The 144,179-nt window shown below is 41.3% G+C and overlaps 1 protein-coding gene and 2 pseudogenes across 2 annotated transcripts; 1 reads left to right on the forward strand and 2 right to left on the reverse strand.

The window, feature by feature from the left end:
- Nucleotides 1-1,846: 1,846 nt before the first annotated feature.
- LOC129639933 (A-kinase anchor protein 17B-like) lies at nt 1,847-61,042 on the reverse strand. Of its 2 annotated transcripts, none has more exons than XM_055565228.1 (5): nt 60,660-61,042; nt 9,265-10,036; nt 7,530-7,660; nt 5,209-5,440; nt 1,847-3,322 (listed from the first exon to the last, which is right to left on the reverse strand). In XM_055565228.1, the coding sequence occupies exons 2-5, from the start codon at nt 10,018-10,020 to the stop codon at nt 1,988-1,990; spliced, it is 2,454 nt and encodes an 817-aa protein (XP_055421203.1). In that variant the 5' UTR covers nt 10,021-10,036; nt 60,660-61,042; the 3' UTR covers nt 1,847-1,987. The 2 variants fall into 2 exon arrangements, with proteins under 2 accessions (XP_055421203.1, XP_055421204.1); XM_055565229.1 differs by lacking the exon at nt 1,847-3,322 and adding an exon at nt 3,348-3,699 and having other exon boundaries at nt 60,660-61,022.
- LOC129639499 (RCC1-like G exchanging factor-like protein) lies at nt 45,413-49,322 on the reverse strand (annotated as a pseudogene).
- A 25,734-nt stretch (nt 61,043-86,776) lies between the features above and the next one.
- LOC129639937 (40S ribosomal protein S26-like) lies at nt 86,777-87,118 on the forward strand (annotated as a pseudogene).
- Nucleotides 87,119-144,179: the final 57,061 nt, after the last annotated feature.

Genomic DNA, 144,179 nt, shown 5'->3' on the forward strand with positions numbered 1-144,179 from the left:
TAGTTGATGGCTTGTGTGACTCTGATGGCAGAGTCACTAGCTTGCAAGTAGAATTGAATACAAGAGAGCTAACAAATAAATGAATGATGTGAAGATTTTCTAGGCATCTCAGATATCAGGTTGTTCAAGAGTCTGGTTACAAGCACACATCATGCCTTATCATTCTGGGCAGCCACACTGACTGGTGTCCTACTTTGGCTTGACCAGCTGGTCCTTTTCTATGGACTATCAAGTTAGGACTGTTTGAAATGAATCATGTAATATGAAAATGTTGCCTTCCACTACTTTGTGGATTAAAATACCTTTGCCCGCTGCAGGCAGTCAAATCTCTTTGAGGTCTTCCATTGCCATGTCAGCTATAGTTTTGTTGGAAGAAAAAAGTCATCTACTGCCCCCCCTGAGTTCCTAAATCCAATATAAGGCAGAATGAGTCAGCCGAGCTTTCAGTAGAACATGCACTGCATTAAGATGTATGTCTTTACGAATCTATAAAATATCTCAATTTAAAAACATATTCAAGGAGTCCAAAACCAGTAGGTAAAAAGATAAATTGCTTATGTTAAGAGTTTACAAATTCTGCACACATACAATTTTCCCCCCACTAGAAAAGTATGGGCTTTACCCTTGACTCTTCCTAACTCCATGGCATTATTGAGGGTTGAGGAGGCACTTGTTACTGTTTTATAAAAGTCAGTTTGGGGATATTCAGTGGCTTTTTACAAACTGATGTCACCCAACCCTGAGTGAAAGGATTACATAACCTGAAATGGAATACTGTCATGTCCTCTCTTCCCAAGTGCCATTTTTGGTGCCCCAGGATTGTTCAATATTTCCTTTGACAAATCCCAAGTTGTATCACTTCAATCCTGTTGCTTTTCTACGATGGAATGACATGGGGTTCTTCCAAAAAAAACAACTCTGCTAATGGTCCACTGTCTGTGTCAGCCTCAAAAGACAATCTGAGCCCCTTTTAGATTCTTCTTCCAAGGCTTTGTTTCTAAAAGGACAACTCTTTGAGTCCCATGAACATATTAATAAGGTTAATTTCCTTCTGGTAGATGCTCAGGGAACCCTCTAATGTCATGAAGAAGTCCAGTGTATGTTCTAGGTGTCATCTCTTTTCTTTTATCTATAGGTATTTCTAGATAAAAGTCAGGAAAGTTTGTTGCTTCACATGGTGTTCGAACCAAATCAAAGAACAAGTAGAAAGATCCTTATGCATTCACCGCCATCCCTTTGAAGATAAATGATGTTAAATGATAATGTTATGACAGCTGAAGAGCCGTAGAGGGCTATCTTAACTCCTCTCAATGTGAATTTGCTCCTTTGATGGCACCAAATTAAAGCTGCAATCGAACTGTAGAAATGTCTGTCCTTGGATAAGAAAGTTTTGCAAGCACATTGTTTTACCAAGTTTTTGAATCAGGATGTTTGGTGTTTCCAGTTTGCCAACACATCTGCCACACACACACACACACACACACACACACACTCACACACACTTTGATCTATACTTTATACTTTGGCAAGAGAAGCAAGGTTTTGCATTTGACCTTGCTCAAGCTCCTAAGTGTTTGCTCTCTTGCTCTGTAGTTGCTAACTACATAGCTACATTTGGTTTTAAATTTTCTTCTTTCAGATTTTTACTGTGAATAAGGGTTTCCTGATCTAAGAAACCTTCAAAACATTTGAAAATAAAAAGAACTAGTGAAGTTGTCTCTCAAATGGCTTCTATAGTCAATGCGCTCCCGACTGTTATGTCTAATGTAGTAACTATCAGAATTCAGCATGAAATCTCCAGAATACTCACGTCTTTTCATCTTTCCTGCATCCCAGTTATATTCTGACCTCCATGGTATCTCTCTTCTTTTGGGAAAATCCCACAAATAGGAAGCATTAGCAGTTTTTGGTGATGTTACTGGCACTTGAAAGAGCCTATAGTTGACTCTGTGGTCAAATGCACTATCACTAAACTGCCTCCTCTTTCCTATGAGGGTCTGGCACTGGATTTCCTATGAGTATCACTGGCACTGGATTTGCGGTGGTGGCTTTCATCAAATAAGTATTGGGGAGCCAGTATTTCCCTCTCTTTGCTGTTGCTGTCCTCATTTCTAACGGAATTGTTTTTACCCTCAAGCCACGAACATCCCAGTTCATAAGTAGACCTCCTGCCTGGTTTCCTCAGCTTGTATTCAGAGTATTTTTCCTCCCCATCATGTTTCCACTCTGCATACAAGGCCTGCTGACTTGACATAATTTCTGGATCACAAGTGATGATTTCATCAGCATCAAGACATCCCTTTTCTGGGCAGCTATCATACGTGGCCACAGACTTCTTTTTCTTCTCTCTGTTTACACTAAGATTATCACTGAGACATTCAGAATCACTGCTAATTTCCTCTAAGAAATCTCTCAACTTCAAATCAAAGTCTTCTGACCTCTTAGATGAGGAAACTTGGCTTTGACTTGTGGATATGGGATCCTGGACTTGGTAAGCATGAGTCTTTTCCAACAGATGGCTCTTGTCATCAGTTGGGGACAGGCAATCACCAGCTTCACTGGCTGTGTCCTTAAAATGATGTTGAAACTTCTTCGTGCATTCTTCAGCATAATCCACTTTTCTTTTCTTTTGTGATATATGCTCAGGATTCCAAGAAAGATTTGTCCAGAGATCATCTTCCTGCACCTGTTCTCTCCTATCTAGATGTTGCATTTGGCTCAAACTGGTTGAGTGATGCTTATGTTTTCTCAAATTGATTTGAAAGCTATTTCCTTTCACAAGGACAGTTCTCTTCCACTGACATGTGCTTGTTATGTGACTTGGTTCTAGGCAGATGCGGGCATATTTTGGAGTTTGATAATGGTTTAAAAGATAGCCAATAAATTCATCTGTTTCATAGATCTTCTGTTTCCTGCTATGGTCTCTCTCAACAAATTTGGAAGAATAGGAGGTATTAGAACCATGCTGGTCTTCTTTCTCAAGAGATTGACCTTGAGTCATAATTTGCAAGGAATTCTGTTCACAGCTCAAACTTTTATTGTATTCATCAGTTAATGATTTTCCAGCTTTCTCTTTTCTTGCTGATTTTTTCCTCCCAAGGTGATGGGAAGATTTACATAAGTGAGCTCTAGCTCTTTTCTTCATTTTTCGTTTACGTTTATAATCTGACTTGGAAACATGGCATTTTAGCTTTTCCTCCTGATTTTGAAGATCCTGAGTGTTTGGTTCTTCTTTCTTCAGAGTTCCTGACATGGTCCCCAGAGCATGATGAGCTTTGAAGCCTGCAATATTCGCCTTCCGTGGGTAAAATTCTTCAGACTGCTTCAAAGAAAAAGGTTAAAAATCTCACATGAAAAGCTCAACAGGTTAAAAATCTCAAAGAAAACTGGGCTATATAGCACTGTTCTGAAGAGGTCTCTAATTACACCTAGGGTAGATCCAAATTAGGAATAATAGCACACTGAAGAAACAGGAGGTACAAAATTAAATGTCCCCATCTAATAGGGGCTGCTTTGACTAGGTCTGTGCCTGTCCTTATGTTAGAAAGCACCCCGGTTACATACCTTCAAAAGCACATAATCCTTTTTTCCTTTGTTCACAAATTGATGGGTCTACTTACTGTTCCAGGTATTGTGCTCAAGGGTGGGAAGCTGAAGAGGAATAAGAAATGCTCTACAGTGCTCCCTGGGGCTACAGTCCTAGAACAAGAAAAGACTGGTGGGTGAAATATGTGTCTTAAAGGGTCAGTTGGCTTTGTAAAAGCCAAACTGCCTTTGGGGGTTTTATTCCGGCCTCTTCCTATGGATTACAAGTGAGCATGTCTTTGACCTGACCACCTCGGTTGGAAACAAGATAGCAAGTAGAAAATATGGCTGTGACAATGGTGCTCTCTGCTGTCCATGACTGCAGGGCAGGTGAAAGGTGTGGACTACGGCCCCTACCCTGCTGGGAGAGCTTGTACTGAGCTCCCACTGACACTCGGCACAAATCAGGGCTCAGAGCTTACCCAGGAATTGGGATTCAAATTTGGTACCACACACATTGAAAGAGAGGAATTCTTCAAAAGAAGTCACTTTTGGCAGTCATTAAGGCAAACTAACGGAGAAGGCAATGGCACCCCACTCCAGTACTCTTGCCTGGAGAATCCCATGGACGGAGGAGCCTGGTAGGCTACAGTCCATGGGGTCGCTAAGAGTCGGATACGACTGAGCAACTTGACTTCACTTTCACTTTTCACTTTCATGCACTGGAGAAGGAAATGGCAACCCACTCCAGTGTTCCTGCCTAGAGAATCCCAGGGATGGCAGAGCCTGGTGTGCTGCCGTCTATGTGGTTGCACAGAGTTGGACACGACTGAAGCGACTTAGCAGCAGCAGTTGAAGCAAGGTAAACTAAAAAAGATCCAGCTCGCCTTATTGTCAAGATAAATGTGAGGTTTTTCTGATCCTGATTTCATGCAGTTTGATGGGCCATACCAATGAGAAAAAAACAAAACAAAAACAGGTGAGATGGCAAATATACCTAAAATCAACTCTACTGAAAATGAATGCCATTCACTCTCGGTGTTTAAGAACGCTGAATGTGGCTTTTCAAATGAATGCTTCGGTCTTTACTCTGGGGCATCTGCTGAATCTGGTTATCTTTAGGAGGTCAGTAAATGGGAGAACAAAAACTTCCCCAACTGAAACTCTCCAAACAAAACAACTGGCCTATGATGTGAGGTATTCCTTAGCAAACAGTTGAAGACTAGACTAACATGTCTGTTCAAGGCCCTCCTTTCCCATCCAATCCTGTCACTGATGAATGGCCAGCGAAAGGTAATGTAGGACTATAAACTCCACATCCCTCCTCCTGGCATTTTCTGTTACCTCCATTAGGAGCTTAGAAGAGTAGGTGCACAAGCTACACTGCTCTGAGTGACATCGTCCCAAAGTTGAGAAACACAAAGTGTGTGTGTGTGTGTGTGTGTGTGCACGCCAGATGGTGGAGGTGAGACCCAACCCCTTCAGAGAACCTGAATATCCCTTGGGTCAATGCAAAATTGTGGTTATTAGAGACCAGCCTATTGAAAACAAACCTCAACGAATACAGTAAGTCTTCCACAGCCACTGGTTAAACAATAGGCTGCTATTTCAAAGTAAAGGCCATAATGACTCAGAGAGGTCACTAGCTACCCAAACCAAAGAACAATGGGGCAAGAGCCTTACTGCAATTTTCCTCAGGAGTGCCCGCATCAGGTAGAGGGCCTCCAGCTGCGTCTGGGTCAGTGGGATCTTCCTCTTCTCCAGGTCTTCAGAAGAGTTGGACCCTGGTTGGGCCTCCACTTTGGCGCTGTTCTTCTGTCTCCTTTGCCGGTGCCTGTCCCTTTCCTTCTGGGTGCGTCTCTTGACTCTGGCCTTTCTCCTCTTTTCCTGGACCTTCCTCTCCTCTTTTCTTTTTCTGGATAATGATTAAGAGAGTGAACCCTTTAGAAGGTGTTTATTGGGCAAAAGGGTTACTCTCTTCCCCACTACCTCCTCCCTGGCAGGAGTTCCCCAAAATCTCCAGCTACAACACCCCAGGGCTCGACATTAGACCACTGAGGACAAAAGACACTGTGACACATCAGCCAAGGGGTGAGATGCGTAACGAAGTTGGTCAGTTAGAAACACGTACAGGAGACCTCATGCAGAGAGAGTGTATTTAAAAAATAAACGAAGAAGACTACTGAATTCAAAGGAAGGGCCTCAACCTCCCCCCACCCCCCGCACTTTCTCAAACCAGAAGCAGGGACTATGGGATCTAGCATTCGCAGTGATGATTCCATTTCTCTTGAGATCAAAACCTGTCCTGAGCTGGTCACACAGACAGACGCAAATGAAAGTAAGCCAAGGCACTCAGAAAATCTTAAAGGTGAGAACTGGTCTTTAGTGCACACTCCTTAACACAGTGAAGTGTCAGTCACTCAGTCATGTCTGACACTCTGTGACCCCATGGGCTGTAGTCTGCTAGGCTCCTCTATCCATGGAATTCTCCAGGCAAGAATACTGGAGCAGGTAATTCCTTTCTCCAGGGTATCTTCCCAACCCAGGGATTGCACCCAGATCTCCCACATTGCAGGCAGATTCTTAACCATCTGAGCCACTCAGTACATTATCATAAAAACAGGCTGATTTAGAAGAATATGGGCTTATTTTTCTGTTTTCTGAATATTTAAGATGTTTTGGTTAGGCTCTCATAGAGGCATGGAAAACCTGGGGGGTGGGGGAAGGGCAGGGGAGGACAACTGCCTGAGGGAGGACCAAGCCCCAAACTGGAGGATGAGCTCAACTGCATAATCGATCTGGAAATTTGGGGGGACTCATTACCTTTACTGGGATCAGCTTCTGGCCAAGTTTCACAGCCAAGACCTTAGGTAACTCTTAGCACTCCGCCAGCCAAAAAAACGTGAGAGGCACATGGAAGACTACTCTTAAACTCCTATAATTTGGATAAAAGGCTGGAAGAATAAACCTGCAAGGGGAGGAGCCAGGAAGGAGGTAAAACTGGTTTTGGGAGCCCTGTAGTTCTGGTCCAGTTGTCCCTTCTTGGCAAACCCTTGACAATCCAATGGTCCTTTCTAGTCTCAAGCTCCTAAACTGGGAAACAATGATAAGCTCAAAGTAGTAAATACATAGGCTCCTTAAATTCACAGAAAGAACTTGAACCAACAGGAAAAACGGTCTCAACAGATCCTTCTGGGTTAGTTTGATTATTGATCATCTTATGAAAAAAAATCTTTTCCAAAACAGAAAAGAATTTTCCCCCAAAATTTCAATGGATAGGCAAGGTAAACTTTGGTAAATTTAGGTAAACTGGTGAAACTTGTAAGTTGGCAGGCTAGAATTTTCATGCTAAAAGCACCTGGCCTTTTTTTTTTTTTTAATGATTATTAACTCCTAGACAACCTAATCTGGTTGGTCCTACTATTCCTCATTACTTGCTCCTCCTGACAAGCATACTTTTAAAGCATCTTGTTTTTCACTGCTTTCTTCTTTTGGTTTTGTAACAATGTAATGGAAAGACAGCAATTTTCTAATGGGCACCAATTCCTGCTCCCCCCATCATGCTATCTATTAAGTGAACCCATTCACCTGAAGAGATAAATCCGTAAATCGAAAGTTTTAAGAGACACTGATGTATAGAACAGTCTTATGGACTCTGTGGGAGAGGGAGAGGGTGGGAAGATTTGGGAGAATGGCATTGAAACATGTAAATATCATGTATGAAATGAGTTGCCAGTCCAGGTTCGATGCACGATACTGGATGCTTGGGGCTGGTGCACTGGGACGACCCAGAGGGATGGAATGGGGAGGGAGGAGGGAGGAGGGTTCAGGATGGGGAACACATGTATACCTGTGGCGGATTCATTTTGATATTTGGCAAATCTAATACAGTTATGTAAAGTTTAAAATAAAATAAAATTAAAAAAAAAAAATAAAAATAAAAACAGACAAAAAACAACAAAAACAACAACAACAATGCTCTTCATTGAACTAGGTCTCCTCACCTTTCAGCCTTTTCCTCTTCTCTTTTCTTTGCTTTTTTCCTCTCTTCCTCCAACTCTTGTAATTTCAGCCTTTCTTGATTTCTCTTCTTTATAGCTCCTTCACTGAAGTGTTTGGTTGTATCAAACATAACCTGCTCTCAAACAATTCAAAGTATCATTAGAAAAGTTTGCCCGCTGGCTGGGTATGTCCCAGACCAGAGAGCTAAAACTAATTTGTACCTGTCAATGCCAAACCAAATGAATTAAAAATGCCTTCTCTGCGTCCCAGTACCCATACAGTTACACTGCCTCTCAGTCATCTCTCAAACTGTCCTTGTGGGATTTCTAGAACTTTCTTTGGCAGAACCTTTGAGGAACTCACCTGACAGCCATATGCGGCATCATAGTGCCCGTATGGACACGAGTTCTAGGGGATGTGAGTATATTGCTTCTGGTTTGTTATACTGATTAACTGAGTTATTAATAATGTTTTTTTAAATCAGCAGAGACAAAAACAGTCCAGAAATGGGGTGGGGGGAGCAAAGATGTAGGAAAATTGACCAAAAGAGAACAAGATCTGACTATAGTGACTTTAAACAAATTTGCAAATCTGAAAATAAAGTAAAAGTCAGATTGATGCACTACAAATAAATTCGCCTAAAAAATATAAGGATGCAGCTGCTGCTGCTGCTAAGTCGCTTCAGTCATGTCCGACTCTGTACGACCCCATAGACGGCAGCCCACCAGGCCCTGCCGTCCCTGGGATTCTCCAGGAAAGAACACTGGAGTGGGGTGCCATTGCATTGCCTTCTCCCAAGGATGCAGAAGTAGCTATTTAAATATGCATGAGTGACAAACACCAAATTCACCATCACAGTTACCTTTGAAGGGAGTGAGCAGCCTTGACTGAGGATGGTACACAAAGGGGAAGATGTTTTCATTCCACTGGTAATGCTTTATTTTTTAAGCTGCTGTAGTGTGTGGGTGGTCTTTATAGCGATTGCTAGATCTTTTGTCAGACTGAATAGCTCATAAGCTTCAAACATATATTTTAACCCAAGAAGCCTCACACATAACACACACACACACACACACACACACACACACACACACACACACCTGAAGCTACTGAAGCTGAAAGGTCAAATTCACACTAAAGACTGATTTAGAGAAAAAGGGTTTAGCTGCATGAAGGTTTCAAGAACAAGATGACCAGGCATTCAGACAGTCATGAAGCTGTCTTCATGCTGGATAGACAGGCTGACTTTTAGAGGAAAGGAACCAGGTTTGTTGGGATTCTGTTTTAGAATTTACCTGACAGTCGTCATTAATGTATAGTTAACTGTGACTCCCATAGCAAAGAGGGAATAAACTGCCTTTCTTGTTTCAAGCTGCATGTTGCCCTTTCCCAGCAATTTGTCAAACAGAAGAAGCATATGAGATACTTCCATAAGGACCATGAAGAATCCTTTAATGTCCCCAAGGAGCTGGGCAGAGCCCCAGACTATAACAACCATCACTTCAAACCACAGCTGGCAGCGTGGCTGACAGTAGGAGAATGCCCTAATCATGACGATATTTTGCCCCCAAAAAACACCCATTTATTAATGACAACATAAATCTTTACATTAGCTCTTGATCAGAGCCTCCAGGGTGGTCTAAGGAAATCTGTTCTAAAGGCTTCTTTCTAGCTTTTACTCAAGACCACCTGAACCATGGGAAAAAAAGTTTTTATAAAACCCTGGCTGCTCCTTACCTTGATGTTACATGCCAGAGCTTTCCCATCATTTCCTTTAAGCATCAGCTTCATCCCGTGGAGGGACTTCATGGCCTTTAAGAAGTCAGTTGACTCTTGGTACTGTATAAATGCCTCGAACGTCTGCAAGCCGAAGTTGAACCCCCCAAAGCTCCCACTGGTTATAACCTCTCGGTAGGGGTCGAGCATTGGGATATCTACATTCTTGATCTTTCCAAAGCTTTCAAAGACCACCCGAAGGATCTCTTCACACGGCTTCTCCCCACTGGAACCTTTGGGAGCAAACCACTTGCAGGGCAGCCCTTCGAAGTATATGGAATTTGGACTCTTATCATGGTCCTGCTCTTCAGACCCATCACCCATCGGGGTGGCCCCATTTTCCTTGGGGAAGCACTCCCACTCTCCCTGGGCGTCTGTCACCGTGACTTTTAAGTCTGTTTCCAAGCCATTTAGCTTGATGATCTTCCCATGCAACTTGGCCTTCAGGATTTGAACCAAGCTTCGGGTTTCCGCCTCCCCCTCAAACCGGATGAAGTCCCTGGTGCTCTTGGCAAGCCGCACAGTGGTAAACTGGTCAGGACAAATCAGGCTCTTCAGCTGGTCCAGAACTTCCCAGTTAGAGATGGGTCTCGAGGGTTCCGGGCTCTCAGGGAGCAACACATTGATCATCAGCTTTGCTATGGGCTTGAGGTAGAGGTGCTGAGCTGCGCACAGTTCTGTGGCCTCTGAGTTATCATACACCACCGTGACCGTCATGGTATCCACAGGAAACCTGAGAGGGTGAAAAGGAACTATTAGGATACCACAGGAGGGAAACACAGATTCAGCTTTTGAATGGTGCTAGCATTTGTTGGCGGAGAAGGCAATGGCACCCCACTCCAGTACTCTTGCCTGGAGAATCTTATGGATGGAGGAGCCTGGTGGGCTGCAGTCCATGGGGTCGCTAAGAGTCAGCCACGACTGAGCAACTTCACTTTCACTTGTCACTTTCATGCATTGGAGAAGGAAATGGCAACCCACTCGTGTTCTTGCCTGGAGAATCCCAGGGACGGGGGAGCCTGGTGGGCTGCCGTCTCTGGGGTTGCATAGAGTCGGACACGACTGAAGCGACTTAGCAGCAGCAGCAGCATTTGTTGGATTTAGGTCAAACTGATAAGGAAATATACACTACCAGGAGAATTAAGGTTAGAGCTAACATTTGTTTAATGTGTTTTAGAGGTTTCAGAGAGTTTCTATAGACTGTGTCTCAGTTTCCTTAATTGTAAAATAGAAACAATAGGATTTTAGGAAGGAGTAAATGGGCATAGTCCTTAGAAGAGTGCCCCGCACACAGCAAGTTCTCAATCACTATAAGCTGTGACTATTATTTATGCTACTTTATCTCATTTGGTTCCTGAAGCAACCTGTGAATAGGTATTTTCGTGCCTGTTTTGTAGATGGAGACGTTCAATGGATTCAGGAAAATTAAATGGCTTGCCTATACAGGAGGTCTTACAAATAGCTGACAAAAGAAGAGAAGGAAAAGGCAAAGGAGAATGGGAAAGATATGCAGAGTTCCAACTAAATCCAGAGTTCCAGAAAATAGTAAGCAGAGATAAGAAAGGCTTCTTGCTGCTGCTGCTGCTAAGATGCCTCAGTCGTGTCCGACTCTGTGCGACCCCAGAGACGGCAGCCCACCAGGCTCCCCCGTCCCTGGGATTCTCCAGGCAAGAACACTGGAGTGGGTTGACATTTCTTTCTCCAATGCATGAAAGTGAAAAGTGAAATTGAAGTCGCTCAGTCGTGTCTGACTGTTCGCGACCCCATGGACTGCAGCCTACCGGGCTCTCCCGTCCATAGGATTTTCCAGGCAAGAGTACTGGAGTGGGGTACCATTGCCTTCTCCCAGAAAGACTTCTTAAATGAATGTAAAAAATATAGGAAAACAATAGAATGGGAAAGACTAGAGATCTCTTCAAGAAAATTAGAGATACCAAGGGAACATTTCATACAAGAGGGGCAAGATAAAGGACAGAAAGAGCAAGGATGTAATAGAAGCAGAAGAGATTAAGAAGAGGTGGCAAGAATACACAGAAGAACTATACAAAAAAGTTCCTAATGACCCAATTAACCACAACGGTGTGGTCACTCACCTAGAGCCAGACACCCTGGAGTGTGAAGTCAAGAAGGTCTTAGGAAGCATTACTATGAACAAAGCTAGGGGAGGTGATGGAATTCCAACTGAGCTATTTAATATCTTAAAAGACAATACTATTAAAGTGCTGCACTCAATATGCCATCAAATTTGGAAAACTCAGCAGTGACCACAGGACTGGAAAAGGTCAGTTTTCATTCCAATCACAAAGAAAGGCAATGCCAAAGAATGTTCAAACTACTTTACAATTGTGCTCATTTCACATGCTAGCAAGATTATGCTCAAAATCCTTCAAGCTAGGCTTTAACAGTATGTGAACCAAGAACTTCCAGATATACAAGCTGGATTTAGAAAAGAAAGAGGAACCAGAGATCAAATTGCCAACATCTGTTGGATCACAGAAAAAGCAAGGTAATTCCAAAAAAAAAAAAAAAATCTACTCCTGCTTCATTGACTACACTAAAGCCTTTAAAGAGATGGGAATACCAGACCACCATACCTGTCTCCTGAGAAAACTGTATGCAGGACAGAAGCAACATTTACAACTGGACATAGATCAACGGAGTGGTTAAAAATTGGAAAAGGAGTGCATCAAGGCTATATATTGTCACCCTGTTTATTTAACTTACATGCAGAGTACATCATGGGAAATGCCATGCTGGATGACTCACAAGCTGGAATCAAGATTGCTAGGAGAAATATCAACAATCTCAGATATGCAAATGATAACATTCTAATGGCAGAAAGCAAAGAATAACTAAAAAGCCTCTTGATGAGGGTGAAAGAGGAGAGTGAAAAAGTGGCTTAAAACTCAGCATTCAAAAAACTAAGATCATGGCATCTGGTTCCATCACTTCATGGCAAATAGATGGGGAAAAAGTAGAAACAGTGGCAGATTTCATTTTCTTGGGCTCCAAAATCACTGTGGTCAGTTATTGAAACCTTGAAATTAAAAGACGCTTGCTCCTTGGAAGAAAAGCTATGACCAACCTAGACAGAATATTAAAAAGCAGAGACACCACTTTAAACCAGCAAAGGTCCATCTCGTCAAAGCTATGATTTTTCCAGTAGTCACATATGGATGTGAGAGTTTGACCATAAAGAAGGCTGAGCACCAAAGAATTGATGCTTTCGAACTGTGGTGCTGGAGAAAACTCTTTGAGAGTCCCTCGGATTGCAAGGAGATCAAACCAGTCAATCCTACTGAAATCCTAGGAAATCAACCCTGAATATTCATTGGAAGGACTGATGTTGAAGCTCCAATACTTTGGCCACCTGATGCAAAGAGCCAACTCACTGGAAAAGACCCTGATGCTGGGAAAGATCGAGGGCAGGAGGAGAAGGAGGCAACAGAGGATGAGATGGTTGGGTGGCATCACTGACTCAATGGAAATGAGTTTGAACAAATTCTGGGAGATAGGGAAGGACAGGAAAGCCTGGCGTGCTGCAGTTCATGGGGTCACAGAGAGTTGGATGTGACTTAGCGACTGAACAACAATACAGTAACACTCCAAGATTTCAAATCTCTAGTCTGTTGTATAATTGAGCTGAAATATAAAGTCGCAGAAAAACCTGCTGGGGATGGCACAGAAACAGGGCCAGGAGAAAATACATGTAGCACATTTATGGACATGCACCCAGCTGACAGTTCTAACCCAGGCAACTGATCTAACATCTTTCCTCCAGGTTGGTTTCCAAGTCTTACACAGACATAATCTATTCTCATTTCTCCAGGCTGTTGACTTTCACTAAATTGAACTTTTAGATCAAGGGAAGAGAAAACAGCCTCTTCTAGTGAATGACAAAGAGAATCTGCCCTCTACTTTGGGAATGGAAAAATGTCCAAACATGAGTGCTTGCTGGCATTTCATGTGAACAAGCTCTCTTAAGCTGTCCTAACATAAGATCACTGATACTGGCAATTAGGGATTTCTGTTCCTCTTTGCTGACTCCAAATAGCACTTCTCAATAAAGGAGTTTTCTTTTCTAAAAGTAGATGTATTCAGAATCTGTATCACCTGAGTTTCTCATTAATGTTAACTTCAAGGAGATTTAAACACAAACATGTATGGCCAGATGATGGAAACTCTCAGGCAAGATTTACTGCTAAATCATGGTTAACTTTATAGGTACAGAATTCTTTTATCACTGTTCTTGAAAGACCACTCATCAACTCCCTTTAGGGGACAAAGTTTGTATACACTGGTTTTTTTAAAAGCCACTAAATGCAGTGTTTGAACTTCACAGGTGGCACTAATGGTAAAGAACCCACCTGCCAATGCAGGAGACATAAGAGACACAGGTTCGATCCTTGAGTCAGGAAGATCCCCTGAAGGAGGGCATGGCAACCCACTCCAGTATTCTTGCCTGGAGAATCCCATGGACAGAGGAGCCTGGCAGGCTACAGTCCATGGGGTCGCAAAGAGTCGGACACAACTGAGCGACTAACACTTTACACTTTACTAAAAGCAATATCTAAAACATTAGGTTCTACAAATCCTTATGACAGCAATACTGAACTGGGATGATATGAGAATAAACATGCACTACTTCTCCAAAAACATTATCTAAAGAGCAAAATGAAGACAAAATCCAGTCAGTTTGCTGCAATTTGCAACCCAAATAAGTCAACACTAAACTCCTTTAGGAGAAAAAGTAATTTGATATTCAATTGCTGCTGCTGCTGCTAAGTCGCTTCAGTCGTGTCCGACTCTGTGCAACCCCATAGACAGCAGCCCACCAGGCCCAGCCGTCCCTGGGATTCTCCAGGCAAGAGCACTGGAGTGGGTTGCCATTTCCTTCTCCAATGCATGAAAGTGAAAAGTGAAAGGGAAGCTGCTCAGTCGTGTCCGACTCTTTGCGACCCCGTGGACTGCAGCCTACCAGGCTCCTCCACCCATGGGATTTTCCAGGCAAGAGTACTGGAGTGGGTTGCCATTGCCTTCTCTGTGATATTCAATTAAGATACACTAAACCCCCAAATTTATCTGTAGTCAATAGGTATTTATTTAAAGCAAGGCTTTAACAAATGTTCCAGAAAAAAATATACACAAAATAGTTAATCACTTCAAGGTAACCAGTTTGTCAGGCTCTCCAGTATTCCAAGGATACTGCCATTTTAAACATTTTAGAATGCTTTGCTTGGATTGATTTAAAAGTCTGGGCTACATTCTTTTAAATAGTCTTGATGGAGGTCAATTTTGAAATTGTTTTATTGTGGATTTGATATTTCAAAATCATCAAAAATTAACTCAAGAATGCGGTACAGAATGGATGGCTAGAAAGAACAAAGTGATTTTCTTAATTGGCTTATATTCTGAAAAAGGCTCTATATATTTTTTTAATTACTGGGTATATTGCTGGAACAGGTATAGAGCTTTGAAAGATGGGAGCTTTGAAGGACAATATTGACCACTGCAGTCTAACAGCTGCAAAAATGATGCTGATTTTTCACCCTTCCCTGTATCCACACACTTTATAACATGACATAGACATGGAGGTTCATGACATTGTACAGGAGGCAATGATCAAGACCATCTCCAAGAAAAAGAATGCAAAAAGGAAAAATGGTTGTCTGAGGAGGCCTTATAAACAGCTATGAAAAGAAGAGAAGTGAAAGGCAAAGGATAAAAGGAAAGATATACCCATTTGAATGCAGAGTTCCAAAGAATAGCAAGGAGAGATAAGAAAGTCTTACTCAGTGATCAGTGCAAAGAAATAGAGGAAAACAATAGAATGGGGAAAACTAGAGATCTCTTCAAGAAAATGAGAGATACCAAGGGAACTTAATATGCAAAGATGGGCACAATAAAGAACAGAAATGGTATGGACCTAAGAGAAGCAGAAGATATTAAGAAGAGGTGGCTACAATACACAGAAGAACTATACAAAAAAGTTCTTCATGACCCAGATAATCATAGTGGTGTGATCACTCACCTAGAGCCAGACATCCTGGAATGTGAAGTCAAGTGAGCCTTAGGAAGCATCACTACAAACAAAGCTAGTGAAGGTGATGGAATTCCAGTTGAACTATTTCAAATCCTAAAAGATGATGCTCAGCAAATTTGGAAGATTCAGCAGTGGCCACAGGACTGGAAAAGGTCAGTTTTCATTCCAATCCCAAAGAAAGGCAATGCCAAAGAATGCTCAAACTACCGCACAATTGCACTCATCTCACACACTAGCAAAGTAATGCTCAGAATTTTCCAAGCCAGGCTTCAACAGTACATGAACTTCCAGATGTTCAAGCTGGATTTAGAAAAGGCAGAGGAACCAGATATCAAATTGCCAACATCCGTTAGATCATAGAAAAATAAGAGTTCCAGAAAAACATCTACTTCTGCTTTCTTGACTATGCCAAAGCGTTTGACTGTGTGGATCACAATAAACTGTGGAAAATTCTTAAACAGATGGGAATACCAGACCACCTGACCTGCCTCCTGAGAAATCTGTATGCAGGTAAAGAAGCAACAGTTAAAACTGTACATGGAACAACAGACTGGTTCCAAAATGGGAAAGGAGTAAGTCAAGGCTGTATATTATCACCCTGCTTATTTAACTTATATGCAGAGGACTGGATGAAGCACAAGATGGAATCAAGATTGCTGGAAGAAATATCAATAACCTCAGATATGCAGATGACACCACCCTTATGGCAGAAAGTAAAGAAGAACTAAAGAGCCTCTTGATGAAAGTGAAAGAGGAGAGTGAAAAAGTTGGCTTAAAACTCAACATTCACAAAACTAACGTCATGGCATCTGGTCCCATCACTTGGCAAATAGATGGAGAAAGAATGGTAACAGTGAGAAACTTTACTTTTTTGGGCTCCAAAATCACTGCAGATGGTGACTGCAGCCATGAAATTAAAAGATGCTTGTTCCTTGGAAGAAAAGTTATGATCAACCTAGACAGTATATTAAAAAGCAGAGACATTACTTTGCCAACAAAGGTCTGTCTAGTCAAAGCTATGGTTTTTCCAGTAGTCATGTATGGATGTGAGATTGGGACTATAAAGAAAGCTGAGTGCCAAAGAATTGATGCTTTTGTACTGTGGTGTTGGAGAAGACTCTTGAGAGTCCCTTGGACAGCAAGGAGATCCAACCAGTCCATCCTAAAGGAGATCAGTCCTGAGTGTTCATTGGCAGGACTGATGCTGAAGCTGAAGCTCCAATACTTTGGCCACCTGGTGTGAAGAACTGACTTATTTGAAAAGACCCTGATGCTGGGAAAGACTGAAGGTGGGAGGAGAAGGGGACAACAGAGGATGAGATGGTTGGATGGCATGACTGACTCGATGGACATGAGTTTGAGTGAACTCCAGGAGCTGGTGATGGACAGGGAGGCCTGGTGTACTACAGTCCATGGGGTCTCAAAGAGTCGGACACGACTGAGCGACTGAGCTGAACTGAGAGTCGTTGCTATCAAGAGATAGAATTTATTTTCCCCAGCTCTTGAACATGAGTTTGCCTTTTTTCCCCCTAATAGAATGTGGCAGAAGTGTTCTAGTGCCAGCTCTCAGATGAGGCATCAAGTGGCCCTCACTCTCCTGGAACCCTTCCATAGCATGTGGAGAATCCTGGGCTAGCCTGCTTGAAAAAGGCCACATGGGGAAGAGCCCACTTGTGATGGCTCATCAGCCATCCTAGTCCAGCCAGCTCCCAGCCAACCCACCAACTGACGGCTCACATAAGAGCAATCCCCATCAAGATCAACTGCAGCCATCACAGATGAGCAGAACAGTCCTGAGAAACTACAGACTCATGAGAAATAAGAAATGGTTTTTGTTTAAACCACTAAGTTTTCAGATGGCTTATTATACAAAAATAGCTAATGATACAAACATCTAAATTTTAATTTCAAGATACACAATCACACTGAGTACTTTTTACGCAAATAACTAAAAAATTACAAAAGCCCACTCATGGGAGAGTTTGGGGAAGAAGGAAAAACTAGGTACCTTCATATCTTGCTACCGTGCTGTGCTCATTTAGTCGTGTCCAACTCTCTGAGACCCCATGGACTGTAGCCCGCCAGGCTCCTGTGTCCATGGGGATTCTCCAGGCAAGAATACTGGAGTGGGTTGCCATACCCTCCTCCAGGGGATCTTCCTGACCCAGGGATCAAACCAAGTCTTCCACATTGCAGGCTGATTCTTTACCATCTGAGTCACCAGGGAAGCCCAAGAATACTGGAATGGGTAGCCTATTACTTTTCCAGGGGATCTTCTGGACCCAGGAATCAAACCGGGGTCTCCTGCATTGAAGGCAGATTCTTAATCAGCTGAGCTACCAGAATGAAAAATTAATTACATCTTTTTTTTAGAATAACTTGGCAAAACAAACCAAGAACCATAAAAATGCTCATCCCCTTTGAACCAGGAAGCTGCTCTAGGAACTCAACCTAAGGAAAGAATTAAAAATAAGAAGAGAAGATGTTCAAAGATGCTTATTGCGGTGTCATTTTAGATACAATTTTGTCAAAACTATGTATACACAGGAATGAAGTTCAGAAACTGAGTGATGAGTTTTTTGCAAAGTGGTTTTAATAAAATGTTTTGGTGATTTACTCTGTTAACAGAGGCATTTTTTAGTCACTCATTTAAAATCATGATTGATATAAATGGATTGTATGTAAATTTTCTATTTTTCCTTCTACTTAAGATTAAACTCACAAAAATTACTAAAAATCAACTTCTTGACATTAAACGTATGCCTCATATCCTTCACAAGGGCAATTTCCACTCAGTTTCTATATTTTAGCCAGATCTTTCTGCTTTCCTGAAGTATAGCAAATGTTCTCCTAAAATTTGAAGGGAAATGGATCAGATGGTATTTTATAGTGCTTGATACTGGTATTTTTTGACATTAAAAAAAAAACTGGCTATTGCTTCATTCTCACACCGACTCTAAAATAAGCAGTAAATTCTACAGCAGAGGTCACAAGTCAGATGACCACAGTGGAGAGCAAGATGGCCTCAGCAAGTAAAGAATGCCGAGCAGAGACCGAGGCTGGTGCCCCATCTGAAGGCCGCAGTGAGGAAAGGAGGGCCTGGGGTGGCCGCATCTTCTTAGTCATCCAGAGAGGCCAGAAACTTCTAAACAGGACACTTTCTCAACTCTAAGCTTAAACATGCCAATCCTTGAATCTAGTTAAAACTGTACAAGGCCCTACCTTGTGCCTGAAAATAGGTTTTAAAAGGTTTGTGCCCTTTTTCCCCATACAATCCCTGTTTTAATATGTTCAAAAGTAATCTGCCACTGAGTCCATGTATATCTATGGCCGATTTATGTTGATACGTGGCCAAAACTATCATAATAATGTAAAGCAACTGTCCTCCAATTAAAATAAACTAATTTTTAAAAATAATAAAGCAATCTGCTGCTCAACATCGCTAATTATTAGAGAAATGCAAATCAAAACTACAATGAGGTATCATCTCACACCAGTCAGAATGGCCATCATCAAAAAGTCTACAAATAAATGCTGGAGAGGGTGTGGAGAAAAGGGAACCCTCCTACACTGTACATGGGAATGTAAACTGCTGCAGCCACTATGGAAAGCAGCATTGAGGTTTCTTAAAAAACTAAAAATAGAGTTACTATATGATCCTGCAATCCCACTCGTGGGCATATTTCTTGAAAAAACAAAAACTTTAATTCAAAAAGATACATGCACCCCAATGTTCATAGCAGAATTATTTACAATAGCAAAGACATGGAAGCAACCAAAGTGTCCTCTGACAGCTGAATAGATAAAGAAGATTACATACACACACACACACACACACACACATATATAAATGATAATCTCTAGTTCCATCCATGTTGCTGCAAATGGCATTATTTCATATATGTTTTTTATGGCTTAGGAACACATACATATGAAATAATGCCTTTTGCAGCAACATGGGTGGAACTAGAGTTTATCATACAAAGTGAAGTAAATCAAAGACAAATATCATATGATATCATTTATATGTGGAATCTAAAAAAGATGATACAAGTGAACTGATTTACAAAACAGAAACAGACTCAGACATAAAAAACAAACTTATGGTTACCAAAGGGGAAGGGTGGGGGATGGATAAATTAGGATATGGGGACTGCAGATACATAGCGCTCTACATAAAAGAGATAAACCACTAGGACCTACTGTACAGTACGGGGAATTATATTCAATATCTTATAACAACCTATAATGGAGAAGAATCAGTTATATACATATATAACTGAATCACTTTGCTGCATATCTGAAACTAACACAATATTGTAAATCAAACATCCTTCAATTTAAAAAGGAAAACTACTTTAAATTACATATATTATTTAGTAGATATAGTTACACATTTTATGCATATTTATATTTATTAATAAAAATGCATGCGTGCTTAGTTGCTCAGTTGTGTCTGACTTTTTTGTGACCCCATGGACTATAGCCCACCAGGCTCCTCTGTCCATGGGATTTTCCAGGTAAGAATACTAGCATGTGTTGCCATTTCCTCCTCCAGGGGATCTTTCTGACTCAGAGATTGAACCTGTGTCTCTTGCACTGGCAGGTGGATTCTTTACCACTGAGCCACCTGGGAAGTCCATTAATAAAAATGTATCTACTCAAATAGGCAAAATCACTAAGATCAAGTTACCAGGATATGATTTAAAATTGATTCTTTAGAACAACCTAATTTGCCCTCCAAAATCACTGCAGATGGTGACTGCAGCCATGAAATTAAAAGACGCTTACTCCTTGGAAGGAAAGTTATGACCCACCTAGACAGCATATTAAAAAGCAGAGACATTATTTTGCAAACAAAGGTCTGTCTAGTCAAAGCTATGGTTTTTCCAGTAGTCACATATGGATGTGAGAGTTGGACTATAAAGAAAGCTGAGTGCCGAGGAACTGATGCTTTTGAACTGTGGTGTTGGAGAAGACTCTTGAGAGTCCCTTGGACAGCAAGGAGATCCAACCAGTCCATCCTGAAGGAGATCAGTCCTGAGTGTTCATTGGAAGGACTGATGTTAAAGCTGAAACTCCAGTACTTTGGCCACCTAATACGAAGAGCTGACTCATTGGAAAAGACCCTGATGCTGGGAGGGATTGGGGGCAGAAGGAGAAGGGGACAACAGAGGATGAGATGGTTGGACGGCATCACCAACTCAATGGACATGAATCTGGGTAAACTCCAGGAGTTGGTGATGGACAGGGAGGCCTGGTGTGCTGCAGTCCATAGGCTCGCAAAGAGTCAGACACGACTGAGTGACTGAACTGAACTGAACTGAATATACCCTCTAAATACTTAAAAAAAATTGAGGTAAAGGGATTTATAACATTATATAAACTGTATGCATATAAATTATATGTCCACTACTGAGTACTCTACAGTGTGCTTACCACCAGAAATTTAGTTTCCATTCAACACCATACAGTTGACCCCTTTATAATTTCACCCTCTCCCCTGCACCTTTCCCTCTGGTAACCACTACTCTGTTCTCTGTATCTATGTGTTTGCTTTGCTTGGTCTGCTAATTAATTTTAGGTGTTTGTTTGCTTGTGTTTTATATTCCACATGTGAGTGAGATCTTTTGGTATCTGTCTGACTTATTTTACATAGCATAATACTCTACACAAGAGATGAAATCTTGTCATCTGTGACAGCATGGAAAGACCTTGAGAGTATTATGCTAAATTCCCTTTTAATATGTCTGTGCTTCAACTGATAGTAATGGTAGAATTCATTAACAATTTCCCCATCATTTTTACTAATCCCTGTCATATGCCTAATATAAGCTGAGCCCTGATGGCAAAGAATGTCATAAGTATGGCCTTCATCAAAGATTCAAAAATTGAATTTTAATCAAGATTTTTAACTATTCCCATGCTCTAGTATGTTCTACCATGGCCTCCTAGCCCCCTCACACATACACATATCTCTCTTCTAGCCTTGTTATGAAAAGCAACACCACTGAGATCACTCATTCTTCAACGCCTTTGCAGAGGCAAATGAGAACTCCTCTAACCTTCAAAAATTAGAGTTATTCAATAATGTTTACACAGTGCACATTCCAGCAGTATCTTGTGTACACAGCTCTACCAAAGCATTTCACTCAACCAGTTCTCAACGCCAGAACATTTCTAGCAGCTTCTCAGAGAACCGTGGCTGCTTTCTCTAGTCATGGGTCCACCCCATCTTCCTGCCTCTGTAGCTAGTAGCAAAGCTGACTAAATAGCAGCAGAATAAGAGACTAGAGAAAAGTAATCAGTTTCAAGATATTCCCTAAAACAGTTGTTTGAACCTGCAGTGAAAAATCAATATATTGTATGGGGTCTGCAAGCAAAGTTCCTCCAATACCTTCTCTCATTTCAGAAGATACCAGAGGGAGGCCTCTGCTACACCTCAGGTGTTTTAGATCAGAACCATGACATTAAAAGAACCTGAGTCATGAGCAAAGTATGCTTCATTCATTTTCTCTCCCTTTTTCTCACTCTCATAAATACTTGCTGTCAGGGTGCTAGGAATGCTATTTGAATGAGGCACTTTTTTTTTAAAACAGTGAAATAAAATAAGGCCATCTGCACAACTCAATATCCTCTTTCAAAGTGGTCCTTTGCTGCCTTTTTTCTTTAGGCTTCTGAAACTTAAAGTTAAGTCATTTCGAAAGCATTTAAGATGTATAAAGTTATATTGACATATTCTTTGTCAACAAGGCAGCCAAAATGTATTGGGGTCAAATCAACCTAGTACATTTCCAATTTCTCAACTAGTACAGAATTCCAGTAAGTCTTGACCAAATAGAGAAGTTCCCTGGTTTTTCAGTCAAGAGGTCATGGATGAACGTTCAGGTGTTTTGATACATCATTAACCCGAACTATAATTTTTTAAATATTTGTCTATTCAGCTGTGCCAGGTCTTAGCTGAAACATGCAACCTCCCTTGTGGCAGGTGGGATCTAGTTCCCTGACCAGGGATCAAGCCCAGGCCCCCTACATTCGGAATGCAGTCTGTCACTGGACCACCAGGGAAGTCCCCTGAACAACAATTTAAAAACTGAGGCTGACCATATGCTCTGATCTTAAAAGTCTTTAAATCACGTCATTAAAATGAGCAGCACACAGTGTTGCAATAAGAGGAAGACAACCAATCTAGGATCCACCAAATGACTAAATTCTCAAATTAAGATGGTCCTAAAGGGCTTATTGTGGCTCTGGGGGCTTTCAGGGCATAAAAGAAGTGACTTTTTGGAGATCCACAGCAATGACCAATTTGTGACCATGATATACTGCAGTCTTACTGAGAGAGAATCTCTTCTACCAGCACAAAGAAAATCTGCTCTAAAGTACGGTTTAGTACAGGAAATTTTGATCTTGAAATGAAGAAAACTGGATTCATGTTAACTCACCTCTTTGGGCAACTTAATTTCCTGTTTTTGTTTCCCTCTTTTAAAAGATCATATGAATGTTCCCTTTATGTGATAATGTTGGGGAAAGCAAAGTGTTTCTGAGAGTAATAAAAATAAATTAACCCAATTACTCAGCCATAAAAAGAATGAAATATTGACATTTGCAGCAATGTAGACAGACCTAGAGAATACTACGTTTAGTGAAAGAAGTCAGACAAATACTAATACTGTATAATATCACTTATATGTGGAATCTAAAAAAGAATACAAATAAATATATATACAAAACAGAAACAGACTCAGACATAGAAAATAAATTTATGGTTACCAAAGTGGGGAGGGAGGTGGGGAGGGACAAATTTGAGGCATGGGATCAACAACTACATAAAATAGATATGCAACAAGGATTTACTGTATAGCACAGGGAATTATACCTGATATGTTGGAATAACCTATAATGGAAGAGAATCTGCAAAAATACTGAATCACTATGTTATACACCTGAAACTAACACAATATAGTAAATCAACAATACTTCCATTAAAAAAATGTGTGTGTGCTCAGTCACTAAATTAACCTAAAGAAAGGTTTGTGTTAGGCCTTTCAGTGCAAATACATTTATGCAAGTCTGTTAGTATGAGAGTCAGTCTATGGTTGCAAGGGAGGGAGCTGTTATTTAAAATATGCACATGGCAGTTGGAACACCTGTCTGACCAATCTTTTGGTCTTTGACCCCCCTTTTCCAACACCAAGAACATTTTTGTTACAAAATATCTCTCTCTAGACACTTCCACCTAGGAATACCGCCTTGCTGCTGCTGCTGCCACTAAGTTGCTTCAGTCGTGTCTGACCCTGTGCGACCCCATAGACTGCAGCCCATCAGGCTCCCCCGTCCCTGGGATTCTCCAGGCAAGAACACTGGAGTGGGTTGCCATTTCCTTCTCCAATGCATGAAAGTGAAAAGTGAAAGTGAAGTTGCTCAGTCCTGTCCGACTCTTGGCGACCCCATGGACTGCAGCCTACCAGGCTCCTCCGTCCATGGATTTTCCAGGCAAGAGTACTGGAGTGGGGTGCCATTGCCTTCTCCAAATACCACCTTAAACCTTGTATTAATTTACTATGACGCTACTGAAGTAGACACATTGCTTTCTCTTCTTCATATTAGGGGGAAAAAAAGCTATCAGGGATTTAATGGAATGTGGTTGGAGTATCTTCTGTACTTCTGCCTCACTCATTGAAGAGTCAGAGTATTATTTGTGAGAAATACTATTTGCATATCGTCAAGTCACCAGTGTTTTGCTTCTCAGGTTTCATCTTCACAACCTGAAAATTACGGCAAGATTCCTGCCCACGAGTCGCCACCTACAGGGAAAAAGTGACCTTTACATGGGACCATGCTTGGCACTCCTAAGCAGTCTGTGAGAGCCACAGTATTTCACAACCTTTTTAAAATCCCAAGGGAAACTTATTTGAATACACATCCTGCAGGAGAACATACTTTCCAATACCTTCTGGCAAAAGTTTGATAAAGGGAGGAAAGACTGGAAAAGTCACAATTCATGTGAATTCTTCATGGTGGACCTCTGTGTCATAGCACCCTGATCACCAAACACTGCCAAGAAGAAAGGGGGACAAAGTCAAAAGCAGATGCAGTGGTTTGAAAAAACAGGACAACTGTATATTTATGATTTTCAGCATGAATAGCATGCGAGGTTTACACAGTTGTACTTATGGGCCTTCACAATCTGGGTTTGCACCTGTTGAATCACAATTCCAGAATTGACATAGTCAACACATTTCTCACTTTTTGTGCCTATAGCAAATTCTATATAGAGAGAAATTCTATATAAAGAGAAAGTCTATAGAAACCCTTTAGAGTTGCTATATATTTGGTTAGATAGTCCCCCTCCCTTGGAATCTGTGCTTTCTTTTTTCTTTTCCAGAAGAGCGCCACTACCGCTCTGTACTACTAGTACGAGAACAAGCACCACTAATGAAAATCTTTGTACAAATCTTTTAAAAAACTGTTTCCTCGAAATATGTTCCCACGTCAAAGGCCAGGAAAACATTTGCATGGCTCATTACATATTGTCAAGTTGTTCTCCTGAAAGATAAAGTCAATTTATCGTGCCAACGGCAGTGTTAACACGCCTGATCTTCTTGCAGCCCTGCTCACACTGGATCCTTATTGGGTTTCTTTTTCACTTTTTATTTTATATTGGAGTTTAGTTGATTAACAATGTTGTGCTGCCTTCAGGAGCACAGCAAAGGGACCCAATCACAAATATACATGTATTGGGTTGGCCAAAAAGTTTGTTCAGGTTTTAGAAAAATCCAAATACACTTTTTTGGCCAACCCAATATTTATTCTTTCTCAAATTCTTTTCCCACTTAGACTGTTATGTAACATTGAGTAGACTTCCCCATGCCATACAGTAGGTCCTTGTTGGTTACCCACTCTAAATAACAGCACTATGTACATGTCAATCTCAAACTCCCCAACTATTCATTAGCAGCAACATGGATGGACTAGAGATTGTCATACTGAGTGAAGTAAGTCAGACAGAGAAATATCATATAATATCACTTATATGTTGAAGCTAGGAGGGATGGTACAAATGAACTTATTTACAAAGCGGAAACAGACTCACATACTGAGAATAAACTTGAGGTTGCCAGGAGCGAAAGGTGGAGGGGAGGGATGGTTGAATCCTCACAGTCCTGATTTCCACTACCTTTGTTAGTTGCCACTATGTAATAGCAACTTACAGTGGCTCTAACTTGCATTTAATTTTTCTATAGGCTGGAGCTCCAGCTAACCCTAACACTGATATTCAACCACCCATTCAATGTCTTCAAGCTAAATGTCCCATTTGCATCTCAACCTTCATTTTCCTCCCCCCAAACCTGTTCCCCTCAGACTACCCCCCACCCCCACAACCCAGTAACTCTTATCTCCCTAAATAGAACCGCCCTTCACTCAGGCGCTCAGGCTACCAGGCATTCTTCCTCCTCTCCTTTCAGATTCAATACTGCAGCAAGATCGTTTCCACTCCATTCCTTGATCAAACATTCCAAATCCATCTCCATCTTCACAGCTACTCCCCAGGTTCACGCCACCATCGTCTCTAACCTGGATGACTGCAACAGCCCCCTGCTGGTCTCTCTCCTTCTATCCTTGCCCCCATAGAGTTCAAGCTACACAACAGTCAAGATGATTTTTAAAAAAAATCCTAACTCATATGGTGTTGCTCCTCTGTTCAAAACCCTCCAGTGGCTCCCCAACATGCTTTGTACCAAATCTAAACTGCTTCCCTTTAAATCCAACCCCCACCCACCACTTTCATCCCATTACCCTTCTCCCCTACTTCCCTGTCTTCTCTGTTTCAGCCACACTGGCCTTGCTGACTGTTCCTTAAACAGGTCGGGTTCACCCCTCACAGAGCCTTTGCCCCCATGCTGGGTTCTGCCTGCAGCACTCTCCTCCAAGCTCTTCTCATGGCTTGCTTCTTCCCATTTTTCAGATTCAACTCAGAGAACACTGTCTTAAACAGGGCTGCCCCCACCCCCATCAGGTTGTAGTGTAGCAACCCATCTTATTTTCACTGTAATACTGAAGTGATCACGTGGACTAGTTAATCTGCTTTTTATCTGCCCCACCCCACCCCCACCCCCAGTTTGGAAGTTCTGTGAGAGTAGGGAGGGACTGCATGTGTCTTGTTCATCATTTTCTCTTCAGAGCCTAGAACAGGGCCTGGCACGTGGTAGGGATTTAACAATTCTAAGTCTTTCCTGAAGCAAAGAATTTGCTCATCAACTACATTCAAAACAGACTCACAGATGTTGTAAACAAACTTACGGTTAATGAAGGGGAAAGCCAGGGGGAGGGACAAATTAGGAGCTTGGGATTAACAGATACACACCACTATCTAAATAAACAACAAAGACTTACTGTACAACACAGGGAACTACATTCAACACCTTCTAATGACCTATAATGGAAAAGAATCTGAAAAATATTACAATGCACATATATATTTGTATAACTAAATCAATTTGCTCTATACCAGAAACTAACACAACATTATAAACCAACTATACTTCAATTTTTTAAAGAAAAAGTGTTACTCCCATATTGAAAATACAAATAATAGCACCTGGAGATGAATAGTGAAATGCTAAAACAGACTTGCTTGTTCTTTCAGGGCCCCCAGAGCTACTAATATTAATCAGTGAATGCGGAGATCAGTTAAGTGCACCTATAAGCAGCAACTCCATTAAAGTGTTTAAGACACTTTGGAAGCTACAGTGATGAAGTGAAGTGAAGTGAAGTCGCTCAGTCGTGTCCAACTCTTTGCGACCCCATGGACTATAGCCCACCAGGCTCCTCCATCCATGGAATTTTCCAGGCAAGAGTACTGGAGTGGGTTGCCATTTCCTTCTCCAGGGGATCTTCCCCACCCAGGGATTGAACCCGGGTCTCCCACATTACAGGCAAACACTTTACCGTCTGAGCCACCAGGGAAGTACCACAGTGATGCCGCTACTGCTGCTGCTAAGTCACTTCAGTCGTGTCCGACTCTGTGGGACCCCATAGACTGCAGCCCACCAGGCTCCCCCGTCCCTGGGACTCTCCAGGCAAGAACACTGGAGTGGGTTGCCACTGCCTTCTCCAATGCGTGAAAGTGAAAAGTGAACGTGAAGTCGCTCAGTCGTGTCCGACTCTTAGCGACCCCATGGACTGCAGCCTTCCAGGCTCCTCCGTCCATGGGATTTTCCAGGCAAGAGTACTGGAGTGGGGTGCCATGGCCTTCTTCGACCACAGTGATGAGTTACCCTCAAAGAACTGTGTTTAGAAAGAGAAAGAAATTAGGACCACTGCAATCTAAAGAAGCAAATGGTGAGCACTGTGGGAAGCACAGGATATAGTCTGGGCCATAGAGAAGTGATAATGGCTTTAACACTCTTAACACTCTTCCTCGTGAAATGGATGTTAGAATTCCTGGGAATAGACCTCAGTGGTTTTCAAATGTGTTAGCACGGTGCCCTTCCAAAGTGGTGGGACAGGCATAGTTACCGTTGATTGTAGTTGTCACAACAACTAGCACAGGGACAGGTACTGCTGTCACTGCGTGAGCAGAGGGCCAGAACTGCTAAGTGTCTTGCAGGGCCTGTAGACACCTGCACCAAGAAGACCTCTCACCCCAAACACCAGCACAGAAATGGCTCGTACCTGTCCCCCTAGAACATACATAGTGTCTTCAGTGACTTCCAGATTCACCTTTTCAACACAATGCTTTTTAGGTCACCATCTCCGAGTTGGTTCTTCTTCCCTCTGAACTCTTTTCATCATTTTGACCCAGATTCTCAGGAACAAAACCTGAGTCCAAGCAAGGCCTGCCAGACTGTCTCTTTGGGACCCCATCAGAGCAGGCTTTGAAATCCCAGCCCAAAGGAAAGGTGCCACGTCAGGATGCTGCTCAGTTCCTGGTCAGTAACCCTTCCCCAGACAGGGCCACAGCACTCCTGCATGTTAAGAATATTCACATTTCAGAGTCGGGCCTTCTGCAGGTCTGACAATTCCCTAATTACACAGTAAGACAAGAAGCTAATCCTAAATTAGCACCTTCCTGCATGAGGGATTGCTGTCCTCGAGTAGGGGTCTGGGGCCCTCCAGGTCAGGTGTGTTCCAGGACGTGGGAGATGTGACCCCAGCCAATCAGCACTGCACGGTTCTGTCTTCTGTGGGCAAAGCCCCGGCCAAGTCTCTGGCATTTCAAGAGAAGCTCTCTGTTCACCTGAAACTATTGAAGGCAACGGCACCCTACTCCAGTACCCTTGCCTGGAAAATCCCATGGACGGAGGAGCATGGAAGGCTACAGTCCATGGGGTCGCTGAGGGTCGGATACGACTGAGCGACTTCACTTTCACTTTTCACTTTCATGCATTGGAGAAGGAAATGGCAACCCATGCCAGTGTTCTTGCCTGGAGAATCCCAGGGACAGCGGAGCCTGGTGGGCTGCCATCTCTGGGGTCTCACAGAGTCGGACACGACTGAAGTGACTTAGCATAGTATAGCATAGCAATACAAAATGTTTTGGTGTTAAAAAAAATTTTTTTTAATTTTTAAATTTTAAAAGAAGAGAGAAGCTGGAAATCCTGATTTTTATTGGGCTCTTTGGTTTTTCAACATTGGCCCCTAACTCAATTGCTTTAAAAAAAAATATTGTACAGGCTGAAGCACATCCATCTAGGGCTGAACTTGACCCCAGACTCCCAGCTTGCTCCTTCTGCTTGGTTGCATGTACCTGGTGCTCTCCAAAGTTTCAGGAAGTTTTAAAACAAGAGTTAAATATACTGACAGCTGGGCAACGTTCTCAAAAAAGAGTGAGGCAAGGACAGGCCCGGGGACGCAGGTAGGGCACACCAAGGAATGAGGACTGGCTTTGACCTGCTTGTCTTTGCTCAAAAATTCTCAACCTGGCCCTCATTCTTACTGCACCAAGTCCCAAGTTCCTTTCAAGACTCTTCAGAGCACAACCCCACCCCCACCAGCTCCATATTTAATCATGCCCTGTGTCCATCCCACATTCTAGCCAGGCCAGTCTCCCTCGAGTTTCTTCAAACCCCTCTCACTAAATGTCCTCTCTCCCTACATAAACCCTACCCTTCAAAGCCTTGCTCACATCCCACCTGGTTTCTGAAACCTCCTGTGTGACATGAAATGGTAAAATGTTTTCAAGCTCAAGGGCTAGTGTCAACCAGACCCGGGTTCAAACCCCACCTCTGCCACTGACCAGCTGGATGATTTACCTAACCTCTCTGAGCTTCAGAAGATAATAATGCCTACCTTACAGAATTGTCAAGTTTACAAAAAATGATGCAAGTATTTAATGCTCATAAACGCTCAATTAAGGTGAATGCATATTATTATTATGGTTGGCCTTTCTGCTGTTAAGTGGTCCAGCCTTATGGTGTCTCTTCTAAGCAAAGCCCCACTGGATTCCATGCGGTCCACATCTGCTCAGACTGTGCCTCAGGCATTGGTCTACCTCAACCTCTGGCTTGCTATTAATACATAGCATCTTACAGCTTCAGGAGCATGCTGGCTATAACATAGAACTGATACAGGCCCAACATGGCCACTAAGAGAATTATACAAGTAACACTACCCTGGCTCTGAAACACCTCAGCCAAAACCCCTCTCTCTAGCAAAAGTAGGAATGCAGGCTGGGAAGACAAACCCATAGCCAGGCTTGGTGGCAGAGAGCTGCTTTAGCATTTGAAACAAGTTTCTCTCCCTCACACAGGCGCGCACACACAGACACACACCACCACCACCACCACAACTGCCACCACTACGAGCTAGCTTCACATTCCCAAATCTCTGCACCTCACTTTTCCTTCTGATGCTGAAGATGACACATGAAGCCAGTCAAAGGCCACGCTCTTCGCATGAGTGTATGGCAGGGAACCCAGACAAAAGGGCCACACTGCAGGTACGCTCTTTGGCTAGGCCTACACGGAAAGCCCTGAAGGAGGGCATGGCAATGCAATCCAGTATTCTTGCCTGGAGAATCCCATGGACAGAGGAACCTGGCAGGCTACAGTCCATGGGGTCACAAAGAGTCGAACCCGACTGAAGCAACTTAGCGTGGGCTCCCACACATGGAAAGCCCAGGTGCCCTCACAGGAGCCAAGATGGTCTTCACTGGTTCTGCACCTCAGCTCTGTTATTCCACCTGCAGTTGTGCTCTGATCTACACCATAGCTGGGATCCCCTGACACCCATGCCAGCAGGCCTATTCCACTTGCTACTTTTCTCTGTGCTTAGCAAAAGTCAAGGTAAAAATAACTTCACGCACGTTATTCCACACTTCAAGCTACTCAATGCTTTGAGTGACTCCTCCCACCCAAACACAGAAACGGGGCATAGAAAAATGTGACTACTGGAATGTCACATTCTTTAAAAAGCAAGCAAACAAACAAAAAACAGAACTGGAGAGACCCCAACTATACTATCCCAAAGAGTAGTTTTCTCAGCATGAAGACTGAGCCCTGTCCGTGAGTAAGTTTGCTCTCTCAACAGAATGACGTTCCAAAGTTAGATCGAGGCAGGCAGGAGAGAACACAGCAAAATGGGCCTGATCTTTGAGACCTTAGACAAGACGCAGAGAAAATGGAAACGTCAAAAGAGTGACCAGTCCTCATGCTGGAATCCAGTGTTCCAATAAAACTCACTCCTCGGAGTTAGCAACATTCAAAAGTTCTCCAGTAACGGTTGGCTTTAAATAAAATCGCCAAGTGCAGGAGACCACGTGTAAAGAAGAGGTGAGTCCCACGCACCAAGACTACCTGACTTCGCGTTCGGGGACAGCGGTTTCTCCTACCGCCTGGGCCTCTCCAAACTGCTCTTCCCTGGCCCCGCTCCCCGCAACCCAAATTCAGAACCCCGTGCCATGGGTGGGCCCTGTCGTACCAGTCAGGTTGGGGACAGTTTTATTCCACCCGCGCTGGAAACCTCAAGCGAGACTCTTGACAAATCCCTGAAGCCCAGGACCGGGTCACAGAGGGGCGGGGGCGGCGGCGCCCGGCTGCTGGTTAATTGGAGGAGTGCACCGGAGCCGGGGGTGAAGCTGAGCATCCGGCCTTTGGCCTGTGGATGGTACCGGAGAGGGCACCTTTAGTTCCCACTAGCGAGACGCCACTGTCAGCGTACCCCAGGGGAATGCCTCGAGTGACCTCGGCGGCTGAAGCGAGCTCTGGCGTGGGTGCCACAGCCGACCCTAGTGCGGCGCCAGGGCCGGGGGAGGTGCGGCAAGGTCTAGGGTGAAAGGAGAGGACCAGGGGAAGAGCCCCGGCGCATCTCTGGGAACCCTGACTCTGCAGGGGCAGGCGGAGCGACCCAGGCCTCCTGAGCATCCCCTCCCCAATCCTCGCCGTGGGTCCCGCGTGGCCCTGTCTACAGGCACCCAGCTCCCGTAGGCCAGGCCGGCCGGCCCGCCGATACGCAGCGGGACGTGGCTGCCGCTCTGCAAGCAGAGCGGAGGGCATTTACCGGGATCCCGGGGTGCTGCTGCGTCTCCACCCGGGTCTCTGCTGGCGTACCCCGGTTGCCGCTACTGCCACCGCGTCTTTCCAATCGCCGCAGTCTCGACCGGCAAAGCTCCCAGTCGCTTCCTACGATTGTAGCCCGCGAGGCCAGCTGTTGAGTGGCTCGCGTCGAGCGCACGGGGAGCAGAACCGTCCCCGCTGCATCCAAGTCGGCGACGCAACCGCGCGTCCCGGTGCCAACGCCCCGTGCGCCCCTCGCCCCGCCGAAGCCCCAGCGAGCTCGTGCAGCCGCCTCCCGGCTACTGGCTGCGGACTCCCGGCTTCAGGCTTGCCCGCGTGCCGGCCAGCTACCCTTGGTGGGCTTTACCCTAGCCAATTGCCTTCCCTCGTGGACTCCGCCCCCCTCGCTGCCATCCCTCAACTTGCCCTCAGGACCAATGGCAACAATAGACTAGTCCCGCCCCTTGGATTCCCCGGGGGCCAATCGCCTTCTCCTGAGAATCAATTCAAGTAACCCCGCCCCTCTCGTGCGGCAGAGCCCGAGCCAAAGTTTATCCCACGGTGCGGTTGCTCCTGAGGATTGCAAGGCTTTGCCGGGCTCCCCCAACCCCCCACCCCTGAACGAAGTTACAGCGATTTAGAGCCTGCAACTCACCTGGTCTGCAGACCGCGACGCGAGCCAGTTGCTTTGAATAAAGTAGTATAAGAAAGCGATCGGGAGAGGTACCATGCACCTCATTCATCCCTGAGGCAAGACTGCTGAGAAATGTGCACCCGCTTGGCCAGAACTTACACATCACAGGGTCAGCAGGAACCTCGAAGGTCGTCGACTGACTCTACCCTCGCACTGGTTGGTTTCGCTTTGGGTTTATGGTTTTCTTTTCCCACATACAGGGTCCCTGCCCTCTAGTCTGAACAACTTTCAGTGACAAGAACGCACTAGCCCCACAGACCGCTGCTTGTCTCTCTGCCTCATAGCTTGAGGCCAAGTGAAACCAGCCCCCTGGTTGCTGCTGCTAAGTCACTTCAGTCATGTCCGACTGTGTGTGACCCTGTAGACGGCAGCCCACCAGGGTCCCCCGTCCCTGGGATTCTCCAGGCAAGAACACTGGAGTGGGTTGCCATTTCCTTCTCCAACGCATGAAAGTGAAAAGTGAAAGGGAAGTCTCTCAGTCGTGTCCGACTCTTCGCGACCCCATGACTGCAGCCCACCAGGCTCCTCCGTCCATGCGATTTTCCAGGCAAGAGTACTGGAGTGGGGTGCCATCGCCTTCTCAGAGCCCCCTGGTAACTTCACACAAAACTAAATTTGCCCCTCTTCCCAATGGTGGTCCAACAATTTGAAGACAAATCTGGTCCCACAATTCTACCAGACTAGAGTCTACTCCAGAGACCCACGTTCAAGGCTCTGCTTTCAGTTTAAGCCAATTCCTTTATATCTTTCAAAAGTAGAAGGCTGGAACTGGGTCTAACCTCCCTCCCACCCCCCCACAACCCCAGGGGCACAGACCCTTCTGCACCACCTTGTCCCTTGTCCAGACACTAGATTCTTCTCCTCTAGCTTCTTAAGGATGGCGTTTGCTTTCTTGGCTGCCATATCACATGGCCAGTGCGTATTACATTTGTTGTCAACTCACCCCCGGGGGGCTATATCTCACTTCTGCTGCTATCACAAGACTGTTTTCTACTTCATTAGCTGGTAAATGTCATTGAGTTTTGATTCAGGAGGGGGGTGCTAATTTCACTCTCTTCTATGGAGACCTCTTTGCCTCCTAATTCTGTCCTAAATATTTCTACATTCCTGCTTGCTACCTAACTGCCTTGCTCTGGTTCCCATGCTGTTTTCACAACTGCCAAAGAGCTTCCTAACCTGGCCCCTTGCCTCTAGCCTTGCGCCCTCCTAGCTGGCCCCTCAAAGCTCCTCTCCTCATCCATTTTACACCAGAAGTCAGAGTTGTCCTTAAACACAAATATAATCACACCACCACACTTGAACTTCAAAGCCCATCCCAGCTTCAAATCCTTTTTTACTTCCTTTCTGCTCTCCTTTGCTTTCAGGATAAGATCCAAAACCCATGGCAAAGCATATATAAAATCCTTGGGGATCTGGCCTCAGCCTCATTTCCAGTGGTTCCACCTCCACCACAGAGCACTGTACACTTCAGGTCAAAAACTCCCTGTTGTTTTTCAAATGATCCATGGTCTCCAACACTTCTTTGCCTTTGGTACAAAGTCTAGAATAACCTGCTTCCCACCCTCCTAATCCTGACCTGCAACACTCTGATGTCTTTTTTTTAATTGAAGTTGACTTACAATATTGTGTTACTTTCTTTTCCATTATACGTTATTACAATATATTGAATATAGTTCCCTGTGTTATACAGTCAGTCCTTGTTTATTTTATATATAGGAGTATATATCTATTCATCTCGAACTCCTAATTCATCCCTCCCTCCTTTACCCTTTGGTAACCATAAGTTTGTTTTCTATGTCTATCTTTTTCTGTCTTATAAATAATTTCATTTTTATTATTTCTTTAGATTTCACATATAAGTTATATCATATAATATTTGTCTGACTTACTTCATGTAATATAATAATCTCTAGGTCCATCCATGTTATTGCAATTGGCATTATTTCATTCTTTTTTATGGCCAAGTAATAATATTCCATTATGTGTGTGTGTGTATGTGTATATATGTGTGTATATGTGTGTATATATATACACCACATCTTTTTAATCCATTCATCTGTTGATGGACATTTAGGTTGCTTTCATGTTTTGGCTATTGTAAACAGCACTGCAATGAACATTGGGATTCATGTTATTTTTTTAAATTATGGTGTCTGAAGAAAAGCTATATGTTATAAAAATGAATCAGTTGGAATCACACAATTATAGAACTTCAGTATTAAAGGGGCCTTTTAAGCTAATGGAATCAAACCCCACCCTAGATGCTAGAATGACTGTGTGAGCAGTTTTTCAGGTTCTTTACAAAGTTCTTAGCTCCCTGGCCTCTGAAAACAGGTTTTGTTCTTACTCCTAAAATATATGGCTTTGCCTGGCTAAGTGCTTTGAGGGGCACCCAGAATGCTTCTCTGTCCATTTTTTCCCTCTAGGCTTAGATGTGTCCTTGGGATCCTCTCTTTCAAAATGCAGATCCCTTTTGGAAGATCCAAATGCTAACATTTATTAGTTATTAACCCTTAGCATAAGGTAAAGCAGCATAGCTTAATTTAAAAAATTAAGCAAACTCCAGGAGATAGTGAAGGACAGGGAGCCTGGCATGCTGCAGTCCATGGGGTCACAAAGAGTCAGACAGGACTTAGCGACTGAACAAGAACAACCAAAATGAACAGGAGTTTTCAAAGCATTTTCATTTAGTCATATTTGATCCTCATAGTAACCTCAGTAAATATCCTGATTTCCATTTCACAGGGGAGGAAGCTAAGATTCATTTTGGTTAAATCACTCCTCAATGTATTTGAACTCCAGCTCCACTATGAACTTTCAGCAAGTAACCATGCCACTCTAGCCTCAGTTTCCCAATCAATAAATTCAAATAATTTGCTTTTCAAGGTTTCTTTCAGCTCTGTCTCTAATCCCTCATCTCCTGCTGGCTGAGATCAAGGAACTGGGGGCCTGGGCATTTTCACAGTGGCAGGAAATAATTTTGGCACTTGAGGTACGTTTTGGAAAGGACAAGCTCTGGTGGAATGCCAAAGCAGGCAGCATGAGAGCAGTGAATACTAGAAGCAAGACAATCTGAGAAAGGAAAGACAAGGGGCCCTGAACTCCAAACTCACCTACTTGCTAAGCTATAATACAATCACTGGGATTCCAATTGTGAACTCAACATTCCAACTTGTTTCCTTTCATGATTAAAGAATCTTCTCTGCAAACTTTAATTAAAGTCGGCTTTGGCAAACAATTTTATCATATTCAGACAATAATTACTGCAATAAATTACATAAAGAAATCTATTGTGTCCACTGCTTATTCCACACAGCAAAAGGGCCGATAAGAAATTGCAGCGGAAGGAAGTCATTTGGAAGGAAAACCAACAGGCAAATAGATGCATTCTAATAATTTATGCAAGTCCACTGGTGACACCCACCCCCTCCCCCACTCCATCATTCACTGAGGACTAGAGGGGCACCGAGAAGCAGCCAATCTAAGGGCTATGCATTTGCTTAATCTTACCACCAAAATACAGGCTTTACGCCTAATATAAAAGGAATTTAAGATACCAGGTGAAAGTGGTGATCTTTAAACTGGTTGTGCAAGAAACTGAAAGCTAATTCTTAAGATGATACGCCTACTTAATAGTTTGTTCTTTTTGGAGTAATTAAAAACCTGTTAATTACAGTAGAATTAGTTTGGGCTTCCAGACACCTAATCACTTTTCCAGTAAATAGCTCTAAAGTCAGAATAAATAACACTAACCTACTTCCCTGAGTTCTTACAAGGATTAATTAATTGATTTTAAAGGGTTTCGGAAGTTTCATAAAACAGTGGCCTAGGAATTAGGAGACCTAAATTTAGTGCAGGCTCTGCCCTTAATAGCTGTGTGGCCTAGGTGGTTGACTTTACTTCTCTGGGGCTTAGCTTCTCCACCTGTAAAATAAAGGGGAATTGGGCTAGACAGTCTCTGTACTTTGGGTCTAAATTGTAATAATACTCTAGGACTCACCATCATTATAGCCTTTTCTCTTAGTAGCTTAAGACCACAACAATCTACTTTTGGTTTTCCAGTTTTCCTAAAATTGGATTCCTGGAAAAATTTCCAAAATGTCTGCCTGTTTCCCAGACACAGTCACTTAGGCATACTGACCCCAACCAAACTTTCCAAGTATGAATAGAGAAAAATATAATAAAGATCCAGAAAGAAGAAAAAAATAGAATCTAGACTTTCACACTCATGAACAAGTAAATGGAAGCCATTTCTTAGTAACTGCAGACCCACACTTTTTTCTTCCCAACTATTTTCCATGCTTTTCTTTTCCACAGATTTTATTACTCTTTCTTTTCCCTAATGTAAATCTGGGGCCCTCATTACCAGCTTTAAAAACACTCACTATGACTATTTATAAGAGGACTTGAGATGTTTAAAGGGAAAATAACATTATATGGAGCGGAAGAAAAGCAGAATACAAAATTTTATGTACAATATAATCTCAACTGGGCTAGAAAATGGTCCATATGCTGAAGACTGGATGGCCATACACCAAAAGGTTAATAGGCTGGTCTTTAGCTGGCATAATCCAGGGTTAGATTTTCCCCTTCACATTTGCTTTTTTTTTTTTTTACCCTCAATTAGCGTGTATTGTGTTTGTTAAAGATAATATATATGTATGTGTATATATAGCATGTCTTTAACAAAAGGAGGAAGAGTGACTCCTTTTTATACACAGCATAGAGGCATAGAGTAGTGGTTAAAATGGTGGGATTCAACCTCTCTGAGACTCCATTTCCCCCTCTATAAAATGGCAATAATTCTAATAAAGGACCTACTTCATAGAGTTATTTTCCAGATTAAATAAGCTACTCCATGTAAGTGCTTAGAGCAATGCCTGGCACCATTATTTGCCATTATTTAAAATGTTAAACCTGGAGAAGGAAATGGCAACCCACTCCAGTACTATTGCCTGGAAAATCCCATGGACAGAGGAGCCTGGTAGGCTACAGTCTATGGGGTCACAGAGTCGGACACGACTGAGTGACTTCACTTTCACTTTCAAAATGTTAAATGTGACTATGCTCCAGTAAAAAATGCTAAACATTTACTGTAAATATAATGTGTGCAAGTGGTGGGAAAAAAAAAAACGTACAGAAGACTTTAAAATGTAAAGTGAAAAAGTAGAAATAGTTTTCCCTCTTTAACCCTCAGCCTCACTCACTGTCAACAGCTTCTTATGTAGACTTCCAGAATTTTTAAGGGCAAATGCAAACATATATCCTCTTTTTCAGTCACACACACACACATATGGGCAGGCACACACAGAATCATAGCATTCATGTTATTTTCACCTTGTTTTTTAACTTAATGATCTTTTTTGGAGATCTTTCCATAGCAGAACATCTAGATTTACTCCTTTTTTATTGTGGTTAAAAGACACATAGGGCTTCCCCAGTGGCTCAGAGGTAAAGAATCTACCTGCAATGCAGAGATGCAGAAGATCCAGGTTCGATCCCTGGGTCAGCAATATCCCCTGAAGGAGGGTATTGCAACCCACTCCAGTATTCTTGCCTGAAAAATCCCAATGGACAGGGCAGCCTGGTGGGCTACAATCCATAGGGTTATAAAGAGTCAGACACGACTGAAGCAACTGAGCACACAGCACACACAAAAGACACAACATAAAATGTATCATCTCAACCATTTTTAAGTGTATAGTTCAACAGTGTTAAGTAGGTCAACACTGTTTGTGAAACAGATCTCAAGAGCTTTTTCATCTTGCAAATCTGAACTTTTATATCCATTCAACAACTCTTCTTTCTTCTTCCTCCAGCCCCTGGTAACAGCCATTCTACTTTCTGTTTGTATGAATTTAGATAGCTCATAGACGTGGGATCATACAGTACTTTTTGTGACTGGCTAATTTCCCTTAGCAAAATGCCCTCAAGCTGCATCCATTGTGTAGTATGTGACAAGATTTCCTTCTTTTTTAAGGCTGAATAATATTCCACTGTATGTATATGCCACATTTTGCTTATCCATTTATGTGTCAGTGGGCATTTGGGTTGCTTCCACCTCCTGGTTATTGTGAATAGTGCTGTTATTAACGTGGATGTACAAACATCTCTTTGAGAACTCGCTTTCACTTCTTTTGGATACATATCTGGCAGTGGGGTTACTGGATCACATGATAATTCTATTTTTAATTTTCTTGAGGAACCTCTATCTTATTTTCCCCAGCAGCTGAGCCACTGTACATTCTCAACAACACTGTACAAGGGTTCCAGTTTCTCTACATGTTCACCAATAGTTGTTATTTCCTGTTTTTTTTAAAATAATAGTTCTTCTAATGTACGTAAGGTGATTTCCTCCTTATTTCTAACAGTTACATAGTGCTTTGTAATGTGGAAAAACCTCTATCAATGGACAGTTTGACCCTGGTCTTCAGGTATTTCAAATAATGCTGCAGTGAACACCCATATATCTTTATATACATGTGGAGTACTTTTAGCAAAGGAATTGCCAGGATAAAGTGTATGTGCTATTTTTTTGGGGGGAGGTGCTGCAGATTTCAGAAGTTTCAACTGGTATCTTTCAGTGAATATATTAATGCTTTTGATTTAAAATAGTAAAAAAAAATGTATGTGCTTTTTGGGTAACTTTTTATTATAAAATAATTTCAGACTTACCAAAAAAGTTGCAGGAACATCCATGTTCCTTTCATCCAGCTTCCTCTATTGTTAATAGTCAATTAATTTATCATTTCCTTTCAATATATATGCATAGTTCTCTTTTTTCTAAACCACTTAGGAGTAAATTTTAGCCATGATGTTCCTTTAACCCTAAATATTTGAGCATGTATCTCTCAGAACAAAACAAATATTTCTCTTACATAAGTACAGTGCAACTATTAAAATCAGAAATTTAATATTGATAAAATAGTATTATCTAGCCTACAGAAAATATTCATAGTTCTTCTATTGTACAAATAGTATTTCTGTATCAAAAAGAACTGGCAAGAGTGGGGCAGTTCCGGGATATAATTCAGGATCAGACATTGCATTTGTCATTTCCACCTGGCCTCCAAAAGTTCCTAAGACTGTTTTTGCCTTTCATGACCATGACATTCTTTTCATTATTTATTATTATTATTTGGAGGCAATCACAAACTTACAGAAAAGTTGGAAATACAATATAGAATGTCCTGGATTTTTCCTCCTGAGTACTCTCACCAGCCTATGCCCGATCATCCCTGAATAATATCATGTATATTTTTTTAACCAACAAAGATATTTTCCTATCTAGCTATGATACCACCACCATCATCAGGAAATTCACATTAATAGATTACTAACATCGAATCCTCAGGTCCCATTCAAGTTTCATCAGTTGTCCCCAATGGGTCTATTATGGCAAAAGGATCCAGTTCAGACCTGTATGGTGCTTTTAGTTGTCATGTCTCCTCCATTTCCTTCATTGTGGAAGAGTTCCTTGGTCTTTCATTGACTTTTAAGATCTCGGCACTTCTTAAAATTTTATTTTTAATTGGAGGATAACTGCTTTACAATATTGTGTTGGTTTCTGCCATACAACAACATCAATTAGCCATAAGTATACATATACTCCCTCCCTCTTGAACCTCGCTTCCACTCCCCTGATCCCACCCTTCTAGGTCGTCACAGAGCACCAGGTTGAGCTGTGTTATACAGCAACTTCCCACTAGCTATCTGTTTTACATATAAGACTTAGGAATTTTTTAAAACTCTGAGCTGGTTGTTTTGAAGAATGTCCCCCAATTTGGGTTTGCCTGATGTTTGCTCATGATTAGATTCAGGTTACACATCTTTGTGAGGCCTATGACAGAAGTGACACTGTACACTTCATTCTGTCAGGTGGAGCGTGATTTCAGTGCATCCTGTTACTGGTGATGTTCGTTCTGATCGCTTGACTAAAGTGATATGTGCCAGGCTTCTTCACTGTGAAATTATTCTTTGTAATTAATTTTTTGTGGAGAAGTCCTTTGAGACTGTGCAAATCTTCCATTTCTCATCAAACTTTCAATTTATTCATCTGTTTATTTATATCAGTGTAGACTTATGTCTTCCTATTTTATTCAGTGGGTTATAATCTATTACGATCATTGCTTACTTTGACGCCCAAGTTATCCTTGATCTGACCACTGGGGACCTCTTCAAGAAGGCTTTTGTGTCCCTTCAATGTGTCCTCATCATTCTTTGTGCACTTCCTTATTTTCTGGTACAAGACAGTCCAGGTTCATCTTATACTTTCATTTATCCAGTCCTGAAACCAGCCATTGTTCTGAGACATGGTTCTCTTTTGTGGAAAATGGTATTTGGAAGCCAAATCTGGGCACTAGGTATAGATAATGCCATTGTTGTGTTGCTGCTCCCTGACTCTCTAGAAGCTTCTTTTACACACTTTTATTCACATGCTTACACACACACAATACTCACAGATTTTATATCTCTATCTCTATCTATCTGGCCATGAGTTCACTCTGCTATATTCGAACCAACACCATAAAATTCATTCTGGCTTTCTCCCTTCCCATATTTGTAACAATTTATGATAATGAGGAAACTTTCTATTATTCTGAACACATTTTCTCATTTTATCAATCACCCTTATGCAATTGATGGAGAAGGAAATGGCAACCCACTCCAGTGTTCTTGCCTGGAGAATCCCAGGGATGGGGGAGCCTGGTGGGCTGCCTTCTATGGGGTCGCACAGAGTCGGACACGACTGAAGTGACTTAGCAGTATGCAATTGAATTCGGAGGTTTCTTTTTCATTTTTAATAATAACTACCATTTATTGACTGCTTATCATGTGCCAAGCACTGTCATATTGCTTGACAGCCAAAATTTTATTTACTTCTCACAAGTATACCTTGTGAGACAAGCATGATATCCCCATTTTAGAGAGGAAACTGAGGCATAGAAAGGGTAATTTGCTCAAGGTACAATAGCTAATTAAAATTAAGCCTGCCTGATTCAAACAAAGATCTAGATGACCTCCTAAGCACCATGCTATGCTAAGTCGCTTCAGTGGTGTCTGACTTTTTGCAACCCTACAGATTGTAGCCCACCAGACCTCTGCCCATGGGGATTCTCCAGGAAATAATATTGGAGTGGGTTGCCTGGAATCCTCCAGGGGATCTTCCCGACCTAGGGATGGAACCTGAGTCTCTCATGTTTCCTGCATTGGCAGACAGGTTCTTTACCACTAGTGCCACCTGGGCAGCCCCCTAAACACTGTACTATTCTTTTTTTTTTTTTTTTTTTGCCTTTTTTTTCTTTCACTGTGGTAACACTTAACATGAGATCTGTCCTCTCAACATATTTTTAAGGTTACAGTAGACTATTGGTCTAATGGTCATACTATTCAGGTATGACCTACATCAAATCCCTTACAATTATACAGTGGAAGTAACAAATGGATTCATGGGAGTAGATCTGATAGAGTGGCTGAAGAACTATGGACAGAGATTCATGACATTGTACAGGAGGCAGTGATCAAGACCATCCACAAGAAAAAGAAATGCAAAAAGGCAAAATAGTTGTCTAAGGAGGCCTTACAAATAGCTGAGAAAAGAAGTGAAAGGCAAAAGAGAAAAGGAAAGATATACCCATCTGAATGCAGAGTTCCAAAGAAGAGCAAGGAAAGATAAGAAAACCTTTCTCAGTAATCAATGCAAACAAATAAAGGAAAACAATAGAATGGGAATGACTAGGGATCTCTTCAAGAAAATTAGAGATACCAAAGGAACATTTCATACAAAGATGGGCACAATAAAGGACAGAAACGATATGGACCTAACAGAAGCAGAAGACATTAAGAAGTGGCAAGAATACACAGAAGAACTATACAAAAAAGATCTTAATCTCAGATAGTCATGATTGTATGATCATTCATCTAGAGCCAGATATCCTGGAGTGTGAAGTCAAGTGGGCCTTAGGAAGCATCACTACAAACAGCTAGTGGAGGTGATGGTATTCCAGTTGAGCTATTTCAAATCCTAAAAGATGATGCTGTGAAAGTGCTGCACTCAATAAACCAAAAAATTTGAAAAACTCATCAGTGGCCACAGGACTGGAAAAGGTCAGTTTCCATTCCAATCCCAAAGAAAGGCAATGCCAAAGAATGTTCACACCACCACACAATTGCATTCATCTCACATGCTCACAAAGTAATGCTCAAAATTCTCCAAGTGAGGCTTTAAAAGTATGTGAACCGAGACCTTCCAGATGTTCAAGCTGGATTTAGAAAAGGCAGAGGAACCAAAGATCATACTGCCAACATCCATTGGATCATAAAGCAAGAGAGTTCTGGAAAAACATCTACTTTTCCTTTATTGACTATGGCAAAGCCTTTGACTGTGTGGATCACAACAAACTGTGGAAAATTCTTAAAGAGATGGAAATACCAGACTACCTTACCTGCCTCCTGAGAAATCTGTATGCAGGTCAAGAAGCAACAGTTAGACCGGACATGAAACAACGGACTGGTTCCAAATTGGGAAAGGAGTACGTCAAGACTGTATGTTGTCACCCTGCTTATTTAACTTATATGCAGAGTACATCATGTGATATGCCAGACTGGATGAAGTACAAGCTGGAATCAAGATTGCTGGGGGAAATATCAATAACCTCAGATATGCAGATGACACCACCCTTATGGCAGAAAGCGAAGAGGAACTAAAGAGCCTCTTGAGGAAAGTAAAAGAGGAGAGTGAAAAATCTGGCCTAAAATTCAACATTCAAAAAACTAAGATCATGGCATCCAACCTCATCACTTCATAGCAAATAGATGGTAAAAGAATGGGAACAGTGAGAAACTTTATCTTGGGGGCTCCGAAAACACTGCAGATGGTGACTGCAGCCATGAAATTAAAAGATGCTTGCTCCTTGGAAGAAAGGCTATGACAAACCTAGACAGCATATTAAAAAGCAGAGACATTACTTTGCCAACAAACGCCCATCTTGTCAAAGCCATGGTTTTTCCAGTAGTCATGTATGAATGTGAGAGTTAGTCTATAAAGAAAGCTGAATGCTGAAGAATTACTGCTTTTGAACTGCGGTGTTGGAAAAGACTCTTGAGAGTCCCCTGGACTGCAAGGAGGTCCAACTAGTCAATCCTAAAGGAAATCAGTCCTGAATATTGATTGGGAGGACTGATACTGAAGCTGAAGCTCCAATACTTTGGCCATGGGAAGAGCTGACTCACTGGAAAAGACCCTGATGCTGGGAAAGACTGAAGGCAGGAGGAAAAGGGGATGACAGAGGATAAGGTGGTTGCATGGCATCACCAACTTGATGGTCATGAGTTTGAGCAAGTTCTGGGAGTTGGTGACGGACAGAGAAGCCTGACGTGCTGCAGTCCATGGTGTCTCAAAGAGTCAGACACAACTGAATTACTGAACTGAACTGACAGTAGACTATAAGCACAAAGTTATACAGCAGATCCCTAGAACTTACTCATCTTACGTGAGTGTATGTGCCATGTGTGCTCAGTTGCTTCAGTTGCATCTGACTCTTTGTAATCCCATGGAATGTAGCCCCAGGCTTCTCTGTCCATAGATTTTCCAGGCAAGAATATCGGAGTAGGTTGCCATGCCCTCCTCCAGGGGATCTTCCCAACCCAGTCATCGAACCTGTGTCTCCCACATCTCCTGTATTGCAGAAGGATTCTTTACCCACTGAGCCACCTGGGAAGCCCACTTATCTTACATAACAAAAACAATATATTCTTTAAAAGCACCTCCACATTCCATACTCCCCCAAACCCCTGACTACCACCATTTTACTGTCTTTTTCCACGAAGCTGACTACTTTAGATACTCATCTAAGTAGAAACATGTGGTATTTGTCCTTCTGTGACTGGCTTATTTCACTTACCATAATGTTCTCAGGATTTATTCATGCTGTTGCATATGGCAGGTTTCATTATATTTTAAGGCTGAATAATATTCCATTGTATATGTGTGTATATGCATATGTGTTCAACATTTTCTTTATCCCTTCCTCTATCAATCAATACTTATGCCGCTTCTATACCTTGAAAGTGAGTTAGTCATTCAGTCATGTCTGACTCCTTGTGACCCCATGGACTCTAGCAGGCCAGGTTCCTCTGTCCATGGGATTTCCCAGGTGAGAATACTGGAATGAGTTGCCAGTTCCTTCTCCAAGGTATCTTCCCAATCCAGGGATTGAACCCAGGTCTCCTGCATTGCAGGCAGTGTCTTTACCATTTGTTCTATATCTTGGCTATTATAAATAATGCTGCAGTGAACATGGGAAAATAGACACCTCTTTGAGATGTCAATTTCAATTCTTTTGGATACAAAGCCAGAAGGGGCACTGCAGAATCATATGGCCCTTCTATTGATTTTTTTTTTTTTGAGGGAACTCCATATTGTTTTCCATAATGACTGCACATTCCCATCAAAAGAGCACAAGGATTCCAATTTCTCTACATTCTGGCCAACACTTCTTATCTGTTGTCTTTTTGATAATAGCCATCCTAACAGAGGTGAGGTAATTTTGATTTGCAGTTCCATCATGATTAGTTGGGCTTCCCAGGTAGCTCAGCAGGGGAGTTACAGCAATGCAGGAGACCCCAGTTCCATTCCTGGGTGGAGAAGATCCCCTGGAGGAGGGCATGGCAACCCACTCCAGTATTCTTGCCTGGAGAATCCCCATGGACAGAGGAGCCTGGCAGGCTATAGTTCATGGAGTCACAAAGAGATGGACATGACTGAGCGATCAAGCACAGCACAGCACATGATTAGTTATGTTGAACAGTTTTTCATATATTTGTATATATTCTTTAAAAAAATGAAAAGGCAGAAAACAGACTTTATTTCAACACAGACTTTTAAAAGATGCTGTTAAAGAAAAGGACACATTATGTTACTAACGCATATGTTTTTCACGATTTCTAAGTTTTCCTTCTCCAAGGCGAGCACTCCAGCCAAGCTTTCACGGGTTGTGTTCAAAGCCCTTGGCCCATAAAAATCTGGCCTCACTCTTCTTCCCGAGGGGGCCTCTCAAGTCTTCTGAGCCAGGCAATAAGAAGGGCTACAAGGCAGGTGACTGCTGTGGGTCCACAGGGACCCAGGCTGGCGCCCACTGGCATTTCCAGGAAGGACCCCCCATGCAGGGCTGTCCACTGTGTGCCAGCAGCACGCAGAGATGACTGAGTGAATAAGATCTCTGAAGACCAGACGTGACACCAGAAGCCGTCGTGTGTCCCCTGGAAGGAGCCAAGATAAGCCGATCATCCTCGACCTGCCAGGGCCACTCAGCCCTGGGTTTGGCGGATAATGGCAGCATCTGTACAGCGTGCCTCACCCTGGGCTGGGGCGGAGGGGGGCAGGGACCAACTCCGGCACTTCTGGTCGCCCAGCTCCAGGCTGCACAGAGCACGACCCAGTGCATGGAGGACCCTGACACTCTCAGGCCCCATTCAGAGCCCCGCAGCCGCCCTTGCTGAGCAGGCCAAGTGGTCCTGAGGCCAGGGCCAGGCTCCAAAGGATCAAGGAGGAGGTTCAGATGAGGGACTTGACCAGAGTCACCATGTGATCCACACCACATGCCATGCCCACAGGCTCCCCAGGAATAGTCACCCTCCATGGGAAGTACTGGTCTTCCACCCAGGCACCCTTGGATGTTCTTGCCTCACACAAACAGCTCTCCTCTGTTGGTCAGGGCAGCAAAATGGCTGAGTCCACAGCGAATGCAGGAAACCTGGACTCCTGGGTTGAACTCCGTCAGGCCAAAGAGAGTGGGTGGGATCATTTCTGAAAGACCAGTTTCCAGGAGGTTTGGTCCCTTCCCAAAAATTCCATAGCCGGAGACAAAAACATGTCCTTCTCGTTTAATACAGCGCAGCCTGTCCCCCCCTCCCCAAACACAGCCTGCTTCACCCACGCCACTCCTGAGAAGGGCAAGCACCGGGGGGACGTTCACCTGTCTGGAGTCGGTGACAGAGGCAAGCTACAGGTACTCAGAGTTCCCCGCCTGAAGAAGCCCGCACTGGCCAACATGACCAGGCAGCAGTCCCCATAGGTATCCACCTGGACAACGTTCACTCCAGCAAGATCTCCGCCCAGCTTGGTGGGCATGCTGGTAATGTCATAGTGACCCAGACCTGTTTGCACACCTGTGACCAGGCCACAAGAATACACTTCTCCTTTATCCATGAGGAACAGACTATGGTCCTGACCACAGGCGACCTGGACTATCTGTCCATCGAAGTCCTGCTTCCTATGGACTTTGTGACTTTCACTATAATTTCGTTTTCCATCACCGTCTTCCACACTGCCTGTAAGAATTATTCCCCATGCTGAGGACTCCTTCACCATCTGTCAGGACAAGCAAGTGGGCTCTACCACAGGAGACCTGCAGCACCTGCATCTCCTGAGGTCTGTCCAGCAGCAGTGGCACAGGTGAGGGCTCCAAAACATACTCTTATCCCCTCGTTTTATCTTTCCCGCTCCTGAGCTGAGAATCTTTGTTGAGCCTCATACCCCAAACTTTCATAATATCCTTGGTTTTAGAGGACAGTGAATCCATAACCACAGGCAGCAGATGAAATCTTTTGGTCCAGCTCCAGGCGGTAGGGCATGGCCTGGATCCTGCAGCACGGGGCTGGGGTCCATAGCTGGGCAGCACGAAGGTGGGCACGCCCAGCGCCGGGGAGAAGCTGAAACCCTACACGAAGATTCGGTCAGCGTGAGTAACACGCTCGCCCACGTACTGGAACACGGGCGCATCCGCCTTGGCTTCCGCCGCCTCGCATCGGCTCCGCGAGCGCCCGGCAGCTGTCCATTGTCCGCGAGCAGGCCGCAGCCCTTTCAGCCGGCAGCCCAGCCGAGCCCCCGCTGCGAGCGCCGCCAGCGCCACCCTCTGTTTCACGCCTTAACAGCCTGTATATATTCCTTGAAGAAATGTCTATTTAAGTCCTTTGTCTGCTTTATAGTTTGATTATTTGATTTTTTTTTTTTTTGCTGTTGAGTTGTAGGAGTTTCTCATATATTTGGTATATTAACCCCTTACCAGATATATGGTTTGCAAATATTTTCTCCCATTCCATAGGTTGTCTTTTTTTTTTTTTTCCATAGGTTGTCTTTTGACTCTTTGCTGCAGTGAAGCTTTTTAGTTTGATGCAGTCTCATTTGTCTATTTTTGCTTTTGTTCCTTATGCTTTCGATGTCATATCCATGAAATGACTGCCAAGACCCATGTTATGAAACTTTTCCCCTATGTCTTTTTTTTTTAATTGCTGTTTCTGGTCTTACACTTAAATCTTTAATCCATTTTTAGTTGATTTTGTGTATGCTGTAAAACAAGGGTCCAATTTCATTCTTTTGCATGTCTAGTTTTCTCAACACCATTTGGGTTTTTATTTTGTTGTTTTCAATGTTTTAATTTTTATTTTTTACTGCTTTGTCTTATTTTTTGATGTTTATAAGATTTTTTCTTTTTATTTTTTTCCCTTAAGTTATTACAAAATATTAGCTATATTCCCTGTGTCCTAACACCGTTTGTCAAAGAGACCATCCTTTCCTCATTGTGTACTCTTGTTGACTATAAGTATATTGATATATTGTTGGACTCTCAATTATGTTCCCTTGGTGTATATGTCTATTTTTATGCCAGTACCATACTGTTTTAATTACTGTCACTTTGTAATGTGTTTTGAAATCAAGACATATGATGCCTCCAGCTTTTCCCTTCTTTCTCAAGATTGCTTTGGCTATTCAAGATCCCTTGTGGTTCCATATGAATTTTAGGATCGTTTTACTATTTCTGTAAAAAAGTGCCATTGGGGTGTTAATAGGGATTGCATTGAATCTATAGATCACTTTGGATAGAATGGATATTTTTCTCTAAGATGGCCCTCAAGAATCCCTTCCCAGTGGTATTCATTCACTTGTGTAATCACTTCCCCTTGAATGTGAGCTCAATCTAGTTAATCACTTCTAATGATAGAATATGGCAAAAATTATGAGATGTCACTTCTAAGATTAGGTTACAAGAAAACTCTGACTTCTCTCTAATTTTTTCTCTCCTTCTTTCTCTCTCTTTCTCTTCCTCTCAGGGAACCTAACTGCCCTATAAAGAGGCCCATATGGCAAGGAGCTGAGGGAGGCTTCTAACCAACAAGCATGGAGGAACTGAGGCCCTCAGTCAACAGCCCATGAGGAACTAAATCCTGGTAACAATAACATGAATGTACCTGGAATCAGATTCTTCCTCAGTTGAAACTTCAAATGGGAGCTTTGTGAGCCTCTGAGTCAGAAGCACTCAGCTAGGCTGTGCCCAGATTCCTGACACACAAAACTGATATGATAAATGTTTTTTGGCAGTTCCCTGACAATCCAGTAGTTAAGACTTCATGCTTCCACTGCAGGGGGCACAGATTTGAACCCTGGTAGGGAAACAAAGATTCCCATATCCCTCACAGCCAAAACTAAATAACTTAAAAAATTAAAATTAAAAAATAAATGTTTGTTGTTCTAAATCACTGAGTTTGGGAGTAAATTGTTATGCAGAAATAGGTAACCAGCACAGTAACCAATTTCCATTGTCACTCTCCTGACACTATGTCTGCTTCCCTTGCTTGGGGCCTCTCATTCTCCATTACCAGCTGCTCCCCTACATAGATTTCCTCTTCATCCCTCTCAGGTTCTGACTCCTCACATCAGGCTGCCCCTCCATGACAATACCTGCATCCACTTGTTTAGACTCAGATCCACCCTCTGCAGGGACATGTCCTCACTCTGTTGGATCTCCAAGACCCCAGTCTGCACCCCACAACACTCCCCACCATGGATGTCCACCTTGCTCCATCTCACCTAATGGCTTTAGGACTGGATTTTTCAGGAAGGTTAGGCAAAAGGACAGTTGTTGTTTAGTCGCTCAGTCCTATCTGACTCTTTGTGACCCCATAGACTGCAGCATGACAGGTTTGCCCTTCTTTGGGATTGGAATGAAAACTGACCTTTTCCAGTGTATGCGTTTTGATTTTTAACATATATATATATATATATAGTCAAGTTATCTTCCAAAAATCTTACATCAATTTATATTCTAGTCTCTCTCCTTCACCCTGTCCTTTCCTCATCTCATAGAATGCTCATTGGTTTTTTCTTTCTAGTACTGTTTCTAGGTCTCATCCCAATGAAATGTCAAATGGTTCAATTCTTAAAACCATCTGCTGGGTTTCTCTGAACTGGCATGTCTAAATAGAGAGCTTGTTATTGTTGTTTTGTTAAGTCCCTAAGTCATTTATGACTCTTTTATTGATCCCATGGACTAGAGCCCACCAAGCTCCTCTGTCCATGGGATTTCCCAGGCAAGAATACTGGAATGGATTGCCATTTTCTTCTCCAGGGGATCTTCCTGACCCAGGGACTGAACCTGCATCTCCTGCATTGGCAGGTGGATTCCTTAACACCAGGGAAGCACCCAAATAGAGAATATTTTCCCCTTAAAATGCAAACCCTCTTTCATGCTTACTGACAGTGATGGGCTTCAATCTTTGGTCAGTGAGCTATGATGCAGAAAACTTAAAGGAGGAAAGAGAAAGTATGTATTTATAAAGAACAGCAGTATGCTATCCAACAGTTGGTGACAAGAACATACATTTAAATTGTAGATCTACAGGAACTTTTTCAAAAAGGGTACCCTTTGTTAAGTCCTGAATTAGGACATACCAAGTCAAGGAGCCGTGTCTTCCTCAGCCCTTCTTTTAGCGTTTAGGTTGAAATTTGTGCACATATATACATTTCCTCTACCAGGAGCTCTGGCTATTCTGGTTTTATGACTCTGTCTCTTAAAGAAATTCATTTAATTAATATGTATTATTAATATAATTATTATCAATAAATAATATGATACATTGTATAATATATAGTGTTATATATATTACACACATACTTTATATATAATACATAATTATATATAATACATAATTATATTATAATACATATGATATGTGATATATATGTAAAATATTATAATGTGATATATAGTATATAACCTACTATGCTATATTACATATGTAACTTAAAACATGATATATATTATATAATGACATTAAATACATTATAATTATTAATATATTATATCACAAAATATAATAATATATAACATGTTAAAATTATATTGTATAACATATAATATACATAACATAATTATGTTAATATAAATAACATAAAATATAAAAGTTATAATCTATAATAATCTATATTGTATAATATATTTTAATTAATTACATTATAGTGTAAGTGGATAAGACTCTTGAGTCCCTTGGACTGCAAGAAGATCCAACCAGTCCATCCTAAAGAAAATCAGTCCTAAATATTGTTTGGAAGGACTGATGCTGTAACTGAAGCTCCATTACTTTGGTCACCTAATGTGAAGAACTGACTCCTTGGGAAAGACCCTGATGCTGGGAAAAACTGAAGGCATGAGGAGAAGGGGAAGACAGGATGAGATGGTTGGATGGCATCACTGACTCGATGGACATGAGTTTGAGCATGCTCCAGGTGTTGGTGATGGACAGGGAAGCCTGGCGTGCTACAGTTCATGGGGTGGCAAAGAGTCAGACACGACTAAGTGATGAACTGATTGAGTGTTCATGGGGTTCTCAAGGCAAGTATTCTGAAGTGGTTTTCCATTCCCTTCTCCAGTGGAGCATGTTTTGTCAGAACTCTCCACTATGACCCATCCATCATGGGTGGCCCTACATGGCATGGCTCAATAGTTTCATTGAGTTAGACAAAGCTGTGGTCCCTGTCCAAGGGACTCTTAAAGAGTCTTCTCGGGCACCACAGTCCAAAAGCATGAGTTCTTCCACACTTAGCCAGGTGACACTAGTGGTAAAGAACCTGCCTGCTAAGGCAGGAGATGCCTGAGACAAGGGTTGGATCCCTGAGTCAGGAGAATTCCCTGGAGGAGGGTATGGCAATCCACTCCAGTATTCTTGCCTGGAGAATCCTATGGACAGAGGAGGCTGGTAGGCTACAGTCCATAGCATTGCAGAGTCAGACACAACTGAAGTGACTTAGTACGCACTCATGCACAGTATTCTTTATGGTCCAAACTCACATCCATACATGACTCCTGGAAAAACCATAGCTTTTACTATATGGACCTTTGTCAACAAAGTGATGTCTCTGCTTTTTAATACACTGTCTAGGTTTGTCACAGTTTTTCTTCCAAGAATCAAGCATCTTTTAATTTCATGGCTGCAGTCACCATCTGCAGTGATTTTGGAGCCCAAGAAAATAAAGTCTGCCACTGTTTCCATTTTTTTCCCATCTATTTGCCATGAATTGATGGGACCAGATGTCATGATCTTCGTTTTCTGAATGTTGAGTTTTAGGCCAGATTTTTCACTCTCTTCTTTCACCTTCATCAAGAGGCTCTTTAGTTCCTCTTTCCTTTCTGCCATAAGGGTGCTATCATCTGCATATCTGAGGTTATTTATATTACTCCCAGCAATATTGATTCCAGCCTGGCATTTCACATAATGTACTCTGCATATAAGTTAAATAAGCAGGGTGAGACTATACAGCCTTGATGTACTCCTTTCCCAATTTTTAACCATTGTTCCATGTCTGGTTCTAACTGTTGCTTATAATATAATATAAGTAAGTATTCATATATATTATAATTAATTATAAACAAAATATTATATATTACATTACATCTTATATATTATATTGTATATTATCATATTGATTTCATATATCATATATAATATAATTAATATATACTATATAACAATACATGATATATTCATATATAATTATAATAATTGTACATTATATATTACATTATATACATTAAATAATATATTGTGCTTAGTTATAATATATATCATATTTAAAGTATAACACATAATTATAAATATTATTATATAGTATATATTATATAATAAATATAATAAAGCACTTATGAAATGCTTAATTCATCCCATCCTTACAGCAGCATTATGGGCTTGAAATTTCTGCCCCTACCCAACTCATGGGGAAGAACTGAACCATGTGACTTACCCAAGGACATACAGCTAGTTAGTGGCAAAACTGGGAGTGGAACTCAATTCTTCTGACTCCAGACCCTGAGATCTTTCTACACAATTGTACTAGCTCTCTGAATTCTTCTCCTTCAAAGAAGTGTTCCTGAAGACTGAGCTCCGCTTCCAAAGTGGATCCTGAATTGGTAAGAACCTCTGCCCAGCCTGGCAGACTCAATCTGGCCTGGTTTTCGGTTGTTTGGAAGTGATCTGTCCTGGGATTTACCTGCAGCTTTTTATAGAATCACTACAATACAGTTTTTTTAATGTCTTGGGTATACTAAGATTATTACTGAAAAATACAAATTAAACAGAAAGCAAAGAGAGAAAAATCCAAAATGTTCATCAGTAACACCATGTTGGGGATTGGTTTTGCTGTTCAGTGGTGAACTTTAAGAAAATAAACCAGATGTCATTGAAATAAATTAAATGTCCTTCATAGGGGACTGGTTAAATAAACTGCAGTACAAAGAAGTACTATATAGATGTTAAGAAAAGAATAAGACAAATAAATATAAGGAGTGATTTCCAAGCTATATTGTTAAATTAAAACAGATAAAGAGGGAAAAAAGTGTCAATAGTACCCTATCATTTGTGATATATTTATATATGTATAGGATAACAGAATATCTCCAGAGTGATACACAAAAATTGGAAATGATGAATGTTCCTGGGAAAGACAAATGAGTGACAAGGATGGTTTGGAGACTTCCTTTTCACTATGTCTTTATACCATTTGTTTATACCATCTGAATTTTTACCATATACCTGTATTACCTGTTAAAAATATTTTTAGTTATACAGTGCTTTACATTTTTTAAATATTTTAAATATATGACTTTATTTAATATACATGCAATTCAGGTAGTAAATCTTGTGCCTTTCTCATGGAGAACTTCAAACTGGTTTCTGCTCAACCTACTTTCCAGCTTCCCCTCTCTCCAGTCCCTGCACACTCTAGACACACCTTAGAGAAGACTGATCTACACTTCCCCTCTCTCCTGCCATCAGGGCCTCCAACTCCACTCTCACTATCTTCTAATTAATGTAACTAGATTCTGTGTTCCATAATTACAGGGTTTGTCAGTGAAATCAATAGTTGCCTCCCTTGAGACAATGACATTTTAGCTCCCTCAATCTCCCCAGAGCCCAGCAGCTTCTCTGTGCCAACAAAACTCCCAAGACTATTAACATGTTCCTTGGCTCTCACTCATGTTCATGCATGCAAGTAAATGAGCAGATTCTCAAATCACATGATTTAATACACCCTATCCATGATTATTGTTGTTATTTAGTCACTAAGTCGTGCCCGATTCTTTTGCAACCCCATGGACTGTAGCACTCCAAGCTCCTCTGTCCGTGGGATTTCCCAGGCAAGAACAGTGGAGTGGGTTGCCATTTCCTTCTCCAGGGGATCTTCCCAACCCAGGGATCAAACCCATGTCTCCTGCTTGGCAGGCAGATTCTTTACCGCTAAGCCACCTGGGAAGACCCTATCCATGATTATTTGGAGATAAAATTACAATCAAATATGTATTTTTAAGACTTTATCAAGGTATAGTTTCAGTTCAGTTCCATTCAGTCACTAAATCATGTCCAACTCTTTGTGACCCCATTACCGCAGCATGCCAGGCTTCCCTGTCCATCATCAACTCCCAGAGCTTGCTCAAACTCATGTCCATCGAGTTGGTGATGCCATCCAACCATCTCATTCTCTATCGTCCCCTTCTCCTCCTGCCTTCAATCTTTCCCAGCCTCAGGGTTTTTTCCAATGAGTCAGTTCTTTGTATCAGGTAGCCAAAGTATTGTTTACATATTACAAGGTATTGTTTACATAATACAAAATTCAGCATTGTATGCCTATGATTAAGTGATTTTTAGTAAATGTGATTTACTCAATCACATTTAGTTAATGTGATTTATGTGATTTTTAGTAAATACAAATATGTATTGTTTACATATTGCAAGGTATAGTTTACATATTACAAACCCAGCATTGTATGCCTATGGTTACATGATTTTTAGTAAATGTAAAGAGTTATATTTTTTAATAATGTTTTTCATGTATTCTTTTGATGATGACCTGAAGAACCTAACATAAGATATCCTACATCATATTAGGTTTCTGATATGACTCAATTTCTTTCTTCTTTTTTTAAAAATGTTTTATTTTTTGGCCACTTCACGTGGCCTGTGGGATCCTGGTTCCCTGCTCAAGGATCGAATCCATGTCCCCTGTATTGTAAGCATGGAGTCTTAACTACTGGACTGCCAGAGAAGTCCCTCAATTTCTTTCTTCTGACTTCAACTCCCAAATTTGTTTCCTGCCCTACTCCTTAATGAAAGAGATCTAATTCTATTGTTCCTTAAAACCAGAGCATTTCAGAGTTGGTAGGACCCTTAGAAATCAACTAGAGATGGGAAGGTTTGCCTAAAGTCATATAACAGGTAAATAACAGAGTCAGGGCTAAAATCCAGGATTCTTGCCCTTAGCCCCCAAAACTTCAAACTATGGGACAGAGCCTCTTCTCTTAAGTGTTGGTAGTGTCCTGGAAATCAATACACCAACTACCATCAATCAATTTGTCCAGCTAAATCTAAAGATCTGATGATGGAGGAAGGGCTTGGTTGAGGATGGGCCTAGAGAACAGGTAGGAAATATAAGCTCTTCCCTTCACAATTCTTCTGGGTGAATTTCTTTCTTCTAATTTAGCATGATTAACCAAGATAGTTTCTTTTCTGTCCAGAGAAGGACCTTATAATCTCTAGTCAAGAGTATCTATTATTATTATTACTGCATTTTCTCCAGTATATGTTAACAAAATGTGAAGGTGGTATGAAACAGTAGTAAATGAAACCAACAAAGTCACTGCTTCCTGCTTTTGTCAAAAATTACGCTAAAATTAGCCTCTATTCCCCATGGATTTGAGCCAGAGAAAGCAATTTCGCTTCTCATTTTGTTTTTCTAGCAATCAGTTTGTAACAATTAAGCTATTGGTAATAAAGCAAGAAGTATACTTTATATATTTTTATGACCAAAACACATTGTTTTCTAATTTCAATGATAGTGGCAATTGTTGTCACCATAGTAGGAGGGACCTTGCCAACAACAGTTCTGAGGTACTGAATATGGCATTCTGAACTTCAGAAGAAAACTCCAAAGTGTTCAGATTGACATGGAATCACTGTCAACTGTTTTTTCTAATTTTTATTAGAAATCATGCTTTCCCCCCATAATTCCCATCTAAGAATGTATCCTAAGAAAAAGCAGATTTTTATGTATAAAGGTATTCATCAGAATTTTTATGAGTGACATCTTAGAAATAATTAGAAGTCATTAAATAAGATATGATAATTTCATAAAAGAGAATTTTATGCATCCATTAAAGTCACATTTTCAAATATTTTGTTCATTTTTTGAAATGTTTTCCCAGGTGTGTCTTAGAGATGACTATAAGATTTTTTAAATATTTACTTATTTGGCTGCACCAGGTTTTAGTTGTGGCATGTAGAATCTAGTTTGCTGACCAGGGATCAAACCTGGGCCCCCTGCATTGGGACTGCAGAGTCCCAGCCACTGGACCACCAATGAAGTTCATAAAAGAGAATTTTATGCAGCCATTAAAGTTACATTTTCAAATATTTTGTTCATTTTGTTTCTTTACTGAGATATAATTTATATACCATAAAATTTACCGGTTTAAAGTGTTTATATTCAAAGCTTTTTAGTGTATTTACAAAACTGTGGAATGATCACTGTAACCTAATTTTAGAATATTTTTCATCCCCCCAAAGAGAAATTTGTACCTATTAGCAGTCACTCTCCATATCTCCAACCTATAAATTTATAAGAAAATACAGGACTGCCCTGGTGGCACAGTGGATAGGAATTTGCCTGCCAATGCAAGGGACACGAGTTTGATCCCTGGTTCAGGAAAAATCCACATGCTGAGGGCAACTAAAGCCCCTGCGCCACAATTACTGAGCCTGCGCTCTAGAGACCCCAAGCCACAACTAATGAGCCCCTGTGCCCCAACTACCGAAGCTGGCGCACTTAGAGCCCATGCTCCACAACAAGAGAAGCCACTTCAATGAGAAGCCCACGCACCCCAACAAAGAGTAGCCCCTGCTCACTGCATCAAGAAAAAGCCTGCACACAGCCGTGAAGACCTAGGGCAACCTAAAATAAATAAACAGCTGTTTTTAAAAAAAGAAAAATATAAATAACTCAAAAGACGACTGGACAAAGGAAAGGCAACCACAGAATAGGGGATACAAATGAATAATATACATATGAAAAAATGTTCAACTTGGTAGGTAATAAAGGAAATCAACACAAGAAACACTTTCCCCCTAATCAGATGGGCGGAAATGAAAAAGACTGATAACATCTGGTACTAGTAAGGGTGTGGGGAAAGAGGTATCCTCAGACACTGCTGGCAAGAGTCTGAACTGTTAACAACTGTTTTTGGAAAATAATCTGAATCCTTTTATTCACTATTTTTAAAGCACATATCACTGGGGTCAGCAACTCCACTTTGGAAATCTATCCTATAGTGATTAAAGGAGTATAAAGAACCAGTATGTAAGGGTATATGTACAAGACTGGTTTCTACAAGGACTGCAAATTGCAGAGCAGTGTGTATAGTACGATCCTACTTTTGTGCTGGGCACTGCTCTTGGCATAAGCAATACATGCCTACTTTCAGGCCTCCTAGCAACCCTATGATGGCAAACAATAGTCTCACTCTCCATGGGGAAGCTGGGGCTTGGAGAAGTGAAGCAACTTGCTTTGGGTCTTATACGCAGCTACCAAATGGCAGAGCCAGGACTCATACCTAGGTCCACCTGACCCCCAACCAAGATATCTGCCAAGAATGATAACTTCCTGGTTATCATTACCCTCCTTTACTGGGGGGTAGTGGTGGTTAATATTCGGGGACATCAGTTTTTAAGATGCAATGTGAACTCCTGTCTCAGTGAGAAGGGTGGAAGTTTGTGATGTGAGAATTGGGTGAGAGAACAGTAAGTGGGGGATTGGATTGTGGGGAACATATAAAATTCACTAATTTATCCATCCAACAAATACTTATTAGCCTTTAATATATGACAGGGACTGTTTAAAGCATGGGGAGGGGATTCATCAATGATCAAACAGAGAAAAATCTCAGCCCTTGAAAACTTACCTTTGGTGGGGATGAGGCAGACAATTAACAAATTATACCTTCTGTAACAAAATATACTCAATATAGAATTATATTATAAAATATAAATATATATATAAAGATAGAGATACTATGGAAATGGTGAATAGAGCTATGGAAGAAAATAAAGCAGGGAAAAGGGGTGGGGAGATGGGGGTGTTGGAAGGGATATTGTGATTATAGAAATGGTGGCCAGAAAAGGACTCATTGAGAAGGAAATATTTAAGCAAAGAACTGAAGGATATGAGACAAGAGCCATGCAGATACATGGTGGGGGGGGGGGGGGGAGGCAGAAGAGCATTGTAGTAGAGAGAGCAAGGGACCAGGTGGTAAAAGTCTACCTAATATGTCCAATGAGGAGAGAGGAGGCCCAGGGGCTGGGACTGAGGGAGGGAGGGGGAGAGAAGTGGATAACGAGGTCAGAGAGGGATCTGGCAGCCAGACTGTATGTGCAGAGGCTTGGGGTCATTACTTTACCTTGTCCTCAGAAGGAGATGAGGAAACATTAGAGTTATAAGAAGAAGAGTGGCAAGATGTGCTGACCTTTTTTTTTTTTTTTCTTTTTACTTTTAAGAGGGTCACTGTGGCAGCTGTGTTAGAAAATTTTTTAAAAAGGGAGGGAAGCATGGAAAAAGGAAGACCAAAGGGAAGACTAATGCAATGATTAAGGGGAAAGGTGATGGTGGCTTTGATCCAGGTGGTAGAGGGGAGATACAAGAACTGGTTAGATTCTGAATATATGTTGTGGGTGGAGTCAACAGGGTTTGCTGATTATTTAGATGTCTGATACGAGAGGAAAAGTCTTTGCATGAGAAGCTGGCAAACTGGACTTGCTATTTACTGAGATGGACTTCCCTGGTGGCCGAGCAGTAAAGAACCCGCCTGCCAATGCAGAAGATGCAGGTTTGATCCTTGGGTCAGGAAGATCCACCGAGAAGGAAACGGCAACCCATTGGAGAGGCAACCCACTCCAGTATTCTTGCCTGGAGAATCCCATGGACAGAGGAGCCTGGTGGATTACAGTCCATGGGGTTGCAAAAGAGTCAGATACAACTTAGCAAATAAACAACAACTATTTACTGGATGGGAAGGGACTGTGGGAGGACCAGTCTGGCTCGGGGAGTGGGGGTGGGGAGGGGGCATAAAGGCCAAGGATTTGATTGACTGGTATGAACTCACAAGGACAGGCCACTTAAGAAGACTCACCAGCTTCACTCCTTAAACCCTGTTGTGAATGAAACCCAGACAGCTTAGGACTAGCTTACACTCAGGGATACCCTGACAGTGAGGACTGAGGCCATCCTTTTCATCCTGAGGTGAAACTGAAAGTGTTAGTTGCTCATTCGTGTCCGACTCTTTGTGACCCCGTGGACTGTAGCCCACGAGGCTCCTCTGTCCATGGGATTCTCCAGGGGAGAATACTGGAGTGGGTTGTCAGGCCTTCCTCCAGGGCATCTTCCCAACCCAGGGATTGAACCCAGGTCTCCTGCATTGCAGGTGGATTCTTTACTGTCTGAGCCACCAGGGAAGCATCCTGACGTGCATCTGACTAAAAGCAAGAGGAAAAACAACAAATTAAAAAACTAAAAATTTCTTATATATCTGTACAGCAATTATAAATGGAAAGCCCAGCACCAGGCATTATGGAAGATCCCACAAGGAAAGGTGTCTGTAGATGGCAGAGAGCAATGGCCTCTCCCAAGTAGAGAGATGGGAAATCATGGTAGGCAGAATAATACCACATCTTAACACAGTGGCTTGCTTTCCAGACAAGATTTAAAGGTTGTGAGCCTTCACCAATTTTTCCAGGGGAAAGAGAGCTCATTTCCTTTCCCTGGCAGTTGGCCCTTCTCAAATTGGGAAGAATTCTCCTTCTTCACTCAATGTCACTTTTACAGCCTCTGGAGACTTCCTACAATTCCCGCTCTCAGATTCTCCATTTATGCTGATGCTTGCATCACATGCAAAACCCTTTTAGAAATCCCAATGTATTATAGGGCTTCCCAGGTGGCGCTAGTGGTTAAGAACCCGCCTGCCAATACAAGAGACAGGAGACCCAGGTTTGATCCCTGACTCAGGAAGACCCCTGAAGAAGGGAATGGCAACCCGCTCCAGTATTCTTGCCTGGAGGATCCCACGGACAGAGGAGCCTCTCGTGCTGCAGTGGGACATGCTAGAGTGGGACAATACAGTGACTGAGCACACACGCACAACATATTATACAATTTCAAAGCATTAGTACCGCCTGCCTGTTAAGCAGAGAGAGCTGAAGGACAGGAGGAAAAAAGCAGTGGGGAAAACATGCCAAGGAATCCCCTACATAACCCTCCAGAAAATTTGCTAAATACCTGACCGGTGCTCACAGTTTCATTGGTGTGATTCTTGGCACACAGAAGAGAAAGGACAGAAGAACCCCCCACCAGGCATTATGGAAGATGCCACAAGGAAAGGTGTCTGTAGATGGCAGAGAGCAATGAGCATACAGGCCAAGGATTTGATTGACTGGTATGAACTCACAAGGACAGGCCACTTAAGAAGACTCACTAGCTTCACTCCTTAAACCCTGTTGCGAATGAAACCCAGACAGCTTAGGACTAGCTTACATTCAGGGATACCCTGACAGTGAGGACTGAGGCCATCCTTTTCATCCTTAAGTAAAACTGAAGCTCAGCAGATAGCGCCTTTGGGACATGCTGAGGAGTAGCCTCTCCAGAGTCCCTCAGTTGTGCCCCCTGCTGCCCGCCTGTTCACGGGAGGTTCAAGGAAACAAGAAACGAGAGATTGTAAAGGTCCCTCCAGCCATAGGAGCGAGGACCTCTTACCTTAACCGGAGGTCTTCTGCACTCTGAGACTGGGCCGCATGAGCTTTCTGCTGAGTTCGTTTTTCGCTGTCCCGGTTTCCAGCACGATGGGCCTTTCCCTGCGCTGGGTTTCTTCACCTTGTTTCTAGTGCGGGAGCTTCACTGTGTTGGGCTCCTGCTCTGCTTGGCCTCTTCCACGCGGAGGTTGTTTCAGCCAGGTTAAACCTGAGTCATGGCACCACAGATGTCACGCGAGTGTATGTTCCTCGGTTCTTCGTCTCCTCACAATGAAGATATGGAGCAACGGACGTTAAAGCCCTCAGCGTGTCACAGCTCTCAGGTCTTCGTCAGGACAAAACACAGGCTAACATCTAGCCAATCACATCAAAGTACAGGCTAGGAGTCATCCAATCAGGGCAAAGTACAGACTAGGAGTCAACGTATCAGGGCCAAGTAAGAAGTCAGCCAATCATGGAAAAGTATAGGCTAACTATCAGCCACTTAGAGCAAAGTACAGGCTAGGAGTCAGCCTATCAGGGCAAACAACTGGTTAGGAGTCAGCCAATCCGAGCAAGCTATAGTTTAGGAGTCAGCCAATCCAGGCAAACTACTGCTTAGTGTGCAGCCAATCAGGGCAAAGTATAGGGTCGTAGTTAGCCAATCAGGGTAAACTACCTTCTAGGAGTCAGCCAATCAGGACCAAGTACAGGCTAACAGTTAGCCAATCACATCAACATACAGTCTAGGAGTTAGCCAATGATGGCAAAGTATGGGCTAATTGTCAGCCAATCAGGGCAATGTACAGGCTACGAATCTGCCAATTTGGACCAAGTACAGGCTAGGAGGCAGCCAATCACATCAACGTTCAGTCTAGGAGTTAGCCAATCTGGGCAAAGTACAGGCTGCTGCTGCTGCTAAGTCAACTTCAGTCCTGTCCAACTCTGTGTGACCCCAGAGACGGCAGCCCACCAGGCTCCCCCATCCTTGGGATTCTCCAGGCAAGAACACTGGAGTGGGTTGCCATTTCCTTCTCCAATGCATGAAAGTGAAAAGTGAATGTGAAGTCGCTCAGTCGTGTCCGACTCCTAGCGACCCCATAAACTGCAGCCTACCAGGCTCCTCCGTCCATGGGATTTTCCAGGCAAGAGTACCGGAGTGGGGTGCCATTGCCTTTGTCAGCTAATCAAGGCAGTGTAGTGCCTGCTATTGTTGTTCAGTTGCTAAGTCCTCTCGGACCCTTTGCAACACTATAGCAGCTACCTGGGCCTGAAGATTTCCTGAGAGTTTTTACATGATAAATTCAACTGTTTATTAAATACAGGGTGATTGAAATAACCTATGGGTTGAAGAGGGAAATGGCCCTGCCAACACCTTGATTTTTTATTTCTAGGCTCCAAAACTGAGACCCTAAGTTTCTTTTGTTTTTAAGCAATGCAGTTTTTAGTATTATGTTTTGGCCACCCTGAGAAAGTAGTACAATGTCTATTGATCGTCTTTTTTCAGTCTGTTTGAAATCTTCCTGGTTCTTGGTCTGATGAGTGATTTTTTATTAAAACCGTGACATTTGGAGTATTATGAGACTCTGGATCCTATGTAAATGCTCTGTCTTAGCTGGCTTCCTCTGACACATTTGTTAGGGGAAGAGGAGATGCTGTCATACTCCGCCAGGTAGTGGTAAAAGCCCAGGTTACCCCTGAGTTTCCTTTCACACCTTGGAGGGCTGCTGAGTGGGGCTCAAAGCCCCATCTCCCCACTCGGGCTCTGCTGGTACCTTGCTGGCCAAGAGGTATCAATGCTTTGTCACTGGCATCCACGTGGTTTCTAGTGACACCATGAGGGGAGGTAGCCTCATTATTGCTGGGCAGCACTGAGGTCTTCACTCTCCCCCACACCTCCTCTGATGCCACCCTGACAGGCGGCTTGGGTGCTTCACTACAACATGGTGAGGTGGAAATCTCAGCCTCCCACTTGGTCTTTGCTGATGGGGATAGGGGTGAGGCCACTTTTTTTTTCTGTAATGCGAGTAAAGTGGAGTAAAGCAGTTTTTGTCTAAGGCAGTTTTTGTCTAAACATTTTCTGTCATTCTAGGCTGTCCGTTTTCTGGTCTTTGGCTAAAGAAAGCAGGCTTTTCTTGGGATTTTTCCTCATGTCCAAGTCTAGGCTATATGAGGCAAAAAGGAAACCCACAGAACTCACCACCAACTCATTCCTTGGGTCCTAAAATCCCTAGATGGGCTGTCTTCTTCTCTCCATCTTTCCAAGTCTTCATATGACTGTTTCATATAGAATGTCAAGAGTTTTTAGTTGTATTGCACCAGAGAAATAGCAAAAAGAATGTGTATTCCACCTTCTAGAAAGCAGAAGTCCTGGGCTTAAAAAAAAAAATTCAAAGAATATAGAACAAAGGTAAAAACACTTTCTCAGTTTCACTCATAATCAAGAAAAAAGGCAGTCTCAGGACCCAGGGATCTCTCTCTAAGGAAATACTACTCTTGGCTTTACTATCCTGTGGTCAACTGGGAAACTCCAAATACACACTTTAAAAAGAGTATTTTGAACTGCTTGTGTTTGTTCCTATTCATCAGGGTTTTTGTTTGTTCAAATTGAGCTCCACAGAACACGTTCCTCAAAATCACCTTGTGATGCTTATTAAAAATGCATTCAGGCTGACTGAGAGAGGAAGAGGAAAATGTGGACACAAACCAGGAGGAACACCATGTGAATCCTGAGGCAGAGACTGGAGTTATTCTGCCTTAAGCCAAGGGATGGCTGGCCACCAGCAGAAGCCAGAAGAAAGTATTTGGTAACCAGACTGATGGAATTTGAAGGAATTGGGAATTCTATGAAGAAAGTGGCTTCATCAAAGATCAAGCCCTGAGCCTTTGGAGTGGGAGCATTGACTCCAAGATGCTAGACTACCAGAGAACTAACAGCACTAGGGAGTATCAAATAGTGAGAACTCACATAAAGGAAACCGCTTGAATACAAGACCCGGCATCACCCAATCACCAGTAGCACCCTGTGCAGGACCCCTCATCTAAACAAAAAACAAAACAAAAATACAAATCATTAGCAGACAGGATTACCACCTTGCCTAGGATTACCAGCCTTGCCCATCAGAGGAAAAACAAACAAACAAACAAACAAAAACTCAGCACAAATCTCACCCTATACAAAGCTTATACAAACCACTGGACCAACCTTAGGAGGGCAGAAACCAAAAGAAAGAAAGAATTCAACCTTTAAGCCTGGGGAAAGGAGACCCCAAACACAGTAAGTTAAAAAAATAAATAAATAATGAAAAGACAGAGAAATACTACACAAATGAAGGAACAAGCTAGAAACACAGAAGTCCAAATAAACGAAGAGGAAATAGGCAAACTATCTGAAAAAGAATTCAGAATAGTGATAGTAAAGATGATCAAAAACCTTGAAAACAGAATGGATAAAATGCAAGAATCAATTAACAAAGACCTAGAAGAATTAAAGAATAAACATACAGAGACAAACAACACAATTACTGAAATTAAAAATACTCTAGAAGGAATCAATAGCAGAATATCTGAAGCAGAAGAATGAATCTGTGAGCTGGAAGATTAAATGGTGGAAATAACTTCTGAAGAGAAGAATAAAGTAAAAAAAATGAAAAGGGCTGAGGATAGTCTCAGAGACCTCTGGGACAATATCAAATGCACCAACATTTGAATTATAGAGGTCCCAGAAGAAGAAGAGAAAAAGAAAGGGTATGAGAAACTTTTTGAAGAGATTATAGTTGAAAATTTTCCCAACATGGAAAAGGAAATAGTCAATCAAGTTCAAGAGGTGCAAAGAGTCCCATACAGGGTAAACCCAAGGAGAAACACACTAAGACACATACTAATCAAACTAACAAAGACTAAACACAAAGAAAGAATATTAAAAGCAGAAAGGGAAAAGCAACAAGTAACATACAAAGGAAACCCCATACACTTAACAGCTGATCTTTCAGCAGAAACTCTGCAGGCCAGAAGGAAATGGCAGGATATATTTAAAGTACTGAAAGGGAAAAATCTACAACCAAGATTACTGTACCCAGCAAGGATCTCATTCAAAATTGATGGAGAAACAAAAAGCTTTTCAGACAAGCAAAAGTTAAGAGAATTCAGTACCACCAAACCAGCTTTACAATAAATGTTAAAGGGACTTATATAGTTAAGAAATACAAAAGAAGAAAAAGATCTACAAAATCAACCCCAAACAGTTAAGAAAATGGCAATAGGAACATATATATATATATATATATCAATGATTACTTTAAACAAAAACAGATTAAATGCTCCAACCAAAAGACACAGACTGGCTGAATGGATACAAAAACAAGACCCATATATATGCTGTCTACAAGAAACCCACTTCAGACCTAAAGACACATATAGACTGAAAGTGAGAGGATGGAAAAATATATTCCATGAAAATGGGAAGCAAAAGAAAGCTGGAGTAACAATCTTCATATCAGACAAAATAGACCTTTAAATAAGAGTACTATAAGGAACAAGGAAGGACACTACACAATGATCAAGGGATCAATCCAAGAGGAAGACATAGCAACTGTAAATATCTATGCACCCAACATAGGAACACCTCAATACATAAGACAACACTAACAGACATAAACGGAGAAATTGACAGTAACACAATAATAGTAGGAGACTTTAACACCCCACTCACACCAATGGACAGATGATCAAAGCAAAAAATTAATAAGGAAACACAAATAAATGATACATTAGATGAGATTGATCTCATTGATATCTTCAGGACATTCCATCCAAATGCAGAATATACCTTCTTCTCAAGTGCACATGGAACATTCTCCAGGATAGACCACACCTTGGGTCACAAATCAAATCTCAGTAAATTTAAGAAAATTGAAATTGTAACAAGTATCTTCTCTAACCACAGTGCAATGAGACTAGATATCAATTACAAGAAAAAAAAAACTGTAAAAAAACACAAACTCAAGGAGATTAAACAATATGTTTCTAAACAACCAACAGGTTACTGAAGAAATCAAAAGGGAAATAAAAAAGTCTCTGGAAACAAATGAAAATGAAAACATGACAACTCAAAACCTATGGGATGCAGCAAAAGCAGTTTTAAGAGGTAAGTTCATAGCAATACAATCCTACCTCAAGAAACGAGAAAAACATCGAATAGACAACCTAACTTTACACCTAAAACAACTGGAAAAATAAGAACAAAAACAATCAAAATTAGTAGAAGGGAAGAAATCATAAAGATATGAGCAGAAATAAATGAAAAAGAAATGAAAGAAACAATAGTAAAGATTAATAAAACTAAAAGCTGGTTCTTTGAGAAATAAACAAAATTGACAAACCTTTAGCCAGACTCATCAAGAAAAAAAGAGAGAAGAATCAAATCAACAAAATTAGAAGTGAAAAAGGAGAGGTTACAACAGACAATGCAGAAATACAAAGGATTTTAAGAGACTATTATTAACAACTGTGTGGCAATAAAATGGATAACCTAGAAGAAATGGAGAGATTCTTGGAAAAGTTCAATCTTCCAAGACTGAACCAGGAAGAAATAGAAATTATGAACAACCCAATTACAAGCACTGAAATTGAAGCTGTGATCATAAATCTCCCATAAAACAAAAGCCCAGGATCAGATGGCTTCACAGGAGAATTCTATCAAACATTTAGAGAAGAGCTAATGCCTATCCTTCTAAACTCTTTCAAAAAATTGCAGAGGAAGGAATACTTCCAAACTCATTCTATGAGGCCACCATCACCCTGATACCAAAACCAGACAAAGACAACACACAAAAAATAAAACTACAGGCCAATATCACTGATGAACAGGCCAAAATCACTGATTTTTAGATGCAAAAATCCTCAACAAAATTTTAGCAAACAGGATTCAGCAATACATCAAAAAGCTTACATACTATAATCAAGTTGGGTTTATTCCAGGGATGCAAGGATTCTTCAATATATGCAAATCAATCAATGTGATACACCATATTAACAAATTGAAGATAAAAACCATATGATCATCTCAATAGATGCATAAAAAGCCTTTGACAAAATTCAGCACCCATTTATGATTAAAACTCTTCAAAAAATGGGCATAGAACCTACCTCAACATAGTAAAGGCCATATATGATAAGCCTGCAGCAAACATTATTCTCAATGGTGAAAAACTGAAAGCATTCCCCCTAAATCAGGAACAAGACAAGAGTGTCCACTTTCACCACTATTATTCAACATAGTTTTGAAAGTCCTAGCTACAGCAATCAGAGAAGAAAAAGAAATAAAAGGAATCCAGATAGGAAAAGAAGTAAGGCTCTCACTCTCTGCAGATGACATAATACTGTACATAGAAAACCCTAAAGATAGTATCAAAAAATTACTAGAGCTAATCCGTGAATTTAGCAAAGTTGCAGGATACAAAATCAATACACAGAAATCACTTGCATTTCTATATACTAACAATGAAAAATCAGAGAGAGAAAGTAATGAATCAATCCCATTCACCATTGAAACAAAAAGAATAAAGTATCTAGGAATAAACTTACCTAAGGAGACAAAAGAACTGTACACAAAAAAATTATAAGATACTAATGAAAGAAATCAAAAATAACAAACAGATAGAGAGATATTCCATGTTACTGGGTAGGAAGAATCAATATTGTGAAAATGCCTATACTACCAAATGCAATCTATAGATTCAATGTGATCCCTATCAAATTACCAATGGCATTTTTCACAGAACTAGAACAGAAAATTTCACAATTCATACGGAAACACAAAAGACCCCAAATAGCCAAAGCAGTCTTGAGAAAGAAGATTGGAGCTGGAGGAATCAACCTTCCTGACTTCAGATTATACTACAAAGCTACAGTCATCAGAAAAGTATGGTACTGGCACAAAAACAGAAAAATAGACCCATGGAACAAGATAGAAAGCCCAGAAATAAAACCATGCACCTATGGGTACCTTATTTTTGACAAAGGAGGCAAGAATATACAATGGGGCAAAGATAGCCTCTTCAATAAATAGTGCTGGGAAAACTGGACAGCTACATGTGAAAGAATGAAATTAGAACACTTCCTAACACTATACACAAAGATAAACTCAAAATGGGTTAAAGACCTACATGTAAGACCAGAAACTATAAAACTCTTAGAGGAAAACATAGGCAGAACACTTGATGACATAAATCAAAGCAAGATCCTCTATCATCCACCTTCTAGAGTAACAGAAATAAAAACAAAAGTAAACAAGTGGGACCTGATTAAACTTAAAAGCTTTTGCGCAGCAAAGGGTACTATAAGCAAGGTGAAATGACAACCCTCAGAATAGGAGAAGATAATAGCAAATGAAACAACTGAGAAAGGATTTATTTCCAAAATATACAAGCAGATCATACAACTCAATACCAGAAAAACCAACAACCCAATCAAAAAGTGGGAAAAAGACCTAAACAGACATTTCTCCCAAGAAGACATAAAGATGGCCAACAAACACATGAAAAGATGCTCAACATTGCTCACTGTTCAGATCAGAGATCAGTAGCTCAGTCGTGTCCGACTCTTTGCCACCCCATGAATCACAGCACGCCAGGCCTTCCTGTCCATCACCAACTCCCGGAGATCACTGAGACTCACGTCCATCGAGTCAGTGATGCCATCCAGCCATCTCATCCTCTGTCGTCCCCTTCTCCTCTTGCCCCCAATCCCTCCCAGCATCAGAATCCTTTCCAATGAGTCAACTCTTCACATGATGTGGCCAAAGTACTGGAGTTTCAGCTTTAGCATCATTCCTTCCAAAGAACACCCAGGGCTGATCTCCTTTAGAATGGACTGGTTGGATCTCCTTGCAGTCCAAGGGACTCTCAAGAGTCTTCTCCAACACCACAGTTCAAAAGCATCAATTCTTCAGCGCTCAGCCTTCTTCACAGTCCAACTCTCACATCCATACATGACCACTGGAAAAACCATAGCCTTGACTAGACGAACCTTTGTTGGCAAAGTAATGTCTCTGCTTTTGAATATGCTATGGAGTCTGACACTGTTTCCACTGTTTCCCCGTCTGTTTCCCATGAAGTGATGGGACCAGATGCCATGATCTTCGTTTTCTGAATGTTGAGCTTTAAGCCAACTTTTTCACTCTCCACTTTCACTTTCATCAAGAGGCTTTTGAGTTCCTCTTCACTTTCTGCCATAAGGGTGGTGTCATCTGATTATCTGAGGTTGTTGATATTTCTCCCGGCAATCTTGATTCCAGCTTGTGTTTCTTCCAGTCCAGTGTTTCTCATGATGTACTCTGCATATAACTTAAATAAGCAGGGTGACAATATACAGCCTTGACGAACTCCTTTTCCTATTTGGAACCAGTCTGTTGTTTCATGTCCAGTTCTAACTGTTGCTTCCTGACCTGCATACAAATTTCTCAAGAGGCAGATCAGGTGGTCTGGTATTCCCATCTCTTTCAGAATTTTCCACAGTTTACTGTGATCCACACAGTCAAAGGCTTTGGCATAGTCAATAAAGCAGAAATAGATGCTTTTCTGGAACTCTCTTGCAATGCAAATCAAAACTACAATGAGATATCACTTCACACCCGTCAGAATGGCCATCATCAAAAAGTCTACAAACAATAAATGCTGGAGAGGGTGTGGAACTGTTGGTGGAAATGTAAATTGATATAGCCACTATGGAAGACGGTATGGAGATTCCTTAAAAAAAACTAGGAATAAAACCACCATGTGACCCATCAATCCCACTCCTAGGCATATACCCCGAGGAAAACAAAATTGAAATAGACACATGTATCCCATTGTTCATTGCAGCACTATTTACAATAGCTAGAATATGGAAGCAACCTAGATGTCCACTGACAGATGAATGGATAAAGAAGTTGTGGTACATATACACAGTGGAATATTACTCAGCCATATAAAGGAACGCTTTTCAGTCAATTCTAATGAGGTGGATGAACCTGTAACCTATTATACAGAGAGAAGTAAGTTAGAAAGAGAAAGATAAATATTGTATTCTAATGCATATATATGGAATCTAGAAAAATGGTACTGAAGAATTTATTTACAGGGCAGCAATGGAGAAACAGAGAGAATGGACTTACGGACATGGGGAGAAGGAAGGAGAGGCTGAGATGTATGGAGAGAGTAACATGGAAACTTACAATACCGTATGTAAAATAGATAGCCAACAGAAATTTGCTGTATGGCTCAGGAAAGTCAAACAGGGGCTCTGTATCAACCTAGAGGGGTGGGATGGGGAGGGAGACGGGAGGGAGGTTCAAAAGGGAGGGGGTATATGTATACCTATGGCTGATTCATGCTGAGGTTTGACAAAAAAACAACAAAATTCTGTAAAGCAATTATCCTTCAATTAAAAAATAGATAAATTAAAAAGAAAGAAAAACAACAACAACAAAAAATGCATTCAGACCTTCCAAATCAGAGCCCAGGGCTGGAGACTTAGAATCAACATTTTAACAAGCATCCCCTGCCCTCACGAAATTCTGGTGTACCTTAACATTTGAGATGGGGAAGGCAATGGCACACCGCTCCAGTACTCTTGCCTGGAAAATCCCATGGACGGAGGAGCCTGGTAGGCTGCAGTCCATGGGGTGGCTAAGAGTCTGACATGACTGAGCAACTTCCCTTTCACTTTTCACTTTCATGCATTGGAGCAGGAAATGGCAACCCACTCCAGTGTTCTTTGCCTGGAGAATGCCAGGGACAGGGGAGCCTGGTGGGCTGCAGTCTATGGGGTCGCACAGAGTTGGACACGACTGAAGCGACTTAGCAGCAACAGCATTTGAGAACCAGTGATCTAAGTCATTTCAGTTCAGTTCAGTCGCTCAGTCATGTCCGACTCTTTGTGACCCCATGAGTCACAGCATGCCAGGCCTCCCTGTCCATCACCAACTCCCGGAGTTCACTCAAACTCATGTCCATCGAGTCGGTGATGCCATCCAGCCATCTCATCTTCTGTCGTCCCCTTCTCCTCCTGCCCCCAATCCCTCCCAGCATCAGAATCTTTTCCAATGAGTCAACTCTTCACATGAGGTGGCCAAAGTACTGGAGTTTCAGCTTTAACATCATTCCTTCCAAAGAACACCCAGGGCTGATCTCCTTTAGAATGGACTGGTTGGATCTCCTTGCAGTCCAAGGGACTCTCAAGAGTCTTCTCCAACACCACAATTCAAAAGCATCAATTCTTCAGCACTCAGCTTTCTTCACAGTCCAACTCTCACACCCATACATGACCACTGGAAAAACCATAGCCTTGACTAGACGGACCTTTGTTGGCAAAGTGATGTCTCTGTTTTTGAATGTGCTATCTAGGTTGGTCATAACTTTCCTTCCAAGGAGCAAGCGTCTTTTAATTTTATGGCTGCAGTCACCATCTGCAGTGATTTTGGGGCCCCCAAAAATAAAGTCTGACACTGTTTCCACTGTTTCCCCATCTATTTCCCACGATCTAAGTCAGTGTGATAAAATTACAGACCAGGTGTAGGATGAAGCTTTTATCACAGGCCTGGAGGCTATCCTTCAGGGACTATTAATCATTAATCAGGGCCCTCCAGGCAGCAGGGATCAACCAGTTACTAATCCCCCTCATTGCCTTCACAGCCGGTCATTATTATGCTGCTTTGCACAAATGTCTGGAAAGTCCTCAGCCAGTGCTTTTCTATATTTCACTTGCTGCCCAGAGCTACCATTCTGCTAAAACCACCAAAGACCATGAAACTGGGTCCATTCAGTGAAAACAAATCATCCTTTTAAAATACATCATTTTAGATTACCTCCTGGAATCAACATCAAGCTTACTGATCTGTCCATTACACTTCCTCTCTTGTTTCCTTTTTTGAAACCTATGATCACATTTGCCTGCCTTCAGGCCTCTAGCACCTCTCCTAGTAAATAAAAGTATCCACGAGAGTGGTTTCAGTTTGGTTCAGTAGCTCAGTTGTGTCCAACTCCTTGCAACCCCATGGACCACAGCACACCAAGCTTCCCTGTCCATCACCAATTCCCAGAGCTTGTTCAAACTCCTGTCCACCAAGTTGGTGATGCCATCCAACTAGCTCATCCTCTGTCATCCTCTTCTCCTCCTGCCTTCAATCTTTCCATCTTCAAGAGTGGTTTAGGGGTCTGATTTGCAAGCACTCCAAATACTCGGAGAGATGTAATTTGCCCTGACTGGAAAGTTGACCTTGCTTAATGCAATGAGATTCTCTTTTGATAACCATTTTACCCATCCTGGACTTCTCTTCCTTTACCAATGTTTGGTCTAGATTCTTTCTATTCAAAGTGGGGTTGGGGGAAGGGATAGCTATGGAGTTTGGGATGGACATGTACACACTGCTATATTTAAAATAGGTAACCAACAAGGGCCTACTCTCTAGCACATGGAATTTTGCTTAATGTTACTTGGCAACCTAACATTGGGATGGGAGGGGGGTTAGGGGGAGAATGGCTACATGTATTTGTATGGCTGAGTCCCTTCACTGATCACCTGAAACTATCACAACATTGTTCATCAACTATACCCCAACACAACAAAAAAAGGTTAATTTAAAAAATTTAAAAAGAAATTGGTAAATACTATTAAAAAAAAAAAAAAAAAACCAAAGTGGGGTTGGAAGTCCAGTTGCATCAGCATCACCTGGAAGCTTGTCAGAAGCACAGAATCTTGGGCCCCACCCAGACCCACTGAATCAGAATCTCCATTTTAACAAAATCCTGAAGTGATGCACATGCATGTTAAAGTTTGAAAAGCCCCGGGTTAAACTTTTCAGTATGAAAAATTTTCCTTGATAGAAAAGATAGGTACAAAGTGAACATAGAGGAGCTCTGCTCTGTCTTTATCATCCATCACTGTGTCACTTTCAATTGTATCCTTTTCTTTTTTAAAATTTGTTTTATTGATTGATTGATTTGGCTGAGACAAGTCTTAGTTGTGACATGTGAACACTTAGTTGTGGCATGTGGGATCTCGTTCCCTGACCAGGGATTGAACCCCGGCTTCCTGCATTGGGAGTGCAGAGTCTTAGCCACTGGACCACTAGGGAAGTCCCTGTATCACTTTCTTGACTGTCTTCCTGCCCTTAACCTTACTGTGAAATGGTCTTTATGATGATCTTGCCAGTCTTTAAAAGCCCCAGGTGTACATCCAGTGTTGAGTCTTCTGAACAATTTATACAGGTCTATACCAGCCTCCTGCACTTATCAGTGACCTTGTGGGGCTCCTTCCCAAATTTAACCTTCTAAGAACTGAAGATAAGGGACTTTTCTTCATCAAGAATCTACAAAGTGCAGTGATTCTCTGCACAGAGAAATCTGTTGCAGTCCAGGGTACAGAGCACTCAGGAGTGGCTACATCCCTCTCTTTCTGCACAGACCCTGAAACAAACCTAGATTTCCAAGATTGGCCCTAAGATTGGCCCCTGAAGGATCTTGTTACTTATTCCAGAAAAGCAGACTATTCCATGTTTGGTTACCAGTGAGTGATACATGCTTTCTTAGGTAAGCACAGACCTGGGAGACCACACACCACTTTCAAGTGTCCCACCCCAGCCCATTTGTTTCTGGGAGTCACACCCTGGTTTCTTTGCTTGTTCCTATACTGTTCCAGCTTCCAATTCTCATGCCCCCTGCTTGCAAGGCTATTTAGAGCAATCTGACAGCTTGGCGTCCGTGATGAGATACCAATATCCATGCTACCAGGGCTTACTGTAGCTCCTCCCAGAGCTTGCAAGCCTTGGGGTGCCCAAGTGGTTCTGGATTAGATGGGTATCCTCCCCAATTCTGTGTCATTCTCTGCTCCTGGGCCTCAAAGAGGAAAGAAAGCCCTGCTTTCTTTCAGTCTCTCAAAGTCTCCCTCAGGCAAGTCCAGAAACTCACAGTTCTTATTTGCTTAAGCACTGAAGTGAAAGGTCTAGAAAAGGAATCCATGCCATTTTATCCCCTTAGAACTCCTCTTGGCCTTTGTCTAGCCCTCTTCACCACCAAAAACTTTTCTTTTCTCATGTTTACAGAGCAAAAGGTCTTCCCTTGTGGCTCAGGTGGCAAAGAAACTGCCTGCAATGCGGCAGACCTGGGTTTGATCCCTGGATTGGGAAGATCCCCTGGAGAAGGGAAAGGCTATGCACTCCAGTATTCTGGCCTGGAGAATTCCATAGACTATATAGTCCATGGGGTCACAAAGAGCTGGACACAACTGAGAAACTTTCACTTCACTTCACAGAGCAAAAGACTCCACAAATTCATATATATATTCATATATAGATGGATGTAAAAAGACATTGTTAGGTGTTTGGGGGAGAAAGAATGGGTATTGTATACTTTAACAGTGACTGGCCTCCAGTCAATTCAGCCAGAAGTGCCCAAATATCACTGAATTTTTTAAGATTTTTTTAATGTGGACCTTTTCTAAAGTCTTTATTGAATTTATTCAATATTGTTTCTGTTTTATGTTTTGGTTTTTTGGCCCCACAGCATGTGGAATCTTAGCTCCCTGACCAGGGATCGAACCTGCACCCGATGCATTGGAAGGTGAAGTCTTAACCACTGGACTGTCAAGGAAGTCCTTGCATTTGTTTAATTTCCAAACGGTCAGGGAATTTCCCAGTTATCTTTCCAATTATTGATTTCTACTGTAATTCTTTTTCTACTGTGGTCAGTAAACATGCTCTGTACTATATTCATCTTTATAAATTTATTGATACTTTCATTATGGTCCAGCATGATTTCTCATGCTGAATATCCCTCATCCACTTGAAAAGACTGTGTCTTCTGCTGTCGTTGGTGGGAAAGAGCTGTAAATGTTAATTAGGACAAGTTGTTTGATGGTATCTTAATGACCATCTACTTTTTCTATTGATGACTGAGAGAGGAGTGCTAAAGTCTTCAACTATAATTGTGGATTTGTTTATTTCTCCTTTAAATTCTACCAGGTTTTGCCTCACATATTTCACAGCTCTGTTATTAGGGGTACACACATATTCAGAATGATGACTTCTTATGAATTGAGCCTTTCATCATTACGAAATATCCTTCCCTATCTCCAGTAATACTCCTTATCTTAAAGTCTGTTTTATCTGATGTTAATATAATCACTATATTTCTTAAGCTTCGTGTTTGTGTAGTATATATTTTTCCTTGTCCTTGTCCTTTTTTTTTTTTTTTTTTTTTTGGCAGCACCATGCAGTTTTCAGGATCTTTTAGGCTGCCTGCAGTGGAAGTGCTGTGTCCTAACCACTGGACCTCAAGGGAATTCCCTGTGTTTCTACTTTTACCCTAGTATTTAAACTATTAAACTGGGTTTCCCTTTCTTATAGGGAAGGCTATCTATCTATTTATTGCCAGGCTGACAACATCTGGCTTTTATTTGCAGTGTTTACCACAGTCCCTGTAACTATTGATATGGTTGTTTCTAAATCTCTCATCTTGGGATTTCTTCATATTTGTCCTATTCTTTTTTTCCCCCCCTCCTTTTCTCCCTACCTTAACATTTCCTGAGTATTTTTAGTATCCTATTTTGGCTTTTTAGCCATATGTCTTATTTTATGTTTTAGTAGTTGATCTGAACACCACAGTAGGAATCCATAACTTATCACAGTGTACTTTGAATTAATACTGTACCAGTTCACATAAAATGTAAGAGCCTTTTAACAGCACACTTCCCTTTACTCCTTTCCTTCCCATTGTAATCTTGTTTTCTACTTCTAAATAGATTACAAATCCCACAAGACACTGTTATTCTTTTTGTTTAAAATACTCAATTGTCTTTTCAGTACATTAAGAAATGAAAAATGAGTCTTTTATGTTTACCCAGACATTAACATGTCCAGTGCTTTTCATTCCTTCATGTAGCTCTGAATTTCCAGCTGGTATAATTTCCCTTAAGTCTGAAGAATTTCCTTTAATAATTCTTATGGAACAAGTCTGCTGGGGATGAATTACAATTGGTTCTCATTAATGAAAGTTCTGGAGTTATGTTCTATAGAGTCACCACGCACACTGAGTTAATGAAGCCTGAACCAGTGCCTCTAGGGCAAATACAAGGTTAGGGTTCTGCTAGCGTCTGGTCAAAACATGGTCATCAATGGATGAATAAGTAACCCTGTTTTATGTGTTTCCATTTAAAGATAACTTACTTAATATACCGACACATGTACTTTCTCTGTAAGGCACGTCAAGCCTTCTTGCACTTGGGAACACTAGACAGCACTTCAGCACAGCCTTGAGGGCCATTTTAAATAGCAAAATCACCAACAGAAATGTGGCAGTAAACAGACCACAGGAACGAAACTTTTTTTTTTTTTTAACAACATGAGAGCTGAAACAAGAAGGCATTGCTTTGCTTGGTCTCAGCTGGGAATGTGCACTCCTAGGAATTCAAAATTTTGCCACTCTGTGCATGTCTCTGAATGACTTCAAAAGTGCCACAAGAGCGTTGATTTGGGGGGTTACAGATAGATTTCAGCCAGTAGGTGAATTTGTAAATATGGAATCCATGAATAATGAGAATTGACAGTATCTGATCTTTCTAGAATTTGTTATCATCCTTTAAAGAGTGTTGAGCTTAGTTCTAGCAGTTCTCACTCGTCTGATGCCTGAAAATAATTGTTCCATATATTTTGCTGACTTACATATGTTCACAGCCAGAAGGTAAATATGATGCCCATCACTCTATCATGCCCAAGCCATCCCTAAATTTGGAAAGGAAGATGTAAACTCTGTAAACCCAACAAGTATTGTGTGGATGTGAATGAAGAGGTGTCCAGGGGTACCTTTGCAAAATTTGGTTATTGTATAAATGACTACTTTTTAGCATCCTGTTAGGTGTTGTGAAAAATGAAGAAGAGTAAAAACTCTGCTCTTCTTCCTAAGGAGTTTTTATTTCAGAAGACAAGACGTCATACATGAAATGTCAGCATTTCTCTCACTACAGTCCTGATTGCCGGCCTTAACTCTGTTCCCCTGCAAGCCCTGCCCACAAAACTGTTACAGAGATGTCTTCAGGCTGAGGGGTCAAGCAAAATCTCCACTGGATACAACACCCTCAAGTTGCCCTATTACACGTGGGTCCTATTAATACATTTGACATTTGGGGTGACCAACTGATTCTGCTTTAACCAGAACTTTCTCAGGAAATTCTATGTCCCAGGAACCCCATCAGTCCCAGGAAACTAGACTAATAAGCCACTGTAGCCCATGTTCCCCACAGACTCCCATTGCTTGGACATGGTTTTTCCAGTGGTCATGTATGGATGCGAGAGTTGAACAGTGAAGAAGGCTGAGCGCTGAAGAATTGATGCTTTTGAACTGTGGTGTTGGAGAAGACTCATGAAAGTCCCATGGACTGCAAGGAGATCCAGCCAGTCCATTCTGAAGGAGATCAGCCCTGGATGTTCTTTGGAAGGAATGATGCTGAAGCTGAAACTCCAATATTTTGGCCACCTCATGTGAAGAGTTGACTTATTGGAAAAGACTCTGATGCTGGGAGGGATTGGGGGCAGGAGGAGAAGGGGACGACAGAGCATTAGATGGCTGGATGGCATCACCGACTCGATGGATGTGAGTTTGAGTGAACTCCAGGAGATGGTGGTGGACAGGGAGACCTGGTGTGCTGCGATTCATGGGGTCGCAAAGAGTTGGACACGACTGAGCGACTGAACTGAACTGAATTCAAAAAAAAGGTGTAATATGTGGAGTACAGAGGAATGATCTCTAGTCCTCAAATACTTTTATTTTTTATCCTACAGTGTCACATGGCTCATAATTCCATCAGAAATAATGATGCTGGGTTGGTGGCATTCTATTGGAAATTCTTGTTAAAATGCAAGTATTTCTGGAAATCATGACATTAAACAATTATCAATTATTAATATGCGATGGGAATTTAACAGATCAGCCAGTAGAGACCAGGACTATGAGAGAACAAGAAAGATTAGGTTTGACAGAAGGCTGCCAGTTTTAAGTAAGTGGCAACATCTCCCTTTTCCAAGTGTTGGGCAAGACAAGTAGTGGTTCTTTACTTGTTTGTTGTTGTTCAGCCACTAAGTTCTATCCAACTCTTTGCAACCCCATGGACTGCAGCACACCAGGCTTCCCTCAGAGTTTGCTTCTCTGGAGTTTGCTCAAACTTATGTCCACAGAGTTGGTGAAGCTATCTCATCCACTGTCACCCCCTTCTACTTTTGCTTACAATCTTTCCCAGAATCAGAGTCTTTTCCAATGAGTCAGCTCTTCCCATCTGGTGGCCAAAGTACTGAGGCTTCAGCTTCAGCATCAGTCCTTCCAATGCCTATTCAGGGTTGATTTCCTTTAGGACTCACAGGTTCGATCTCCTTGCAAGGAGTCCAAGGGACTCTAAATGTCTTCACCAGCACCACAGTTCAAAAGCATCAATTCTTCAGTGCTCAGCCTTCTTTATGGTGCAACTCTCACATCCATACATGATTACTGGAAAAAACATAGCTTTGACTATAGGGACCTTTGACAGTAAAGTGATGTCTCTCATTTTTAATATGCTGTCTAGGTTACTCATAGTGTTTCTTCCAAGGAGCAAATGTCTTTTAATTTCACAGCTGCAGTCACCATCCACAGTGATTTTGGAGCCCAAGAAAATAAAATCTGTCACTACTTCTCCACTTTTCCCCTTATATTTGCCATGAAGTGGTGGGACCAGATGACATAATTTTAGTTTTTCTAATGTTGAGTTTCAAGCTAGCTTTTCACTCTCCTCTTCTACCCTCATCAAGAGGCTCTTTAGTTCCTTTTCACTTTCTTCCATTAGAGTGGTAACATCTGCATACCTGAGGTTGTTGATATTTCTCCTGGCAATTTTGATTTCAGCTTGTGATTCATCCAGCCTGGCATTTCACATGATATACTCTGCATAGAAGTTAAATAGCAGGATGGCAGTATACAGCCTTGTCATAGTCCTTTCCCAATTTTGAACCAGTCAGTTGTTTCATGTAATGTTCTAACTTTTGATTCTTGACCCACATACAGATTTCTCAGGAGACAGGTAAGGTCGTCTGGTATTCCCATCACTTTAAGAATTTTCCACAGTTTACTGTGATCCACACATTCAAAGCTTTAGTGTAGTCAGTAAAGCAGAAGCAGATGTTTTTCTGGAACTCCCTTGTTTTCTCCATGGTCCAATGAATGTTGGCAATTTGATCTCTAGTTCCTCTGTCTCTTTGAACCCAGCTTGTACACCTGGAAGTTCTCCGTTCATGTACTGGTAAAGCCTAGGTTGAAGGATTTTGAGCATAACCTTGCTAGCATGTGAAATGAGCACAATTGTCTGCTATCTTGGGAAGATGGCTTGGAGAAGGAAATGGCAACCCACTCCAGTATCCTTGCCTGGAAAATCTCATGGACAGAAGTGCCTGGTGGGCTGCAGTCCATGGGGTCGCAAAGAGTCGGGCACGACTGAGTGACTGACACTCACTTTGAACATTCCTTGGCATTGGCTTTCTTTGTGATTGGAATGAAAACTGATCTTTTCCAGTCTGAGGCCACTGATTTTTTCCAAATTTGCTGATGTAGTGAGTGCATCACTTTCACAGCATCATCTTTTAGGAATTGAAATAGCTCTGCTGGAATTTCATCACCTCCACTCCATTCTTTGTAGTAATGCTTCCTAAGGCCCACTTGACTAGGTGAGTGACAAGGCCATTGTGGTTATCCCGGCCATTAAGACGTTTTTGTATAATTCTTCTGTGTATCCTTGCCACCTCTTCTTAATCTCTTCTGCTTCTGTTTGGCCCTTACCTTTTCTGTTTTTTATTATGCCCATCCGGCATGAAACATTTCCTTGATATTTCCAATTTTCTTCAAGAGATCTCTAGTCTTTCCCAATCTACTGTTTTCCTCTACTTCTTTCCATTGTTCATTTAATGGCTTCTTATCTCTCCTTGCTAATCTCTGGAACTCTGCATTCAGTTAGGTATAGCTTTCCCTTTCTCTCTTGCTTTTTGCTTATCTTCTTTCCTAAGCTATTTGTAAAGCCTCCTCAGTCAACGATTTTGCCTTCTTGTGTTTCTTTTTCTTTAGGATGGTTTTGGTTACTGCCTCCTACACAGTGTTAGGTATCTCTGTCCATAGATTTTCAGGCACTCAGTCTACAAGATCTAATCCTCTGAATCTATCTTTTTTTTTTTTTAAATTTTACATAATTGTATTAGTTTTGCCAAATATCAAAATGAATCCACCACAGGTATACATGTGTTCCCCATCCTGAACCCTCCTCCCTCCTCCCTCCCCATTCCATCCCTCTGGGTCGTCCCAGTGCACCAGCCCCAAGCATCCAGTATCATGCATCGAACCTGGACTGGCAACTCGTTTCATACATGATATTTTACATGTTTCAATGCCATTCCCCCAAATCTTCCCACCCTCTCCCTCTCTCTCAAAGTCCATAAGACTGTTCTATACATCAGTGTCTCTTCTGCTGTCTCGTACACAGGGTTATTGTTACCATCTTTCTAAATTCCATATATATGTGTTAGTATACTGTATTGGTGTTTTTCTTTCTGGCTTACTTCACTCTGTATAATAGGCTCCAGTTTCATCCACCTCATTACAACTGATTCAAATGTATTCTTTTTAATGGCTGAGTAATACTCCATTGTGTATATGTACCACAGCTTTCTTATCCATTCATCTGCTGATGGACATCTAGGTTGCTTCCATGTCCTGGCTATTATAAACAGTGCTGCGATGAACATTGGGGTACATGTGTCTCTTTCCCTTCTGGTTTCCTCAGTGTGTATGCCCAACAGTGGGATTCCTGGATCATAAGGCAGTTCTATTTCCAGTTTTTTAAGGAATCTCCACACTGTTCTCCATAGTGGCTGTATTAGTTTGCATTCCCACCAACAGTGTAAGAGGGTTCCCTTTTCTCCACACCCTCTCCAGCATTTATTGCTTGTAGACTTTTGGATCGCAGCCCTTCTGACTGGCGTGAAATGGTACCTCATAGTGGTTTTGATTTGCATTTCTCTGATCATGAGTGATGTTGAGCATCTTTTCATGTGTTTGTTAGCCATCTGTATGTCTTCTTTGGAGAAATGTCTATTTAGTTCTTTGTCCCATTTTTTGACTGGGTCATTTATTTTTCTGGAGTTGAGCTGTAGGAGTTGCTTGTATATTCTCGAGATTAGTTGTTTGTCAGTTGCTTCATTTGCTATTATCTTCTCCCATTCTGAAGGCTGTCTTTTCACCTTGCTAATAGTTTCCTTTGATGTGCAGAAGCTTTTAAGGTTAATTAGGTCCCATTTGTTTATTTTTGCTTTTATTTCCAATATTCTGGGAGGTGGGTCATAGAGGATCCTGCTGTGATGTATGTCAGAGAGTGTTTTGCCTATGTTCTCCTCTAGGAGTTTTATAGTTTCTGGTCTTACGTTGAGATCTTTAATCCATTTTGAGTTTATTTTTGTGTATGGTGTTAGAAAGTGTTCTAGTTTCATTCTTTTACAAGTGGTTGACCAGATTTCCCAGCACCACTTGTTAAAGAGATTGTCTTTAATCCATTGTATATTCTTGCCTCCTTTGTCAAAGATAAGGTGTCCATATGTGCGTGGATTTATCTCTGGGCTTTCTATTTTGTTCCATTGATCTATATTTCTGTCTTTGTGCCAGTACCATACTGTCTTGATAACTGTGGCTTTGTAGTAGAGCCTGAAGTCAGGTAGGTTGATTCCTCCAGTTCCCTTCTTCTTTCTCAAGATCACTTTGGCTATTCGAGGTTTTTTGTATTTCCATACAAATTGTGAAATTACCCTGAATCTATCTTAACCACCAATGTAAGGGGCTTTGATTTGGGTCCTATCTGACTGGCCTAGTCATTTTCCCTACATTCCTCAATTAATCTACAGGCTAGGAGTCAGCCAATCAAGGCAATGTAGAGGCAAGGAGTGAGCCAAACAGGGCAAACTACAGGCTAGCAGTCAGTCAATCAGGAAAAACCATAGTCTAGGAGCTCACCAATCAAGGTATACTACAGCCTAGGAGTCAGCCAATCATGAGAAAGTACAGGTTAGCTTTCAGCCAATCAGAGCAAGCTACAGGCTGGGGCTTCCCTGGTGGCTCAGGGGTAAAGAGTCTACATGCAAAGCAGGAGCCACAAGAGAAGGGGGTTTGATTCTTGGGTCTGGAAGAGACCCTTCCAGAGGGCATTGACAACCCACTCCAGTATTCTTAGGTGGAGAAGCCCATGGACAGAGGAGCCTGGTGGGCTACAGTCAATGGAGGTCCCAAAGAATCCAACATGACTGAGAAACTGGGCATGCATGCATGCCTGGCAGTATCCACCTAGGACCAGCCACAGATCATCCCCTCTAGATAAGACCATCAAAATAAATAAGTAAATCACAGTAACAAGAACTACCCTTTATTGAGTGGACTCTAGGTCAGAGAGTGTTGGAGGGGATTTATAGACATAACCCCATGAAATCCTCACCACCACTCTGTAACGTGGGGACCATTACTATAAATGAGGAAACAAAGCCACAGAGAGGTTAAAAATGTAGTCCAGGTCACAGAATTATAGAAGAATTCAAATTCAGGTTTTCCTGACTATGCAGGAACTTTAGATTTTTTTACCTTCAACTTTTTATTATGAAAAACTTCAGGCATATACAAAAGTGGAGTGATAATCTCAAGAACCCTGCTGTGCCCCTAGCTTGAGTGACTATCAATTCAAGGCTAATCTCATTGCATCTATACCCACATTTACTTCTCCTCCTCTGGATATTAAAGCAAACAATAGACATCATTATTCCAGTATAGTTCTCTAAAATGACTCTTTTTAAAAGCATAGTCACAACATTTTATCACACCTAAATATTAACAAATATTCATCAAAGATTCAATCAGTATTCAAATATCCTTGATAGGTTCATGAATTTTTACAGATATTTTTTGTTCCTATCAACATCTAGAGAAGACCACATAGTGCAAATGGTTTGTGTATCTTTTAAGTCTCTTTTAATCTATAGGTTCCTCCACCAATTATTTTTTTCTACTGGAACTTTTTCTTGCAGATGTCGGCTGGTTTTGACTGGAGAATTTTCCACTATCTATGGATTTTGGTGATTATATCCCAGTAGTATCTTTCAAGAAAACTGGTAGTTAGATGTAGAGATTCATTGACGATTAATTTTTTGGCAAGAGAGCTTCATAGGTGGTGCTGTGTGCTTTCATCAAAAGTATGTAATATCTGGTTATCTCTCTTCTTGTGATGGTAACAGCCATTAATGAGCATTGTCTAGATCCATTATTTCATTGTTGTTCCTGTTGTTCAGTCACCAAATCATGTCCAACACTTCGCAACCCCATGGACTGCAGCATGCCAGGCTTTCCTGTCCTCACCAGCTCCCAGAGTTTGTCCATGTTCATGTCCATTGTGTTGGTGATGTCATCCAGTCGTCTCATCCTCTGATGCCCTCTTCTCCTGCCCTCAATCTTTCCCAGATCAGGGTCTTTTCCAATGCGTTGGCTGTTTGCATCAAGTGGCCAAAGTATTAGAGTTTCAGCTTCAGTCCATTCAATGAATATTCAGGGTTTATTTCCTTCCTTATTTCATTGCTGCTGCTGCTAAGTTGCCTCAGTCGTGTCCGACTCTGTGTGACCCCATAGACGGCAGCCCACCAGGCTCCCCCGTCCCTGGGATTCTCCAGGCAAGAACACTGGAGTGGGGTGCCATTTCCTTCTCCAATGCATGAAAGTGAAAAGTGAAAGTGAAATCGCTCAGTCGTGTCCGACTCTTAGCAACCCCATGGACTATAGCCTACCAGGCTCCTCCGTCCATGGGATTTCCCAGGCAAGAGTCCTGGAGTGGGGTGCCATTCCTTATTTAATTAGGGATTGTCAAATGGCGATAGTCTGTAATCCCTTTTTCACTCATTGGCTCATGTACTTCTATAAACAAAAACCTCTTGTCACCAAGTTTTTAGTTACACTAAGTGTTATACGTATAGAAGAGACTGCAGTGACAATGTTGCTGGTATAGATCTCCATGTGCACCTCAGGCCTGGGCTCCCTGTGTTTACAATCACACCTCCAGCCTTTCCTTCCTAAGTATATCTTCCATACTAGTGTGTCTGGGTCCAGCCTTGACCACAAGAAATTGGGAGAAAGATTTTTAAATCTATGAAGTATAAATCCAGGGACTTGCCTGTCAGTCTAATGGTTAAGACTTCACCTTCCAGTGCAGGGGATGCAGGTTTGATCCCTGGTCAAAGGGCTAAGATCCCACATACCTCGTGGCCAGAAAAAAAAAAAATAAAACATAAAACAGAAGCAATATTGTAACAATTTAATAAAGAGTTTCAAAATGGTCCACATCAAAAATATTTTTAAAATAAAATGTAAAATATAAATTCAGGAGGGTCAACCTCCATTTAAATAGAATTTCAGAAAGAAAGAAAAACAGTTGAGGGGAGGAAGTAATGTTTTAAAAAAGAAGAAAAATTCTAACTGAAAACTTCAGTTTGAAAAGACCACTGAGTTGTAAGTAGAATGAAAGACAAAAGACTTGTGTATAAGCACAGCTTGTGAAATTTTAAGATATCAAGAATAAAGGGGTGAGCCTTAAAACTTCTGGTGAGAAAAGAAGTCTACAAAGAAATGACAATCCTCATTAGCAGCACTTAAACGCTAAAACAACAACAACAAACACAAAAATATTTGTAAAGTCAGAGAAAATGACTTTGAATGTAGAATTCTATATTAGTTAAATATAAGAACAAAATAGACATTTTTAGACATGAAGTATGAAAGAAATGGCAACCCACTCTAGTATTCTTGCCTAGAGAATCCTGTGGACAGAGGAGCCTGATGGGCTGCTGTCCATAGGGTCACACAGAGTCGGACACGACTGAAGTGACTTAGTAGCAGCAGCAGCAGACATGAAGTCAGAAGTTTTAACTCCCAGTTACCTCCTCTGAAAAAATTAATTACTTAAGGATGTACTCCAGCAATCAAAAAAACAAATCGAAGAAAGAAGACCTGGGATCTAAGGAGAAGAAATTCTAAGCCAGGAACACAATGGAAAAAATTCTAAGATGGCAGCTGTGAAGAGGGGAGGCCTGGAAAGAGTCAGTAGATGTCAGAGCATTTAACGAGTTGTCCATCCAAACAGTTGGAAGAAACGAGTAATATCTTGATAAAAACACAAAAACCTTTTGCCAACAACAGCAAAAAAAAGACAATTAGAAACTAAGAAAAACACACTTCCTCCAAAAGTCATGATCCACATATAAAACAATGTAAAATGTGGCGTGCAAAGCAACTGGTGGATTGTAAGCAAAGAGAAATGATTTGAACTGGAAATTTGTGCTATTCTCCCCTTCAAGTGTTTTTTTAAAATAAGATTATATTACATATACTTCCCAGCATCCTATCTTTTCCACTTAACAATACTTTAAAGAATCTCTCTAAATCTGTTGCTATCGACCTAATTCTTCATTGTTAATGGACAATACTCAGTGATGTAGATGCACCAGATTTCTATGCTATTAACGACTGATTGGAATTGATTCTATTTCCTTTTTTTTGCCACTGCAAACTGAGCTACTGCTAACATCCTTATACATATATCTTTGTTTATATAGTAGTATTCCTATTTCTGTTGGTACTTTTCTTTTTTTCTCTCTCTTTTTTTTTTTTTATTTTTGGCCCCATGGCATGTGGGATCTTAGTTTTCCAACCAGGGATCGAAACTGTGCCCCTCACATTGAGAGGTGGAGTCTTAACCACTGGACCACCAGGGAAGTCCTATAGTACTTTTCACTTTAAACTTTATATATTGTTTGAATTTTTGCCATCAACAACTATTAATTTTATTTAGGACAAAGCAACTATTAATTTTATTTAGGGTTTTGAAATTACATGCATCTGAATTCAGACCCACTAAGGCTCAGATACTGCTGGTGGAAGTGTGAGGTAATGCATCCCACTTTGAAAAATTATTCAGCATAATTAACCAGACTTGAGCATGCACAGCCCTATGACCCAGCAGCTCTACCCTTTAGCACATCCAATGCAAATGCATACACACGTGCCCCAAGAGATATGGGCAAAGTTGTTCTTATCACTTCTATTTGTAATAGCTCAAAACAGAACACTACAAATGTCTAACAACAGTAAAGATAAGTAAGTTGTGGTATATTCCTACACTAAAATACTGTACAATAGCTCTTCTAAAAACTGTGGTCTGTGGACCCCTGGGGAATCCCTAAAACTCTTATGGGGATCCTGAAGGTCAAAACTCTTTTCACAATAAGACTAAAATGATATTTTCCTTTTTCACTATATAGACATTTGCACCGATGGTGCAAAAGCAAAGGTAGATTTAAAAAAAAATCGCTGGTGCCTTAGCACCGCATGCGAAGAGTTGATCCATTGGAAAAAACTCTGATGCTGGGAGGGATTGGGGGCAGGAGGAGAAGGGGACGACAGAGGATAAGATGGCTGGATGGCATCACCGACTCAATGGACGTGAGTCTGAGTGAACTCCGGGAGTTGGTGATGGACAGGGAGGCCTGGCGTGCTGCGATTCATGGGGTCGCAAAGAGTCCGACACGACTGAGCGACTGATCTGATCTGATCTGATCTAGCACGTGTTAAGGCAGCAATACCAACTGTATCAGTATTCACTGCGTTCTTCACCCCCACACACTCCCAGTAAACAAAGCCCTTGATGAAACAGTATAAAAATTAATTGTATTAAATTTCAACCATTGAGTACAGTTACAAAATTTTCCACGTGATGAAATAGGGAGCACACATAAAGCACATCTGTTACATATCAATGTGCAATCGTTGCCTGAAGGAAAAGTACTTGTTTTTGTGAGCTGAATTAGACACTTTTTTCATGGAACACCATTTTTGCTTGAAAAGAAGACCCACAGACAGACTATAATTATTCAGACTGAGGCTTTTGGCAGATAGCTCCTTGAAAATGAGTGAAGTGAGTCTGTCACTTAACTGACAGTGTTTGCTACCAGTGATAACAATGGAGACAATGGAGCTTTCAAATAAAAATTCCAATTTTTGCTCTAACCTCCTCATCTCCAAGATGACCAAGGAAAGAAAGAACTGTGGTAATGCCCAAAAGGGCCATGGCCACATACAACCTATTCGCTGTACCAACTGTGCCCAATGTGTGCCCAAGGATAAGGCCATTAAGAAGTTTGTCATTTGGAACATCATAGATGCCACAGCCATCAGGGACATTTCTAAAGCGAGTGTTTTTGACCCCATGTGCTTCCCAAGCTGTATGTAAAACTACATTACTGCGTGAGTTGTGCCATTCAGAGTAAGGCAGTTGGGAATCCAGGAAGTCCAGAAGGACCCAACACCTCCATCCCGATTTAGACCTGTGGTTGCTGCCCCATAGCTTCCACCAAAGCCCATGTAATGAGCTAAGTCCTTAAAGACTGAAGAAATACTGTTCCCTGAAAAGATAATAAAATGGAAATTACGTTTAAAAAAATTCAAATTTGGGGAAACCTATCCACCACTATGGGGGCTTTCCTGGTGGCTCAGACAGTAAAGAATCTGGCTGCAACATGGGAAACCCAGACTCCATCCCTGGGTCGGGAAGATCCCCTGGAGAACGGAATGGTAACCCACTCCAGTAGTCTTGCTTGGGAAATGCCATGGAGAAAGGAGCCTGGTGGGCTACAGTCCATGGGGTGGCAAAAGAGCCAGACACGACGGAGCAAATAACACTTTCACTTTCTTCATCTACCACCATGAGTTTGACAGCTTCCCAAATGGTTAAAGACTTTGCTGATGGGACCTATGCTAATAGTAACAAATGTGATTTTTTTGATACTGTATAGTAAAATGTGTTAATATTTGAAAAGTCTGCACATCTCAATGAAACAATATTTTCCAAATGACCAATAGAGAATGTTGCAAAATCAAGCATGGATGAAATATTGATTCAAAGTACAAGATAGATTAATGGGATTTTTCTAAAGCAATTGTATCCAAGAATAACTGACACACAATAAACTGCACATATTTAAAGTATAATTTGTTAAGTCTTGACATATGTCAACACCTATGAACCCAGCACCATAATCAAGATAATGAGCATTTCTAAAACCCCAAAAGTTAGCTCATGCCTCTGTGTAATCTGTCTCTTGCGCCTCTCTCTCCTTCCCACACCATCCAGAGGCAACCACTGATCTGTTTTGTTGTGTGTGTTAGTCGCTCAGTCGTGTCCAACTCTTTGCGACCCCACAGACTACAGCCCGCCAGGCTCCACTGTTCATGGGATTTACAGGCAAGAATACTGGAATGGGTTGCCATTCCCTTCTCCAGGATATCTTCCTGAGCCAGGGATCAAACCCAGGTCTCCTGCACTTCAGGCAGATTCTTTATTGCCTGAGCTGCTTTGTTAATAGAGATTAGTTTACATTTTCTAGAATTTTATGTGAATAGAATCATATAGTACATACTCTTTTGGTCTAGCTTCTTGTACTTAGCATATTGTTGCATGTAGTATTCCACTGTGTGGATACATCACAACTTATCCATTCACCTATTGATGGACATTTGGGCTGTTCCTAGGTTTGGTCTACTATAAATGAATCTGCTGTGGACATTCTTGTACAAGTCTTTGTATGTACATAGACTTTGATTTCTCTTGGGTAAATAACCTAAGAGTGAATATGGTAGGTGTATGTTTAACATTTCTAGAAACTGGCAAAACCTTTTCCAAAGGGAGCTCCTGACCTTTAATCAACCTTTAAGCAAGGACTGTTTCTCATCTATCCAGCTCAGGGTCAACTTGACAATGGAAGGTTAATTAAGCAGCCACTGACAAAGTAAATGAAAATGACCTGAAATTCTCTGAAAGGTTTGGACCAGCCTGCTCCACCCATCACAGATAAATCAGTAAATAGGTACTGCCTTCCTGTGTGCAATGCCTCATAGGGAGACATTGTTGTGGATAGAGAAGCAAGTACCACTGACTGCCTGGAGCTGTACTAGAAGGTAGGGACTCATCAGTACCTAAGACCCATGGCTTATCCTAGTTCATGGTCTAGAGGGGAAGACAGACACTTGGATGATGATAACAAAAGATTGTCAAATTCTAAGACAGAGATGAGCACAAAGTGTTATGGGAGCATGAGAGAGTGGATATGAGCTGGAGTGGGGAGGTAAGGGAAGTAGTTTGGTGCCTAGGAAGATGCTTAAGGGGAGGAATGTCAGGTGGGTCCTGAGGGTCACCAGTTTACCTGGTAGTAAAGAATGGAAGAAGGATGGCACTGCAGGTAAAGGAAATAGCATGAAGAATGGACAACATGGATGCATGTGTTTGCACCTATCTAGGGAAAGAAATGGCTGGAGCATCAGAGTGACAGATGGGGCCTGAAAAGCCAACTGGGGCCATGAAAACCACACCAAGGGGTTTTCCCTTCACCCTGACAAGTATGTCTTCTGCCTCCCAAGAAAACAGATATTATCTTCTGCCAACATTCCCATCTCCACTTGACTGGACAGAACTTTCCCATCCTCTTCACTTCCTACCCAAACTGGATCAACTTTATTCCTTACATCATGCATTTACACATTTACCAAATGTACTGGGTGCTTTGCAACATACTAATGTCGTGTCTCCTAGGCCGGCTTATTTGTATCTATTGCTAATTGACATGCAGAACTCAAAAGATGACAAATCCTTCTGCCCCATCACCATTCCTGTGGCCTCTGGGGTTTGGCCAAGACCTCTGGAACCCAGGCCCTCCCAGCAGCACACAGTGTCAGTCTTCTGATATATTTGCCCAGACTCTCATTCATACTCACTGCCACATTTCTCCCTCTTTTTTGTTCTAGAAAATACAATTATTTTCATTAAAATGTGTTATATATATATATTAACATGTAATGAATTTGATATTTTTAATGAATTAAATTTTTTTTAATTTCTCAGTTTAATTTCCTATACAGTAAATATCTTAGATACAATTCACAGAAACACAAGTTCTTTAGGTTCCTCAATAGTTTTTATAAATGGAAACAGGTTCCAAGACCAAAAAGTTTGAGAATTGCTATACAGCTATGAAAATGAGCAACTACTGCTACTCACAACACCATTTATAAATTTCATACACACAGACACAAAAGCATAGATACTGGATAGACCATTTATATAAAGCTCTGAAATAAGAAAAGCTAATTAATGGTGTTGGAAATCAGGATGGGGGTTTCCCTGGTGGTTCAGTGCTTAAGAATCCACCTGCCAATGCAGGAGACAGAGGTTCTATCCCTAGTCCTGGAAGATTCCACATGCCTTGGGGCAACTAAGCCCAGGAGCTACAACTGTTGAGGCTAGCGCTCTAGAGCCTATGCTCTGCAGCAAGAGAAGTCACTGCAATGAGAAGCCCATGCACCACAATTAGAGAGTAGCCCCTGCTTGCCACAACTAGAGAAAGCCCATACACAGCAACAAAGACATAGTGCAGCTAAAAGTAAATGAATACAATTAAAAAAAAAAAGAAATCACAATGGTGGTCACCTGGGGGAAGAAGGGGGGGACCGTGTGGTTCAGAAGAGGAGTGTGAGGGGTTCTAGGATGCTGTCCCTGTGCTGTTTACTGGCCCAAGTGCTAGTTACCCAAGTGTATTCAACTGGTGACAATTCATTGGTATATCACACATTTTCCTATATGTGTGTTTGGCTTGGCTTTTTTTTAAGTTGAAAAAGTATGCCCCCATCCATCTGAGCTCTGCTGTCTTCTTGTTGTGAGTTGGAAAAGTTACTTGACCTCTCTTCACTTATTCAACCAACAATTCTTAAGACCTACTCGGACAGGCACTGTGGTACACAGTAGGCACAGTAGCAAGACGGAATACACAGTCTCAGCTCTGTCTAGTGCAGTGCAGGAGAGACAACCATTAAAAATGTAATTACAGGGATGGCAAAAAGAGAGGGATGGGGATTACAGAATGTATAACAGGAGACTTAACCTTCACAGCCAGTCTGAGATGAGGAGGGAACTGTCAGAGGGTGGGGGGGTGTTGTAATTTCCTCGGTTCTGTCTTGCCGCAGCAAAAATTTGAAATGACGGATGGATCAGTGTTACAGCTCAGTTTTATTTGGCAAGTAAAGGAAAATACATCCTAGAGGCATGAGGGCAGGCCAACCCAAAAGAGGCAAAGAGAAGAGAAGCCAGTGGCTCAATTTTGGCTCCTCTTTTTATGTTTTTTCTCCTCCCCTGAGCCTGCCCTATGTAAATTGGGATAGCCAGGAGGGCTGTTGTTTCACCTGAGGTTCTCACTTTGCTCTTCGGACCTTCCTTTGTTCTATTTTCATGGACTTTTCCTCTTCTTTGTCTTTTAGCCACTGCCATTCTGGACTCCTTTTTCCTATTCTAACTACCTAACAGAATGCTTAGCTGAACTGTGAGAGATGAGCAGGAGTAAGTCACAAAAGGAATGGTGAAAACTGCCACTTGACTTCTCTGCTTGGCTGTTTAATAGGCATCTCATTCTCTTTTTTTGCATATTTTCTTTTCTTACTTTTTAATATTGAAGTATAGTTGATTTACAATGTTCTCTTAATTTCAAGTATACAGCAAAGTGATGCAGAAACATATATATACTCTGTTTCAGATACCTTTCCATTATAGGTTAATACAGGATATTGAGTAGTGCTCCCTGAGCTATACAGGCATGTGTGCCTGCTCAGTTGTGTCCAGCTCTTTGTGACCCCATGGACTGTAGCCCGCCAGGCTCCTCTGTTCATGGGATTCTCCAGGCAAGAATACTGGAGCAGGTCACCATTTCCTCCTCCAGGGGGTCTTCCTGACTCAGGAATTGAACCCATGTCTCCTGCACTAGCAGGCAGATCCTTTACCAGTCAGCCACCTGGGAAGCCCCTGTGCTATACAGTAGGACCTTGTTGATTATCTATTTTATATATAGCAGTGTGTATCTGCTAATCCCAAACTCCTAATTTATCCCTCCCCACCTTTCACTTTAGTAATCATAAATGTGTCGTCTGTGTCTGTGGTTTTATATTTGTTCTGTATATAAATTCATGTGTATCCTTTTTTGGCATCTCAATCCTAATACAGCCCTGTCTCTCTGTCTACACCCCCTCTCCACCCCCCACTATTTGACCAGCCAGCTCCTCCCATCTTTGCCACATCAGCAAGGGCAACTTCATCCTGCTGACTTCTCAGGCCCAAAACCTTAGAATCATCCTAAATATTTCTCTTCCTGTCACATCCCATATCCAGTGCCATCATACCCCTCATATCCAGTGCCATCTTTTCTTGAAGCTGATAAAGTTTTAGTTTCAGGGACCCTCACATTCCAAGGTCCTGAACAGGTCCATAGGCATGTGTTCACATTGTCATAGATTTTTATATGATTGGGAAAGAAATTTTAACTGCAGTCAGTTGAGACCACTGTCTCTTTCCACTCCAACATTCCTTCCATCACATTTTCCCCTTGTGTTGCATGATAGTTGAGTGACCATGGACATTTTGGTGATCCTGTTTACTGGAAGTTAAGATGTAGACACATTTAGCTGGGCCTTGGGGAGATACATTCATGTGGTTTGCATTCACTTCCTGGGGTCATGACAGGACAGTGGAGGACCAGAAATCATATTGTGATGGAAATCTGTCCTATGGCACTTGGCATAGGAAGTATACAGATCGTAGAAGTGACAGAAGGTTTGAAATGTACACAGCCAGAATCTAGTCTATGTAGAATTCTCCCAAATTATGGAGCTGTTTGCAGAAAGTTTGGTTCTTATTGATGTCTAAATAAAAATGAAATTCCTCTCTTGTTAAAAATATACTGGACAATGTAGCATACACAAGTTCAAGTGCAGGCTACTCTTTTATTTTCTTCTGGTCCATTAAGCAAAATTGGCTTCCCTGGTAGCTCAGATGGTAAAAATTCTGCCTGCAATGCAGGAGACCTGGGTTTGATCCCTGACTCAGGAATATCCCCTGGAGAAGGAAATGGCAACCTACTCCAGTATTCTTGCCTAGAAAATTCCATGGACAGAGGAGCCTGGCAGGCTACAGTCCATAGGGTCACAAAGAGTCAGACACAACTGAGTGATTAACACTTTCAAGTAAAATCAATCAGAATACCCATGTTTGTAAGGCAAACACCTGTAGCAGGACTGTAAGCAGTGTGTGTGTGTGTGATGTTTTCTTGATGAATCCCTGCATACCAAATCACATAAGTCTCAGAGTATCTGACCCACCCACTTTGTCTTGACAAAGCCTGACTGATCATTGTGATTTTTTTCTCACCTTAAATACATACTCACTTTTCTACCTAATGTTATACTCTTAAAAAAAAAGTCCCACAAATCTTAACAGCTTCAAGTCTTACATATAGACTGCAGCCCTGCTTACATGTTATACCCAACCAGCAAGTTCAGATGGCTGTACTGTCAAAATATATTCATAATCCAACCCCTTCTCACTGCCTTGACTGCTGCTACTCCCCTAAGCTAAGCCGCCACCTTTGCTCACTTGCCTTACTGCAGCCGCCTGCTGACAGTCTCCCTGCTTCATCCCTATCATATTCCACCCCCTACAGTCTATTCTCCACATAGCAGACAGAAGGAGCTTTTCATGCCATATGTAACTATTCTGCTCAAAACCTTCCAACAGCTTCATATCTTAATCAGAGAAAAACCAAACTCCGTAAAGCAGCCTACCTGCCCCTTCATGATCTAGCCTCCAGCAGCTAGTTTGCAGTCATCTCCAATCACACTTCCCTGCACTTGCTCCACTCCACCCATACCATGCTCCTTGCTGTTCCCCAAAGATGTCCCACCAGGTACCCCTGCCACCCCCAACAAAAGTTCTTCATTCAGACATCCACGTGGCTTTTTCTGTCACTTCCTTCAAGTCTTTAAGTATGACTGTCTCAGTGAGGCTTACTTTGATCTTGCCATGAAAAATTTCACTCACTCACCCTTCTCTGCACTCTTGATCTCTCTTACTTTGCTCTCTACTTCTTTTTTCCCATAGTGCTTATCCCTTTCTAAAACACTAGGTGGCTTACTTATTGATTTTACTTATTCTTTTTAATCTCTCGCTTCCTTCTAGAATACAACCTGCTAACAGGCACAGGAATCTTAATTTACTCATTGCTATGGTGGCTCCCTGGTAAAGAACCCACCTGCCAATGCAAGAGATGCAGGTTCAATCCCTGGCTCAGGAATATCCCCTGGAGAAGGAAATGTCAACCCATTCCAGTATTCTTGCCTGGAAAATCCCATGGACAGGGGAGCCTGGCAGTCTACAGGCCAAGGGGCCACAAGAGAATCGGACAGGACTAAGCAACTAAACAACAAATATCCTCAATATTTAGAATAGTGTCTAGCACTTAGTAGGCACTCAATAAATATCTGTTGAATGAATAAATAAATGAATCAAGAGTAGCCCAGGCAGTGGGAATGCAAATGCAAAGGTGAGAGGTGAAAGATGTGTGGCTTATTCAAAGAATTCAAAGAAGTCCCTAAGAGTATGGTCAAAAAGGAAAGTGGCTCAATCTGGAGTCAGGAAAGGTAGGCAGGAGCCAAAGGGGGAAGAGATCTGTAGACCAGAGTAAGAAGTCCCAAGCAAGGAAAATTTGTTGAGGAGTTATAACCAAGGCAGTGATGTGATCATAGTTCACAGATACCATTGGCAGTTGTATATAGAAAATGGATCCCTGTGATGGTGGTGACAGGGGTGGGGGAGCAGGGAAAGGGGGTGAAGACCAGAGGCAAAGAGAGCAGTTAAGAGGCTACTGAAGTAGTTCAGGTGAGAGACAATGGTGTCTGACTACTTCGGGTGGTAACAATTGATATGGAGAGAGGTGGAAAGATTTTTTATTTAGGAAGTAGAATCAAGGACTTCCCTGGTGGTCCAGTGGTTAAGACAGTGCCTTCCAGTGCAGGAGGCATGGGTTCAATCCCTGGGGAGGGAACTAAGGTCCCACATGTGGGATGCAGGCAAAATTCTTTTAAAAAGGAAGTAGAATCAGAAAGCTCTGGTAATGAACTAAAAGAAGGAATTCTGATAAGAAGGGTGTGGTCATCTGTGCTGACTGCTGCTAGGATTTCAAGCTAACAAGGACTGAAAATTAAGTATATATCGGAATTTAGTGACAGGGAAGTAACAGGTGATCCTGTCGAGCCCAATTTCACAAAATGCAGATGATTCAATTCAGCCTGGCCTGAGAGCAAGGACAAGTGAGTGGGGTCTAAGGAAGCACCGGTCACTGGATGTACTGACAAGACCTTGACACCCAGTAGGCTCTCAATCCATGCCATTTTTCTCCCTCCTCTCTCTTGCATTAGTGATGTTGCATAACTGGGATAATCAGTCAGTTCAGTTCAGTCGCTCAGTCGTATCCGACTCTTTGCAATGCCATGGACTGCAGCATGCCAGGCTTCACTGTCCATCACCAACTCCCGGAGCTTACTCAAACTCATGTCCACTGAGTTGGTGATGCCATCCAACCATCTCATCCTCTGTCGTCCCCTTCTCCCCCTGCCATCAATCTTTCCCAGCATCAGGGTCTTTTCAAATGAGTCAGCTGTTTGCATCAGGTGGCCAAAGTATTGGAGTTTCAGCTTCACCATCAGTCCTTCGAATGAACACCCGGGACTGATCTCCTTTAGGATGGACTGGTTGGATCTCCTCACAGTCCAAGGGACTCTCAAGAGTCTTCTCGAACACCACAGCTCAAAAGCATCAATTCTTCAGCGCTCAGCTTTCTTTATAGTCCAACTCTCACATCCATACACAACCACTGGAAAAAACATAGCCTTGACTAGATGGACCTTTGTTGGCAAAGTGATATCTCTGCTTTTTTTTTTTTTTATTTTTTTATTATTATTATATATTTTTTTACTTTACAATATTGTATTGGTTTTGCCATACATCAACATGCATCCGCCACAGGTGTACACGTGTTCTGCATCTTGAACCCCCCTCCCATCTCCCTCTGCATACCATCCCTCTGGGTCATCCCAGTGCACCAGCCCCAAGCTTCCTGTATCCTGCATTGAACCTGGAGTGGCAATTCATTTCTTATATGATATTATACATGTTTCAATGCCATTCTCCCAAATCATCCCACCCTCTCCCTCTCCCACAGAGTCCAAAAGACTGTTCTATACATCTGTGTCTCTTTTGCTGTCTCGCATAGAGGGTCATCATTACCATCTTTCTAAATTCCATATATATGCGTTAGTATACTGTATTGGTGTTTTTCTTTCTGGCTTACTTCACTCTGTATAATAGGCTCCAGTTTCATCCACCTCATTAGAACTGATTCAAATGTATTCTTTTTAATGGCTGAGTAATACTCCATTGTGTATATGTACCACTGCTTTCTTATCCATTCATCTGCTGATGGACATCTAGGTTGCTTCCATGTCCTGGCTATTATAAACAGTGCTGTGATGAACATTGGGGTACACGTGTCTTTTTCAATTATGGTTTCCTTGGTGTGTATGCCCAGCAGTGGGATTGCTGGGTCATAAGGCAGTTCTATTTCCAGTTTTTTAAGGAATCTCCACACTGTTCTCCATAGTGGCTGTACTAGTTTGCATTCCCACCAACAGTGTAAGAGGGTTCCCTTTTCTCCACACCCTCTCCAGAATTTATTGCTTGTAGACTTTTGGATCACAGTCATTCTGACTGGCGTGAAATGGTACCTCATAGTGGTTTTGATTTGCATTTCTCTGATAATAAAAGAGACCATAGCAAAAATCAACAAAGCCAAAAGCTGGTTCTTTGAAAGGATAAATAAAATTGACAAGCCATTAGCCAGACTCATCAAGAAACAAAGGGAGAAAAATCAAATCAATAAAATTAGAAATGAAAATGGATAGATCACAACAGACAACACAGAAATACAAAGGATCATAAGAGACTACTATCAGCAATTATATGCCAATAAAATGGACAACGTGGAAGAAATGGACAAATTCTTAGAAAAGTACAACTTTCCAAAACTGGACCAGGAAGAAATAGAAAATCTTAATGGACCCATCACAAGCACGGAAATTGAAACTGCTTGTAGACTTTTGGATCACAGCTATCCTGACTGGAGCGAAATGGTACCTCCTTGTGGTTTTGCTTTTGAATATGCTATCTAGGTTGGTCATAACTTTTCTTCCAAGGAGTGAGCGTCTTTTAATTTCATGGCTGCAATCACCATCTGCAGTGATTTTGGAGCCCAGAAAAATAAAGTCTGACACTGTTTCCACTGTTTCCCCGTCTATTTCCCATGAAGTGATGGGACCAGATGCCATGATCTTCGTTTTCTGAATGTTGAGCTTTAAGCCAACTTTTTCACTCACCTCTTTCACTTTCATCAAGAGGCTTTTGAGTTCCTCTTCACTTTCTGCCATAAGGGTGGTGTCATCTGCATATCTGAGGTTATTGATATTTCTCCCGGCAATCTTGATTCCAGCTTGTGCTTCCTCCAGCTCAGCATTTCTCATGATGTACTCTGCATATAAGTTAAATAAGCAGGGTGACAATATACAGCCTTGACGTACTCCTTTTCCTATTTGGAACCAGTCTGTTTTTCCATGTACAGTTTTAACTGTTGCTTCTTTACCAGCATACAGATTTCTCAGGAGGTAGGTCAGGTTGTCTGGTATTCCCATCTCTTGGAGAATTTTCCACAGTTTGTTGTGATCCACACAGTCAGGGCTTTGGCATAGTCAAGAAAGCAGAAGTAAATGTTTTTCTGGAACTCTCTTGCTTTTTGTATGATCCAACAGATGTTGGCAATTTGATCTCTGATTTCTCTACCTTTTCTAAATCCAGTTTGAACATTTGGAAGTTCATGGTTCATGTACTGTTGAAGCCTGGCTTGGAGAATTTTGAGTATTAATTTCCTGGCATGTGAGATGAGTGCAATCGTGTGATAGTTTGAACATTCTTTGGCATTGCCTTTCTTTGGGATTGGAATGGAAACTGACCTTTTCCAGTCCTGTGGCCACTGCTGAGTTTTCCAAATTTGCTGGCATATTGAGTGCAGCACTTTCACAGCATCATCTTTTAGGATTTGAAATAGCTCAACTGGAATTCCATCACCTCCACTAGCTTTGTTCATAGTGACGCTTCCTAAGTCCCACCTGACTTTGTATTCCAAGATGTCTGGCTCTAAGTGAGTAATCACACCATTGTGAATATCTGGGTCATAAACATCTTTTTTGTATATTTCTTCTGTATATTGTTGCCATCTCTTCTTAATATCTTCTGTTTCTGTTAGGTCCATACCATTTCTGTCCTTTATTGAGCCCATCGTTGCATGAAATGTTCCCTTGGTATCTCTAACTTTCTTGAAGAGATCTCTAGTCTTTCCCATTCTATTATTTTCCTCTATTTCTTTGCACTGATCACTGAGGAAGGCTTTCTTATCTCTCCTTGCTTTTCTTTGGAACTCTGCATTCAAGTGGGTATATCTTTACTTTTCTCCTTTACCTTTAGCATCCCTTCTTTTCTCAGCTATTCGTTAGGCCCCCTCAGACAACCATTTTGCCTTCTTGCATTTCTTTTTCTTGGGGATGGTCTTGATCACTGCCTCTTGTACAATGTCACGAACCTCCATTCATAGTTCTTCGGGCCCTCTGTCTATCAGATCTAATCCTTTGAATCTATTTGTCACTTCCACTGTATAATTGTAAGGGATTTGATTTAGGTCATACCTGAATGGTCTAGTGGTTTGTCTTTTACTTTCTTCAATTTAAGAACATACACTGAACTGGGGAAACAGACTCTTGGAGGGCAAAAACAGAATGCTGTGCACACCAGGGCCCAGGAGAAAGGAGCAGTACCCCACAAGAGACTGACCCAGATTTACCTGTGAGTGTCTAGGAGTCTTCAGCACAGGCATGGGTCAATGGTGGCCTGCTGCAGGGTCAGGGACACTGAGTGTGGTAGTGTGTGAACAGGACCTTTTGAAGCAGGTTGCCATTATCTTCATTACTTCCACCATAGCTTGGCCTCAGGTCAAACAACAGGGAGGGAACACAGCCCCTCCCTGGATTACTGTGATATTGAATGGTTTGCCTTGGAAATGAACAGAGATCATTCTGTCATTTTTGAGATTGCATCCAAGTACTGCATTTTGGACTTTTGTTTTTCAGCATTCAGAAAACTAAGATTATGGCATCTGGTCCCATCACTTCATGGCAAATAGATGGGGAAACAGTGGAAGTAGTGACAGACTTTATTTTGGGGGGCTCCAAAATCACTGCAGATGGTGATGGCATGAAATTAAAAGACACTTGTTCCTTGGAAGAAAAGCTATGACCAACCTAGACAGCTTATTAAAAAGCAGAGACATTACTTTGCCAACAAAGGTCCATCCGATCAAAGATATGGTTTTTCCAAGGAGTCATGTATAGATGTGGGAGTTGGACTATAAAAAAAGCTGAATGCTGAAGAATTTTGCACTTTTGAACTGTGGTGTTTGAGAAGACTCTTGAGAGTCCCTTGGACTGCAAGGAGATCCAACCAGTCCATCCTAAAGGAAATCAGTCCTGAATATTCATTGGAAGGACTGATGCTGAAGCTGAAACTCCTATACTTTAGCCACCTGATGTGAAGAACTGACTCATTTGAAAAGACCCTGACGCTGGGAAAGACTGAAGGTGGGAGGAGAAGGGGACAACAGAGGATGAGATGGATGGCATCACCGACTCAATGGACATGAGTTTGGGTAAACTCCGGGAGCTGGTGATGGACAGGGAGGCCTGGCGTGCTGCAGTCCTGTGGACATAAAGTGTTGGACACGACTGAGTGACTGAACTGAACTGAACTGAGCATGACCCCGCCCACCAGAACAAGACCCAGTTTCCACCTCAGTCAGTCTCTCCCATCAGGAAGCTTCCTTAATCCTCTCATCCTCATCCCTCAGAGGGCAGACAGAATGAAAACAACAATCACTGAAAACTAATCAAACTGATCACATGTACCACAGCCTTGTCTAACTCGATGAAATTATGACCCACAGAGTGTAGGACCACCCAAGACAGATGGGTCATGGTGGAGAGTTTTGACAAAATGTGGTCCACTGGAAAAGGGAATGGCAAACCACTTCAGTATTCTTGCCTTGAAAATACCACGAACAGCATGAAAAGGCAAAAAGATAGGACACTGAAAGATGAACTCCCCAGGTCGGTAGATGCCCAATATGCTATGGAAGATCTCTGGAGAAATAACTCGGGAAAGAATGAACGGATGGAGCCAAAGCAAAAACAACACCCGGTTGTGGATGTGACTGGTGATAGAAGTAAAGTCTGATGCTGTAAAGAATAATATTGCATAGGAACCTGGCATGTTAGGTCCATGAATCATGGCAAATTGGAAGTGGTCAAACAGGAGACGGAAAGAGTGAACATTGACATTTAAGGAATCAGTGAACTAAAACGGACTGGAATGGGTGAATTTAACTCAGATGACCATTATATCTACTACTGTGTGCAAGAATCCCTTAGAAGAAATGGAGTAACCATCACAGTGAACAGAAGAGTCTGAAATACAGTACTTGGATGCAATCTCAAAAACGACAGAATGATCTCTATTTGTTTCCAAGGCAAACCATTCAATATCACAGTAATCCAAGTCGATGCCCCAACCAGTAATGCTGAAGAAGCTGAAGTTGAATGGTTCTATGAAAACCTACAAGACCTTTTAGAACTAATACCCAAAAACTATGTCCTTTACATTATAGGGGACTGGAATTCAAAAGTAGGAAGTCAGGAGATACCTGGAGTAACAGGCAAATTTGGCCTTGGAGTACAAAACAAAGCAGGTCAAAGGCTAACAGAGTTTTGCCAAGAGAATGCACTGGTCTTAGCAAACACCCTCTTCCAACAACACAAGAGAAGACTCCACACATGGACTTCACCAGATGGTCAATACCAAAATCAGACTGATTATATTATTTGCAGCCAAAGATGGAGAAACTCTATACAATCAGCAAAAACAAGACTGGGAGCTGACTGTGGCTCAGATCATGAACTCCTTATTGCCAAATTCAGACTTAATTTTGATAATACTGATAATTAAACTCTCAGTTCAGTTCAGTCACTCAGTTGTGTCCGACTCTTTGTGACCCCATGGACTGCAGAACACCAGGCTTCCCTGTCCATCACCAACTCCCAGAGCTTGCTCAAGCTCATGTCCATCAAGTTGGTGATGCCATCCAGTCATCTTATCCTCTGTTTTACCCTTCTCCTTCAATTAAACTCTAGGTAAAAGAAGAAATGTTAGATTAAAATAATATCATAAGTAGTTAAATATTTACTGTTCCTTTGGTATTATATTTCCTATGGTAAAATATTAAATTCAAATATTAATAAGGAAAACAACTGGTCCTGAATATTCAGGATCCCGGAGGAACACAATAATGAATCATTTTTAAAGCTAGACAGCTTCACCCTTAATCTGCTCAGGGAATAGGAACACAGTCATTTCTCAATCATCTTTTTATAAAATGAATGTAAATTTCTTATTTGTCTGTACCCAAAATGGAAATGGCCTTTTAACATCATTATGATAAATATTTGTGCAAGAAATTCAGGCATTAACCTAATATATAAAGAGGAAAGGAGGTTCAGAGTTTTAGTTTTGCAAGATGAAAAATGTTCTGTAGATGGGGGTGGTGATAGTTGCATAGCAATGTGAATGTACTTGGGCTTCCCTGGTGGCTCAGTGGTAAAGAATCCACCTGCAATGCAGGAGACGCAGGAGACATGGGTTCGATCCCTGGGTTGGGAAGATTCCTTGGAGGAGAGCATGGCAACCCACTCCAGTTCTTGCCTGGAGAATCCCATGGACAGAGGAGCCTGGTGGACTACAGTCCATGGGATCAAGAAGAGCTGGACACGACTGAAGTGGCTAAGTGCACATGCACGTACATGAATGTACTTAATGCCAATCAAGTGTACATTTAAAATGGTTGATAGCATAAATTTTAAGTTGTGAATATTTTCACAATTTAAAAAGTAAATCATTTTTAAATAAAAGAAGAAAGGGAAGACCACCCTCTAATCCCCCTGATTAAGCTGGCATATAGGATTCATCATTCATTCATTCAACAGATAATTCCTGAATGCCTGCTGTATGCCAAGCACATGTGTAGGCACTGAGGACACAGTAATGAGCAAAACAAGATCTTTCCCCTTGTGGAACTTACTTCTAATGGGAAAGAAAGAAAATAAATTTTAAAAAGCAGGAGAATATGTTCCATATCAGAGGGTGATAAAAGACAGAGAGAAAAATAAGGCAGAGAAAGGTGATTATAAATCATGGGGAGGTTGTAATTATATATAAGGAAGGCCTCACTGATCAAGTGACACTTAAGCAGAGACCCGAAAGAAATGAGGGAATTGTTATGGAAATTAAATAAATAGTCTTGTTTAGGCTTCAGAAATAAAACAGATTAAATTTTATTTCATAAATAGTCTTGTTTTAGGCATAAATAGTCTTGTTTAGGCATCTGGGAACCCACTCCAGTACTCTTGCCTGGAAAATCCCATGGACGGAGGAGCCTGGTAGGCTGCAGTCCATGGGGTCGCTAAGAGTTGGACGCGACTGAGCGACTTCACTTTCACTTTTCACTTTCATGCATTGGAGAAGGCAATGGCAACCCACTCCAGTGTTCTTGCCTGGAGAATCCCAGGGACGGGGGAGCCTGGTGGGCTGCCGTCTACGTGGTCGCACAGAGTCGGACACGACTGAAGCGACTTAGCAGCAGCAGCAGCAGGCATCCGGAAGTTGGTGATGGACAAGGAAGCATGGCGTGCTGCAGTCCATGGGGTCACAGAGAGTCAGACACGACTGAGCAACTGAACTGAACTGAGGCTTCAGAGGCGAAGCAGAGCAGGCCCTGACTGGGAGTGACTGCCTGGTGTGAGTGCAAGACTTGCAGCACCATAGATAAGATGGGGAAGAAATTTTGAGATTGTTGAGACACTGGAGGAGGCCTGGCCAACCAAGCTCCAGGCTTAGCAGCATTCCAAGTTTTATAAGACAGAACAAATAGCATTAGCATAAAACCAGGCTTGCAATATGGTCACAGACTGATGATGATATCACTTTGCTTCAGTCCTGGGATTATAAGCGGGAACCCAGAACTGAAGTCTTTGAAGTCTCACCCACAGAGCAGACGTGCTACCTGGGACCCTTTCCCAATTGGGATCCCAGATGTTCTGTGACACGGGACTTCCCAGCACTGTTTAAGTGTGGATGTTGGTCAAAATCCAATTTGTTGATGTAGTCTCTGCTTTTTCTAGTTCTCTTTTCTTTTAACATTAGTATGTTAAAAGTAAGCTAGATAATTCTCTAATAAATATCTATATCATTTATTTGTATATAACAAGTGGCTTATTTTGTTAACAAATCCTTTGAAATTGAGACAAAAGTGAAAACTTTCAGCAAAACAGGAGTGAGCCATGTAGAGGGAATAACCAAGGCCAAGGTCTCAAGACAGAAGTAGGTTTGGCAAGTTCAAGGAACAACAGAAAAGCCAGGGTGACTGGAAGAGAGGAAGTGAAGGGAGAGGAGCAGGAGAGGAGGTCAGAGAGGTGTGGAGAATCCCAATTGCACAGGTCTCTGAAGACCATAAAGAGGACTTTGGATTTTACTCTGAGTGAGAACAGAAATCATTGGAGCATTTTGAGCAGAGAAAGGACCTGCTATGGCTTCAGCTTAAAAAACATTACTCTGGTTGCTGCGTTGGGACTGAACTGAAAGTAGGCAAGGCAAGAAGCAGGGAGGAAAATTAGGAGGCTAGTGTAGTCATCCAAGTGGGAAATGATGGTGGCTGAGACCAGAGTGGTGGCGATGAAGATAGGGAGAGGTGCTCAGATTGTGTACATATACGGATGGTGGAGCCAACAGTATGTGCTGAAGGGCTGGATACAGGCAGAGGTCAATCTAGGCTTTGAGAGGCCTGAAGCTTATACACTTTGTGGGGGGATGGTTCTCTGTTCATAAGGATACAAAATTAGGTACAAAAATGAATATTTATTTATAATGAGAAAAGACATCACAATATCTTACAAATTTATAAAAGCTGACAAATACTACAAACATCAGACAATGTAGAAAATAACCTAATATTAACTTCCTAATACACCCCTACAAAGTCTTTTACTATATATATAAATTGTTAGTATAGTTGTATACTAAGACTTCCTTTTCACTTTTCACTTTCATGCATTGGAGAAGGAAATGGCAACCCACTCCAGTGTTCTTGCCTGGAGAATCCCAGGGACGGGGGAGCCTGGTGGGCTGCCGTCTATGGGGTCACACGGAGTCAGACACGACTGAAGTGACTTAGCAGCAGCAGCAGTATATTAGTATATCTATTGTATACTATTTTGAACTGTGGTGTTGGAGAAGACTCTTGAGAGTCCCTTGGACTGCAAGGAGATCCAACCAGTCCATCCTAAAGGAAATCAGTCCTGAATATTCATTGGAAGGACTGATGCTGAAGCTGAAACTCCAATACTGTGGCCACCTGATGCGAAGAGCTGACTCATTGGAAAAGACCCTGATGCTGGGAAAGATTGAAGGCGGGAGGAGCAGACGACAGAGGATGAGATGGTTGGATGGCATCACCGACTTAATGGACATGAGTTTGAGTAAACTCTGGGAGTTGGTAATGGACAGGGAGGCCTGGCGTGCTGCAGTCCATAGGGTCACAAAGTGTCAGACATGACTGAGTGACTGAACTGAACTGATACTGTTAGTATACAATAGTATAGTTGTATACTATTTATTCATCTGTTCATATGATAATTTCATAATATTTAATATAAATAATAGAAAGATAATTTTCTCTTCCAGAACAGTTGATCAAAATTTCTATTTTAAAAAATCTACAAACAATAAATGCTAAAGATGTGCTCAGTCACTCAGTCATGGCTGACTCTTTGCGACCCCATGGACCCCACCAGGCTCCTCTGTCCATGGAATTTTCTAGGCAAGAATACTGGGGTGGGTTGCCATTTCCTTTTCCAGGAAAAGAGTGTCTAAATTACTGGTGAAGGTGGAGAAAAGGGAATCCTCCTACACTGTAGGTGGGAACGAAAGTTGGTTCAGCCACTATGAAGAACAGTATGGAGGTTCCTCAAAAAACTAAAATTAGAATTACAATATATCCCTGCAATCCCACTCCTAGGCATATACTCAGGGAAAGTCATAATTCAAAAAGATACATGCACCCCAGTGTTTATAGCAGTGAATTGATAATAGTGAAGACATGGAGGCTAACTAAATGTCCATTGACAGCTGCTGCTGCTGCCGCTGCTGCTAAATTGCTTCAGTCGTGTCCGACTCTGTGCGACCCCACAGATGGCAGCCCAACAGGCTTCCCCGTCCCTGGGATTCTCCAGGCAAGAACACTGGAGTGGGTTGCCATTTCCTTCTCCAATGCAGGGAAGTGGAAAGTGAAAAGTGAAAGGGAAGTCGCTCAGTCGTGTCCAACTCTTAGAGACCCCATGGACTGCAGCCCACCAGTCTCCTCCACCCATGGGATTTTCCAGGCAAGAGTACTGGAGTGGGGTGCCATTGCCTTCTCCGTCCATTGACAGAGGAATGGATAAAGAAGATGTGGTACATATATACAATGGAATATTCAGTTCAGTTCAGTCGCTCAGTGGTATCCGACTCTTTGCGACCCCATGTATCACAGCACGCCAGGCCTCCCTGTCCATCACCAACTCCCAGAATTCACTCAAATTCATGTCCATCAAGTCAGTGATGCCATCCAGCCATCTCATCCTCTGTCGTCCCCTTCTCCTCCTGCCCCCAATCCCTCTCAGCATCAGGGTCTTTTCCAATGAGTCAATTCTTCGCATGAGGTGGCCAAAGTATTGGAGTTTCAGCTTCAGCATCAGTCCTTCCAATGAACACCCAGGGCTGATCTCCTTTAGAATGGACTGGTTGGATCTCCTTGCAGTCCAAGGGACTCTCAAGAGTCTGCTCCAACACCACAGTTCAAGAGCATCAATTCTTCGGCGCTCAGCTTTCTTCACAGTCCAACTCTCACATCCATACATGACCACTGGAAAAAACATAGCCTTGACTAGATGGACCTTTGTTGGCAAAGTAATGTCTCTGCTTTTCAATATGCTATCTAGGTTGGTCATAACTTTCCTTCCAAGGAGTAAGCATCTTTTAATTTCATGGCTGCAATCACCATCTGCAGTGATTTTGGAGTCCAAAAAAATAGTCTGACACTGTTTCCACTGTTTCCCCATCTATTTGCCATGAAGTGATGGGACCAGATGCCATGATCTTAGTTTTCTGAATGTTGAGCTTTAAGCCATTACTCAGCCATAAAAAATGAAATAATGCCATTTGCAGCAACATGGATGGACCTAGAAATTACCATACTAAGTACACTAAGACAGAGAAAGACAAAAATCGCATGATATCACTTATACATGGAATCTAAACAATGATACAAATGAATTTATTTATACAACAGAAACATACTCACAGACTTACAAAACAAATTTACAGTAAACGTATGGTTATTTATCCTTCCTACCACACAGAGGTGGCAAGAAGGATAAATTAGGAGGTTGGGATTAACATACACACGCTACTATATACAAAATAGATAAACAACAAGGACCTACTGTAGAGCATGGGGAACTATACTCCATATTCTGTAATAACTTATAAGGGAAAAGAACCTGAAAAAGAATAGATATATGTGTATGTGTAACCAAACCACTTTGCTGTACACCTGAAGCTAACACAAGTCAACTATACTCCAATATAAAATTTTTTTTAAATTTATATTTTATTATCAATACTTTTATTTCCTTTTATCATTGATAGATCTTTTAACTGCCATTGTGTTAATAAGACAACTTTTGTGAGGCTAGTCTCCGTTCTTTCTTACATATTAACTTTCCATCATATTTAAATTCTTGTTCATCATAAATTTCCAAAAAATACAAAACTGACCTGAAAATAAGGCATTTATATGAGCAGTTTGCATGCACCTAAACATCGACACTGCACCGCATTGAGTTATGCAATTGTTTAACCAAATCACTCAATATCCCATACATTGAATGCATGCATGCTATGTCACTTCAGTCGTGTCTGACTCGGTGTGACCCTATGGACTGTAGCCTGCCAGGCTCCTCTGTCCATGGGGATTCTCCAGGCAAGAATATCAGAGTGAGATGCCATGCCCTTCTCCAGGGGATCTTCCTTATCCAGGGATCAAACCTGTGTCTCTTATGTCTCCTGTATTGGCAAGTGGGTTCCAATTATTGATTAATATGTTTTGGCTTTTTGTGACAAGAAAACTTGTTTCTTCAGGCTAGCAACCGTGTCTGTGATACTTTCATGTACCATTTTCATCAGAAATTGCCAGATTTCATCAGAGCAAGATGAGTCAGATACACAAAAATATGATTCAATATGTTAAGATGCATAAAATATGCAAATTCATAAACAAAATCACAATTTGTAGTACTGCTACAGGCTGGTGCTCTGCAAAAATAAGATTTCTGTTATATTCTATTTCACAAGATTCCCACAAAAACTTGCTATAGCCACTATCAAGACACTATGGAGTTTCCTCAAAAAATTAAAAATAGAACTACCTCATGATCCAGCAATCCCACTTCTAGATATACATCCAAAAGAACTGAACTCAAGCTCTCAAAGAGATATATGCTGTCTTATGTTTACTGCAGCATTATTCACCATAGCGAAGATATAGAAACAACCTAAATGTCCATTGACATGAATGGGTAAACAAAATGTGATAGAGAGATCCATGTACACACAATGGAATGTTGCTGCTGCTGCTAAGTCACTTCAGTCGTTTCCGACTCTGTGCGACCCCATATACGGCAGCCACCAGGCTCCCCCGTCCCTGGGATTCTCTAGGCAAGAACACTGGAGTGGGTTGCCGTTTCCTTCTCCAGTGGATGAAAGTGAAAAGTGAAAGTGAAGTCATTCAGTCATGTCTGACTCTTAGCGACCCCGTGGACTGGAGCCTACCAGGCTCCTCCATCCATGGGATTTTCCAGGCAAGAGTACTGGAGTGGGGTGCCATTGCCTTCTCCCAGTGGAATGTTATTCAGCCTTAAAAAAGAAGGAAAACCTTTCACAGGCTACAACATGAAAAAGCCTTGAGGACATTATGCTAAATGAAATAAGCCAATCACAAAAAGATAAGTATTGCATGATTCAACTTAAATGAGGTATCTAAAATAGTCAAACTCAGAAGCAAAGAGTAGAATGGTGGTTGCCAGGGGCTGGGGAGAGGGAGTAAGAGGGAGTTTACTTTTCAATGAGCATAAAGTTTCAGCTATACAAGATGAATCATTTCTAGAGATCTGCTGTACAACACTGTACCTATAGTCAACAAAAATGTGTTATACAATTTAAAATGTGTTAAGAGGGCAGGGCTCATGTTAACTACTCTGGCCACAATTAAAAGAATGGATGGTGCATTCAGAGTTGCATATGCCACATTACTGAGTATTCCGTCACATTACTGACAGCAGGAAACTCCCATTCTGAATCCTCCATATATAGTTTTACATGTCCAGTGAGCAGAAGAACTTTCCACAGACTGGTTTCTGCTCTGTACATTCCCAACCTTATTTCTTCTCAAGTACACATATTTCCAGTGCTGGTGCTGCAGGACACATTAGTACCGAGATATGATCTTTGGCTCTACACCATTAGTCAGCATAGTGTGAGCAGAGTATTCCTGGATGCCATTCCTATGACAAGATGGTTAGCAGTGATACAGAAGTGACTGCAAGTTGAGTAAAAATATTTGATCAAACCCCAAAGAAGCATAAACTCAATTCAACTTCCCCTTTCTATGATGCCCAAAATGTCCACGGCCACCCAATACCAACCCCACACGAGAAGAAGAACAGCAGAGGGGAAGCTGGAGTGTAACAAGACAGCTATCTTAACTGATGGCAATTAAAATTTTTCACTTCTGCAAAGTTTACAAAAGCTGACAGCCATGTCATCCCATTGTTGGGGCCTTGTAAGAAGCTCCCATAAGTGAGGGACTTTGACACTTAAGCTTAATCAGCCTCAGAGTAACTGTAGTACTAGATGTGGAGTGAGAGAGAGGAGTCGAGAATGGTGCCCAGGTTTTGGTCCCAAGCAGCTAGGTGAGTGGAGTTGTCATTTACTGAGATATGGAAGTTTAAGAGAAGGGAATTTTTCAGGTGAAAATCAGAAGTTTGGTTTTGGACAGGAGAAGTGTAAGAGGTCTATTAGCTTGAGGAAAAATGGAGTAGGCACTTGGATATATGAGTCTGGAATCCACAGTAGAGGGTCAGCTTAAGAAATAAATCAAAGTGACAACAGAACATGGGATATATTTAAAGCCATGAGATTGGATATAAAGTGAGGAGTGAGTGAGAGAGAAGAGGTGGAGCATGGCAGAGTCCTGGGAAACTATTGCTGGGAAGTTGGGGAGAGGAAAAGGATGAATAAAGGAGACTGAGAAAGGAGTCAATGGGACCAAAAGAAACCAGAAGAGTGTGAGGTCCCAGAAGTCAAGTGAAAAAAGTGTTTCCAAGTGGAAGGAATGATCAACTATTTCCAGTAATGTGTTGGCTGAGCATTGAAAATGAGACATAAGATTAAACATCAGCTTTGTTGAGGTCAAAGTAACAGAGAGTTGGCTAGACTGAGTCAGAGTATGGAAGGAGTAGAACTAGAGACAGTGGTCATACTTGCATGTTTTAGAAATACCTTTTCTTAGTAAAAGTTCTTGGGATTGTTTCCTATTAACACATACAGATCTATTTCATTATTTTAAAAACTTATTTTGTGTAAGTTTATTCCTCCAGTTCCCTTTGGATGGACATCCAGGCTGTTAATCTTGGTGATTATAAACAATCCCACCACAAATATCTTTGAATATACATTCTTGTGCACATGCAAAATATGTCTCTAAGATTCTGAATTCTGAAACTGCTAAATAAAGACTACATTTGTCCCTTGCTATCCACAGAGGATGGTTCCAGGACTCCCTTGTATACCAAAATCCAGGCATGCTCAAGTTCCTTAATGGTGTAGTATTTGCACATAACCTAGGCACATCTTCCTGTATATGTTCAATCATTTGTAGATTACCTATCAGTTCAGTTCGTTCAATCGCTCAGTCATGTCCGACTCTTTGCGACCCCATGAATCAAAGCACACCAGGCCTCCCTGTCCATCACCAACTCCCGGAGTTCCCTCAGACTCATGTCCATCGAGTCAGTGATGCCATCCAGCCATCTCATCCTCTGCCATGCTCTTCTCCTCCTGCCCCCAATCCCTCCCAGCATCAGAGTCTTTTCCAATGAGTCAACTCTTCACATGAGGTGGCTAAAGTACTGGAGTTTCAGCTTTAGCATCATTCCTTCCAAAGAACACCCAGGGCTGATCTCCTTTAGAATGGACTGGTTGCATCTCCTTGCAGTCCAATCTATAGTGTCCCCAAAAATGTAAATGCTGTGTAAATAGTGGCCAGAGCATTGGAAGTTCAAGTTTTGCTTTTCAGAACTTTGTGGAATTTTTTTTCCAAATATTTTCTATCTGCAGTTGGTTGAATCCTCAGATGCAGAACCCCCTCAGATATGGAGGGCTAATTGCATGCACACTTTCAGTTTTAACACAGACTGTCAAATTGCCCTCAAGTAACTCTCTCATCAGTAACATGAAAGAACTACTCTTTCCCCACACCTTTCAAAGCACCGGATACTAATAATCTTTTAATCTTTGCCACCCTGATACATTTTTTTAATAGCAATGTTATTTTAATTTGCATGTCTTTGATCATCAGTAAAGCAGAACAGCCTTTCATATTTATTTTCATTTGCATTCCTTCTTTTGTATTACAACTGGGGCCTTTGCCAATTTTTCGTTTGTGCATGTCTTATTTTAATCAATTTGTTAGAAACATATCATATATTTGCAAATATTTTCTCCCCAAAATGTGTTTGACTTGCAAAATTATTTATGGTGTTAAAGTCCATTGACAGTTGAATGGATAAAGAGGATATGGTACATATGTGCAGTGGAATATCATTCATCCTTTGAAGGGAATGAGATAATGCCATTTGCAGCAACATGGATGGACGTGGAGGTTATCGTGCTAGGTGAAGTAAGTCAGACAGAGAAAGACAAATATCATATGATATTGCTTATACACAGAATCTAAGAAAAATATACCAGTGAACTTATTTATAAAACAGAAACATTCACAGACTTAGCAAATGACCTTATGGTTACAAGGGGAAAGGCAGGTGGTGGAGGAATAGATTGGAAGTTGGATTAACATGTACACACTGCTATATTTAAAACAGATAACAGGGAACTCTGCTCAGTATTCTGTAATAACCTAAATGGGAAAAGAATTTGAAAAAGAATAAGATATTTCCATATGTATGAGAACTCCTGAAACTAACACAACATTGTAAATCAACTATACTCCAATATAAAATTAAACATTTTTGAAATTATTTATGGTATTTTTATAGAGCTTGGGTTTTGTTTGTTTTTCCTTTGTAATGTGTCCCAAGCTTTCATTGTTTTCATTTATTGGTTTTTCCCATCAATGTCACATCTGATTGTTTTTTAACAAGAGCTGAAGAAATAGATTTTAAGATTATTAACCCAACACTTAGAGAGAACACGTTCTCTTTCATAGCTAATCAGACATCTGCAATGGGGACAAAATTGCCCCTTCCCACCCAACTTTAATCAAGATGTTTCTCTTTATATTGTTGGCAAAGACTCCTACTGCCTAATTGAGACTTCTGTGTACTCAGTGAACGCTTCTGTGTGTTTGGCCTCACAAAACCCAGGGGCTAAAGGGACCACATGCTTTCTCTAACAAACACAAGAACAAACACGAGTAAGGCAGCCTATGAGGCTTTTTCATCCCTTTTGTAAAATACATATAATATTTTCAGCATGCAGTTTGCAGAAAATAGTAGCAATGCAGTTTTCAAAGTTTGAATGGATTTTGGTTTATTTCATGTATAAAGCACACTTGAAATAAAGTACTTCTGTTCCAAAAATTTTTTTAATCATGCTTTTTCAAGCTCTTTAGGTAAGAGGTTTTTGCCTTGCATGGCCTAGAAACCACAACTATTCCATTAAATTAAGTGGCTTCCACAATATTTGAATACTGCAACTTGAACTGTCTTTAAGCCTAAAAGCGGAAACAAAAGAGTCCAGTATGAACTGAATTTTTACAGTAATTTACTTAATAATTAACAAGTCAACTCAAAAAAATTGCTCTTAACCACCTATAGAAGAAAGATTCCTCAATCTTGTTTCTTTCCCAAAGTAGAGCAGGTGTTTCAGAGGTAGATTTTGAATTCAGTAAGTGTCCAAAGTAGGGAAAACCAAATAAAGCATCCAGACTCAATTATTGCCCCAAAAAAAAAAGTTTACAAAATCTCTTTCAGATTATAAGAAACTGTGAAGCTGTTAAAATATTAGAGTGCAGAAACAGAGACTTAAAGCCTTCTCATTAAGGAAGCAAAACTAGAAAAAAGAATGTTCTCTATTTAAATTTTTTCCCTCATACTTATTATCCTGGATGGCTGGTTTTGAGGTTATCATATAAAATCTACAACCAGTGAGAATTTACAATAAAAGAAATTACCCCATTCACAATAGTAGTAAAGCCCATAAAATATCTAGAAATAAATAAGAAATGAGCAGAAGAACTTACACAAAGAAAACCCTTGTGGAACATAAAATAAGACTTTAATAAATGGAGATATATTTTATTCTTAAATAGGTAGATTGAACATTGTAACAACTTTAGTTCTCCCAAACATTTCAGTTCTCTCTAGAAATCCAACACACACCCAACCAAAATTCTAGAAGTGAATTCTCTGAAGGGAGAGATGGAGAGCTTGACAAAAATCATCATAAAATACATTAAAATCTGGAAAAGAAGGGTAATAAATGAGGATTAATCCTGCCAGATAGTGAAGTATATCATAAAAAGTGATTAAAAGAGTGTGATACAGGAATTGACAGGAATTGGCAGTTTAACAGATAAGAATGGAGTATAGAAATGGACTTAAATATATGGGAGAACATAGTCCTATATGATGAAGCTGGCATCCATTCATTCAACCATTATTTACTGAGTCATATCTGATGTAGACCTGCAACACTCAAAATTTCTACCTTGAATGTAGCTTAAATTCTCATGGAAAAAAAAAAACAAAAAAGCAATAAATAAAATATATAATATATCAGACAATGATCAGTGCTATTGAGAAAAATCATGCAGAAAAGATAGATGGGAGGTGGAGGGGCTGCAATTTTAAATAGAGCAGTCATCTCTGAGAGGGTGACATTTCAGCAAAGACCAGGAGCATGAGCCATGTAGACACCCAGGGAAAGAGTAGATCAGATAGGGTGAGGTTTCTCAACATGGACACTGTTGACAGTTTGGGCCAGATAATTCTTTGCTGTAGGAGAGGCTGTCATGTGTATCATAGGGTGTTTAGCAGGATCCCTGGCCTCTACCCACTGGATGCCAATAGCTACCCTCCTCCCGGTTGTGACAATCAGAAATGTCTGTAAACACTTAGAGAACGAACTCATGGTTGCCGTGGGGGATGGTTGGTAGGGAGGGATAGTTAGGGAGTTTGGGAAGGTCATGTGCACACTTAATATATTTAAAATGGATAACCAATATGGTTTCACTCTAATGCCTTTGCAAAATGTCTCCTCTTCAAAATTTATAAAAAGGACTTTAGAAGTTTCTGATTTTCATAACATAATGCTGAACTGAGTAAAAAAAAAAAAACTGAAAAATTCTAATGAGAAACCTGATGACTTCATAAAGCTGTTAACAAAAAGGATTATTTACATAGAACTGAATAAACTGGTAAATATGGTTGCAATTTTTATGGTTGGTATTTCAAAGGATTACTGGTTTAAATCTTGGTTTTCCAGGTATAAGAAAAACTTCTTCAATTAATTATGACTTCCAGGAGTTTGGTAGATTATGCCTTTTGGAACATACATCCTTTTCTCTCTACCTGGTTGATCCTGACAGTAACATATGCTGTGTCAAAGATTAGGCCATGCATCAGTGTGTGTGCCCAATGCAATGAAACTGTAGTTAGCTCATTAAGTCAGTTATGGTTCCTTTGGTCACTTGATTACTGCAACTGGATTACAAGTAGTTATACTAATCACTGTTTAAATTTGTTCTTTGTTTTCAAATTGTGCTTTGTGTCTCCCCGCTGCTCTATGACACTGTCTGCATTACTTATATCTTGTTTAATTTATAAGACTGTTGTCTCTTGCAGTAACCAGTGTGTATTCAGGCCTCCAATAAAAGTTCTATGACTAAACATTTTGAGAAAAATCACATTTTTAACATAAAATAATTCTAATAGTGTGATTCTAGGTATGGGAAGAAGCAACAAGGGAAAATGTCTGCTGGATTATTGTAGACAGAATCCAGAGAATTTTTAATTATTGATGGGACCTGGTCCAAACCTTAAGACCTGGAGTGACATAGCAAGAATTTTTGGCTTAACTGGGATGAGCCTCCCAGGACCGTGGGACAAAAGTTGATCATGAAACATTTCCCAGACAATGGTCATTCATGACCAAGAGGGTGAGACCTGATTGCAGCCCTTCAATGTGAGCCAGTGAGCCCCAAGGAAGGGAAATACCTGCCATTATGAAGTGAAAATATGTCCTGTCATATTAATAAACAAGAAATGTCACAGTTATCCGCGATTTCTGGCCTCCAAATATGAATGAGGGCTCCCAAAACAGCGATCCAGAGGGTGCTGCCATCCACCATGGTGATTGCCAAGGAGCTGGGGGAATGTAAGAAGCAAGGTGAACAAGGAAATAAGATTGGCCCCAGATAGCTGAGGTGCGTATGAAAGGAGTGAATTCAGTGAGCCCAGAGGCTTGCATCTTCCCATACATGGAATGCTAAATTCCTTGATACCTGATCTTTAATTTTCAGAGTGCCTGCTCCCTTTGTTGCAAACTTGTATATACCTTGACTCCCCCACTTGCCTCCTTGAGGCAGGTTTCTCAGAGCCACTGAGATGTTGTCTCCTGGGCTTAGAGTCTGAAACATTCTCACCAAATAAAATAACTCTCTACTTTCAGGTTGTGACCATATTTTTAATCAACACCACCTAACAGTCATCACACCGCAGCCACTCCAGCCACTCCCTATGGTGAACCCTGAGGAAACTGAGAATGCAGGATTACAGGCCCCAGATGGCTGAGGTACATACCAAGGAAATAATATCAATGAGTCCTGACTCTTGCATCATTCCACACATAGAAAAGCGCTAAATTTGTTCACTTGAAATGCTGTCTTGTGAATTTGAAGTTCAGCATATCTAAGTCTACAGGTGTAAAATAGACACTTTCCAAAAGAGGAACAAAAAGAAGACAATCACAACATTTGAAACACTGGTAAAGATGGCAGACACTCCCAGAAAGATCCACCTGACTAAGCAGAACAGTCATCACCCACTTTTTCCATAAGATTGAGAAATTGTTGCAGAGAAGAAGCCAGTTTTGACTCCATACTGGAAACTGCTTCTTTGACTTGCTTTTCATTGCTTGTGTCAATATAATCATACATAATGGCTTGCTTAAAAGGACCCTCTCCCTCTGGTGGTTTAGGCATTACGTCATGTCCTACTCATGCGATCCCATGGACTGTCGCCCTCCAGGCTCCTCTGTCCATGGAATTCTCCAGGCAAGAATACTGAAGTGGCTTGCCATATCCTTCTCCAGGGGATCTTCCCAACCCAGGGATCAAACCTGGGTGTCCTGCACTGTGGGAAGATTCTTTACCCGCTGAGCTACCAATGCCTGACTGTAAACTAAAGTGCCTTTGTTCAGAACTCTCTGTCCACCTATAGATGGCAGGGAGAAATTAACACATCCCATGCCTGAGGCTTGCCATTCAAGAAGATGTTTGCAAGATGAATAGCCTTTTCACTCTGCTTCCTCACCTCCCCCTCACCATCTCTAATCTATAAAAGAACCTGGCATCCATACCCCATAAGATGATTATTTTGAGGCACTAACCTGCCATCCTGGAGAAATTTGGCCTTGTAGTACAGAATGAAGCAGGGCAAAGGCTAATAGAGTTTTGCCAAGAGAACCCACTGGTCATAGCAAACACCCACTTCCAACAACACAAGAGAAGACTCAACACATACACATCACCAGATGGTCAACACCAAAATCAGATTGATTATATTCTTTGCAGCCAAAGATGGAGAAGCTCTAAACAGTCAGCAAAAACAAGACTGGGAGCTGACTGCAGCTCAGATCATAAACACCTTATTGCCAAATTCAGACTTAAATTGAAGAAAGTAGGGAAAACAACTAGACTATTCAGATATGACCTAAATCAAATCCCTTATGATTATACAGTGGAAGTGACAAATAGATTCAAGGGATTAGATCTGATACAGTGCCTGAAGAACTATTGACAGGAGTTCGTGACATTGTACAGGAGGCAGGGATCAAGATTATCCACAAAAAAAAGAAATGCACAAAGGCAAAATGGCTGTCTGAGGAGGCCATGCAAATAGCTGTGAAAAGAAGAGAAGCAAAAGGCAAAGAAGAAAAGGAAAAATATACCCATTTGAATGCAGAGTTCCAACAAATAGCAAGGAGAGACAAGAAAGCCTTCCTCAGTGATCACTGCAAAGAAATAAAGGAAAATAGAATGGGAAAGACTAGAGATCTCTGCAAGAAAATTAGAGATAGCAAGGGAACATTTCATGCAAAGATGGGCACAATAAAGGACAGAAATGGTATGGACCTAACAGAAGCAGAAGATATTAAGAAGAGGTGGCAACAATACACAAAAGAACTATACAAAAAAGATGTTTACGACCCCGATAATCATGATGGTGTGATCACTCACCTAGAGCCAGACATCGTGGAATGTGAAGTCAAGTGGGCCTTAGGAAGCATCACTATGAACAAAGCTAGTGGAGGTGATGGAATTCCAGTTGAGCTATTTCAAACCCTGAAAGATGATTTTGTGAAAGTGCTGCACTCAATATGCCAGCAACTTTGGAAAACTCAGCAGTGGCCACAGGACTGGAAAGGTCATTTTTCATTCCAATCCTAAAGAAAGACAATGCCAAAGAATGTTCAAACTACCACACAATTGCACTCATCTCACATGCTAGCAAAGTAATGCTCAAAATTCTCCAGGCCAGGCTTCAACAGTACATGAACCATGAACTTCCATATGTTCAAGATGGATTTAGAAAAGGCAGAGGAACCAGAGATCAAATTGCCAACATCCGCTGGATCATCAAAAAAGCAAGAGAGTTCCAGAAAAACATCTATTTCTGCTTTATTGACTATGCCAAAGCCTTTGACTATGTGGATCACAAAAAACTGTGGAAAATTCTTAAAGAGATGGGAATATCAAACAACCTGACCTGCCTCTTGAGAAATCTGTATGCAGGTGAAGAAGCAACAGTTAGAACTGGACATGGAACAACAGATTGGTTCCAAATCGGGAAAGGAGTATGTCAAGGCTGTATATTGTCACCCTGCTTATTTAACTTATATGCAGAATACATCATGAGAAATGCCAGGCTGGATGAAGTACAAGCTGAAATCAAGATTGCTGGAAGAAATATCAATAACCTCAGATATGCAGATGACACCATCCTTATGTCAGAAATCGAAGAACTAAAGATTGAAAGTGAAAGAAGAGAGTGAAAAAGTTGGCTTAAAATTCAACATTCAGAAAACTAAGATCATGGCATCTGGTCCTATCATTTCATGGCAAATAGATGGGGAAACAATAGAAACAATGACAGATTTTATTTTGAGGGACTCCAAAATCACTGCAGATGGTGACTGCAGCCATGAAATTAAAAGATGCTTGCTCCTTGGAAGAAAAGTTATGACCAAGTCAAAGCTATGGTTTTTCCAGTAGTCATGTATGGATGTGAGAGTTGGACTTAAAGAAAGCTGAGTGCCGAAGAATTGATGCTCTTGAACTGTGGTGTTGGAGAAGGCTCTTGAGTCCCTTGGACTGCAAGGAGATCCAACCAGTCCATCCTGATGCTGAAGCTGAAGCTCCAATACTTTGGCCACCTGATGCGAAGAACTGACTCCTTGGAAAAGACCCTTATGCTGGGAAAGATTGAAGGTGGAAGGAGAAGGGGATGTCAGAGGATAACATGGTTGAATGGCATCACTGACTCAATGGACATGAGTTTGAGTAAACTCCGGGAGTTGGTGATGGACAGGGAGGCTTGGCGAGCTGCAGTCCTCGGGATTGCAAAGAGTCAGACACAACTGAGCGACTGAACTGAACTAACTGTACCTTCCACCTTCTGCTCAATGTTATGGCAGCCTGGATGGGAGGGGAGTTTGGGGTAGAATGGATAGATGTATATGTATGGCTGAGTCCCTTCACTGTTCACCTGAAACTATCACAACACTGTTTGTTAATTGGCTATATACCCCAATAAAAAATAGTCAATAAAGTAAAAAAAAAAAAAAAAAGAAATGCCTGTAAACATTGAGAAAAGTCACCTGGGTAGTAAAATGGCCCCCAACTGAAAACCTCTGGTTTGGAAAGAATAGTGTGGGCAAAAGTCCCACGTAGCTGAGGAGAATGGTTGGCATGCTAAAGCGACAGCAAGAGAGCTATTGTGACTGAAGTGGAGTGAGCATAGATCAAAGGTCAGGTTGCATGGCAGGGCTGGGAGGAGAACCGTAGAATATGATGTAATATATTTTGAGGGAGGGGAAGTCTGTGTCTTTAGCATCTGAGCCACCAGGGCAGCCAGGTGGCACTAGTGATAAAGAACCCATCTGCCAATGCAGGAGACTCGGGTTCAGTCCCTGGGTGAGGAAGATCCCCTAGAGGAAGGCATGGTAACCCACTCCAGTATTCTTGCCTGGAGAATCCTATGGACAGAGGAGTCTGGCGGGCTATAGTCCATAGGGTCACAAAGAGTTGGACACAAACTGAAGCGACTTAACACACACACATCTTTTATGCAGAATGAGATGAAAAGCCATTGGAGGATTTTAAGCAGAGAAGTGATTTGATGTCTCCTATTCTCAAAGAACCATTCAGTCTGCTGTGTTGAGAACAGATTGTAGGGGAGCAAGGGACTTCCCTCGTGATTGAGTGGCTAAGACTCTGTGTTCCCAATGCAGGGGGCCCAGGCTCAATTCTTGCTCATGGAAGTGGGTCCCGCATGCCGTATCTAAAAGTTCACGTCACAACTAGAATTCCCATGGGCCACACCTAAGACCCGACAGAGTCAAATAAATAATTTTTTTTAAAAAAAATTGGAAAGGGAAGATGCAGGGAGACCAGTTATTGTGATAAGCCAGAGAAGAGGTAGCTTCAAAAAGTCTTGGATTAGCATGAAAGTGAGCAATGGACATAGGGGAAAGTGGTGGATTTTTGATGTATTTTTGTGGTAGAGTCAACAGGATTTGCTGACAGATGTGAATAAAAGAGGGGCATCAAAAATGACTCCCAGAAGGGGAATTTGGGGGAGAATATATACATGTGTATGTATGGCTGAGTCCCTTTGCTGTCCACCTGAAACTATCACAACATTGTTAACTGGCTATACTCCAATATAAAATAAAAGTTTTTTGTTTTTTCTTTTAATGACTCCCAGGATTTTAGCCTAAGCAACTGAGAGGTTGAGTTTCCCTTTAGTGTTATGGGGGAAACTTTAGGGGTTGCCAATTTTGAGGAAAATTTAGAGTTGGGTTTTGGACATGTTGACTTTGAGTGGTCTTTTTTGGGGCATCCAAGTGGAAGGATATAGTCGACTGGCTATACAGGTCTGGATTTCATGGGAGAGGTCAGGGATGGAAATATAAATTTGAGGTCATTAGCATATAGGTGGTATTGAAAGTCATGAGACTAGATGAGCTCACTGTGGGAGCAAATTCAGACAGAGAAAAATCTAAGAAATGGCCCAGTGTTAAGAGATCAGGTGTGGAGGGATGGCATGGGAAGGAGTACTAAAGGAAAACTGGTACAGGACACTGAAAAAACTAATCAAGAGATGTGGAAGAAAACCAGGAAAATGTGTATCCTGGAAGCCAAGTGGAGAAAATGCTTCAAAGCGGAAGAATTCATCAATGATGTAAGTATCACCCACAGGTTTTGTATTTAGCAACAGGAAAGTAACTTTATAACAGCAGTTGTAGCCAAGTGGTGAGCATGAAAGAATGGCTGGAGTGGGTTCAAGAGAGAATGGGAGGAAAGGAATTAGAGACGGCAAGAACAGGCAACTTTTTAAGGAACTTTGTTTTAGAGCAGAGCAGAGAATGTGGGACTACAGGAGGAAATGAGTTCAAGATAAAGTGGGCCAAAAAACTAAACAGACATTTCTCCAAAGAAGACATACAGATGGCTAACAAACACGTGAAAAGATGCTCAACATCACTCATTATCAGAGAAATGCAAATCAAAACCACAATGAGGTACCATTTCATGCCAGCCAGAATGGCTGCGATCCAAAAGTCTACAAGCAATAAATGCTGGAGAGGGTGTGGAGAGAAGGGAACCCTCCTACACTGTTGGTGGGAATGCAAACTAGTATAGCCACTATGGAGAACAGTGTGGAGATTCCTTAAAAAACTGGAAATAGAACTGCCATACGACCCAGCAATCTCACTTCTGGGCATACACACCGAGGAAACCAGAATCAAAAGAGACACATATACCCCAGTGTTCATCACAGCACTGTTTATAATAGCCAGGACATGGAAGAAACCTAGATGTCCATCAGCAGATGAATGGATAAGAAAGCTGTGGTACATATACACAATGGAGTATTACTCAGCCATTGAAAAGAATACATTTGAATCAGTTCCAATGAGGTGGATGAAACTGGAGCCTATTATACAGAGTGAAGTAGGCCAGAAAGAAAAATACCAATACAGTATACTAACGTATATATACGGAATTTAGAAAGAAGGTAACTATAACCCTGTATGCAAGACAGCAAAGAGACAGATGTAGTGAACAGTCTTTTGGACTCTGGGAGAGGGCAAGGGTGGGATGGTTTGGGAGAATGGCATTGAAATATGTATATTATCATATGTGAAACGAATCGCCAGTCCAGGTTTGATGCATGATACAGGGTGCTCGGGGCTGGTGCACTGGGATGACCCAGAGGGATGGTATGGGGAGGGAGGTGGGAAGGGGGTTCAGGATGGGGAACATGTGTACACCCATGGCAGATTCAAGTCAATGTATGGCAAAACCAATACAATATTGTAAATTAATTAGCCTCCAATTAAAATAAATAAATTTATATTTAAAAAAAGAAAAGAAAGAAAAGATAAAGTTTGAAGATGGGGAGTAGAAATAGCACCTTTGGATGCAGATAGGAATAATGCTGTGGAGAGAAAAGCCAATGAGGCAGAGGGAGGGGGAAGCTGCCAGAGGGAGGTCCTCAAGCAGAAGAAAGGAGATGGAATCTAGTGCACACGCATGGGATGGGCTGCACAGAGAGTCATGGCCAGTTGGTTTCTAGCAACAGGAAGCACAACAGTGAACAGAGATACAGCTGCAGGTAAAAGAGCAAGTGTGATGGTGAGGGCTTGTGGAAGTTCTCTTTTGATTGCTCCTATCTTCTCAGTGACACAGGAAGCAAGGAGAGATGATGAAAGAGGGGGTGCAGAGGCTTAAGAGAAGAAAAGGTGTGTGTGCTCTGTAGGTCTAGAATTAGCCTGACTTGTTGTACTAAAGCTCCTGCCTGGCACTGACCCCTCATCAAGGCATGAAACATACTGATGTTGCTGTGTAACAAGGGGTCTGAGGAAACGCAACGAGGTTTGTGCACATTGTGTATTTTGTAAAATTTATTTATTTATTTGGCTGTGCCAGGTCTTAGGGCTTCCCAGGTGGCACTAGTGGTAAAAGAACCCACCTGCAAATACAGGAGACATAAAAGACACAGGTTCAATCCCAGGCCTTAGTTGTGGCATGTGGGATCTAGTCCTCTGACCAAGGATTGAACCTGGGTCCCCTACATTGGGAGTGTGGAGTCAGCCACTGGAACAGCAGGGAAGTCCTCACATTATGTATTGATAACAGTGAGACTAATGATTCGCACCTGGTCTTAATGTGATATCTGTCCCTTACTCCCAAGGCTCTTGTGTTGAGGCTGGAATATGCTTATATGACTGGCAAAAGAAAAATTTTAACCGCAAACGAGATTCCATTTTGGACTCCCTTGTTCTGAGGTGTTCCATGCAAATGTCAGTGACTCCTGGTCCAAGCGAGAAGATGTACAGCCACCACCCTTATAGAGGAAGGCAAGAGGACCCCTTGCTGTATCCTTTTCCTGTCATAAACTGTAAAACTGTAAGCACTGCCATTGGCTCCTTGAGTCACCTTTAGCAATTCAACCCTGCTCACCTGCCACTGTGAATGTAGTGGGAAATAGTTATCCAGGAGAACGCAGAAGAAAAGAAGAAAATGCATCATTCAAATAAGGCCCTGGGACACAAGGTGTAGTAGACAGGGCTGCCAAATCCATTCACAATGATTCCTCCTAGAGAATTCCCGCGCTCTAATTTCCCCATCCCTGTCCATGGGGTTTCAGGATTGAGTTCACAACAGCCATGTTTGTATTAAGTAATCCGTGTCCCTAATCAGATCAAAGGTGAACCCCTGACCCAAGCTGAACTAATCAGAGTCTCTTCCAGTGTGAAGTGCTGGTGTCTAGAAGGGAGGAGACCTAAAACCTTAGTTGTTGAACTTTGATATGGCTAGCTCCAGCACAGGACTCAGTAGTAGAAAAAAAAAACAGTTCACAGAGAGAGATGAACTAAGCCAACACTCAGAGAGCATCAGAGATGGAAAGAAACTAGTACTCTTTGCATTCCTGACACCTTTCTCTTCCCAGACTCTTGTCCTTTTGGATAATTAAACTCCATCCCAGAACTTGGGTTTCAGGAAAATATGCCATATTCTCATAGTTAAAGTTAGCTCCTTTACTAGTAGCTAAAAATCCTTAATTCATTAGTCATTTAGAAACATATGAAGCGAGATCTTATCTCACCTCCTACACAAAATACATTCCAGTGGAGTTAAGATTTCAATTTAAAAATAAAATACCAGAAGTAAAATAAAATATAAGAATATTTTTACAACCTTGGAATCCAGAAATCAAAAAGGAAAAAATAGTTAAACATTTGGCTATAAATAATTTTAAAGTATGTAAACAGCCAAAACATCATCAACACAGCCAAAAGGCACAAAATTGGGGGAAATCTGTGCCAAAAATGTAAAAAGCAAAGGACTAACATTAGTAATATACAAAGAACTGCTATAAGTCAGTAAGAGAAGACAAAACAAACGTAGACAAATTGGTAAAGAACAAAAATTGGTAAAGCACAGAAAATCAATTATAAACAGTTAACAAACAAATGCAAAGATGCTCAACCTCTTATTTCAGAAATAGATGAAAATTATAGATCAGCAAATATTTAAAAGATTCATAACCCTAGTGTTGACAAGGTTTTGAAAAAACACACACTGTCTTTTACCATTGGTTAAAAGGTTTGGGAACGTAGTTTGGCAACATCAATCAAAATTCTAAATGCACAAAACCTTTTGACACCAGCAATTCCACTATTAGGAATTTACCCTACAAAACTGTTTACATAATTCATGTAACACTATTTATGTTTATTATAAAATGGTTTATAAAATATGGACATACCCAAATACCTATCACAGAGCATTGAATTAAAAAAACATACATATATATATACATATATATATAGTATATCCACAGAGTGTAATGTGCTGCAGAAATTCAAAAAGACTGAAGCAGGGACTTGCCTGGTGGCACAGTGGGTAAGAATCCGCCTGCCAATGCAGGGGACACGAGTGCAGTCTCTGGTCTGGGAGGATTCCACATGCTGTGGAGCAACAAAGCCCATGCACCACAACTGCTGAGCCTGTGAGCCACAACTACTGAAGCCCAAGTGCCCTAGAGTTTGTGCTCCAGAACAAGAGAAGCCACCGCAGTGAGAAGCCTGCACACCACAGCAAAGAGTAGCCCCTGCTCATCGCAACTAGAAAAAGTCTGCACACAGCAACAAAGACCCAATACAGCCAAAAATAAATAAATAAAAATTTAAAAAAAGAAGTCCACATGTCTAAAAACATGATTGAGGAAGCATTGTATATGCTGACACAAAAAGTTACTCCAGAGATATTTACAGTGGAAAAGGTAAATTTCAGATCACAGGAAAAGCATGATCTTACATTTTTAAAGGGGAAAGTGAGGGGTGGGGGATAAATTAGGAGTATGGGATTAACAGATACAAACTACTATACATAAAATAGATAAGCAACAAGGATTTACTGTATAGCACAGGGAACAGCATTAAGTATTTTGTAATAACCTATGAAGGAAAAGCAGAGAAGGCAATGGCACCCCACTCCAGTACTCTTGCCTGGAAAATCTCATGGATGGAGGAGCCTGGTAGGCTGCAGTCCACGGGGTCGCTAGGAGTCGGACATGACTGACCGACTTCCCTTTCACTTTTCACTTTCATGCATTGGAGAAGGAAATGGCAACCCACTCCAGTGTTCTTGCCTGGAGAATCCCAGGGATGGGGGAGCCTGGTGGGCTGCCATCTCTGGGGCCACACAGAGTCAGACACAACTGAAGCAACTTAGCATAAAGGAAAAGAATCTGAATTATATATATATAACTGAATCCATTTGCTATACACCTGAAACTATCATATTGTTAACCAGCTATACTCTAATACAAAATAAAAAGTTTTAAAAAGAGGATGGACTTATTTCAGTGTGTGTAATAGGCTTTAGGTTCATCCACCTCATTAGGACATATTCAAATGCATTCTTTTTTATAGCTGAGTGATATTCCATTGCATATATGTACCACAATTTCTTTGTGCATTCATCTGTTAAGAACCAATACAATCTTGTAAAGCAATCATCCTCCAGTTAAAAAAATCAAAACGAGTTGAGGGAGAGGAGGCTAAAACACCATGACCTAGTACCAGTGGTTACCTATGGCCAGTGGGAATGGGGCAGATGCTGGGGACCGAAGCTTTTAACTTTTACTTTATACAGTTCTAAATGGTTTAAACTGTCTGCAACAGACATTCATTAACTTTGCAATGTTTTAATAAAATATTTTTAGAAACCTTAGACAAAACCTTAAATAGAAAGGCATACCATGTTTTCAAATAGGAAAACACAACATCAAAACATGCCCATTCTTTCTTAACTTCACTTACAGATTTAACATGATCCCAGGAAAACTGCAGGGCTTCCCTGGAGGCTCAGTGGTAAAGAACTCGCCTGTCAATGTAGGAGCTGCAGGAGATGAGAGTTCAATCCCTGGGTTGGGAAGATCCCCTGGAGGAGGGTGTGGCAAGCCACTCCAGTATTCTTGCCTGGAGACTCCCATGGACAGAGGAGCCTGGTGGGCTACAGTTCATAGGGTGTCAAAGAGTTGGACATGACTGAAGTGACTTAGTACACACGCATGCAGTAAAACTGCTTACTTTGGGGACTGGAGAAGCTTATTTAATGTTCATACGGAAAAATAAACAAGGAAGAGTAACCAGAAAACTGCTGAAAGGGAAGAATAATGGGACAAAGGGGACTTGTCTTACTAGATATTAAACCATATGCAATATATATAAATAGCAAGGATATTTATTACAGCAATGTTTGCATTAGACACAAACTGTGAACCACTGAAATACTTACCAAATAAGACTAGCTAAAATATAGGATATCAATGTTATGGAGTACTAGTTCAGTTCAGTCGCTCAGTCGTGTCCGACTCTTTGCCACCCCATGGACTGTAGCACACCAGGCTTCCCTGTCCATCACCAACTGTCAGAGCTTGCTCAAACTCATGTCCATCGAGTCAGTGATGCCATCCAACCATCTCATCCTCTGTCGTCCCCTTCTCCTCCTGCCTTCAATCTTTCCCAGCATCAGGGTCTTTTCCAATGAGTCAGTTCTTCGCATCAGGTGGCCAAAGTATCGGAGCTTCGGCTTCAGCATCAGTCCTTCCAATGAATATTCAGGACTGATTTCCTTTAGGATAGACTGGTTGGATCTCTTGGCAGTTCAAGGGACTCTCAAGAGTCTTCTCCAACACCACTGTACAAAAGCACCAATTCTTTGATGCTCAGCTTTCTTTATGGTCCAACTCTCACATCCATACATGATCCTAGAAAAAATCACAGCTTTGCCTAGATGGACCTTTGTCAGCAAAGTAATATCTCTGCTTTTTAATATGCTGTCTAGGTTTGTCATAGTTTTTCTTCCAAGGAGCAAGTGTTTTTTAAATTTCATGGTTGTAGTCACCATCTACAATGATTTTGGACCCCAAAAAAACAAAGTCTCTCACTGTTTCCATTGCTTCCCCATCTATTTGCCATGAAGTGATGAGACCAGATGCCATGATCTTCGTTTTCTGAATGTTGAGTTTTAAGCCAACTTTTTCACTCTCCTCTTTCACCTTCATCAAGAGACTCCTTAGTTCTTCTTCACTTTCTGCCATAAGGGTGGTGTCATCTGCATATCTGAGGTTATTGATATTCCTCCTGGAAATCTTGATTCCAGTTTGTGCTTCATCCAGCCCAGCATTTCTCATGATGTACTCTGCATATAAGTTAAATAAGCAGGGTGAAAATACACAGCCTTGACATACTCCTTTCTCAATTTGGAACCAGTCTGCTGTGTCCAGTTTGAACTGTTGCTTCTTGACCTGCATACAGATTTCTCAGGAGGCAGGTCAGGTGATCTGGTATTCCCATCTCTTTAAGAATTTTCCACAGTTTTTTTGTGATCCACATAGTCAAAGGCTTTGGCATAGTCAATAAAGCAGAAGTAGATGTTTTTCTGGAACTCCATTACTTTTTCTATGGATCCAACAGATATTGGCAATTTGATCTCTGGTTCCTCTGCCTTTTCTAAATCCAGCTTGAACATCTGAAAGTTTTTGGTTCACTGTTGAAGCCTGGCTTGGAGAATTTCGAGCATTACTTTGCCAGCGTGTGAGATGAGTGCAATTGTGTGGTAGTTTGAACATTTTTTGGTATTGCCTTTCTTTAGGATTTGAATGAAAATTGACCTTTTCCAGTCCTGTGGCCACTGCTGAGTTTTCCAAGTTTGCTGGCATATTGATTGCAGAACTTTAACAGCATCCTCTTTTAGGATAATCCTAAAAGATAAAAGATGGAGTACTAAGCAGTCATTAAAAACAATGAAGTAGATGTCTTGATGTGGAAACATGCTCAAAATATGTTGCTAAATCCAAAAAACAAGTTGCAAAACAGTAGACATAATGGAATCCCATTTATAAAAAGGAGGAAAGTCATATGCTTATAACAACACCCATACATCACATATATGTAAATATATGGAAAGTAGGTGGGAATTATGCCTACTGAACTGGTAACAGTGGTTACCTCTAATGGGGGGACTGGTATTCAGATAGTGGCAAGCAAAGTAACAGGGACTTTTATTCTGTACACTTCTGGAATGTTTGAATCTATTTTTAAAAAAGATTATTTATTTGGCTGTGCTGGGTCTTCATTGCTGCACACAGGCTTTCCTCTATCGCAGCGAGTGGTGGCTACTCTTGGTTGCAGTTTGCAGGCTTCTCGTTGCAGTGGCCTCTCTTGCTGCAGAACAAAGGCTCTAGGTGGGTGAGCTTCAGTAGTTGTGATGCATGGGCTCAGTAGTTGTTGTGCACTGGCTTAGTTGCTCCGTGGCATGTGGAATCATCAAGGACCAGAGAATGAACCCATGCCCCCTACATTGGCAGGTGGATTCTTAACCACTAGACCACCAGGGAAGCCCCTAGAATGTTTGAATCTTTTTTGATGAGAATATATTCGTGTAGTACCTGTGTCATTTTTTTCCAAAAGATGCCCCAAACTTTACTGTAAGAGCAGTTACAACCTGCTTTCTTGTGATATTTAGACATATTGGACCACAAGCAAAGTTTATAAATGAATCTTCAGTGATTCATTCAATCACGTGTTCATTTCCTCATTCATTCAACATACATTAAAGTTCCTGTTATGTGCCAGGCACCTGCTGTGAACCAAAGCAGCTCACTCACCTGGTGATGGCTGAAGGCAGCTGTCAGACAACATGACGGAGCCACAGCAGCAATTGACATGGCCCGGGCCAGGTGTGAATGATGAACAGCGCCAATAACATAAAAAGTTAATGCCTATCACAAGACTGTCCAACAGTGAAACTGAACATGACAAAGGTGAAAAATTTGTATCTAATGATGCCAAAAGCAAGCAACTTTGAAAAATTCTAACATGTTTCTCATAAAACTTTTGCCTAGAGACTTTCTGGCTCTTGGAACCGACTGTGGAATTGACTCTGCCCTTCCTTGTGCTTTGAGGGCTGCCAAAGTGAAAACCCTACCTTAGAACTTGCATTTTTCTTCTGCATCATCACAGATTCAGGGAGGAGAGAGTGGCAGAGTCTGGCCAGGGCAGCTGTGCAGACTCAGAAACCCCAGATTTGTGGCTAAATATCTGAATCTTCCCTTCCTGGGGAGGACTGGATTTTATGGGGCCAGAACCAGAGTGTGAGGCTTCTAGCAGAGGCTGCCAGGCACCTGAAGACCGGGTCAAGTCAAAGACCATAGGAGAGAGCTGAGGTCTGATCACCAGGATGACCTCACACATGCCCAGATCCAAAGAGTCAGAGGCAAGAGTCACACTGGGCCAGGCATTTGACATCACATCTCCTCTCAGCTCTCCGGCCCAGTCCCTCTGAGATACCAAACTTCCTCCTCACATTCCCCTTCCTGTCCTCCCACAACCTTTGGACTTACTGCACAGTTTGGGCTCTCCTGCCAGAACCTTGGCTCTTCTCCATGTGATGCCTGGCTCTCTGCCTCAGGCTGCAGAAAAGTCCTGAGACAACCCAGATCCTGGGACCCTAATACCAGAAGTCAAGCCTGTGCCAGCACTCCCACCCACCCCATGTTCCCTGGCCTCTTTTTGGAAGGGGGACCAGGACCCACATTGTGGGCAGGAGAATCTCACCAAAGGACCCCTGGGAAGGCATTGCCTGAGCAGCTGTCCCTTTCCAACCAACTCTCTTGGCAATATTTGCAATGCTTGGCAGGCATATTTCTCAGTGTAAGTTCCCATATTGGTATTCTGGATTAGCAATCAACCCCTTGTAGATTTACACAAGGGAATTCTGACCCAGACCTGAACACTCCTGAGGATGCCAACAAGACAAAGTTTCTGAGTCCTCGAATTTGAGAAATGGATCCTCGGCCTCTGGAGGCCCTGCTCATACCGTCAGCTGGTTTCTTTCTTTATCACCTCATCAGGCAGAGTCCAAGAGATGTTTTTGAAATGCAGGGCCCATGCTGGGAAGGTGGGTTTAAGGAGGATCTCCAGGAGGGCCCTTGGGCAAAGTCTAGAAGGTATGCAAGCATATGGTGGTGGGGAAAGGTTGATGTTCAGAAGGGAGGTGCGAAGTAGCCAAGTAGTTAAGAATGTAGTCTCTGCCTATGTTTGCATCTCAGCCTGGCCACTTGCAAGCTGTGAGACTCTTGTTATTCAGTCACTAAGTCATCTCCTACTCTTTGAGATCCCATGAACTGCAACACACCAGGCTTCCCTGTCCTTCACCATCTCTTGAAGTTTGCTCAAATTTATATCCATTGAGTCTGTGATACCATCCAACCATCTCATCCTCTGTCACCCCCTTCTCCTCCTGCCCTCAATCTTTCCCAGCATCAGGGTCTTTTCCAATGAGTCAGCTCTTCGTATCAGATGTAGGTACAGTTAATCTTCAGTTCCAAGGTTGGTTTGTTTCCATTTCTTTGAGGCCAGTTCTCAGAATTGTGGCAGCTTATGTCATGGCTACAGTCTGGTCATCATGTAGTTAACTTAATCCATCCGGTGAGGGTTTCAATATCTATAAGATATGGCTCAGAATATTATCTACAGATCTTGAGGGGGAACTAAAGGTCCTTGACTACGTTTAATGACTAAACTATTATTATTTGGTCTCCTTTGACTATTTTTGTTTCTATATTTTCTCACTTCTCTGATTAAACTTATTCTTTGGCTAAAGGTTTTCCACAGACGAAAGGGCAAGCAGAGAATATGGGGGTGGGGGGAAGGATTATAGAGTCCAGCTCCACTTCATTTCTTGGGTTTAGGTTGCTGAGTTGAAAGTAGAGCTATTGGTTGTTAAATATAGGGTATTTAATCAGAGTGTCTGGAAGGTGGTCTTAGTCCATATGTGTTTTCTCTGAAATGGTACTAAGAGTAGCTGAAAATTATAACCTCAAGGAAACCATAAAGTTTAGAGTACATTCATTTTTTAACATTTCCAATAAGATGTTTTAATACATGCTTTTGTTAAAGAAAGAAAGATGGAAAGAAACACACAGAGAGAAGGCAGCCATGCAGTGATAGAGGCAGAGATTGGATTCACGCATCTATAAACCAAGAACACCAACCAGCTGTCAACGGCCAACAAAAGACAGAAGCTAGAGAGAGAGGGGAGGAAGGATTCTTCCTTACAGGTTTCAGAAGGAGTGTGGCCCTGCTGACAACTTGACTTCAGACTTCTAGCCTCCAGAACTGTGAGAGAATAAATTCCTGTTGCTTTAAGCTGCCCAGTTTGTGGTACTTTGTTGCAGCAGCCCAAGGAAACTACTCCAGAAAGTTCTCTGAAGCATATCTATCTTGTGCTATCAAACCACTGTTTCCAAGGGTCCTGCCCACTTTCCTATTTCTATTTCTAATTAAAGAAAGTTTAAGCACAGCATTCTAAATTCCTGATTTAGTAATTTCATTAAATGATAAAAATGAATGCATGATATACCAGATATTCAGAAAATGTAAATTACTAGAAGATTGTTATAGCAACATCCATACTAATTAACATGTCTCAAGAAAGGCCATGCATGTTTCTCAACTAATTAGAATCACACAATCAAAAAAATAAAGAAGACTTCCTTGGGGATATAAAATAAATAAATAACCACAATATTTTCATTAAATAGCTGGCAATGTTCCTTTGAACCTATTTGAGTGTTAGAAATTGATGTATAAGTGAAATGCTTTCCTAGTTCAGATTTGATATTTAGAAGAGGCTTAGGCCATTAGAGAAAATTGTTTTAAAACGTTATCATATGTTTGAGAAAAGCTATCATGCTTATCATGCTATGTGAAGAAAATAAATGGTAACAGATTTCAAATTTTGAAGAACAAAATGTTTTAGACATTTCTATACTCTTATGAGATCTGAAACATTATCAAAAGTTCAGAGGGTTTGATTTTAAAACACACCAATTCCTAGATCAGGGATTGCTAAGTATAACCCACAAGCCAAAATTCACCCCACCGCTGGTTTGTATATAACCCATGAGCTAGGAATGACTTTTCTATATGTAAATGGTGGGGAAAAAAAACTAAAGAAAAATATTTTGTGACATATGAAAATTATATGGAATTGGAACAACCTCCCATGCTCATACATTTGTGCATCATCTCTGGCTACTTGTATTCATTTTGTATGATTGTATAACAAAGTCTCACAAACAGTGGCTTTAAACAACACCATTTGATAACCTCACAGTTCCTGTAGGTCAGAAGTCTGGGCAGGACTTAGTTGGTTCCCATTCAAGGTCTCCCGAGGCTGAAGTGAAGGGATTGGCTAGGGTGGCAGCTTCATCTGAGGCTCAAAGTCTTCTATCAAGTGGTTGTTAACAGAACTGTTCCTTACAGCTGTAAAATTGGGGCTGCTCTCAGTTCCTACAGGTCACCCACATTCCTTGTCACATGGCCCTCCTACCTCCAAAGCCAACAACAGGGACTCTCCCTCACAGTTGAGTCTCTTCTCTTATCTGATTAGGTTAAGCCTACCAGGGATAGTCTGAAAGCCAATTGATTTGGGACCTGAATTACATATCCAGAATCCTTTCACAGCAGCACCTAGATCAGTGTTTAGTTGAATAACTGGGATAAAGTGTATATAGACTAGGGTCAGGAAGCTTGAGGGCCACCTTAGAATTCTGCCCACCCCATTGCTTTCCATTCCTTTTTCCACAAAACTGAAAATATTTACGAGCTAGGCCCTAACAGAAAAAGTTGGCTGACTCCTGTCCCAAATGAAGCTGAGGTTCAAGTTCAAGAACTGTGTGATTCCCCATTCAGCAAATAACTCTGAAGCTGGATAATATAAACAGAAAGAGGAGGCCACGAAGGTGGGAAAATAGTAGCATTAGCAAACTGGTTAAGCATTTAACTCACACGTACCCAAACACAGATGATACTAAGCTAATGGTAATTTCTTCAAATGAATCATTTCAAGCACATACTAAGGGAATAATGAAGTTATTATTCATGTCATGTCATGATATTGTCACTACCCCATTACCCACACAACTTTATCAAATTTTAATATATTTGCTTCTTATTAGAGTAACAGACCATAGACAGTTGAAGCCCCCTGTTGTACCCTCTCCTAATCCCACGCCACTCCCTCCCACTTCAGAGCAAACCACGACCCTTTGACCACATGTCCATCTATTCATAGACAACATACAGCACAGTTTATCATATTCTGAAACTTTACATAAATGGAATTATACAACATGTATGCTGAAATTTGCTTCTTTTGCTCTTTGTGTTTATGAAATTCACCCACAATGATGTGTGTATACAGTTGTTCTCCTGTATCCGTAGGGAATTGATTCCAGGACCTCCAATACATATCAAAATCCATGGATGTTCAAGTGTTTTATATAAAATAGAGCAGGATTTGCATATAATGTACACATATCCTCCCCTGTACTTCAAATCATTTAAATCCATAATACCTAATATATTATAAATGCTATATGTGTCTGTGTGTGCTCAGTCACTTCAGTCATGTCCAACTCTTTGTGACCCTATGGACTGGAGCCCATCAGGCTCCTCAGTGCAAGGGATTATCCAAGCAAGAATACTGGAGTGGGTTGCCATTTCCTTCTCCAGGGGATCTTCCAGACCCAGGGATTGAACCCACAGCTCCTGAGACTCCTGCATTGCAGGCAGATTCTTTACCCGTTGAGCCACCAGGGAAGCCTTCAAATGCTATATAAATAACTATAAATACGATGTAAGTACTTTGCAAATAGTTGCTAGTGTGCAGCAAATTCAAGTTTTGCTTTTTGGAACTTTCTGAAATTTCATTTTGAATATTTTCAATCCAAGGTTGGTTGAATCTGTGAATGCAGAATCCTCAGTTATGGAGGGCCAGCTATAATTTGTTTATTGTCACCCTGCTTATTTAACTTCTATGCAGAGTACATCATGAGAAACGCTGGGCTGGATGAAGCACAAGCCGGAATCAAGATTGCCAGGAGAAATATCAATAACCTCAGATATGCAGATGACACCACCCTTATGGCAGAAAGTGAAGAGGAACTAAAAAGCCTCTTGATGAAAGTGAAAGTGGAGAGTGAAAAAGTTGGCTTAAAGCTCAACATTCAGAAAATGAAGATCATGGCATCCGGTCCCACCACTTCATGGGAAATAGATGGGGAAACAGTGGAAACAGTGTCAGACTTTATTTTCTGGGGCTCCAAAATCACTGCAGATGTTGACTGCAGCCATGAAATTAAAAGACACTTACTCCTTGGAAGAAAAGTTATGACCAACCTAGATAGCATATTCAAAAGCAGAGACATTACTTTGCCAACAAAGGTCCATCTAGTCAAGGCTATGGTTTTTCCAGTGGTCATGTATGGATGTGAGAGTTGGACTGTGAAGAGAGCTGAGCTCCGAAGAATTGATGCTTTTGAACTGTGGTGTTGGAGAAGACTCTTGAGAGTCCCTTGGACTGCAAGGAGATCCAACCAGTCCATTCCGAAGGAGATCAGCCCTGGGATTTCTTTGGAGGGAATGATGCTGAAGCTGAAACTCCAATACTTTAGCCACCTCATGTGAAGAGTTGAGTCATTGGAAAAGACTCTGATGCTGGAGGGACTGGGGGCAGGAGGAGAAGGGGACGACAGAGGATGAGATGGCTGGATGGCATCACTGACTTGATGGATGTAAGTCTGAGTGAACTCCAGGAGTTGGTGATGGACAGGGAGGCCTGGCATGCTGCGATTCACGGGGTCACAAGGAGTCGGACATGACTGAGAAACTGAACTGAACTGAACTGAACTGATAGACTATAGCTATAGCAATTTTTTTATTGCTATAGACTATCCCATTTTAAGACTACACCATGGTTTGTCTAGTCTACTGGTGGTATACATTTGGTTTATATCCAGTTGTTTGCTATTAAAACAATGCTACTATAAACATTTTTTTGTAGTCACTTGACTCAAATATTAAAAAGTATCTCTAGCATGTTTACTTGGAAGTAGAATTCCTGGGTCTTAGGGTAAGTGCATGTGTATGATCATTAGATATTTCCAAATTCTTCTCCAGGATGGTTATGCCAATTTATGCTCCAACTAACAGTGAACAGAGTTCCTTTTTCCTTGACTCCTTCTTGACAATGTATTGAAAATCATTTAACTAGAATTTAATTAAATCTCTCAGCGGATTTAGGGAGACTTGACACCATTACTCACTAAGTTTCCCTATAGGCAATATCAGACTTCTAATTTTTGCTAGTCTCTTGTGTGAAGTCATCATTTAACTTTGCATTTCCCTGATCGCAAATGATATTAAATCTCTTTCCATATTCTTATTGTCCCTTCAGGTGTCCTCTTCTGTGACCTGCCTATTCATAGACCTAAATAATTTTTCTATTGAGCCATGTGTTCTAAGTTTTCTCATTGGTCTGTAGTTCTTTACATAGTCTGAATACTAATCCCTTACCATCTGAATTCATTTGTTATCCACTCAAAAAGTACGTATTAGTATACACCATGTGCTAGACATTGTTTGAGTGCTGAGAAATACGACAGCAAAACAAAGTCGCTGCTCTCAAGGAGTAGAGAGATGATTAATAAATAAGTGAGCAAACAGACATAGAGTATCAGGTAGCAATAAGCGCTATGAAGAGAAAGAGGAAGAAGGTGAAGTGACAGAGGTGTTATTTTCAATAGGGTGGACAGCAAGGCCTCTCTGAGGAGGTGACATGGGAACAGAGGCATTACTGAATTGACGGAGAGAGTGAAACCTGTATTTGGATGACGTTTGTTCCAGGCAGAGGATGATCAGGTGCCAGGGGTCTGAGGCAGGAGCAAGCATATAGCAAATATCATTTCCTTGTCTATGGCTTGGTTTTTTGTTGTTGTTCATTTTGTTCATGATTTATTTCTTTATACACAAATGTTTAAATTTCAATGTAGAAAAATTTTTCAAGTTTTTACTTATGGTTTATTTCTGTATTTTAAGACATTTTTCCTTATGATCCAGCAATCCCACTGCTGGGCATACACACTGAGAAAACCAGAAGGGAAAGAGACACGTGTACCCCAATGTTCATCGCAGCACTGTTTATAATAGCCAGGACATGGAAGCAACCTAGATGTCCATCAGCAGATGAATGGATAAGAAAGCTGTGGTACATATACACAATGGAGTATTACTCAGCCATTAAAAAGAATACATTTGAATCAGTTCTAATGAGGTGGATGAAACTGGAGCCTATTATACAGAGTGAAGTAAGCCAGAAAGAAAAACACCAATACAGTATACTAACGCATATATATGGAATTTAGAAAGATGGTAACAATAACCCTGTGTACGAGACAGCAAAAGAGACACTGATGTATAGAACAGTCTTTTGGACTCTGTGGGAGAGGGAAAGGGTGGGATTATTTGGGAGAATGCATTGAAATACGTATAATATCATATATGAAACGAGTCGCCAGTCCAGGTTCGACGCACGATACTGGATGCTTGGGGCTGGTGCACTGGGATGACCCAGAGGGATGGAATGGGGAGGGAGGAGGGAGGAGGGTTCAGGATGGGGAACACATGTATACCTGTGGCGGATTCATTTTGATATTTGGCAAAACCAATACAATATTGTAAAGTTTAAAAATAAAATAAAATTTTAAAAAATAATTAAGAAGAAAAGAAATTTTTCCCTACCACAAGATCATAAAGGTATTTGCCTGTATTATCATCATCCAAAAGTTTAGAAGTACTTGTCACATTTAAGTCACTAAACCTCTTTGAATCTGTTTTTGTATACTTTGTGCAATTGGGATCTAATTTAACTTTTTTTCATATGGTTAACCAATGGTTCCAGTAACACCTGTTAAATAATTCTTCCTTTCCACACTGTTATGTATCAAGTTTCCATTTATGCATGGGTCTGTTTCTGGGTTCTCTGTAATATTCCACTGATCTATTTCTTCTCTGCACTATCCTAATTACTATAGCTTATAAGAAGTGTTGACATCTGGTAGGGTAGTTTGTGCTGCTTAATATTGTCTTTGCTCTTCCTGTTCCTATTTAGAATTTTACTTAGAATTTAATTAAACCTCTAAGCGAATTTAGGGAGACTTGACACCATTACTCACTAAGTTTTCCTGTACATGAGCATGGTTATGTCCCTCCATTAACTCAGGTTTTCTTTAATGTCATTCAATAAAGATTTCTATTTTTCTCCACAGAGGTCTCACATATCTTTTGTTAGATTTATTCCTGAGTGTCTTTTAGGTTTTGAAGCTACTGTAAGCTCTAACTGCTGCACTACTGATTTTTTTATAATTGTTCTTATATCCTCAAACCTTGCTAACTATTCTTACTTGTTTCAATAGCTTGCATCAGTTCAGTTCAGTCACTCAGTCATGTCCGACTTTGTGACCCCATGGACTGCAGCACACCAGGCTTCCCTGTCCATCACCAACTCCTAGAGTTTACTCAAACTCATGTCCATCGAGTCGGTGATGCCATCCAACCATCTCATCCTCTGTCGTCCCCTTCTCCTCCTGCCTTCAAACTTTCCCAGCATCAGGGTCTTTTCCAATGAGTCAGTTCTTCGCATCAGGTAGCCAAAGCATTGGAGTTTCAGCTTCAGCAACAGTCCTTCCAATGAATATTCAGGACTGATTTCCTTTAGGATGGACTGGTTGGATCTCCTTGCTGTCCAAGGGACTCTCAAGAGTCTTCTCCAACACCACAGTTCAAAAGCATCAATTCTTCGGCACTCAGCTTTCTTTATAGTCCAACTCTCACATCCATACATGACTACTGGAAAAACCATATAGCTTTAACTAGACGGACCTTTGTTGGCGAAGTAATGTCTCTTATTTTTAATATGCTGTCTAGATTACTCATAGCTTTTCTTCCAAGGAAAATTTAATTTCATGGCTGCAGTCACCATCTGCAGTGATTTTGGAGCCCCCCAAAATAAAGTCTCTCGCTGTTTCCATTGTTTCCCCATCTATTTTCCAGGAACTGATAGGACTGGATGCCATGATCTTAGTTTTCTGAATGTTGAGTTTTAAGCCAACTTTTTCACTCTCCTCTTGCATAGTCTCTTGCATTTTCCATATAGACTATCATGTCACCTGTTAATAATATTTGTTTCACCTTCAATATTTTTTATTTTCTTTTTATTATGATACTGACTGGGACCCACAGTACAAGGTTGAATAGAAGTGCTAGTCTTGCCCCTTTATTCTACAATAGTGGTGATTTAGTAGATTTTTCTGATCCTAAAACATTCATACTCCTGAGATAAATGCAACTTGGCCATAATGCATTTTTAATACATTATTGCTTCTGATTTCTAGTAGTTTGTTTTGGATTTTTGCATGTATATTCATAAGTGAAGTTAGCCTGTAATTTTCCTTTCTCAATAGCCTTGTCTGGTTTGGTATTAAGATTATGCTAGCCTTGTGAAATGAGTTGAAGAGTATTTACTGCCACAGTCTATATAGTACTGAGATGCTCTGCTCCTTGTATGTGAGTTGGAACTCACCCATACAGCCAGCTGTTTCCTGGGACTGTGGTGATTTGTGTATGTGCTTCTGTGTTGGCTGCTTAAGAGATTTTAATGACTGTTTCAATCTCATTAATAATCATAAGTCTGCTCAGTTTTCCCATTTCTTCCTGCGTCAATTATGGCAAATTATATTGATAGTTTTATATGAAGTCCATTTCATTTAAGTTTTCAAATTCACTGGCATAAAGATCTTTTATTGTTGTTTCAATATCCTATCTACTGTGTCAGTTACTTTACACCCTGTTCATTTTTATTACTTGTGCCTTCTCCCTTTTTTTCCAGATAATTGTCTGTTTTATTCACCTAGCTAGAGAATTGTGTGTTTTATTCATCTTTTTCAAACAACCAGGTGTTCATTTATTTCTCATTTGTAAATGCATTTACAAGATAGACTTATGAAGGCTGAGTCATTTAATTCTCTATTTAATCAATAACATTTTTGAATAAAATTACATGAGAAGAAATACAAACTTTGACAAGAATAATTATCTGTTAATGTAACAGTGAAGCATGTGAGATCAAGCCCTATCCTGGCACACTCAGCATGTATATTTGTCATCTTTATATTCATATAAAAAAACTGGAGTTTTATTTTGTTGTTCCTCTTGATTTGGCTTGGTGTTCTATTTCATTAATTGCTGCTCTTATCATTTTGAAATTCTTTCCTTCTACTTTCTCGTTTCCTTTCTAACTTCTTGGGTTACTTTTAGCCTTTCACCTTTTCTAATATAAGAATTTGAAGCTATATGTTTTCCTCTCAGGACCACCTTAGTTGCACCCTCACAAGCTCTGATATTTTGCATTTTTATTATCATTCAGTTCTAAATATTTTTTAGTTTCCAGTACAATTTCTTCTCTGACCCATATGATATGTGATTATAAATATCCAAGTATCTGTGGCTTTAAAATTATCCTCTTGTTTATTATTTCTATATAATTTCACTGTGATCAAAGACTGATTTCCATATAAATATTCATTGGTGTTTGTTATTTAGTTTGCAAGTTAATGATCAATTTTTAAACTATTATATTTCTTGAAAAGAATGCTATGCTAAGTCACTTCAGTCGTGTCCGACTCTGTGCGACCCCATAGACGGCAGCCCACCAGGCTCCCCTGTCCCTGGGATTCTCCAGGCAAGAACACTGGAGTGGGTTTCCATTTCCTTCTCCAATGCATGAAAGTGAAAAGTGAAAGCAAAGTTGCTCAGTCATGTCCAACTCTTAGCGACCCCATGGACTGCAGCCTACCAGGCTCCTCCATCCATGGGATTTTCCAGGCAAGAGTACTGGAGTGGGGTGCCATTGCCTTCTCCTTGAAAAGAATATGTGTTACCTAATTGACAAATGCAAGGTTCTATATATGTCCAGGAGAGAAAGCCTTTTAATTGCACTTTAAAATCTTTTATACACTACTAATTTCTTGTCTGCATAATCTCTCAAATACAAACAGAAGTATGTTAAAGTTTCTCCTATTTGAGTGTACTTTTCCTTTTCTCTTTGTAATTTTGTCCATTTTTGCTTTTTTACAACGATATAATTAGATTACATACAGGCTTAGAATTTCTTTAACTTTTTCTTTTGTAATGGGTCATAGCCAACTGAGCTTCCCAGGTGCACTAGCGGTAAAGAACCTGCTTGCCAATGCAGGAGACATAAGACGCAAGTTCACTCCCTAGGTCGGGAAGATCCCCTGGGAAGAGGGTATGCCAACCCACTCCAGTATTCTTGCCTGGAGAATCCCATGGGTAGAGGAGCCTGGTGGGCTACAGTCTGTAGGGTCACAAAGAGTCAGACACGACTGAAGTGGCAGCATAGCCAGTTAGGAATGTTGTGCTAGTTTCTGGTGAACATCAAAGGAACTCAGCCATACATATACGTGTATCCATTCTCCCCAAACTCCCCTCCCATCCAGGCTGCCACATAATATTGAGCAGAGTTCCCTGTGCTAGACAGTAGGTCCTTGTTGGTTATCTATTTTAAATATAGCAGGGTGTACATGTCCATCCCAAACTCCCTGACTATCCCTTCCCTGCATCCTTCCCCCTGGCAACCGTAAGTTCATTCCCTAAATCTGTGAGTCTCTTTCTGTTTTGCAAGTTCATTTGTACCATTTCTTTATAGATTCCACATATAACGGGTATCATATGATATTTCTCCTCTGACTTACTTCACTCAGTATGATAATCTCTAAGTCCATCCATGTTGCTGGAAGTGGCATTATTTTATTTTTCAATGGCTGCATAAAATTTTATTATATATATGTATCACATCTTCTTTATCCATACCTCTGTTGATGGACATTTAGTTTAGGTTGTTTCCATGTCTTGGCTGTTATAAACAGTGCTGCAATGAATATTGCAGTGCATGTATCCTTTCAGATCATGGTTTTCTCTGGATATATGCCCAAGAATGGGATTGCAGGCTTATATGGCAGTCTATTTTTAGTTTTTTAAAGAACCCCCATACTATTCTCCACAGTGGCTCTACCAATTTACATTCCCACCAACAGTGTAGCAGGGTTCCCTTCTCTCCACATCCTCTTCAGCATTCGTTTCTGGATATTTTTTGATGATAGGCATTCTGACCAGTATGAGGTGATATCTCATACTTTTGATTTTCATTTCTCTAACAGCTAGAGATGGTAAACATCTTTTCATGTACCTATTGGCCATCTGTATATCTTCTTTGAAGAAATGTCTATTCAGGTCTCCCACCCTTTTTTGAGTGGTTGTTTGTTTTGATGATATTAAGCATCATAAGCCGTTTGCAAATTTTGGAGACTAAGCCCTTATCAGTCACATCATTTGCAAATATTTTCTCCCCACCTGTGGGTTGTCTTTTCATTTTGTTTATTGTTTCCTTTGCTGTGCAAAAAGCTTTTGGGTTTAAGTAGGTCCCATTTGTTTATTTTTGTTTTTATTTCCATTATTCTGGGAGACAGATCGAAAATGATATTGCTACGATTTATGTCAGGGAGTGTTCTGCCTATATTTTCCTCTAGGAGTTCTATAATGTCTGGTCTCACATTTAGGTCCTTAATCCATTTCAGGCTTAGAATTTTTATATCTTCCTGATGGACTGTTCCTTTCATCATTATATAGTGACCATATTTATGCCTAATGTTTTCTACCTTAAAGTTCATTTTTGTCTGATATTAACATGGTACCAGTTTTCTTTTGGTTATAATTCTCTGGGTATATTTTCTTCTGTCTTTTTCTTTTGAACTTTCTGTTTCTTTATATTTTAGGTATATCTCTTATAAACAGCATAGTTAGATCTTTAAAAACACAATTTTTCAGGAGTTCCCTGGTGGCCCAGTGGCTAAGACACCATGCTCCTAAGGCAGGGGGCCTGTGTTTGATCCCTGGTCAGGGAACTAGAATCTGCAACTAAAGATCCTGCGTGCCACAACTAAGACCCAGCACAGCCAAATAAAAATAAATACAAAAAAATACAATTTTTCAGTATATGTTGTTTAACTTGTACATTTCATCTGTTTACATTTGTCATTGCTAGTTTATTGGATTTCCTTTTACCACTTTAATTTGTGCTTTCTACATATTCTATTTTTTATTTTTTGCTATTTATTTGTGCTTGAAGTATTAGTGTTATTTTTAATCTATAATTAGATTTGTGGGTTTCTGAGGAAGTTGAGAAGAGGGGTATTTATTTGCTTGTACAGGAATCATTTAAATCTATTTTTACATTTTGCAAAGGTTAAATCAAAACAAGATCATGTTATTCATGAATTCACTTAATTTGACATCAGTCAGTTCAGTCGCTCAGTCATGTCCGACTCTTTGTGACCCCATGAATCACAGCACGCCAGGCCTCCCTGCCCATCACCAACTCCCGAAGTTCACCCAAACTCATGTGCATCAAGTAGGTGATGCCATCCAGCCATCTCATCTTCTGTTGTCCGCATCTCCTCCTGCCCCTAATCCCTCCCAGCATCAGGGTCCTTTCCAATGAGTCAACTCTTCGCATGAAGTGGCCAAAGATTTGGAGTTTCAGCCTCAGCATCAGTCCTTCCAACGAACACCCCGGATTGGTCTCCTTTAGGATGGACTGGTTGGATCTCCTTGCAGTCCAAGGAACTCTCAAGAGTCTTCTCAAGCACCACAGTTCAAAAGCATCAATTCTTGGGTGCTCAGCTTTCTTCACAGTCCAATGCTCACATCCATACATGACCACTGGAAAAACCATAGCCTTGACTAGATGGACCTTTGTTGGCAAAGTAATATCTCTGCTTTTTAATATGCTATCTAGGTTGGTCATAACTTTCTTTCCAAGGAGTAAGCATCTTTTAATTTCATGGCTGCAATCACCATCTGCAGTGATTTTGGAGCCCAAAAAAATAAAGTCTGACACTGTTTCCACTGTTTCCCCATCTATTTGCCATGAAGTGATGGGACCAGATGCCATGATCTTCGTTTTCTGGATGTTGAGCTTTAAGCTAACTTTTTCACTCTCCTCTTTCACTTTCATCAAGAGGCTTTTGAGTTCCTCTTCACTTTCTGCCATAAGGATGGTGTCATCTGCATATCTGAGGTTATTGATATTTCTCCCAGCAATCTTGATTCCAGCTTGTGCTTCATCCAGCCTGGCATTTCGCATGATATATTCTGCATATAAGTTAAATAAGCAGGGTGACAATATACAGCCTTGATGTACTCCTTTTCCTATTTGGAACCAGTCTGTTGTTCCACATCCAGTTCTAACTGTTGCTTCCTTACCTGCATACAGGTTTCTCAAGAGGCAGGTCAAGTGGTCTGGTATTCCCATCTCTTTCAGAATTTTCCACAGTTTGTTGTGATCCACACAGTCAAAGGCTTTGGCATAGTCAATAAAACAGAAATAGATGTTTTTCTGGAACTCTCTTGCTTCTTCAATGATCCAGCGGATGTTGGCAATTTGATCTCTGGCTCCTCTGCCTTTTCTAAAACCAGATTGAACATCTGGAAGTTCACAGTTCACGTATTGCTGAAGCCTGGCTTGGAGAATTTTGAGCATTACTTTACTAGCATGTGAGATGAGTGCAACTGTGTGGTAGTTTGAGCATTCTTTGGCATTGCCTTTCTTTGGGATTGGAATGCAAACTGAACTTTTCCAGTCCTGTGGCCACTGCTGAGTTTTCCAAATTTGCTGGCATATTGAGTGTAGCACTTACACAGCATCATCTTTCAGGGTTTGAAATAGCTCAACTGGAATGCCATCACCTCCACTAGCTTTGTTCATAGTGATGCTTCCTAAGGCCCACTTGACTTGACATTCCAGGATATCTGGCTGTAGGTGAGTGATCACCATTGTGATTATCTGGGTGTGAAAATCTTTTTTGTACAGTTCTTCTGTGTATTCTTGCCATCTCTTCTTAATATCTTCTGCTTCTGTTAGGTCCATACCATTTCTGTCCTTTATCAAGCCCATCTTTGCATAAAATATTCCCTTGGTATCTCTAATTTTCTTGATGAGATCTCTAGTCTTTCCCATTCTGTTGTTTTCCTCCACTTCTTTGCACTGATCACTGAGGAAGGCTTTCTTATCTCACCTTGCTGTTCTTTGGAACTAGGCATTCAAATGGGTATATCTTTCCTTTTCTCCTGTGCTTTTCACTTCTCTTCTTTTCACAGCTGTTTGTAAGGCCTCCTCAGACAGCCTTTTTGCTTTTTTGCATTGCTTTTCCATGGGGATGGTCTTGATCCCTGTCTCCTGTACAATGTCATGAGCCTCCATCCATAGTTCATCAGGTACTCTATCAGATCTAATCCCTTAAATCTGTCTCTCACTTCCACTGTATAATCATAAAGGATTTGATTTAGGTCATACCTAAATGGTCTAGTGGTTTTCCCTACTTTCTTCAATTTAAGTCTGAATTTGGCAATAAGGAGTTCATGATCTGAGCCACAGCCAGCTCCCAGTCTTGTTTTTGCTGACTGTATAGAGCTTCTCCATCTTTGGCTGCAAATAATATAATCAATCTGATTTCGGTGTTGACCATCTGGTAATGTCCATGTGTAGAGTCTTCTCTTGTGTTGTTGGAAGAGGGTGTTTGCTATGACCAGTGCGTTCTCTTGATAAAACTCTATTAGTCTTTGCCCTGCTTCATTCCATACTCCAAGGCCAAATTTGCCTGTTACTCTAGGTGTTTCTTGACTTCCTACTTTTGCATTCCAGTCCCCTATAATGAAAAGGGCATCTTTTTTGGGTGTTAGTTCTAAAAAGGTCTTGTAGGTCTTCATAGAACCGTTCAACTTCAGCTTCTTCAGGGTTACTGGTTGGGACATAGGCTTGGATCACCATGATATTGAATGGTTTGCCTTGGAAATGAACAGAGATCATTCTGTCATTTTTGAGATTGCATCCAAGTACTGCATTTCGGACTCTTTTGTTGACTATGATGGTTACTCCATTTCTTCTAAGGGATTCCTGCCC

The sequence above is a fragment of the Bubalus kerabau genome, chromosome X (assembly GCF_029407905.1).
Source record: "Bubalus kerabau isolate K-KA32 ecotype Philippines breed swamp buffalo chromosome X, PCC_UOA_SB_1v2, whole genome shotgun sequence".
NCBI lineage: Eukaryota > Metazoa > Chordata > Mammalia > Artiodactyla > Bovidae > Bubalus > Bubalus kerabau.

What these genes read in the sequence shown, in the direction of transcription:
- LOC129639933 (XM_055565228.1), bottom strand. Translation starts at nt 10,020, where the DNA reads ATGACGGTCACGGTGGTGTATGATAACTCAGAGGCCACAGAACTGTGC. An exon ending in CTCTGGCATGTAACATCAAG is followed by an intron (nt 7,661 to 9,264) that starts GTAAGGAGCAGC and finishes GTTTGAGAGCAG; the next exon opens with GTTATGTTTGATACAACCAA. An exon ending in GAAGAGGAAAAGGCTGAAAG is followed by an intron (nt 5,441 to 7,529) that starts GTGAGGAGACCT and finishes ATCATTATCCAG; the next exon opens with AAAAAGAAAAGAGGAGAGGA.